At 41.5% G+C, this 135685-nt stretch overlaps 16 protein-coding genes across 34 annotated transcripts in view; 9 read left to right on the top strand and 7 right to left on the bottom strand.

Moving 5' to 3' along the window:
- Window positions 1-1414, top strand: part of LOC122820805 (mucin-5AC-like) — a 12546-nt gene extending 11132 nt beyond the window's left edge. Inside the window, exon 5 of the mRNA XM_044098421.1 lies at window positions 1-1414. This exon is cut by the window's left edge and continues 3826 nt beyond it. The gene's annotated coding sequence lies outside the window, so the exon portion shown is untranslated.
- Window positions 1415-1802: 388 nt separating this feature from the next.
- On the bottom strand, window positions 1803-7546 carry LOC122820816 (steroid 17-alpha-hydroxylase/17,20 lyase). Its single transcript, XM_044098437.1, has 9 exons — window positions 7152-7546; window positions 6537-6657; window positions 5705-5843; window positions 4673-4902; window positions 4276-4362; window positions 3951-4166; window positions 2972-3141; window positions 2799-2902; window positions 1803-2713 (listed from the first exon to the last, which is right to left on the bottom strand). The coding sequence occupies exons 1-9, from the start codon at window positions 7385-7387 to the stop codon at window positions 2448-2450; spliced, it is 1569 nt and encodes a 522-aa protein (XP_043954372.1). The 5' UTR covers window positions 7388-7546; the 3' UTR covers window positions 1803-2447.
- Window positions 7547-10007: 2461 nt separating this feature from the next.
- On the top strand, window positions 10008-13599 carry LOC122820821 (early growth response protein 4-like). Its single transcript, XM_044098447.1, has 2 exons — window positions 10008-11739; window positions 11850-13599. The coding sequence occupies exons 1-2, from the start codon at window positions 11613-11615 to the stop codon at window positions 12893-12895; spliced, it is 1173 nt and encodes a 390-aa protein (XP_043954382.1). The 5' UTR covers window positions 10008-11612; the 3' UTR covers window positions 12896-13599.
- A 3817-nt stretch (window positions 13600-17416) lies between these two features.
- LOC122820800 (F-box only protein 41-like) lies at window positions 17417-28450 on the top strand. Of its 3 annotated transcripts, XM_044098415.1 has the most exons (17): window positions 17417-17637; window positions 19929-20097; window positions 20754-21239; window positions 22015-22094; window positions 23147-23219; window positions 23633-23848; window positions 24261-24325; window positions 24405-24551; window positions 25414-25568; window positions 25661-25884; window positions 26208-26323; window positions 26532-26708; window positions 26788-26883; window positions 27322-27440; window positions 27610-27768; window positions 27842-27957; window positions 28233-28450. In XM_044098415.1, exons 2-17 carry the CDS (start codon window positions 19951-19953, stop codon window positions 28293-28295), a joined length of 2439 nt encoding a protein of 812 aa, XP_043954350.1. In that variant the 5' UTR covers window positions 17417-17637; window positions 19929-19950; the 3' UTR covers window positions 28296-28450. The 3 variants fall into 3 exon arrangements, with proteins under 3 accessions (XP_043954350.1, XP_043954348.1, XP_043954349.1); XM_044098413.1 differs by lacking the exon at window positions 17417-17637 and having other exon boundaries at window positions 18828-20097; XM_044098414.1 differs by lacking the exon at window positions 17417-17637 and having other exon boundaries at window positions 18829-20097; window positions 26556-26708.
- Window positions 28451-30047: 1597 nt separating this feature from the next.
- Window positions 30048-33575, top strand: LOC122820833 (ceramide-1-phosphate transfer protein-like). The gene is made up of 6 exons (XM_044098462.1): window positions 30048-30213; window positions 30823-30887; window positions 31001-31185; window positions 31651-31810; window positions 31889-32085; window positions 32764-33575. The coding sequence occupies exons 1-6, from the start codon at window positions 30126-30128 to the stop codon at window positions 32990-32992; spliced, it is 924 nt and encodes a 307-aa protein (XP_043954397.1). The 5' UTR covers window positions 30048-30125; the 3' UTR covers window positions 32993-33575.
- A 3314-nt stretch (window positions 33576-36889) lies between these two features.
- On the top strand, window positions 36890-44400 carry LOC122820808 (zinc finger protein 836-like). Of its 3 annotated transcripts, none has more exons than XM_044098427.1 (7): window positions 36890-37186; window positions 39831-39972; window positions 40317-40401; window positions 40855-40955; window positions 41076-41169; window positions 41251-41354; window positions 42433-44400. In XM_044098427.1, exons 1-7 carry the CDS (start codon window positions 36958-36960, stop codon window positions 43592-43594), a joined length of 1917 nt encoding a protein of 638 aa, XP_043954362.1. In that variant the 5' UTR covers window positions 36890-36957; the 3' UTR covers window positions 43595-44400. The 3 variants fall into 3 exon arrangements, with proteins under 3 accessions (XP_043954362.1, XP_043954361.1, XP_043954360.1); XM_044098426.1 differs by having other exon boundaries at window positions 41076-41178; XM_044098425.1 differs by having other exon boundaries at window positions 36891-37186; window positions 40317-40374; window positions 41076-41178.
- A 766-nt stretch (window positions 44401-45166) lies between these two features.
- LOC122820803 lies at window positions 45167-51422 on the bottom strand. The gene is made up of 9 exons (XM_044098419.1): window positions 51104-51422; window positions 50336-50404; window positions 50134-50251; window positions 49377-49555; window positions 48653-48920; window positions 48337-48467; window positions 47936-48171; window positions 47469-47536; window positions 45167-46564 (listed from the first exon to the last, which is right to left on the bottom strand). Exons 1-9 carry the CDS (start codon window positions 51288-51290, stop codon window positions 45283-45285), a joined length of 2538 nt encoding a protein of 845 aa, XP_043954354.1. The 5' UTR covers window positions 51291-51422; the 3' UTR covers window positions 45167-45282.
- LOC122820796 lies at window positions 51367-68081 on the top strand. Of its 5 annotated transcripts, none has more exons than XM_044098407.1 (20): window positions 51367-51652; window positions 54792-54872; window positions 56056-56152; window positions 56334-56467; window positions 56553-56779; window positions 57347-57450; window positions 57539-57651; window positions 57917-58143; window positions 58236-58297; window positions 58385-58476; window positions 59124-59341; window positions 59428-59510; window positions 59594-59724; window positions 60515-60747; window positions 60833-60894; window positions 62423-62523; window positions 63131-63360; window positions 63469-63527; window positions 64666-65810; window positions 67146-68081. In XM_044098407.1, exons 1-20 carry the CDS (start codon window positions 51454-51456, stop codon window positions 67166-67168), a joined length of 3621 nt encoding a protein of 1206 aa, XP_043954342.1. In that variant the 5' UTR covers window positions 51367-51453; the 3' UTR covers window positions 67169-68081. The 5 variants fall into 5 exon arrangements, with proteins under 5 accessions (XP_043954342.1, XP_043954341.1, XP_043954343.1 ...); XM_044098406.1 differs by having other exon boundaries at window positions 60830-60894; XM_044098408.1 differs by having other exon boundaries at window positions 57536-57651; window positions 60845-60894.
- A 386-nt stretch (window positions 68082-68467) lies between these two features.
- Window positions 68468-75023, top strand: LOC122820799 (zinc finger protein 37-like). 2 transcript variants are annotated; one of them, XM_044098411.1, is made up of 10 exons: window positions 68468-68836; window positions 68920-68991; window positions 69934-70078; window positions 70182-70306; window positions 70394-70629; window positions 71050-71159; window positions 71231-71361; window positions 71425-71669; window positions 72139-72251; window positions 72332-75023. In XM_044098411.1, exons 1-10 carry the CDS (start codon window positions 68605-68607, stop codon window positions 73740-73742), a joined length of 2820 nt encoding a protein of 939 aa, XP_043954346.1. In that variant the 5' UTR covers window positions 68468-68604; the 3' UTR covers window positions 73743-75023. The 2 variants fall into 2 exon arrangements, with proteins under 2 accessions (XP_043954346.1, XP_043954347.1); XM_044098412.1 differs by lacking the exon at window positions 68920-68991 and having other exon boundaries at window positions 68481-68836.
- A 667-nt stretch (window positions 75024-75690) lies between these two features.
- On the top strand, window positions 75691-81908 carry LOC122820847 (transcription factor 7-like 1). 3 transcript variants are annotated; one of them, XM_044098482.1, is made up of 8 exons: window positions 76475-76822; window positions 77422-77502; window positions 78077-78128; window positions 78514-78611; window positions 79542-79696; window positions 80224-80344; window positions 80832-80939; window positions 81013-81908. In XM_044098482.1, exons 1-8 carry the CDS (start codon window positions 76781-76783, stop codon window positions 81079-81081), a joined length of 726 nt encoding a protein of 241 aa, XP_043954417.1. In that variant the 5' UTR covers window positions 76475-76780; the 3' UTR covers window positions 81082-81908. The 3 variants fall into 3 exon arrangements, with proteins under 3 accessions (XP_043954418.1, XP_043954417.1, XP_043954419.1); XM_044098484.1 differs by having other exon boundaries at window positions 76763-76822; window positions 77346-77502; XM_044098483.1 differs by lacking the exons at window positions 76475-76822; window positions 80832-80939; window positions 81013-81908 and adding an exon at window positions 75691-75889 and having other exon boundaries at window positions 80224-80469.
- Window positions 81909-82494: 586 nt separating this feature from the next.
- Window positions 82495-94682, bottom strand: sgms2b (sphingomyelin synthase 2b). 2 transcript variants are annotated; one of them, XM_044098449.1, is made up of 7 exons: window positions 94447-94682; window positions 85609-86286; window positions 85225-85342; window positions 85075-85132; window positions 84861-84956; window positions 84503-84669; window positions 82495-83138 (listed from the first exon to the last, which is right to left on the bottom strand). In XM_044098449.1, the coding sequence occupies exons 2-7, from the start codon at window positions 86133-86135 to the stop codon at window positions 82965-82967; spliced, it is 1140 nt and encodes a 379-aa protein (XP_043954384.1). In that variant the 5' UTR covers window positions 86136-86286; window positions 94447-94682; the 3' UTR covers window positions 82495-82964. The 2 variants fall into 2 exon arrangements, with proteins under 2 accessions (XP_043954384.1, XP_043954383.1); XM_044098448.1 differs by lacking the exon at window positions 94447-94682 and adding an exon at window positions 90696-90829.
- On the top strand, window positions 92718-98204 carry aimp1b (aminoacyl tRNA synthetase complex interacting multifunctional protein 1b). The gene is made up of 7 exons (XM_044098458.1): window positions 92718-92851; window positions 95726-95820; window positions 96285-96398; window positions 96699-96878; window positions 96946-97145; window positions 97654-97825; window positions 97917-98204. Exons 1-7 carry the CDS (start codon window positions 92784-92786, stop codon window positions 98081-98083), a joined length of 996 nt encoding a protein of 331 aa, XP_043954393.1. The 5' UTR covers window positions 92718-92783; the 3' UTR covers window positions 98084-98204.
- Window positions 98205-98337: 133 nt separating this feature from the next.
- Window positions 98338-101515, bottom strand: LOC122820848 (GTPase IMAP family member GIMD1-like). 6 transcript variants are annotated; one of them, XM_044098485.1, is made up of 5 exons: window positions 101355-101515; window positions 100433-100651; window positions 100086-100230; window positions 99747-100009; window positions 98338-98841 (listed from the first exon to the last, which is right to left on the bottom strand). In XM_044098485.1, exons 3-5 carry the CDS (start codon window positions 100228-100230, stop codon window positions 98566-98568), a joined length of 684 nt encoding a protein of 227 aa, XP_043954420.1. In that variant the 5' UTR covers window positions 100433-100651; window positions 101355-101515; the 3' UTR covers window positions 98338-98565. The 6 variants fall into 6 exon arrangements, with proteins under 6 accessions (XP_043954420.1, XP_043954421.1, XP_043954422.1 ...); XM_044098486.1 differs by having other exon boundaries at window positions 100086-100354; window positions 100433-100503; XM_044098487.1 differs by having other exon boundaries at window positions 100086-100354; window positions 100433-100503; window positions 101419-101515.
- A 1981-nt stretch (window positions 101516-103496) lies between these two features.
- LOC122820839 (dickkopf-related protein 2-like) lies at window positions 103497-110104 on the bottom strand. Of its 2 annotated transcripts, XM_044098473.1 has the most exons (7): window positions 109619-110104; window positions 107980-107986; window positions 107614-107802; window positions 107333-107533; window positions 105861-106017; window positions 105640-105771; window positions 103634-104661 (listed from the first exon to the last, which is right to left on the bottom strand). In XM_044098473.1, exons 4-7 carry the CDS (start codon window positions 107486-107488, stop codon window positions 104249-104251), a joined length of 858 nt encoding a protein of 285 aa, XP_043954408.1. In that variant the 5' UTR covers window positions 107489-107533; window positions 107614-107802; window positions 107980-107986; window positions 109619-110104; the 3' UTR covers window positions 103634-104248. The 2 variants fall into 2 exon arrangements, with proteins under 2 accessions (XP_043954407.1, XP_043954408.1); XM_044098472.1 differs by having other exon boundaries at window positions 103497-104661; window positions 107614-110104.
- Window positions 110105-124389: 14285 nt separating this feature from the next.
- Window positions 124390-134125, bottom strand: cfi (complement factor I). The gene is made up of 17 exons (XM_044098424.1): window positions 133891-134125; window positions 132556-132728; window positions 131879-132032; window positions 131720-131783; window positions 131481-131634; window positions 131222-131409; window positions 130426-130527; window positions 130236-130358; window positions 129924-129959; window positions 129811-129831; window positions 127967-128109; window positions 127245-127348; window positions 126311-126415; window positions 126058-126233; window positions 125128-125229; window positions 124648-124796; window positions 124390-124582 (listed from the first exon to the last, which is right to left on the bottom strand). The coding sequence occupies exons 1-17, from the start codon at window positions 133942-133944 to the stop codon at window positions 124514-124516; spliced, it is 1917 nt and encodes a 638-aa protein (XP_043954359.1). The 5' UTR covers window positions 133945-134125; the 3' UTR covers window positions 124390-124513.
- A 986-nt stretch (window positions 134126-135111) lies between these two features.
- LOC122820812 (tetratricopeptide repeat protein 39B) overlaps window positions 135112-135685 on the bottom strand; it is a 21338-nt gene continuing 20764 nt past the window's right edge. Inside the window, exon 20 of the transcript XR_006368864.1 lies at window positions 135112-135122. The gene's annotated coding sequence lies outside the window, so the exon portion shown is untranslated. The remainder of the gene's footprint in view (window positions 135123-135685) is intronic.

Raw genomic sequence — 135685 nt, 5'->3', positions numbered from 1 at the left:
ACATCATCCACCCAACCGTAGTGAACGGAGAGAGACTCAGTCTGGTTGATTGATCTCTACACCCTGTGTTCATGCTGCATTGATCCACACCTTCATGCATAACTCAACAGAGCCACCGATACGTGATGCTAATGAGCGATAAGCTAGTATCCATTAAAGGCACAGACAAAGTGCTGCCACAGAAACGGATCACGGTCCGACAGATCCAGATATCTGGACCTGTTGGACCGGGGAGAGACTGAGGAAGATGCTTCTGGTTGACAGTCGGCACGGTGGAGTGAGAACGACGAGTTCTTAGCGGCTTCTAGAGCGACGCCCAGCTGTTGATGTTGTAATTGATGTTGTGGTTGACGGTGTTTTTTGTTTACCTGAACTTATAACGTTATATATTTCATTGGTTTCCGAGTGCCATTTATACTTGACTACTGTTACTACTTAGCATTATTTAGAGCTGTTCTTGCTCTGTGTGACTGTGGCTTTATAGCAGAGTGACTTGGGAGTTGTTTGAACTTTGTCTGTAATTTAGGTTCTCAGAGGCTGAGCAGACCTGAGATCAGCTTGAGGTGTTTGGGGTTCGATTAGAAACGGCTTAGAGCGCCGATATTTAACGGAAAAGGATTGAAACAACCAGAACCATTGGCAAAGAAAGTCAGTCATTGTCTTTTCTGTCTTGGTTTTGGCCATTTTTAAGGGAAACTGAGGGATTAAAGCTGATTCCAGGACTTCCTGCTTTGGGAATCCTTGTCTTTATGTCTCTGTTAAAGTCTAAATTACTTATTTCTACTGATTTATGTCACTGCAATATGTTACTATTTCCACATTGACTGGATTTTCACTGAAAATGTAGATTTTTATTTAAATTCAAGGCTAAATATAGTAATTCCTGACTGGTGCTATGCAATGCCTGTTTTCTGTTCTTCTGCCACAGCAGGTGCTGGGAGATGAGAAATCTAATGTCCATTTTCTAAAGAGTTGTTTGGTAAATGGAAAACATCAGCGCCCAAACTGGATGAGAAACTGAAGAAATAAACATTTAATGTTAATTTTGGTTGGTTTAGAGACTGGTTTGGTTTGACTAGACCAGTTTCTTGACCTTAAAGTCCAAAGCTAGTCAAACTTTATTTTGGATCTGATCTCTTTAGTTGACCAGGATTATAACTCTCTCCAGTTCCTTCTCTCTGTTTACAGGATTTTAACTAGTTTGTCTTTTTCCACCTTCATTTCCTCACTGGCTGAGTTTGTGGGAGAAGATTTAAAAAAGATTAAAATCCTGTAATATCCAAATGACTAGAGCACTAACTAGTATTATTAGAAGTAATAGTTGGTGTGTGTGGATGTTTGTATGTATGTGTGACATAACTAAACCAGCCTGTTCTAAAAGTGTGGAAATATAATAAAACTGTTGAATCTAAAACTTTTCTGTCTGTAAGTTTAATGCTGAAACATTTTGATGAAAAACTAAAATGCCATATTTATACCAAAGCTAATTTTTAATTTACTGCTAAATTTGAAAACGATTCACACATTTAGCTAAAATAAATCATTTAAGATAAATTCTAAAATGTTAATTTACTCGACTGTTTTGTAAACTTTTTGGGTGAAAAAAATTCTAAATATTTTTGGTTGTCGACTTAAAAAGTATTCAAGTAGCAAGAGATTTAAACTGATGCTCTTATTTTGAAGGGTTTACTGTTTACGGTAAAATCACATGCTACAATTTAATTCAATAAATGTTTGATAAATTAGAATATGATTGAAAAGTTTATTTCAGTAACTCCATCATTACGTAAAATACACACTGATGTTTTCAAAACTTTATTAGTTAATTATGATGATTTTCTGCTGTAATATAGCTAATGAAAACATGATATTTAAGATTAAAATATTACATCAGACCAATCAAAATATTCATAAAAATGTGTTTAATCCCTAAGTAAAGCTTATGTTCAAAAAATGGACTTTTAATCTGAATATGACTCAATTTAACATCAAATTTATGATTTTTTGGGGGATGATGGATTTTAAAATTGAAAACTAAAGAACAATTAGTTTTTTAAATTCAAAATTCCCAAATTTTTAAATTTAAATTCGGGAATGTTTTTCAGGGATGTTAGAAACTCTGATGAAAGATGTGATGCTAAAGGACAACAAGGTAGCCGAGTATTAGTAATTTAGTCCTGCTAAGAAATATTTTACAAAGCAAAAAATAAATAAAATATATATATATATATATATATATATATATAATTATTATTTTTTTTAAGCAACCATCTGTTACAAAGTTATTTTTTTAACATGCTTTTTTTTATCAAAGGAAATCGGCTCAGTCTAACTAAACAACAGTGTCAGTAAATCATTGAGAAAAAGTTGTAATATTGTTTTTCATTATTCAGTAAAGGGTAACTAGAAAGTAGTTTTATTGTTGTGGCTGTAGGCTCCGCCCCTTTTCATGTAGCCCCGCCCTCCCAGCCTGGGCGTGGACTGACCACCACCTTATAAGGCAGCGGCTGTAAGACCACGCCCAGACGCCCCTGCAAGTTGGGTGGGGAAACCCCGTCTGGCAGCCTGAAGCTCATTCGCTGGAGCAGCGAGGACAGGAAGAGGAAAAGCTCCAGCCTGGCCAGCGATTCGCCGACGCAGACCCGAGGTCCCGCCCCAAACGGCAGGAAGCAGGTGGGTGTGGCACGCTGACCTTTGTCGTCAAGGAAACGACCTACGTTAGAAGGAGAGAAAAAGGTTTGAATGGAGTTTCTGTTGGGTTTGTTTTGATAGATCTGTTGGGTTTTCCTGAGAGTCACCTGGGTTGAACAGGTCCGGTTTGTCCCAGAACCGGGGGTCGTGGTGAATCGACCACATGTTGACCAAAACCCGAGTCCCGCGGCGCACGGCGTGACCGCCGATGCTGAGAGAGGAAACAGGTTTTAGGGAACTCGTAGAGCTTTTCAACGTTGCGCTGTGTGAACGGACCTACCTGCTGTCGGTCATGGCAGTGTGCGGGATCAGAACCGGACTGACCGGTCGGATCCTCATGCCCTCGTTGATGACGCAGTCCAGGTAGGGCAGCCGGCTGCGGTCCGACACACTCACCGCACGATCACCGCCCACGTTCTCATCCAGCTCCCTCTGCACGCGCTCCTGGACCTGCGATGGAGACCCAAAGTAACGACTGAGACCTGAAGGATGTCCGGGTCGTCACCGGTTTGCGTAATTACACCACAGAACATCTTTGAAAAGCAGAAGTGGAGCCTCCTGCACAACCAACTGGAATGCAGAAAGTGGTTTCTGGATGGTAAAACAACAAAGAAACACTTGTCTTTTCCAGCAGCCATTATGTAGCGCACACAGCTTGGGTTGCTAGGTAACAGGGTAGTGACTTAACAATCGGAAGGTTTTTGAAATGGCACCAAAAATCATTGAAGTTATTGGCTTTAAATGATTGGGTGTTTTTTAAGCACTCTGGTTGGCAGTAGAAGTGAAAAACAAAAATGTCCAAAATGTAAACTTTTCATCATCGGTTCCCTTTAACCACGTATCATTAGGCTACAGAATTCAAGTGTATCACATTTTCTTGAGTTTTTCTGAAATCCTGCAGTTTTGTTTGGTGATTTCTGTCATTTCCTGAAGTATTTTGAGCTGTTGCTTGTGATTGGTTCTTTTTTCATCCATGGAATAAGCTGATTGGATGAAAATGATCTTTCTGTCATTCACCAGGGTTGTGGTTCATTTACTTATACTTTAAGTTGTTTGTTAATGTAATTTGAATATGAGAGACATAAAATTTCACTTTTGTTTTCGGTGTTCAATACACGAGGAGCACCTGAGTTTAAGATTTTAATGCTCAACAATGTAGATTATTGTTTGCTTACTCTGCGCTCACGTCACTTTCACGTTACGCTCTGATTGGTGGAACGAAGACAACGCCACAGAAATGCTGTTTTTTGCCCTCTGACCTCGGGGTGGTGCAGCAGGTAGGCCAGGATCCACAGCAGAGTCGTGGACGTCGTCTCCACACCGGCTCCAAACGCCTCGGCCGCCGTCATCAAGACGTGGTCGTCTGTTATCCCCTCTTCTGTTGACCCATGTGACCTCTGACCCCGCCCACTGCCCGTCTGACCCTTCAGCAAGGCCTCCAGGAGGTCACGGGGGTCACCGTCACCCAGTGCTGCCTGCAACCCACCGGACAGACGATGGAAAAGTGAAGAGCTCAGAGCTGTAATGAGCGCTGCGGCCTGTAGGGGGAGCTGTTGGTCTCCGGTGGTTTTTAAGGGTTTTCACCTTGTGCTCCTCCAGTTTCCGGGTCAGCAGTCGGTCCCTGATGGTGATGCACTCCTTCAGTTTACTGAGAGACCTGTTAGGAAACACCTGGAGGACAGGAAGCGGCTGAGAGTCAAAGGTTTTAGAGATTTAATGGAAGAAAATGACTAATGTTTAAAATTCAGCTGAAGTTTAGATCCAATGCATCAATCAGCTGGGTTTGTTTTTATAGATTTTAATGAGGAGTTGTAATTTACTCTTTTTATTTTTAGAAAATTCTAAGATTAACTTCAAAATTTCTCCCATTTTTACTCCTTCTGTCTTACTTTTTGTTTCTCTAACTTCCCTGACAGGCCGTCACATTATTTTCTCTTCTGTCCATGGATAGTTTTGTTTTGCTCTGACTCCCCAGTCGTACCTTCATCCAGGGGTAGATGTCCACCAGCCCGCCCCTGGCGATCGTCTCCACGATGCCGTTGTTGTAACCGATCACCTCCTGCAGCTCGCGGTCTCCGGGGCCGTAGGAGCTGCTGAACACCAGGGTGCAGACCACGTTTGTGACGGCCCTGGTGATGGCGGCTGACGGGTCGAAGCCCCGCGACCCGTGGGCCAGCAGCTCCACGCAGAGAGCATCCACCGCAGACAAAACTGCACAGACGTTTATGTTACAGTCGCTGCTGGGGTTCAAATATTTATGGATAAAACATGAAAAATATCCTGAAAAGTTACTAACTTTAAAAGATGATTTTTTTTTTGTTTCTAAGTGTTTATAATGTGCTTGATGAAAATCCTCCCAGGTTCTGAAAACGCTGCTTCCTGGAGGTTTTACAACGATGTACCAGGAACATTGTGAAAAAAAGGTGTAAATTTCCACCAAAAAACTCACAAATTTTGAGATTCATCTCAGAATTCTGAGCTACTAAAGTCTAAAATTTGCCAGAAAAAAACTAAAAATATTTTTAAACTGATCTCAGAATTCTCTAAAATAAACTTTGAAATGTTCTGAGTTCATAAAGTCAAAGATTTCAGTCTTTTGGGGTTTCAAAAGTGAAAAATGTTCAACTTTTGACTCTCAGGGATTTCCATGTTTTTTCGAGAAAATTTATGTAAATAATCTCAAAATTTCAAAATTTGAATTGTTGGCGCCCCCTGCTGGTTCATTAGCATTAAAATTAACCTTAAAATCAAAGCTATTTAAATAAAGCTCATTCTTTTGTAAAGCAGGCTCTTCTTTAGGGTGTTTTAATTCAGGTTTTAAATTGTTTTCCTCCTCACATGTATCTGAACTTTGTTTAAATTTTATAATTTGAATAAAAGATAAACAGTGTTTCAGGTTATTTTCCCACTTGACAGACTTTCCAGAGCAGGAATAGTTAAAGTCAGTAGCTGTGACTCCTGCAGTTTGTTTTTCCATCGTTAAGATGAGAAACGCGGTGGATCCGGACGGTACCGATGTCCTGCAGCCGGCTGGTTCCCTCTCCAAACAGGGTGAAGGAGTTGTGGACGAGGCGGCGGTGAAACCTCCACAGAGGAGAGTAGTCTGAGAAGGCGATGTCTTTTCCTCCCCGGGTCAGCAGGTTGGTGGTGACCTGTGCAGAATGTTCAACATTAAACATCTGGGGGGGTTTTAGCTCTTGAAGCCTGTTGGTCTGTGAACAGAACTTTAAGGAGAGCGAAACCGTTTCATTTAGTTTATCTAGTTTAGATTTCTCACTATTATCTGTTAACTTACTTCTAACCAGCGACTTCCGGTTAACCAGTTTTGCTAATCCGCCATTTTTATTTTTTTTATTTTGTAGTCCAAGTTCAGGGATGCTTAAACTACAACTGGATAAATCCAGATATTCTGTTATTGAGTAGATTTTAATTCATTACAACAGAACATCTTCAAAGTGCCTGGTAAAATTAGTTTTTCATGGAAATGTACATTTAGCACTGTTTTAGACAATTACTACTATATTTTTGCATATATAATTGCTCAAAGCCTATTAGAAATATATTTTAGTCAAAATCCTTAAAGTGTCATGTTGAGACACCAGGGGGCGCTGCAGGAAAATGTTAGTAAAGAAAAAGAAGAAATGAAACGAGTGATTCACTCCACAGGGAATAATAATAATAATAATAATAGTCCTGCTTACAATTATTTTCTTCAGAGTTAAAAACCTAAATTTCTTCTGCTTGAAATATGAAAACATTTCCACAGAAACGTTTCTGAGACGTGACGTTGGTGCTGAGCAGTTTCAGGTTCTGCAGGGAAACATTTCAGTGTTTTTGGTTCTGACCATGTCAGGACGTCCAGCGAAGTCCTTGCCCCTCTGCAGCAGCACCTCTCTGGCGTGTTGATGGCTGTTCACCACCAGGGTGTAGTGAGGGCCGAGGTAGAGCGCAAACAGAGCTCCATACCTCAGAAACAAGCACAGGGTCAAAGGTCACCATCCATTAGAGCCAGATTACCGTCCAGGATTATAGTTTTCTTCCTGAAAATCTCCTAATCCACAACCAAATCCATCCAGATGTGAGAATCCTGACGGTGTCCACCTGAACATGAACACATCTTCTCCTTCCTCCGCATTCAAACTTAAACATGGTTCAGATTAACAAACCACTGGTCCTAAAGACTCGTTAAGGAAATCTACCAACCCACAGATAACTAGTAGTCTAGTTGTTTAGTTATCTAAAGTCAATAAAACAGGTGTTAACTAATCGATCACTACACTAATTGGTCCAGTTTTGTTAATAATAAATAACTAAACACAAACTAGTCCTTTGAAATATTAGTTCAGTCCAAACCCAAAGAGCCATTCCTCTGGTTAACCAGCATTCCCAGTCATAACCAGTCCTCTAAAGTCTAGTTAACCAGTTACTGACCAACCCGTCCTCCAGCGTCTCAGACTCACCTGTAGGTCAGCCGGGTGAAGAGCAGGTGAGGAGGAAGGCCTCCGCCCAGCCAGGGCAGGCTGCCCAGGACCGGCAGGCGAGGCAGGCAGGGGACGGGCCCCCGGACCGGGCCAGGGGGGTTCTGACGCTCAGCTTCCCGACCCAACCGACTGGAGAACAGAACCAGCAGAACCAGGATGATGAGGAGGAAGAGGAAGAGGGGAGGGGGAGCGGAGGACAGCAGAGCGGAGAGCATGGCTGCAGCGAGGAAGAGGAGAATGAGGAGGCGACGAAGAGCCCTGACTTTAACCAGGCAGGGAGGAACCTTGGAGAGGTCAGAGGTCACGCCTGCATGTTGTTATGACAGATGTTTGACCGTGACTGAGTGTGTGTGTGTGTGTGTGTTTTCCTTCATCAGGTGGCCTTGGTGTTATCAGGCTGAATGCCACAGGTTGCCATGGAAACCTTAAAGGAGAACAGCCGCCGCTCCGTCCAGGTCTGTCGATTCTGACCAGGTTTTATTTCCTGACTCAGTGAAGGAGACGGTTCAGTTCCTGTCTGAAGAACCTTAGACCCAGTTTGACCCAGTTAATCCTGGACTGGTTCTGTTCTGGTTTATTGGTTTGTTCTGGACGGTTTTGGACCCATTTTAGTCTCCAAGGTTTTTGGTTTAAAGCTGATTTTCCTCAGGAATAAATCCGAGCCGTCATGATTGATTTACTCTGTTCTGTGGTTTAGTTCTTGTTTTATGTGTTACTTTGGTTCTGGTCCATTTAGAACTTGGTTTTCTGTGGTAAAGGTTTGATCGTTCAGGTTTTGGACTTTATTACCTGGATTTGGACTTAATGTAGCAAAACTTTAACTGAAGATAACATTTTTTACCTCATTTTAATTGTTTTAGACACTTTTTATCTTCATGAAGGATAAAAATAGTTTCTGAAAACATTTTATTTATTTATCAGAAGAACTTTACAATAGAACCGTTCTGACCCGGTTAGTTAGTTGAATGGGTCGTTCTCTTTTTGTGGTTCTGGTTCAGGAATCTGTATCGGGTTTGTTTTAGCGGGAGCAGCATCGATCCGATATCAATAACTGTATAGATCCCGATATTGGAAAACATTCTAGATTGGGTATCAGTGACAATGTTTCTGATCCATAAGTGCAGATCTATTCAGTCTAACTCTATGCTTCATGGCATGATTTAGTATTTTCTTTACATATTTAGGATATTTAATTTAACTTAAACATTTGAAACGTTTGTTTCCATTTATTTTACATGTTCTATGAAGATAGTCAACATTTAGCTTTTGTCAGGTTCTTTATTTTTATTTTAAATTTTCTGTTATTCTCTTAATGTCCTCCCCCAGGTGGCCCCTCCTCTCTCCCAGGACGGCAGCAGCTCCTCCTGACTCCACTGGGACCAGGAGTTTGAAAACGGACGGTTGGATAAATTAAAGTTTGCCATGTTTAACCAACAGCTTGTAATAAATTTTGCTGAACTGATGCAGTTGTGGTAATCAGAAGTGATCAGAGGTGGTAAAAGTGGATCAGTTCATAGTTTCCAGTTTGGTGCTCAGTTTATGTTTTGATATTTCTCAGTTATGATGCGTTCCTGTTGAATCATTTCAGACTTTGTGAAGCTGATATTTTGGGTTTTCTGGCCGGGTTCTGCCTGTTTGTAGCTAAATATAATCCAGCCTGAACATTTGCTCTCTCTGTCTCCGGCTGCCGTTTCCCTGATGGCGACCATCTTAACATCTGAACTGATCCATTAACTTTAAGAAACGTGAATCAGCGCCGCGGCTGACGCCACGAGTCCGAACGCTTCAGCGTGTGCAGCCGGCGGAGGCACGCCGCCATGGCAACAGCGCCCACACACACATTTCCCCATCATCTGTCGTGATATAGCGCGTTGACACGGCAAGGCCAGCGGAGCGGTTCTGGTCCGTCTCTTTCAGGCGGCAGGAAAACTGACAACAGGTGCTGCTTCGACGTCTCAGCTAAAAAAATCTCCCTGGAGGTCAAACACTCTGATGATGAAACCCTGGAAGAGGAGAAACGCTCTGCTTCATGGGATTCGGTCGCCAGCTGACAATCTGTCGCTTTAGTTACAAAAATCCTGGGAAATGAAACATAAAGGTTGGTTTCAAGGTTTAAATCTGTCAAAAACTGGAACATTTAACTGCTGGAGAGCCACAAAAAAACAAAAAAATTGTGATTTTTTTGTAAATTTTTTTAGCTTTATCTCCTCAACAATAAAGATTTTTAAATTAAATCTGGAAATCATTAAAGATCCAAAACATAAAAGGGTTTCAGGCTGTTGTCTTATTAAAAGAAATTAAATTAAATTTCTCATTTTTCTACTAATTCATTACTTTCTATTCAACATTTTTACCGTCTTGATTTGTTTTCAGGAGCCGAACAAAATCATTTTATGGCCACAAATGGCCCCTGAACCACACTTTGGACACCTGTGATCTAAATGAGGATCTGATCCAAAGTTTTACTTTAAACCTTAAAATATGCCAGAAGTTTTCACGTTATAAAAACCCTGAACTTTAACATTTATCCTGATAAAATGTATTATAATAATTAATAATTACAGATCTGTCCACATTGTCTTTGTTAGTTTCACTATTTTCTCCACTATTTGGTCAAAGAGGTATCAATAAATCTCAAAAGATGATTTAATGTTGTTATAAATCAAACTTTTCATGTGAATCTTCCTTAGAATGATCTAAAGAAGAATATTATAAACAGGAATGTTTTTCAGGCAGCGTTTGTGTTTGTGGGGCTATAAATGCTGTGACACAGTCGTAGACAAAATGTTTCCTAAAAGGTTTTGATAATTATTTTTATTGCATCGTTACCTGGACATATTTTATTGATTATGTGATCAATGAGCACAAAACGATGCAGGAAGGTGAATCAGAAAGTATGATTTAAACATTTTCTGAAAAGTGTGGTGTGCATTTGTATTTAACTCTTTCTCTGCTGGTTGGTCTCCACCAATCAGCTGAACGTTTTTCCCTTCTTTACAAAACAAGTTCAGTCCGATTTAATGCAAGGCACCAACAACCATTAGCTAAATCTGCCCCTGGACTTTGACTACACCATTCTAGAACCTCAGTTTGCTTTGATCCAATCTGTGTTTCCATTAGCATTTCATTTTAAAGTTTTGTGTAAAAAGTTGATGGAAATGCCAAAATAAAATAAAAATAAAAAACATATTAAAAGTTTTACACGCATTTGATGTGATTTTTGGTTTTTCTGAAATACTTAACGAAGTAAAGACAAGATAGAAATACATTTACAGAATAAGTTCTGATGCAGCACAAACGGTTGTTAAATACAGAAAATGGAGACCAGAAATAATTTTCTGCCATCGCTTCTGGCGCCCCCTGTAGCCCAGCGCCCGCATGCATCACATTTAGAGCATACAAACATTTCAACTGAAACTGTGGGCCCCTGATCTACAACATGCCTTAATATTGACAAATTATTATATATTAAATTATGCACAAGATTGAAAAGTTACATCTGATCAATTTAAGGGTTTAATTTCGTTTTATTGAAATAAAAATGTGTTTTTCCATAATTTAGGGGAACATATAGACATGGCCTTGCAGCTAATTTCCTTGTTACGTAACACTTCTACTTGTTTTGTTTTACATGGGGGATGAGAAGGATGTGAATCTCAGAGGACGATCCGAGCAGAACCAGGGGGTTCTGCAGGTTCTGATGATCCAGCTCCTATTATGTAAGCCGGCCTGGATCCTCCATCCGTCTCCATGGCGACCACATCCCAGCAGCTGCATGTGGCTGTGCAGGAATGTCACATGTGGGCCAGTGATGTGTCTGCAGTGCTGAACCAGTGGCACAAAAAGTTGTGATAGGCACTCAGTGGGCGCCGGGGTGGAGCGGGCGCCATAAGCGATGGCAAAAAATGATTTCTAGTTGACATTTTCTGTGATTTAGCAGCTGTTTGTGCTTCGCTTTGTCTGTGTCTGCTCGCTGTGAGCATCTCCAACTCTAATGTTGCAACAGATTAAACAAATTTGGGTCTCTGATGTCCCATGAAATGCGCCAAAACCTGCGATCTGCGTCTCCCTCCCGTGTTTCCCGTCCTCTCCCGGTTGTATAACCTCTCTCTGCCGCAGTGAAGGAAACCCTTCTCTCCGCTTCTCGACGTCGCTCTGCCGCCTGTCCTTTTAAGGCATGGGGGATACCCGCCGTCACAGCCGGAAGCAGCCCAAATTTGGTCAGCTACGAAAGGGGCACGGCGGGGGGAATCCCTCGCGCCGGTGTCGACCAATAAAGGCAGGACGGGAGTTACCTTGGAGACGGAGAGTATAAAAGGGAGAGCCGGAGAGCGCTCAGCATCCTCAGCCTCTCAGCCCGGCAGCAGCCGCAGTTTAAACCGGATTAACGCCTCGCTTCTTAGGGGAATCCCGGATTTAATCATAAAACCTGATAAAAGGATGCTTCTGGAGCGCGACGACAGCTTCATGTCTGAGTTTGAGGACGCTTGCAGCGCCTGGGTGGACAGCGTGGGATCCAGCCCCAGCGACGGCGCGGACTCTGACGTGGGATCACCGTTCAGCCAAGGTGAGTCTCCAGCATCCCGCTGCATGCCCTGCAACCTGCAGCCTGCAGCTGCATCTTCATGGTGTTTCTGTCATTATGCAATAATAACCCCCTCCCCTCCCTTTCTGCAGTTTTCTCTCCGGGAACTGACGCCTCGGACTCAGACTTCTTCTCCGACTTCAGCGACTGCTCCTCGGACACTCTCTCTCCATCGCTTGGCTACAGCGGAAGCTTCTTCGCCGAGCTGGAGCCCACGGCCGCGGGGCTGAGCAGCACCGCCGACGCGATCCTGAACATGATCACGGAAATTGTGGGAATTTGCACCGAGATGGAGCAGCAGCAGCAGCCCGCCCCCGACTTCAGCATCCCTCCTGCAGCCGCGGAGCCGCAGCCGCCTGCAGTCCCCGCTTCAGCTCCGATGATGATCAAATCGGAGTTCGGGACCTCCAGCTGCAACAGCGGGTGTTCTCAGCCCTCCACGGCCGGGAATGACGCTCTGTTCCCGGCTGCAGCGGACTCTCTGCTCCCGCTCATGGCTCTGGAGCAACAGGTGGACATGGCTGATTTCATCGAGTCTCTGCTGAGCTCCGAAGCCGGGCAGGGCGAGCTGAAGCCCGGCTGCGAGGTGAAGCAGGAGCCGCTGGAGCTGGAGGACTGGCTGAAGGGTTTACCGGTAACCGGCGGGGAATCCGGTAACTACGTCATCAGCAGCACCCCCTCCACCCTGGACGCGCACCTGCTGTCCTCCCTCCTGCAGGGCGCGTTCCCGATGGTCAACATCAGCAGCGTGCACGCGGCCGGAGCGCCTAAGCAGCAGCGCACAGGGCGCAGAGCGCACGCGCGCGGCGGCGTGAAGCCCAAGCCGTTCCCGTGCTCCGTGCCGGGCTGCGAGCGCCGCTTCTCGCGCTCCGACGAGCTCAACAGGCACGTGCGCATCCACACGGGCCAGAAGCCCTTCCAGTGCACCATCTGCGCACGCAGCTTCAGCCGCAGCGACCACCTGACCACGCACACACGCACGCACACCGGCGAGAAGCCCTTCTCCTGTGACGTGTGCGGCAAGAGGTTCGCGCGCAGCGACGAAAGGAAGAGGCACGGGCGCGTGCACGTGAAGCAGCAGCTGCGTGCGCAGATGATGGCCGCCTACTCTCTGGCCCTGAACGCGCCCGGCGTGTAAACACAGGCCCGCGCTCCTCTACGCGGAGTTTTGGAAGCTTTTCGGATTTAAACCGACAACCGGAGAGACATGTGACGTCACACCGGTGTACAGGTGCTGGGAGGCGCATGCGTGTATGCGGTGCCCTGAGGGTTCGGGTTCGAGCCTGGCCCTGCAGCCGACCGGGCCTCCGCCACCTTAAAGGGGCAGTGCGCCCCCTGCAGGACGGATCCTGCTGTAAAATAAAACCAGTTTCTTCTGCATGAAGCCGTAAAGAGACTCTGTGAATGTCGACGTCAGAATGTCGTGCTTCTGTTGTTGATATTTCTATGTAAGCAGCTCTATATTTGAGGAGTTCCATGTTTGTAACATATCTCTATTTTTCTAGACGGACTGTCTACCTCTCAGTGTCGCAGTTTTACAAGCAGGGTGTGAATATTTTAGAGATGTTTCTCTGGCACATGAACATGAAACACGATGTCACTTTTTCTATGAAACGACTGTACGCATTCCGCGGACTCTGAACGAACCCGTGTGTGCAGGTCCTGCTGCACCGATGCATTGTGGGATATGTTGTCCAGTGTTCTGTGGTGTGAGATCTGAAGCACACCGGCTCAGTGAGAGCTGAGCTCTGAGTAGCACAAATGGCTGTGGGAGTTTCCTGTTCCCTCATTCTGCATGGAGGCTGTTGTCGCTGTTAATAAACAAAACAAAACAAAACAAAACGGATCGACTGAGTCTGGCTGTTTCCTCTGCACCCAAACACCAACAGAACGCCTCACCTTTCACATATTCAGTCATGTTAGTGAGTATGAAAATATTTCAGATCATTTTTAATATCAAGACGTTTCCAGTAAAACTGCATTGACCAACTCAGAGCCCTGAGGGACTCCATCTAATGCTCTACAGTATAGACTATTCGACATCATCGGATCAGATCAGAGCTGCAGGAAGATCAGGGGTTGAGGGTGATTGACAGCAGTAAGACCCGCCTCCTGGCTCTGATTGGTTCTGTCTAGTTAGCACTGGCAGAAGGCAGAGGAGATCCACCTTTTCACAGGTTGTCTGTCTCAAAACATGGAGAAGTTTTCCCCAAAAATGTAAAAAAAAAAAAAAAAAAAAAAAAAATTTATAAAAGTTACTGCAGCTTTAACTAAAGGAGACAAAAATGTTTTCACAACAATCTGGCAATCTGTGAAAACATCACAGCTCCGTTGATAATTCATGATTCAACTCTGAATCATGAATTCAGATTCACTCATAAGCAAGACCTGATGACGACGACCAGATTCGAACTTTGTGTTTCGAATTGAAACACAAAGAAGGCAAATAGAGCTGAAAGATATTTTTAAAATATGTGGATTGACAAAAAAAAATCTAATTTTGGTCACATTGCCTGTTGTTTGAACACAAACTTATTCTGAAGAGAGCTGTGAACTTTATTTATGTTAAAGCTTTTCCCTGATGTTTTAACATAAATAATTTCATTCTAGATAGAAATTAGATTAAGTCAATTTCAATGAAAATAAATTTGTGAAATTTTGTTAGAAAAAACTCAGATATTTTAAGGTCAACATCAAAAATTAGAATTAAAAAACTTGAACATTTCTGAGTTTCAAAAGTCGAAAATGTTTTTATTTCCAGGTTTTCAATAAACTTTCTAAGATTAATCTACAATTGGTAGAAATATCCTCTTTTGTATTTGTCTTCAGCTGAGTGAAGATTTTAATCATCACCTTAAACTAGAAGAGACAGGAACGGTGGAGGCTCAGCAAAGAGTGGGCCGCCGGTTGCCATGGAGATCCCGCCATTTCTGGGAACAAAACTATAAGTCGTTGTTGATTTTACGTTGGAGATTAAATATAAGGGGAGTCTGAGTGAAAGATCCAGAAATGAGGATCAAACGAGTTCAAATGTAAATATTTCTGAATATTTCAGAGGATCGAGGAGAGAAACATTTTCAAACGGCTCCTTCATCGGCTGCGGTCGTCTTCATCAGAGAACCTCCGTCCAGCCATTTACAGGCTGCTGTTGCCTAGCAACAAACGATTCCATTAACAGTTTGTCAGGCGGTATGAACTGCGAAGGCCGAGTTTCCATGGCAACGACGTTTCACCCACGTCGCCGCTGAGTTTGAGTTATTTTGATGTTTTCGCAGGTGAGTCTCTGAAGGTAAGAGATTTAGAAACCTTCATCACTGCAGCTCTGATGATGATGATGATGATGATGATGATGATGATGATGATGATGATGATGATGATGATGATGATGATGATGATGATGATGATGATGATGATGATGATGATGGTGAGACTGACTTCTGCTCAGGTTGAGCTGTTTTTCTGTTCATGGACTCTGACTCCACCCTGTGGCCAAATGCTGGAACTGCAACTCATCTACAGTTTAAAACATAACTATATCTTAGAGTCCAATGAGATAATGAAGCTAATGCTGAAGGTCAGAGGTCACAGCATCATTTAGAGTAGAGAAGCACAAGTAAATCTAACAAATAAAGTACATTTACATCTCATGTTGCTCCATTTAACAAAACATTCTTAGAGAACAAAATATGCCATAAATGTTTTAAAAATTCTCCCTTTTCTTACAGTTTTTTCAATATTTGCTGTTTAAAATAGAGGATTTTGTCCTGGATTTGGCTTTAAAGCAGTAAAATGAACATTTCTTAAAATCAAAAACATTCAGCCTCGTCATCAAATATTTAAAAATGAGTGAACTGATTAAAAACAATGTTCCTCAAAGAAAGCAGGAAGAGATTTCAATATTTCTCCAGTGCAAAACATTAAAATCAGTCAATGAATGAGGCTTTGATCTCCTGTCTTTGATGCATCCTTGAACATCATCCATCACTAACACTGGTCAGGGATTACTTTCATCTTTATTTTATCAGTACATGTACATTTAGTAGAGATTCCAAATCTTCATTTTCAAAATAATACTGTTGTTAAAATAAACAAAATGAGACGAATCAATACAAGAAAAAAACTGAAAATACATTTTAAAAATCTGAGAAGCGTCCAAATGAGTTTCAGAACTTTCCTCTGAATTAATCTCTAAAGCATCAGCTCATTTATGTTGAGCAGAAGGAAATACATTTTTTCCAACTGAAGGAACGATAACTGTAAATAAAAACCTGAAACAGCTTTGATTTTCACATGAAAACCAACTGCTGATGTTTTTAAAATAATTTTAAACGTTGTACCACTTAGATAAAGATGGAGACATAAATCAGGAACTTCCTGCCTCCTGTCAGTAACATAAAAAGCTTAAGACCCGATACAGCGCCCTGAGGAACGTCATCTAAACTCTACATTCTACATTCAAAAACTCCTCCTGCTCGTTCTGAAGCTCCGCCTCCAGGAAGTCGTCCCAACATGGCTCCTCCATCAGCCCTGTAGCAACGTTTTTACCAGCGCTGCTCCGAGAAGCAGCTAGGGTTTGCTAACTGCTGCTGGCTAGTCTGAAGGAGCTGAGAGTGGGAGGAGCTGCGTCTCGAAGGCGGAGCTAGGTCCGACCAAGACACTGTGTACAGCTGAATGGTTGCCATGGAGACTGAAGGATTTCTTAAACATGCGTGAAGGAATCAAATCAAAACTCCAGGTTTGTTTTTAATAAGGAAATAATATTACACCATGATGTTGATTTTAAATGATACTGAACTTTAAAATTCAGTTAAAACCAACTCTTTAGAGAAAAAAACAACAAACTTCATATTTGATAAACAAACTGTGAATATTTTTAACATGTCGGTTTGTTGGTTGTGTAAACAGGAAATGTGACTCCGATCATAACCAGGTGGTTCTGATGAAACTTTATACTGAGATCCAGATGTTCAAACCTCTTCTCCTCTTCATCACAGGATGAACTCTGCTGCTGCTCTTCTTCAGCTGCTTCACTTCCTGCTGCTGATTTTTACATGTTCTGAGATTCTTTATGATTTGAGGGACTTCTTCAGATAGACTTGATTTATTTAGGCTAATATCAGTCAGTTTTCATGGATCACAGAGGAGATGAAAATGGAAAATCCTGGAAAACGTAGTGAGAGTTTGGACACTCATTGCACAAGACTTCACTCCTGAAGAAACAATCTAATGAAGCTTCTTTAAACTTAAAATAATTTTTTGGATGTGATTCTACAGCCAACAGAATGATTCTTCACTAAGTAAAACTTCAAGAAAGACAGACAGTCAACTGACCTTTAACCAGCTGGAAACATCTGGGAAGAGATTTTATTATTATTATTAAAATAATAATTACAAAACAAATTGAAATAAAAAAGGACACAACATAACTACTACTATGATTATGATTATTATGATTATTATTATTATTATGATTATTATTATTATTATTATTATTATTATTATTATTATTATTATTATTATTATTATTATTATTATTATTATTATTATTATTATTATTATTATCATCACATTAATAATAATAAAAACAGGGGAAAACACTAAAATCGCGTAAACAAGCCTGATTTATCAGCAGTGACACGTCACGCGGCTCCTACGTCATCAGGAGCACGCGGCGGCTGCTCGCTGTGACGGTGCGCGCGGGGCGGTGGTGCATCCGGTTCTGTTTTGATCCATCCTGCAGCTCCGAGAGCCACTGCCGGTACGGACGGTCCGAAAAGCCCAGACGACCAAGAGCAGGAAACCATGGCGACGGGTTCGGTTGAAAAGGAGGCGAGGAGAGAGTGACGCAGCGACGGACCAGCAGCTGATCAATAATCAGAGGTATCGATTGCTGTTAACTTGGGGGATCAGTTCCCAACTTTAATGTCCCCGAGGGGAGAAAGTTTCTCTAAATTAACTTCATGTTCCAGTCAATCAATCAGGGATCAATCAATCGATCAATCAGCTGAAGATTTTCATCCAAACTTTGAGTCATTTCAGTTTGAATCTCATTAAATTAACTATAGATATAAATATTACAATAAAATGTTATCTTGTAACTAAAATAATAATAATTATTTAATCTGTTTATTAAATGTGGAATTTGCCTGAAATCCTGGAATTATATTTAAATTATTCTGAGGAAAATGTCCGTTACACAAAGAACCTGAAGATTCATGTAGAGCTTAAAATAACAATAAAATATTAACAATAATTTAGATTATTGTCTTATTGTGATAAGATGAAAGAGTCACAGTTTCACCATTAATATTAAATAAATATTAATTTATTTAAATTCATATTTATTGCAAATTGTGAATTTATTTTCAGAATTTCAAACTAAATATTTAGTATCACAGTAAATATTTACCTCTAAACTAAACATTTAGTTAACAAGCCAAATATTTAGCACCAAGCTAGATATTTATCTTTAAACTAAATATAAATTTAAAGCTAAACAGTAAATATTGTTTGTAAGCTAAATATTGTTTTATCTTAGTTGCTCTAAGCAACATTTTAAGAGAATAAATCACTAAGTTGGTGAAAATCTCACGTAGAAAAATTAATGAGCATTTTGTCTTTATGACAAACTAAATAACCCAAAATGTTGCTGTTAATTTTTGACTGAGCAACAAACTCTCTGTAGTTCGACCCTCAGATGGAGCCAATTAGTTTTGGACCTCATGCCGACCGGTTGGTGGTGGAAATGAGAAATTTACTGGATCCAGATCCAGTCTGAGGTTCTGGATCAGTGGTGACATCATGACGGTACTGAAGCGACTACAGAAACCCAGTGGACCGGCGTCAGAGAACTGGGACCATTATCCAACTCCAGCATCTAGTCGGATCCCTCCGCTCAGACAGAACCGGACAGAACCGGACTGAATACGGGTCAACCATATAATAATGATAGATAATAATAGATGGTTCAATAAATGTTTCCTCCTGGCTCTTTAGAAGGTAAAAAGGTGCCGTTTATATTTAATTTATTCATTTTATTCAAATAATTGCATTAATAAACTGAATATGGCAAAACCATTGGAGCAATAATAAACCCAGAAATAAACACGAAGAAACACAAACTACAACTCAAACATCTGTTGATCAGGACAGAAATAGAATCAGAGTTATCCATAAGCCTTTATAATTACTAAAAATAGACCAGAAATTGAATCTGGACCTGAAAGTATAGAAACATTTACATAGAAACGTAGGAAATATTGGCCACAAAAATCAAACTGCTTTTTGTGGTTTATTGATGAATGTAAGAATGAATTTTTTTTTATAATTATCAAAAATATTTCTGCTTTTTAATTTATTTTTTTTAGTGTTTCTTGCCTGTAATTTTAACTATTTTGGCCCAAGTGTGTGAAACGGCTGGGTGGACCTAGCCCCGCCTTCGAGATGGAGCTCCTCCCCCACTCAGCTCCTTCAGACTAGCCAGCAGCAATTAGCAAACAGCTGGAGGAGCTGCTGAGGTCATTTTAGGAGCTACTGCAGTGAAACGCTGCTAAAAGCTTTAAAGGGTTAATAGAGGAGCCATGTTGGGATGACTTCCTGAAGGCGGAGCTTCAGACAGAGCAGGAGTTTTTAAAGAGACAGAGGCATCAAATTACAAAGCCAAATTTCTTTTAAGTAATATTTTACATATATAGGATATTTATAAGAACTGAAGGAAACAGTTTGCTACAAAATGTCACTCTGTGCCTGGAAAACACATAAAAAACATAATTTCTAGAACAGCTCTAATAATTATAGCAAATAAAAGCATTAAACTCATTTTGTAGAGTTAAATTAAAAATGTTGTTTTTTGATTTTTTAATGTACGAAAACCTTAAAATGACCCAGAATGTGTAGAAATACAGAGTGATGGTGAATGAAAGTGAATCTCTGATTATCTGGAGGGATGTGGCGGTTCAGCCTCCGGGCCAGACGCTCCTTTATTCCTGCTCATCCATGCATGCTGACGCTGCTCTGCCCGCGCGGCCATCAGCGTGGAAGCCGCCGCGCCGCCGCGCCGTGGTCCCGGCAGGAACCCACTCGGGCCTCAGAACCCCCAGCATCCTCTCTGATCCGTCACTAATCAATACCAGCAGCTCGGAGAGCCTGACCCAGTTTTCCTCCGGCTCCAGGTCCCGCTGCTCCTCGGTGATCATGTCTTCTTCCTCCTCCTCCTCTTCCTCGCCGCTGCCCTACTTCTGCCCCCGCTGCGGCGACCGGAACCGCTTCCCGTCTGTGGTTGAGCTCCGGGCTCACCTGGTCAGCAGACACACCTACGAGACCCTGCTGGTGCTGTCGCAGGTGAGTTAATGCTGACGGGGAAATTCAACCTAAACTGAAAAAAAAAGGGTTATTATACACTGTAAAACAAAACAAGTGGAGTTTACTGTAAGAAAATGTAAGTGAACTCGTTGCTTCAGAACTTCAAACTGTCAACAAATCGATTGATAGAGTGATAAATTTAAATTTGTTCTATATGTTGAATTTGCATGATTCATATTTTTTCTCTCCTCTCTTTAAGTAAATTTTCAAACTGAAAGTTTAGAAAACAGTCAAGTAAATTAACGTTAAACAATATAAGCGGATTAGTAAATTAGCGGCAGTGAGTCGTGTTGCAATAATCATATTTTTATATTTTTCTCTCTAAACCGAAAACTGGAGGAGTAATTTCTTGTCTGGCTGCTTTTTACTTTTACAACATAGTTTAAAAAATATTTTAAACTATGTTGCTCTTACTTGAGTACAGTTTTTGAGTGATCCGTCTGGTCTTATTTTTACTCCTTCCTGGATGTTTTCACTATTTATTTCTGATCTGTTTACAGACTGACTGTTTTAAGAGAGGTTTAGTCTGATTGGAAGGTTTCAGGGATTCCACATTTGTAGAACATTTTGATATATTTTTACTGTTTAGCTCGTTTAAACTCATTCTTTAGCCGTAATCTGCGGTTCTGGTCCAGGCCCGGGGTTCTGGACCGGCTCTCCTGCCTCTTCCTGGACCAGCAGCGACCCAAAGCGAAGCGTCTCCTCTGAACATGGAGGCTCAGGGTTTCCCTCTGCCGCTGGCCTGCCTGGACCTCGCCTCCTCCTCGGCCTCCGTCCAGCTGCTCCGGGGAATCTTCGGCCCACCGGACCGGGTCCGGCCCGGGCAGGAGCCCTGCACCGCTCTGGCCCGGCCCGGCTCTCTGGTTCCGGGGGCTTCGGGCGTCCTGGACTTCAGGCTGACGGTGGACATCGGCCTGGAGGAGCGGCTGGGTTTGGGACTGGACCGGAAAATCGCCCGGACGTTTGCAGAGGTGGAGGAGAAGGTGAACCGGCGCGTCGGGCGGCTGAGGGCGGAGCTACAGAGGAAGAAGGCGGAGCTTGAGAGGAAGAGGAGAGAGAGGGAGAGACTGTGGAGGGAGAAGAAGGAGGTGGAGGAGAAGGCGGCGTACCTGTCCAGACAGGTGGGTGGAGCTGCTCGGTACTTTAAAAACACCTTGATCAGTCAATTCCTCTCATCAGTTGATCAATTTTGACAAAATAATTTCTTTTGTTTATATTTTATTTTCTACAGTCCGCATTTTATATTGTTCATGTAATGCTTTTTGTTTTAAATAAAGTTTTTGGTGAAAACAATGAGAGAAAACAGGAAACAAAACTGCTAACTAGCATTTAAAATGTATCCAGAGAAATTTATTTAGGGGACAATAACCATGCTAAACATTTTCAAAGTTAGCAAAAGCATTAATGTGCTAACTTAAAAATTAGCTTAGCGGATTAGCAGATTAGCAGAAGAATGTTTATCACATTTCAAAGTAAAAGCATGAATGTAAATGTCTAGCAGAAGCAACTGCAGATCTCTAAACAGTTGATTATAACAACTGAAAGTTAGCGCGCTAAACATTGTAGAAGTTAGGAAAAGTGTTATGCTAAAAACTGGATCCACTGTTAGCAAATTTATGGATCAGTGAAAATGTACTTAAAATTAAGTAAATGTTTCACAAACTGAAGATTCAAAATTTAGATTTAATCATAATTAACTAACTTAGGGACGTTAAGTGTGCTAAACAATTTCAAAGTTAGCAAAAGCTCTAAAGCGGTAAGCTAACAGTTAGCTCTGCTGTTAGCGGATTAGTTCCTGTTAACGAAATCATTCAGGCATTAAATTAATTATGTAATCTTCTTTTCTAAAACACATTTTGTTCCTGTTCAGTTAATATTGCAGTTTCCTGCTTGCAGGTGTCGGTCGCCATGGAGATGATGGAGCGTCTGAAGACGAACCTGGCAGAGAAAGAGAGAGAGCTGAGTGAGCGACACCAGTCAGTATCCTTCAGGCCTTTCCTTTTCTTTTGATGGGGTTACGGTTTGTTTGTTTGTTTGTTTGTTTGTTTTCCATCTCATCAAAGAGTCTAACAAACTGCTGATGCCTCACACTGAAGCTTTTCCTGAAAACAGACAGAATGTAAACAACAGAAGCTAAAAATACCAGCCTGAGGCTTCGGTTTGAACGCCTCACTGTGTAAATGTGGGCAGGTTCATTTAATCCAGCAGCTTGAATATACATCATGTGGTTCTAAACAATTAAAGCCCAAAGCGGTTAATGAAGGTCAGGTTCTTTTCTGGACTGAAGAGCAGAGTGGCTGTCAGATGGAGAACACGCCATGTTTGCTTTGCATCAGTCTGACACGCTTTGCTGCGCGGCTTCATGTGATGATGGATGCAGGATGACAGCAAGACTCAGCAGCCCGCAGGCTGAGTCTGAAGTCAAACCACTGGCTCCAGTTTCCTCCCAGTGGCTCCAGTTTCCTCCCAGTAGCTCCAGTTTCCTCCCAGTGGCTCCAGTTTCCTCCCAGTAGCTCCAGTTTCCTCCCAGTGGCTCCAGTTTCCTCCCAGTGGCTCCAGTTTCCTCCCAGTAGCTCCAGTTTCCTCCCAGTGGCTCCAGTTTCCTCCCAGTAGCTCCAGTTTCCTCCCAGTGGCTCCAGTTTCCTCCCAGTGGCTCCAGTTTCCTCCCAGTAGCTCCAGTTTCCTCCCAGTGGCTCCAGTTTCCTCCCAGTGGCTCCAGTTTCCTCCCAGTGGCTCCAGTTTCCTCCCAGTAGTTTAACTAACATCAGCTTCACTGATTCTTCAAATGTTGCTCTGTTCGTGTAACTCAGAGTTGGATAGTAACTAGTTACATTTACTTTAGTAACTTTTTTTAAAAATGTACTTTTACTACGCTGTACTTCAGTAATTTTATTCTGAAGTATTTCTGCTCTTACTTGAGTAAAATGTCTGGATTTTCTACCCACTGAATGAAAAACAAACCAACCAAAATCCAGCAGTTTTTATTAACGTCTCTGAAGTTTTTCATTGATTTTGAATAAAATTTCAGGGAGATGGCGGACATCGAGCTTTTTCTGAGACGGACGGCAGAAAAAGAAGCTGAGGCCAAATCCAGACTGCAGGTGACTGACTGGGAGAGTTTAACACAGTGGTCAGATTAGATTAGATTAGATTAGATTAGATTAGATTAGATTATATTAGATTAGATTAGATTAGATTAGATTAGATGTGCTAAAATGCTTGGTTTTCCTCTCCAACATTCACATTCATCTCTATATGAATCATATATAATCTTCATCATAATCTAATCTTCATACAAACAGCAGATCATTTATAATCTGCTGTTTCTGTTTTGTAGTTATTAGAGCTGCAGGGTTTGAAATGTGTTTGTTTTTTACCTTTAAGGTTAAATAATTTCAGATAAGAAACAGATGAAGAGCATTAAAACCCTGAAATTAGCAGCAGATTCCCTTTAATTTGGGCGGATGTGAGGCGTTTGGCCTCAGGCTGAAGGAGTCGTCTGGTTTTACGGCAGGTTTTCATCGAGGCGCTGCTGGAGCGAGCGGACCGGGCAGAACGCCAGCTGCTGCTGCTCAGCAACAACCACGTCACTCACAGCAGGTTCGAATACGGCGAGCCGTACTCGCCCTCCGAGGTTTACTCACCTGAACCCGGACGGGCCGGACGCAGCCTGGACGGCAGCACCGATGACATCATCACCTACAAGATGCAGGAAAGCCTCGGCAACAGGGTGGGAGGCGCTAAAAGTTCTGGTTTTACTGGGATTACACAGAAAATACACTGCAAAAAAAAAAAACAAATATTTACAGTCATCTTTAGTGCAAATATCTTAATAAACCTGAAATAAGACAAACTAACTTTCAGGTCACTTTTCAGCAAGATGTAAGAGTTTGATTTAAATCAATAATTCCTAATTAAAGTATTCCCTTACAACAAGACACTTTTCTCATGTTCTAAATAAAATAATCTGCCAGTTTTCCATCAATATTAAGAAATTATAGCCCTAAAATAAACTCCTACATCTTACTGAAAATTACCTTCCAAGTTAGTTTTGTCTTATTTAAAGTGAACTAAGATATTTACACAAGAAACTAGAAATACTTGATAATATTTTGTGACGTTTTGTGACCTTTCTGCTTCAGAGGAGCTACAGCGTCTCCAGTTCCTACAGACTGGGAGAGCCGACACACAACCAGTATCATTACAGGTAACCAGTAAAATCCTGTCTTCACGTCTTTGACAGAATTTCAGATTATTTCTTAAAATGGTGAGTTTGTGTTTTCCAGCGGCCTGAGTGACCAGATGCGGACTTTGTCTCTGGGCTCGGGGGGCTGGGACTGTGAGGGAGGACTGGTCCACTTCCACCCGTCTCACTGCGCTGCACACTGGACCGCACCGGACAGAGAGGGATTCAGGCGGAGGGAGAGAGTCTGGTAGGAGGAAAACCTCCAGAAAACATTCAGAAAACATCAAGAAAACATCAAGAAAATATTCAATAAACATTTAGAAAACATTCACTAGTGTCTCCCTGAAGCAAAGCAGAGCAAGAAAAACAGAAGAAACTGAAAAAGTGAAGAATTTATTATTGATAAAGGATCATGATAATCAATTTCCCAAAGGATTCAGACTCCAAATGTTTCCAGAAACCATTATTGTTGAGCCCGCTGCATAAACTTTAAGTCTTTTAACGTGTTTGATGTTTTAGCCAAAATGTAAATTAGCTCCATTTCTTCAGAAAAACAGCAGAAAATTTAATCTGGAAGCTTCAAGTAAAGATGGAAAGACACAATTATTGTAAAACATGTTAATATGACATGATATTAGCAAGCGCAGCTAATATCATGTTTAGCACTTTAGCATTCTTGTTAAGTTTGATCAAATTTATCGCACTACTCAATTATTCCAGATAAATTATAAAGCGTCAATTTACTTTTCTGCTTTCTAACCTTTCAGTTGTTCAGTTTTGGTTAACGACTAACAATTCTTCAAACAGCTGCACATTCATATTCATGCTCTTATTTTGAAATGGGTACACACTGTTTACGCATGCAGTGTTCGTATATAGCTTTAGCATTAGCTTCTGCTATATGCAGTGTTGGTATATAGCTTTAGCATTAGCTTCTGCTATCTGCAGTGTTGGTATGTTGCTTTAGCATTAGCTTCTGCTATCAGCAGTGTTGGTATGTTGCTTTAGCATTAGCTTCTGTTACATTACGTGTTGTTAGTGCTGTAACAACACGGTGGCATTTTAACTGGTGTGAACTTCAGAGAATCAGAATGATTTTCTCCTTCCAGGGTCGGTGAGGAAGGATGGGGAAGAACCTGGAGCAAAAGAAACATTCGACACCACAGCACTGAGGAAGAGGAGGAGGAGGAAGAGGAGGAAGGCCTGTGGAGCAGCGGTGAGATGAGGCGCCTCATTCTGGCCAGGAAGTACACACCTGGATCAGGTAAAGACTCTCCTCTGCCTCCCACTGCCTGTTACAGGTGTTGTCTCCTCTTATCTGCTCTTCTTCCTCTTCCTGTTGCCTTCATCACCCAGACACGCCCTCCTCCATTGGCTCCACCCCCTCCCGTTGTCATGCCAACAGGACGCCGGGGGCGGACACCCTGAGGATGAGGGCGGGGCTTTTTTGCGTCTTCCCGTATCTGGATGTTCGCTCGCTGCTGCTGGCGGCTGAGGTGTGCTGTGATTGGCGGTTTGTTGCTAGGCACCCGGCGGTCTGGACTCGCCTCCGACTGGAGAACGCTCGAGTGTCGGCCGAGGTACAGCGGCTTCACTGTCCTCTCCACCTTTTGAAATTATTCATTCAGACCTGTTACTGGAGAATATTCTGACAATTTATCAAAGTAATATCAGTTAGCTAATTATTTAGCTAACTTTAGCTAATTATTTAGCTAATTATTTAGCTAATTATTTAGCTAACTTTAGCTAATTATTTAGCTAATTATTTAGCTAACTGCATTCAGGCTCATTTCTCTCCCAGATGATGTTTGAACTGAATTTCAGAGTCTGAAGCACCTTTTGAGCTTTTAAATATATTTTTCTCCATTGGTGTCTGGATTAAAGTTTTATTTTGTGTGTTTAGTTCTTGCAGACTCTTTCTCAGTGGTGTACTCAAACTCAGATTGTCATCCTCAACAACCTGAAGCCGCGAAGCCGCCGGTCCGATGAGACGCGAGAGGATTACCACAAAAACACTCGGTATCACACACACACACACACACACACACACACACACACACACACACACACACACACACACACCCACTCACACGCAGCTGCATCTCAGAGGGATTAACACTCAGAGAAAGTTTAAACATATTCTTACCTCTAAGTGAGTGGAAGAATGTGTACGTTGCCATGGAAACGGTTTTAGTCCATCAGTTTTCTGAGTTCAGACCATTTAAAGGTCTGAAGGTGTGCTCTGCCTCAGAGGCAGCGTGGAGCCGGGCGTGGAGGCGCTGCTGCGGTCAGCAGGGGGCAGTCTGCTCCACCTCTCCGTCTCCCAGTGTCCCCACATCCTCACCGACAGGACGCTGTGGATGGCCAGCTGCTACTGCAGGAACCTGCAGACGCTCACATACAGGTGGGAAAGAAGAGGCTCCAGCTGCTCCAAGGCTCACCTGGCGCTCTGAATGTTCACCTGACTGTCCCTCTACCTGCAGGAGCTCCTCAGATCCGGTCGGTCAGGAGGTTCTGTGGGCTCTGGGCGCTGGCTGCAGGAACATCTGCAGCCTGCAGGTCGCGCCGGCGCATCCCAGGTGAGGCAGTGAGCTGATAGCTACTAAAGAGGAATAGAAAGCAAATCTTAAATGTAAAAACATTTACTACTATGTTTATTTTTGCTTTGCTTTTTCAATAAAAGTAATTTTATTTATAATATTTAAAAATTTATAAAATTTATACTGACCACAGTTAAACAGCTGCTAGTGCGCTAACAGACGAGCTACTTTTTAGGTCAGCACTTTTGCTAACTTTAGCACTGTAGCATTTTAGCGATAGCTTCTGCTAAATACCCTGTTGATAGTGAAACTGTTTATGAGTGCTTTAGGATTAGCAATGCTAACTAAAAAGCTAGATTAGAATAATTATGTAAACAGTGCTTATGGAAAGTTATAAAAAGTGATATTTAATGCTCAAAATGTTATTTTACATGATCTTTTATCTCATTATCTCACATTCTTGTTTTCTGGTTTTAGCCAACAGCCGACTCGGTTCGGAAACCGGTGCTTGCAGACGATTGGTCGATGTTGGCCACACCTCCGTTGCCTCAGTGTGGGCGGAGCTGGCTGTAACACTCAGGGATTGGTTACTGTTGGTAAATAAAGACAACATTTTCATGTTTTCTTTAATAAATATTAACAGTTTATTGTAAAATTCACCATGAACGCTAATAAAAAATTAACATAAATAAAAATATTTTAACATGACATTCCGAACTTTAAAACAAAACAAACAGTTTTTGCTATTTTTATATTTTCTTGAAGTGCGCAGCTGCACTCACCTGCAGGTGCTGGAGTTGGAGCGCATTCCCGACCTGAGCCTTCAGGTGGCGACAGAGCTCTGCAGAGCCGGACTGAAGAGTCTGCAGACGCTGATCCTGACCCACACGCCGGTCAGCGGCCAGGCCATCCTCCACTTCCACGGTGAGATCTGGTCTCTGCTGCTTCCTGGGCTCAGACTGTTGACGGAGGGTTAATGTTCTGTTCACCTGCGCAGGTGTGTGCAGCAACATCAGGTCCATCGTGGTGGACGTTTCTGTGTCCGACTACTTTGAGGAGCCAGATACTCAGGAAGCAAAGCACCTGTTTGGAGAGATTCTCAGTACCCTGAAGGTGAGCTTCACTCAGAGATAATACTGTTAAATTAATCAATATATCACAGATCAATTGGTTTCTGTTTGATTATTTTGGGAGGATTTATAGATCGCTTTTCTACAAAAACTGTTTCAATAAAATATTGGATTTTATTAGTTAATAATTCAGCAGATAAATTTCTATTTATGTTTCTATCTTTAAAAAGTTTCACTTTTTGTCGCCCAGGTCCATTAAATTGGAAGTTTCTGATTTAACTCTCAGTGGGCGTCTCTCCGGTTCTGGTTGTTTCTCAGGTTCTTCAGACCCGACCCGGACTTTGTGACGCCCTTCAGGTCAAAGCTGAAGGATTCTCCTGACCTCAGCAGCAGTTTCTGCTTCCAGGATCCCAGCTGACAGTCCTTACCTCCACGTCTGCGTCTAACGATGCAGAAAAGGGGAAATTTATCTCATTTACAGCCAAATCTCATCAAAATCTACTTCTTACTGTGTTTGATAAAAGAATATATTTATATTTCTTTCACCTATAATGTCATCTAAAACAGTATTTGTTTGCTGAACATATTTTCATCAGATGGAAACATGGAATAGAGTCAACAGGTTCGTTTTATGGCAGCTGATTCCTGTTTAATGAACTGATGGAAAACCGCGAGAAAATTTTACTTCTTTAGCTTCCAAAATATGAAAAAATGTATAAAAAATTAAATCCACACCAAATGTAGATCCACAAGGCAGACAGACAGACATGCAGCTTTCAGGAACTCAGTTGCACAATTTTTATTTAAAATGCCCAAATTTAAGACCTAATGCACAATTACAGTTTGTTTACTGAAACATCAGGACACAGAAAGTTTCTAAATACTTGATGAAATTCAGAGGATTTATTTTAGGAGGTTTTGATCCTGAGGAAAGTTTCCAGTTTCCTCCTTCCAGATGCATGATGGGTAAAATCCCACAGAGGACCGTAGTTATGGTAGTAATGGTAGTTATAGTAATTATTAATCCACTGGATTTTCCCTTTTCTTCCTCACTGAAGCCCTGTTAGCACATCTGAACTGAATTAGCTTAGCAACACCTAATTTATGCAAAACCCTTTTTGTTTTTACTCTATTTTTATATATTAACTCTGAAAGCACAACTTTCTCTTTTAACATCCTTATATTTATACTTTCACCTTATGAAAATGAAAACCTGAAGCCATGATCCTTGTTAGATAGAAAATCCTTCATCTTGTTTCCTGTAGGTGAATTAAAATGTTACCTCAGTAAAGAAGCACAAAAATATCTTTTGCACAAAGTGAGGCGTGTCGAGTTACACACCAAAGACGAATCAATCAGAGTGTTGATGGGAAAACTGGTTTGACATCCTGAAGATGATTTTATGTCAGATTTTACCATCAATAAATTTGTTTCTCATCAACTTTTTCTCCGTCTTTGTTTTGTTACATCTGAACAGGAAGGGGGCGCTATTTACCAAAACAAATCTTTTCAGGCTTCACATGAAAACAAAATGCTTTTGTGAACCAAAACAGACATTTAAGATTTTTAACTGTTTGCAGACATTTTCTACCAGGTTGAAGTAAAAAACTCACACAATCTAATCATAATTAGCAGCCATTTTGCAACATAACTGCTTCTGCTAATGCTAACAGAATGGCTAATCTTTAGCTTAGCACTTTTGCAAATATTCAGGTGAATAAAATTCAAAATCTGTGTTGAAGTTTGAGTTATCATCTCAACTGATCTTCAAATAGTCATGCTCTTATTTTGAAAGGGGTGGAAACAAAAATGCAAACATGTTTCCACTCATTGAAGTTTTCATTAATCAGCCTGTTTATAGTTATTAACCAGGTTAAAAACGTTTGAAGTGTTGCGGTGAGTGAAGAGGATGGTAGAGTTAATAACTCTGGTTAATAACTCTATAAACGTGAGAATTATTTATTTTATCTCATAACCTGGAATTAAAATAATAAAATCAAATCCCTGCTCCTCAAAGTCGGTTTGTTTCTGATCTGAACTCCAGAACGAGAATCTCCCGCATTCCCCAGAGCTTGAATGCGTGTTTGCTTGAGATAAACCAGGCGAAGAGGACAAAGGTCAAGTTCAAAGGTCACCCAGAGGTGTGTGTTAGTGGCCAGGAAGCATGTGAAGCAGCGACTCGGACTCTGAGGACGGCGGTTTGTTGAGTGGATGATGGTTTTCCTCAGGCGGACGGTGCTGCTTCGCTACCTGCTGCTGTCCATCGCTCTCCTCTTCTTCCTCACCTCCTTCTGGCTCCGTAAGTTTCCTTCGTCACGCCGGCCGCGCCGCCATGTTGGCTCCTCCTACTGCTAGCAGCATTTAAAGACACACCGGGTTGTAATCACCTCCAGGTTGAACTCTGCTGCAGAAATAAAACTCTGAAGTCCTACAGGGCCGGCCCAAGCCTTTTTGGGGCCCCGAGCTGATTGCCATTTGGGGCCCCACATATCAGCATGTCAACATCAAATGCTTCATCATTCCTGAGCTGCTTCTGTGTAGCATACCTGCTATCATTAGCATAATTTGTAATTAGCTTACAAATGATGTTACTCTGATTAATGATTTTCTCCTTTCAAGAATTGAAAATTAAAAAAAATATATTTGGGATTTGAAATATTACTTTAGTGAAACATTGACAAAGTTTCCCTCATCATTCTAATTGAAACACAGCAACTGCTTGTTTGGTTTTCTTTCTTTGTGAACATCAGAACATAGATTAAGAGGCAAAAACTTTCTTTTTTGAAAACGTCCAAATTAGTAAAGTTATTTACTAATTTCATTAGTAACCAAATTTGCTAATCAAATGTATTGATTAGTAATGCTTATTCCTAGTAGCCAGTGATTCGATTTCTTTCTGTTTGTTCAGCTCAGGGTGATCAGAGAGACTGTGGTTCAGTGTGGCAGCCATGTTTGACAAACTACATCCAGACGGTACGACTAACATATTTACATGGTGATGGTGAATTAAGTAAAATGAACTACAAAAACAAATGTAAAGAACATGATCAATGTTTTAGAGTAACTGTTAACTAACTTCTTTGTAGCCTCTAGCCCCGCCCATCCTGGAGGAGAGGGCGGAGTCAGACGAAGCTCCGCCCCTTGTCAGAGAATGTCCTGGACAGGCGTTTCAGGCCCGGAAGCTGCTGCAGTTCCTCCGGTCCAGCCTGGCTGAGGACGGCGAGGACGTCCTGCTGGAGCCGTACCTGCTCAGCTGGGACCAGCTGCTCAGGTAAACAAGCTTTACGTGTTTAAAGGTCTGAAGACCAAAACAACAAATTTATATTATAACAACTTATAAAAAATCTTTCTTGAATCCTGTCAGGTATCTTTCTGTCTGTGTTCTTTCTGGAATATTCCTTTACTTTCTCAGAACTTTAAGATGCAGATTTTTTTGTTGATTCGGTTAAACTTGTAAAACCTGAAACCATGAATGAAAGCTACTTTCCAAAGATTCCGTTCTTGAAGCACAAAGCGGACAGGTAATATCAAATGTGACCTGTTATTAATGCATGCTGTGTCATTGACACATGGTTGAATTTAGCATTAGCTTCTGCTAAATACCATGCTATTCCAGCTCTTTAGCATTAGCTGTATGATTAGCACAACTAGCATTTTAGCTAGCAGTGCACACCAATAGCATGAACTTCAGTTAAACATAAATATCAACAGAAGCCTAAATTATTTTCGTTCTCAGCTTCATGGAATCTCTGGGAACGATGGTCAGTTTGTTTTCTCAGAAAGTGAGAGAAAAGACCGAACTGATCCGACATCTCTCCCTGAAACGAAGCTCAGAGTTTAAATCAGCAGGTTCCTCTGGACTACAAACCCCAGCGGCATTCGGATTGAAAACCGGGGTGAGACCTGACGTTCCTGTCTTCAACGTGTCAGAACTGCCTTCCCCGACACGTTTATTGAGATCACTTCCTGCACAGGTGTATCGATCCGTTCGGTCCATGGTGGAGGCGGAGCAACAGGCGGGAATGGTCAGCTTCTCCCGCCGTACAGATTCAGGCTGCCGGACGCTGCTGCGGCTGCATCGCTCGCTGCTCTGGCTGAAGCTGCTGCTGGAGGGTTTGTCTGAGGGTCCAGACGCTGAGGGACGATTCAAAACGCCCGGAGAGCTCAGCAGGTAGCGACTGTTCCTCAGGATCATCTTCTAAATACTTGAAATCGAAAATCACATACGTAGTTCTCATGTGACGTCACACTTCCGTGAACTTTTGACAGTCACGTAGGCAGTTGCTATGACAACAGTAAACTAGCCACAAGCTTAGAACTAGCTCTCGTCTCGTTCCCATCTAACTTATAAACAGTGTACATTATAACTTTTACCCAATCACGATGTATGAGTATTTTACCCACCTCTGTGTAAATACTAAGATACATATCAGTGATATTTACTGTATGTAGTACTTACAGGCCAAGTGGCAAAATTAGCATAGCTAACGTAGCTTTTATCTGCTAGCTAAGATGTAGTCACATGTTTGTTGCTACATGTTTTTACTCTGACAGTCACCTGAACCTTGTAATTCACCTGTTCATACATCCTAAGTAGTTAATCATATCTTAGTATGAGTTCGGAGGCAGCGTCTCCACATCGTCTGACATGTTTTCCCTTCACATATTTTCTTTCTGTTGGTCTCGAAGGGTCCGCTATACATTGCGTATGCGTTTACCTACTAAAATGACGAAGAGCACTTTCAGTTCAGGGTTTGAGGAACACTTTCTAATTGTATTCAGTGAGAAGGTGTGTCCGAACTTTTGGTCTGTACTTTATGTCTCATATTGACTCGTTTCCTTTGCCCAGAGACGCCTATAAGGTGGCGTTGGCCCCCCACCATCCCTGGATGCTCCGCCAGGCCGCAGAGATTGTCTTCCTCGCACTTCCTGACAGAAAGTACTTCCTGCAGCTGGTGTGTGTGCAGAAACAGGAAGAGGCAACACCCGTGCTGCGCATCATCATCCACGCGCTCTCGGTGGTTCACACACGGACTCAACGCCTCCTGGCGAAGTACAACATGTTGGAGCTGCCCTGAGCAGGAGACTTCCTGTCATCACCCAGACAGACAGGAAAACACAGCGAGTTCAAAGATTCAAACCGACAGTAGAAACTGTTGATAACATGACCTTTGACCTGATTCAGCCCATCGGAGTCACTAACTCCAGCAAACTGACCCACTGAGGCCAAACAAAACTCTGACCGGTCAAATAAAATTGATTCTTCAGCCGTGGAGAGAAACAGAAACAGGATCTACTCACAACCAGAACCCAGAGGAAATCCAGGAAAGCCGGAGAAAATTTCTCCCAGTCCGTAAACAAGCTGGGAAAAATGGGAAAAAAATTATGGCAAGCTGTTTTAGCATTTATTATCCAGACTGGTTATGTATATTTACAATTCTGTGTTGCAAAAATAACCACAAACATGTGAACAGTTTGGTTATTTTAAGTGTTATTGTTCCTATAAATGTGAGGTTCTATTTTATTATGCAGGTGTTTTGTGTTTCCACTAATAAATTCTTTATGTAATGAATAATCTGGATGACTGAACCTGAGATCTCACAGGAGAAACTCATTGGTCAAAAGAAATCTAAAGACTATTCCAGATTTCTCTAGTTTAGTTTTGGACAAAAATAAGATTGTTATAATATCTGTTCACACTTTAAACATATAAAATACATTAATTACAATCAATAAGGTTCATTTAGGGAACAAATGTTTCTGGGATTTCTGGCGATATTTCATAGCGACGCCATTTTAATATAAAATATGTTCACAGACTAATTATATTTGCAAATAATTTAATTGTTTCTCATCAAAATAACATTCTTAGCACTGAAAATTAAATTGACTTTCTGATGAATAATAAAGTTATTTTTCACCACAAACCAGAAATTTTAATCACTTCCACTTTACAAAGTGAAATCTTACAAACTTACATTAATAAATCATTTTTTATGATCAAATACTGAGGTTGTTTTTTTTGTATGAGTCAAAGATCCTCAGAAGAACCGGAAGACGTCAACCAGAACAGGGAAGATCTGGTTCTGGTTCTGATGGTTTGAGAACTTGTTTTAAAAAATAAAAATAACAGAAATAATTGGTAACTTGTGATCATTTTAAAACATCTGCTGTTTTTAACTAGAAAAGTGTAGATGAAGCTTTTTCCTCTGCATAGTGAAACGTTGGTCGACTTTAGATCCACATGAGAGAAATGAAAACATGTTTCCATCTTAAAACGTTTTAATGCTGCAGGTTTTATTATTCTTTATTATTCTTTATTATTCTTCATCTGAACACTCAGGTTTGGATCAGAGGAAAAATTTCATTTAAAATTCCTGAAATGTTCATTTTGGGAAGAAAGAAAGTTGCTCTAGATGTTCTTTATTTACATCCTGGAACAATTTGATTTATGAACATCTGGAATAGTTATCAAATATCAAATATTAAAACTTGACCTGAGACTTTTATGAATAATATTAATTAATAATAGTTTTGTAAATATTTTTGTTTAAATTTTGAATAGTAAGAAAATAATTTTGATTAGTTGAATTTATGTAATTTTGATCATAACTGGGAATAACAGAGAGGCGTGGCTTTAGATTAAATGTTAAACTAACTTGCCGTATTATTTGGACAGCTGTTTAATATTTTCAAATTATGTAACCAGACAGACAAAAACACAATTTGTGATATTTAAAACACTGAAATAAATCATTCAAACTAAAATCACCAACAGATTGAGGCAAAAAAACAAAATCATTTTTATTATACGGATCATTTGAACATCCAAAATATGAAACTAATTCTGATGAATGTTTGTTAGAACAGTGAAATATTTGTTTGTTGTGTCTTTAATTGGTCAGACAGAAAATAACATGAAAACAACAAAGCTGGTGTGTAAACAGGAGGTCTCACTTTGGAGAATTGTTGGTTAAAACATGTTTGTTCCTCGTTCAGTGAAGTTTCTCACAGTGGTAAAGAAAACAAAATGTGACTAAAGAAGCTTCATAAAGTAAAAGTGAAAGTTCAGTAAAACTCGTCCTTGAAGCATCTTGTGTTCAAGTTGTTACTCAACTACATGCAAATATCTAGAAACTGGATTTTGACTTAATCTAATTAATAATGTTTAATTATTAATATTTAATTAATCATTAGACCAACATGGTTGCTGGTTCCAGACGGGCTGGTCTGAGTTTTTCACAAACTGATGATCTTCTGGGATTTTCACACAGGATGTCTCTGGAGTTTACAGAGAATCAGAAGAAGAGAAAATATCCAGTGAGCCTCAGTTCTGTGGGCTCAAACGCCTTGTTGAGGTCAAAGGTCAAAGGAGAATGACCAGACTGGATGGAGCTGATAGAACGACAACAATAACTCGATACAACCGAGGTCTGCAGAAGAGCATCTCTGATCCCACCACATGTCAAACCTTGAGGCGGCTGAGCTACAGCAGCAGATGACCACAGCAGGTGACCCTCCTGTCAGCTAAGAACAGGAAACTGAGGCTACAATTCACACAGACTCACCGAAACTGGACAACAGAAGATTGGAAAGACGTTTCCAGGTCTGATGAGTCTGGATTTCTGCTGCAACATTCAGATGGAAAGACCAGAATTTGGCATCAACAAGAAGAAACATGAATCCATCCTGTCTGGTACCAACAGTTCAGACCATCACCATCCCTGTGTGACCACAGTGAACCATCTTCTGATGGCTCCTTCCATCAGGATAACACTCCATGTCATGAAGCACCAACCATCTCACACTGGTCACTGATTATCCTGTAAAGAACTGAGATCTGCTGGGATTCAGTCAGATGAACAGCTGAAATAAAAAACTGCTGCTGGTTTTTTTCTCATCAAATCTCAAAATTCCTGCATTAAACTCTGAACCTTGAACACATCCTGTTTGTTTCTATGGCAGCTGCTTCAAGTTGTAATTATCTGGATGTTTTAAACTACAGCTAATCACTGGATGGAGGACAATTAAACTCTAACTGTGTTTAATAATTCGACCGAATTATTAAACACAGTTAGAAAGTCGGCCAATCAAGATGGCCGACTTTCTCAGCTTGGGAAGGAGGACATATTGATAATAATATCAACAGCTGCTTTTCTTTTACTGCTTATAATGTTTACTCTCTAGGATCTGAAAGGTCTTATTAATCAAGAAAAGGAAACTTGTTGAATAATTATCAGAATATGTTTAAAACAGAAAGTTATCAAACCCTTGCTGGTTGTGCAGCTCAGCTCCAGCGTAAAAACTAAAAGACAAAAATTTAATTAACTTTTTAATGAAAGATTCTATACACGAATACAGTTTCAAAGCTCAGCTCAGTCATAAAAAGAATAAAATTAACTTATCATAAAATCGTCTGCACTTTGAGCAGAAGGCTGGCAGATGTTTGCTTCATGGTTCTTCAGAAATCTGATGATGTCAGTGATTCTGAGCAGAACCTCTTCCTGGAACACAGAGAAACCGGCTCCTTCACTGTAAAGATAAACAGTTTAACATTTCTAAATAATGGACTAATGCAACAATTATAAAAGCGACAAGAAAAAAAGAAATCAGAACTAAGACAGATAGAAAAAGTTCTATGTACACTAAAAACAAAGTTATTTTATTTTAAGCTCAAAACTTCAACCTTTGTGTTGAGGTAAAAATGTTTCTTCTTATTATTCCCCCGGTGAGCCCAAAACTGTTTATGGAATAATTCAGAATTACTGGTGACATTAAGTTCTGTCTTGTTCTGTTTTTATATGTAATTAATAGTTACATAAATTAATTAAATAAATAATTTCTTTTAAAAAGCGTGGAAAACCCACGCTTTTTATGTATAGTGATGTGAGGGACGCGGCCAGCAGGAGGCGGTAGAGACATCCGCTCCAATTAAATTCCGAAGAAGCATAAGGAGAGTCTTCCGTTTCCAGGGACAACAACAGGAAGTAGGCGTGTTAGGAGCAACGTGGGGAGGATTTGGATCCAAACGGGAGAACACGGGATGTTTTACTGCAGCAGTGGCGGTTCCGATCCACTCAGCATGTCTAAAAGCGACTTCCTGAGAGGATTCATCACCGAGAAGCTGAGCGCCGCCGCCCGGGAGATCCTATCGGCGGTGGAGCGGACCGTAGCCGGGTATGAGGAGGAGGCGTCGGGCTTCAGACGGGAGATCGACCGCCAGAGGAGGCAGCTGGAGCTGCTGCAGCCGCAGGTCAAGCTGCACAGAGGAGGTCAGTGGTGGACAGGAGACAAATATTAAATACTGACAGGGTTCAGACTTGGAGGTGTTGAGTTGGGGGAAAAAATAACTTTTTATTAAATATTCAGACTTGCTCTTTCAATGTCTCTTTTAATGTACACTCAAAACTTCCCATTAACTTCCTCCGCTATCACGCTCATTTAAAATGTCGCGTCATAGACAGTCAGGGATTTCTCCCATTTTCTCAGACTGTCTCCGGTGGGATTTCATCCTAACCAATCAGCGAACAGAAGAAATTGTGATCTATGACGTAAATGTGGAATTAGTCTGCCTGTAGCTTTAGCAATGGCAGCAGAAGAAGCCGGTAAGTCCGTGTTGGTCAGGACTCCAAATGCTGAATTAACATTAACAGCCACATTGTTCAGATCTTTTATCCAGTGGAAGATGGTTATTTACAGAACATTCAACTTCCGGTAAGCTTCATAGCAGGTGACTGGGGAATTTCAAACCTCATAGGCAGATGTATGAACAAGGCCACGCCTCCAGGAAGCAATCGCTTCTCAACAGCTGAGTGCGCAGATCCTAGAAAAAGCAAACAGGGAAAGGAGCTGGTTTGGACCAGGCGAGTTCGGACATGTTGTATACAATGTTGTACTTTTGGTGATTCCTTCCATGGATTCGCCACATTGCTCCTCCACCATCCCAGCAGCTGTGTGCGCACAGACTTGGCAGAGTTTTCTTTTTCTTCCATTGTCCTTTACTTCCTTGATTTAAAGCTGCATCACCAAAATACATGCACAGACATTACAATTACACCTGAATTATTCATATTGCTTATCAGAGGTGAGTAGTAACAAGTCTAATTTCTTGATTACATTTAATAAAGTAACCTTTTATAGAGAAATTGTACTTTTTGGGAGTCGATTCACTGCATATTACTTTGTACATTTACTTTATCATTATCTAATTTTGAGTAAAATTTTTGACTTCTCACAGAGAGTGACTCTATGGAAGAAAATTGGAACCTTTAATCTCAGAATTGTGACCTTTTTCTCAGAATTTTAACTGTAATCTCAGAAATTAAGTTGTTTTTGTCAAAATTTAAAGATTTTTTTTAGAATTTTCACTTTTTATATTTTGAGTTTAGAATTTTCAAGTTTTTTCCTCAGAATTTTAACCGTAATTGTTTAATTCCCACTTCGACCACTTCTAACTGTATCCATAGTATGAGTGGTAGACGCATTAACCCAGTGGTTCCCAAAGATTTTCTTCTGGCCCCCTATGGATTACAATAAAATCCCCCACAAAAAAGAAAAAAACAATCAACTGGGCACACACTGCAATGGCACTGCGCCCCTCCTAGGGGGCGCCACCCACACTTTGGGAACCACTGCATTAACCAGTGTTTATCCTTGTAGTCCTTGGTCAGAGTCTTTATCCTTGAAACATAAATCCTCCTTGGTGTTGAAGCAAAGTGAACTGTCCGTTACATCCAATCGCACAGCTCTCTATCACTCCTGTGATCTTTGTTCAAAACCCCATGTCTGTTGCGATGTATTTTGAGATCGTTGGGTCGAGCACAGAGTGTTGATATCTAATGAGGAACCAAGGCAGTGGGTCGGTGGATCTCGCCCTCTGGTCCGGCGTGAGGTGCTTCTCGGTGCTCCTCGCTTTCCTTGGTTCCAGGATGTGGTCCTCTGCTGGTCTTCTTACTGCTCTTGTGTCGAGTCTCAGCGCCGGGGACGAAGAACATCGTATCACCTCGGTCTCATGGTTTTATACTTTTCTCCCTCTCTATGGGAGTGTACCTGTTGAAGATTGCGCAATAATGTTCCTGTGACATTTGTAACTTGGGTCATAATGACCCGTTTGCGAGATAATGTACTTGTGACACTTGTGACTGTGGAAACTTTCCGAGATGTGCAGCAGCAGGCAGCTGCACATCTAAACCCTGACTTTACTTCTTCTTATGATTCTATCATTCATTTATAATGTTATGATAACCATAATTTATCAGTTACTCTTATTATAATCTTAATGTGAGTTATTACAAATGTTTTCTGTAAAGAAACCAAGAATAATTCATGATTCTTATTCTTATTTTTATAAATCTGCAGGCTGGAAACTTAATACCTCTTTTTCCAGGAAACCTGCTCTTCCTGTTTCATGGCTTTCTCTCTTGACTATGATTTCTTATGATTAAATAGAAAAAAGTAGAATTAAAGCAAAGTTTGCAGGAGACAGAAACAACACACAACCAGATTGATTTTATTGACATTTAAGTCTAATGTTGGGTCTAGATTTTACTTGAGTTATTAATTTTAAAGAAAACTTTATTTATTGTTACTGTTAAACTAAAATCTCCAGCATGGGGAAGTGGGATGATCTCTGATTTTCTTGACAGGATAAAACGATAATATTTTCACTCCAACAGAGTTTCTGCTTATTCAAAAGTTAATAAGTATAAACTAGAGATACACTAATTAATTTATTGTTTAGGGTTTGGAATCAGGCCAATACTGAAGAATCTTTTTTTGTTTTAATTTCCTAACTTTTGTTGGATTCAAAACTACAGCATCTACAGAAGAACATGTTGTCATTTAATCTGATGAGTTAAATCCTTAAAAATGACATAAACAGGAAAAATGCAGCTGTTCAGACTCTGTTGTGTCCAGATGTGGAGGCAGCTGAGAGGCACAAACTGACTGGGAACCAGTTTGATGATGATGAAGAGGAGGAGGAGGAGGAAGATCCAGTAGCAATCTCTAAACTGATCCAAGAAGACCTGAAGGACCCAGATTATGAAATGCCACCAAGGTAACAGATCAGAGCAACACGGTTCTTAAATAACAGGAAAAACATACAAATAAATGGAAATATTCAGAATTCAACAAGTTAGTGTGATTTAACATTTACAGTGTTGAATCCAACATTAATATTAGGACTTTATTCTGATAGTGTTACAGTTTTATTCTTGTAATATTATGACTTTAATCTTCTAGTAGAAAACAAATCATAGCCTGGCTGTAAATCTTTATCATAGAGTTGACCTGAATTCAAAGTGAAAATAAATAGAAGCTGAAAAACAAACGGTTTTGTTTCACAAAAAAATAAAATTATCTTGTGCAGCCAATCAGAGCTGACCTGCTGTCTTCCTGCAGGTCTGGTTTCTCCAGAGTCCAGACCGCCAGAAGGAGGAAAAGAACCGGCCAGACTCGGGTCAGTGACTCTCAGAACCAGCAGAAGGTAAACACGGCTCGGTTCTTCTCAAACTGGATTTTAGACCAAATTTCAAATGTTTTCAGGGATTGTAAACAATCATAATCCAAACACTAATAATAGTTTGGTTGTTCTGATTTGACTTGATTAATCTTGTTTAAAATTCATAAAACCAGTTCAGTTTAAAAGTTTAGAGCTGGAAATGAATCGTTCATTATGAATCTGTTAGAAATGAATGATTCAGTTTTTGTGCTGGAATCAACCGATTCCAACAAATGAATTGACTTAAAGTGTTTTTGCTTAAACACAGACACAAATGTAATGAATTACACATTAATGTCATAACTCTGCACCATGTCTGTGTTTTAAGACAAAGAAACATTTTAAGTAAATTCGGGTCGGTACCGCCCGATTCTAAACCTCAGGTACCTGTTCTGTGAAATTCCTCCAGTTTGTCATTTTTGACTTCGTCTGTTTCAGAAAACTCAGGTAAAGATCGAGGTTGGTCAACATCTCCCCTCCGAGTCTGCAGCTACCGACCCGGTGGTTCTGAAGAGCGATGAAACCGGGTTCCATACGAGGTGAATGCACTCACTAGAAAGCAGCTAAAGTCCAAAGTAGAGCTCTGTCAGAACCACAGAAAGCCCGGATGGCTTCAGGTCCGTTAGCTGCTGAAACACAAAGATGTTCTCCATTTGCAGCTTTGTTGGCGCCGTCAACGGGTCCATCGGCTCAGCGGACCAACACCAGGAGCAGGAAGCCGATCAGAGCAACACGGTCGCCATGGAAACCCAGGTCTGCTGGGTGAGTGCTAGAGACAAAGTAAAGTTCTGGCTCCAGGTTCTTGTTTGTTAATTTGAATTCGATCTGCTTCAGAACCAAGTGGTGAAGGTGGAGGTGAAGCAGGAAGAAGGTTCTGTGGCTCAGCTCACGTTGGATCCAGATCCGACCGACGACGACAAATATGGACTCCAAACCAGGTAACCTGGGAGGATCCACACACGGCCTGTTTACAATCAAACTGCAGGGGGAGAACTGCTAACCCTAAAGCACTAATCATAAACATTAGCTTCGCTCATGCTAAAGCGCTAAACCAACATGGTGTTTAGCAGAAGCTAATGCTAAAGCTAGAAACAATGTTAAACTGCAGAATTACTCAATTCTATGTTTAACTTCCTGTGAGTGAGTTGACCAATTGTGTCTTGTCATGTAATACTTAGCATGCTAATAGCATCTGTTTGGCTAACCAGGATCGACCAATCCTGTCTCGTCTTATATATTTTGTTTTGGTAATTCAACTGAAAGTTTGCAAAACAGCACAATAAATTTAATCTTTACAATTCATCCAGAAAGTTTAATGTATGGGATGCTAAGTGTGCTAAAAGTTTTCAAAGTTAACAAAAAAGTTAAAGCGCTAAGCTAAAAATTTGCTCCGTTAGTAGCATATTAGCAAACGCCAGTTTGGCTGGAAAGTCTGGTTTGTTTGGTGAGATGTGAACGCCAAATGGACTCGAGACCGCTAAAAAAAGCAGGAAGTGGAGTACATCGCTGTGCATTCTGGGTAAACGCAACCAAACAGAGATGACTCGTGGTCTTTTACCAAACAGAAATCTTCCACCTGCTAAAATCTGACTCCATTTTTCTTTACATTTTGTCTGTGTTCAGCTTCTTCAGAGAGTTTTGTGTTATTTCCTTCAGTGGTTCTTGGTGCAGCGCCCCCACAGGCCAGGAGGGGAACAAGTTGCTCAAAGGGTTTGGTTGGTTTAACTCAGAGCAGAGAGAAAGAAAACCACAGCAGCAGGAGATGGAACAAATGTTGCTACTTTGGCTCCCAATCGAACAGAAACTATCAGAACTGAGACTGTCAGGTTTGAAAACATCCGTAGAAACGGGAGGAAGAGTTTTTGGGGAATTCCGACCCCAAATGCCAGACGAGTTCAATCATAAGCACAGATAGATTTCTAAAGAAGAGTGGCAAAAGTAAATGAAGTGGATTATCAGAGCTTCCCAACGATGACAGCATCTACGAGATAATTTAAATGTTTCCCTTGTTTGCAGCTCTCCTGCAGGTGAGTCGGATCCTGGAGGAGACGCTCTGTCCGTCAGCTCTACGTCCGAACTCGACGACCTGGAATCGGACGATGACTCCAGCGACTCCAGCAGTGACACGGACGAGTCTTTAGACGAATCTGTCGACAATAATCAGGACGTTGAGCCAAAGACACGGAGGAAAACGGACAAGCTGACGTGCAGAGTGTGTGGGAGTTGGTACAGGCAGCTGGGGAGTCTGATCAGCCACATCTGGAATCACGTCAACGAGCCTCACGGCGTCTGCGGCGTCTGTGGAGAGAAGTTTGAGTCCGTGGATGCGTTAAAGCAACACCTCCCAAGTCACAAAAAGGGCTACAGCTGCTGGGTTTGTGGGAAGTACCTGCTCTCCAGCGTCACCCTCAACCGCCACATCGCCAATCATGTGACCGACGCTCCGATTAATCAGGTGGCGGAGACTCGGATTAAATGCAACTTTTGCAGCAAGACCTTCTCCACCATGTCAGCCTTGAACGGCCACAGCCGGGTCCACTTGGAGAAACGACCCGCCAGCTGCCATCTTTGTCCAAAATTGTTTGATCTGAAGTCGGATCTTGTAGATCACAGAAAGCGCCACGGCGACGCCTCGACGGGAAGCCTGGGCTACTCCTGCAAACTCTGTGGGAAGACCTTCGCACTGGAATCCTCCCTGAAGACACACGAGAAAACCCATGCAGCGACTGACTGCCCGTTCACCTGCCAAATCTGCCACAAGACTTTCCAAACGTACCAGAACCTGATGAACCACAGGAAGACTCACGGCACTGTCGGCTCGTTTGTTTGCAGCCTGTGCAACATGAGCTTCCTGTCCGAAGACGCGCTGAAGGTCCACATGATCGTCCACTCCAACCAGGCGGCGTACAAGTGCTCACAGTGCGGGCGCTGCTTCAAACGGTTGGCCTACCTGGTCAACCACATCAAGACGCATTCAGCCGTCCAGCAGTGTGTCTGTACCATCTGTGGCCAGGTGAGTAACGGACAGGAAGCCCTGGAGGACCACATGAGGATCCACACCGGGGAGATCCCCGTAGAACAGAACCTGCACCTAGATCCGTGGTATGAAAACACGCCGGAGGAACCGCAGGGGAGTTCACTGATGTCTGGAGGACAAGAGAGCCACAGTGTCCTTTAAAACCATCATCCTGCAGACTCTGCGGGAAAACTTTCACACTGGAAACGTCGCTGAGAAGATCTGTGATATGAAAAGATGTCAGAGAAACCACAGGGATGTTCTCTGATGTCTGGAGGACAACAGAGCCACTGGAGGATGAACCTTTCCACTCCTGACAACCTGAACCCTGCAGTCTGGGGTTTGGCATTGGTCGGTTCAGTTTGGTTCTGTTTTTGACCATTTCTGTTGTAAAATTGGACAGTAGAACCGACCCTGGACCATTTCTGCTGTGGTATATGGGTTCAGTCCAGTTGTACCATACTTTTTTGATGGGCTGTTTTTGATCCAAAAAGGAATTTCGAGTCTCTTTTTTATGAATAATCAAAGGGAACAGAAGCCCACGCTAACAGGCGAGCGTTTCAGATGATCAGGGTGGAGCCACTGGCCTCCATTGATTGGGGGACGTTTTGTCTCCAACCAGTGGAGGATGTCACTGCTTACTGCTGTTGTAGCCAGACGCCCAAGAAGAGTCCAGTTAGTGGTAGAAATGTTCTGATGAACACGTCAGTCCTAGAAGTATCGTACAGAACCTCACCGACCCGCTTGTTGTAAACGAGTTGTTGCACAACTCTGTCCAGAACGAGAGGAAGGAGTTTTCTCTTTGATCAGTTCAAGTTCTACCTACAGTGTTTGATTATCTTGATACGCATGAGAAACGAGCTTTTATCGATAAAACCTCTAAAACTGCATTGTTTAAATTGTTTTCTATATTTTCACTGTTTTCTTGGGAGCATTGATACGTTTCAATAAATTAGAAAAATGATTAATTGTTGTTTCTGTGTGCAGTTCTCTGTCAGTGGTGTCCCAGTGAAGCCTGATCAAAAATGGATGATTTATTGGCTGTTTTGTGTTTGTGGGGCTGTGATTGGACGACGACTCTCCCCTTCATCCATTTTCATCCCCTGGTCCTCCTCATCCTCATCCTCATCCCCCAGGTCATTTCTGCATTGCTTCCTATTTCAACAAACTGGTTAAATCTATGGAGGGCTAGGAGTGACAAATTTAAATAAAAATGTCATGAAATAAATCCTCTAATTATTAAAATGATTGAATTTACCACAATCATCTAATAAAAAAACTGTCAGTATTTTATAGAAGCGCTGACACTGGAGCCCTAAATTAGATGTTCAGTAAAATAAACTTATTTTTACATAAATTTTCTTTGGAATTTCTGGGTGAAGTTTTGTCACCTCTGATCCTCCATACAGATGAATGGCTGAATGTTAATCAAAATGAGCTAGCGCTGCAGCTAGCAGGTCATTTAGAATATGACCAGGATTCCTCTGAAGGTTTTAACTCTAATTGTAACAGAAATAAATTATTTTCTACAAACAAAAAAAAAAAAAAGAAAAATGTTTTTTATTCCCTGATTTGGAATTTAAGTCGTCAGGAATGTCTAGTGATGAATTTGCACTTGTATAAATAAAACCAAGATGAAAATGGAAATTTACCCCATGTGGTCCAGTAATGGCACCAGGTCCGAGTTCTGGTCCTTGTGGTGCTCCGTAACTAACTGAAGGAACTGGGAAACTCTCCAGTCGTTAACTGTTTTATTTCTTTTAAAATTTGTCATTACAAGTTAATTATCACATGTTAAAAGTCTGGATGGTGTAAATTCATGAATGTAAGGTATCAGTCTGTCCCTGAGTTCAGGTTTCTGATGGATCCAGAACCGGGTTTCCTTCCATGTGGTGGCTCTGAGGCGGGTCCAGAGCCGGGTCCAGAGCCGGGTCCAGAGCCGGGTTTTCGTCCATCTCGTGAGTCGGGGTCGGCTCCAGGTCCAGGTTTCCCTCCGGCGGGTGGCTCTTCATGTGTGTTTTCAGACAGTGGCTCTGGGTGAAGGCCCTGTCGCAGACGCTGCACTTGTAGGGTTTGTCTCCGTTGTGGGTCCTCATGTGGACCTTCAGGTGTTCCCGTCGGGAGCATTCCTTCCCACACTCGCTGCACACGAAGCTCTTGATGCCCAGGTGGATCTTGATGTGGCTGTCCAGGTTGGTCTTCTGCTTGAAGCGGCGGCCGCACTCCGAGCACTCGTACGGCGCCTCGTCGGAGTGGATCCTCATGTGCTTCTTCAGGTCGCACTTGAACCAGAAGCCCTTGGTGCAGACGGCGCAGACGAACGGCCGGACGCTGCTGTGGGTCTTCAGGTGAGCCATCAGCGTTCCCTTCCACAGGAACGTCCGGCAGCAGACGTGGCACAGGAACGTCCGGTCCCTCTCTGTGTGCGTCTTGGCGTGGACCTTCAGCGAACCCTCGAGCTTGAAGCGCTTCCCGCAGACGTCGCAGGCGTACTGCTTGTCGTCGGAGTGGGTCAGGCGGTGCTGCGTCATGGCGCGGCGAAGCCGGAACGACCTGTTGCAGACGTCGCAGTCGTGCTTTTCCTTGACCGCGTGCAGCTTCCTGTGGGATATGAGGTGCGACTCCAAGCCGAAGGTCTTGAGGCAGACGTCACACTTGTGAGGCTTGTCCTCCACGTGCAGCCAGTGGTGGTAGTTCAGGGAGGCCATGTTGGTGAAGGTTTTACTGCAGACGCTGCATTTGAACCGACTCTCTCCGGTGTGCTTCGCCTCGTGGAAGGCGAGGCTCTGGACGGAGACGAACGTTTTCCTGCAGTGCTGGCAGCTGTGGACCTTCTGGTGGTTTTGAAGATGCTCCTTTAGCTCGTCTGCAGACTCAAACTTCTCTCCGCAGGCGCCGCAGACGCTCTGCGGGTCGCCTGCGTGGTTCCAGACGTGGCTGATCAAACTGCCCAGCTGCCTGTACCAGGCGCCACACACCTTACACGACCTCTTGCTCTCCAAGGTCAGCTGCGTCGCCCTTTTCTCCTTCCGTTTCCTCGACCTTTTGGCGGTCTGGGGTTCAGGGTCAGGGCTCCAGTTGTCATCTTCAGCATCAAGGCCTGGGTCGGCTTCCTCACTGCTGTCCACAGGGCTGCAGAGGCAACAACAAAAACAAGAATAAACATAGATGAATGATTGCAATCAATCTTCAGGCAATCACACACAGCCAGCTGTGTGACGGCACGGCCGGGCGTCGTCTGCAGGTCAGTGTTTCAGTCCAGCTGCCTCCAGAGTGCTGCTGTTTTGCTGCTGCTGTTGTTGTGCTGTTGTTGGTTTTCAGAAAATGTGCTGCCTGTTAGTGAATAATTATTTGAAATGATGTTGTTGGTATTAATCAGAGAAAGACCTGGAATATTTTCACTGGACTTGCTTGATGGGAAGTGGGAGTTCTGGTGGGATTTGACGCCGTTTGGTGCAGAATTATGACTCGTGTCTCACAGTAATGATGTAAAAGTCAGAAAGGAGCAACAATCACCACTCAGACTGCAGACATTCCCACAGGTGGAACATTTATATTCCCACAGGTGGAACTATAGATGGAATCCATCTTCAGGAAGCCGAAGTGCAAAAGAAACTCGGCTTCAAGAGGAAGTTGGTTTAACTTTAACAGGAAGTTGAAAAGTTATTCTGACTTCAGATGAAACTCACAACTGATGCAGCTTCATAAAAGTTTCTCATTGTTACGATTTCCTCCCATCCAAACTGGTCAGATATGCAGCATTACTGGATTACCAGTAATCTGGATGAACCGGACGTTTAATTTCCAACCAGTTATTGTGAACCAGCAGCTCGGTTCTGTTTGGGGTCACTGGGTCGGTTCTTAATACCGACAGAAATCTAATTTCTTCATCTGACAGAAGCTTCCAGGGAATCATTCAGATAAAAACTAGAGGAAATGATCTGTGTTTTAGTTGACAGTGCAGACGAATCAAATCTGTTTTCAGTGAAACAAACTGAGCGCGTTTCCTCTGACTGAACTGATCTCAGCCGTTTACCAGGAATGAAGGTCGTTTTTATCTCTCCTCATCGCCGCAGCGTCGGCTGAAGGTGGCTCCTCGCTTCCCTGGAAGAAAACGTTCACAAACTAAATGAAGATTCACGTTTCCATGAATCAAACTGAACTTTTTCTTATTTTAAAATTAAACAATTTAGGTAAACAGTCGGTTTCCTCCCTCACTTATCGGAGTAAAATCTATTTGGCAGACATGTCAAAAACTTAACATTCAGTTTGTTTTATAAGAGAAACTAAAACTTGGAGCTGAATGAGTGAAACGTGTGATGGAGCATCAAGAATAAGAAAACAGTTATGAGAATAAAATAGTAATATTGTCAGAATAAAGTCCCAAAGTTACGACACTGAAGTTATAAATAATGAGAATAAAGTTGTTAAAATTGAGAATAAAGTTGTATTAAAGAGAGAAGCCAGTGGGCGCTGTTTGGACCGGGTCGGTTCTGCTCGGACCTTAAGCCGGATGTAGAGCGTCGGGTTCCCGCCTGACCGGAGGCCGCAGCCGATCTGCTCCGGCGTCAGGCTCTGCACCGCCAGCGGCTGCAGCCGCCGGTTCTTGGAGGCGATGAAAACGTCGAAGGGCCGACCGGCCGCCAGCAGGGGGCAGCGTGAGCGCAGCAGGTCCAGGAAGCCCGGCTCCGACAGCCCGCGGGGGCACTGCAGGTCCAGAACCACGCTGCGCTGAAACACTGACAGCAGAACAGCTTGGTCAGCACAGCTCCCAGCATGCACTGGGAGACGGCGGCAGAGCTCCCAGCATGCACTGGGAGACGACGGCAGAGCTCCCAGCATGCACTGGGAGACGACGGCAGAGCTCCCAGCATGCACTGGGAGAGCTGGTTCTGGGCTCTCACCGGCCTTGGACAGGACTCTGGTCCGGGAATCCTCCAGGATTCGGACCCGCAGCGCCAGCTGATCCGCTGAGCCACTGAGCCGAGGTCTGCCGGGCCGCCGGCCTCCAGGATGACCTCTGACCTGAGCCGACCTGCAGCGGGACGACAGCAGGTGATCTCTGGTTGGCCGGAGGGTTCAGAGGTCAAAGCTAGAGGCAGGTTAAACTTTTGGACACTTAAATACGATGCAGATCATCTGAGGAAATATTTTTGCTCTGATTACAGACTCAGTATTTGACCAGTTGTTGTTGGACCAGTCCGGTTCTGGTTCTGTTACCTGGATGGGATCTTGTAGTCCGGGTCCGTCAGATCTTCTTGTTTCAGCCTGGAGGCGTTTACTGGCTCTTCATCACCACCATCGTCTTCATCATTCAGCGGCGGAGACTCCGCTCCTTCCACACCTGAACCCAGCAGTTCGTCTGACTGGCTGGAGGTTCTGGTTCTGGTTCTGGTTCTGGTTCTGTGTGAACCAGTTTTCAGGTGAGTCCTCCCTGTGAGCTGCTCCTCTTCCTCAACGACGACCTCCACTTCCTGGGTCGGCACATCTGGCCGCGGGAGGAGGAACCAGAATATAACTGATCAAAACGTCCTTTAATACTTAAAAATTAAATCATCAGGTGGAACAAAATATAAAATCATCTGGACTTTTTTATAATAATAAAAATATAGAAGCTTATTTATGTCAACAATTTATTTCAAGATATTTTTCCATATCATCAGTTAACTTGGATATTTTGATAATATGAAATAATTAATTTATAACAAGTTCTTATTTCTTGCTGAAAAGTAAAATTTAAGTTACTTTTGTCATTTAAAGATATTTGCAGTAAAAAGTAAACAAAATACTTGGTAAGATTTGATGTTTTTGTAGAGATTTTCCTTCAGAAAGTTCAGTAAAAATGATTCAATGTAACCAGTTACTGTCTGAGTGGGAGCAGCTCAGTGATGATCTGAACCAGTAAACCCAGCAGCTGTGACTGGTTTGGCTCCAGTCCACTGACCTGGCTGCAGCTCCAGCTGCTTCCTCTGGCCGTCGTTGTCCCGCCTGAAGCCCGACGCCTCCACCTCCTCCACCTCCTCGCTCCCCTCCACCGCCGCCAGCACGTCTCTGGTCGCCCGTCTCAGCAGCTCTGTGATCGTTCCTCTCAGACTGAAGAGTTTCGACGTGTTGAGTCGCTTCCTGGAATAAAAATGTTTCTGCTGTTAGAAGAATGTTGCAGCTGGAGAAACAGGAAATGAGTTTATCTGAACACAGAAGAACTTCCTGTTAATCTGTCACAATAATCAATAAATCTCATGAGAAACTAAAATTAGCTCAGTAACTTACATTCTGACATATTTTAATATTTTTTGAAGGACAATTTTATTTACAGACGTCAGAATCGATTTTATTTCGATTCGTTTTGTGGTTTATATTTAAAATATTCCAGTTCCAGTGTATTCAGTGTTCTTCTAGTTTATTGGGCTTGTAGAAAGTGAACTTGCATTGTTATGCCACTTTATCAATACATAAATGAAAAATGGTCTAAAAACTATAATAATATCATTTATGGCAGTAATTACTGGAACAACTAATCATCCAGTAAATGTTGTTAACATGCAGGAGAACTTTCTGTCCTACAACTAAAAACAGAAACATACGGATTGTGTTAGCTGTGGTTAAAATAAAGATTTAGCACAGAAACACTAAACCAGGAGAACCTTTTCTGAGAAAAACAAGAAGACGAATCAAACATGAAGCCCATTAAAACCAGTTACCTTGGTGGTTTCCCATAATGTCTGTCCTTCACTTCCTGGTTCAGCTTGAAGGTCGTCGTTGGCTCCGCCCCTTCATCAGAAAGGTTCCCAGGTCGACTGTGACTCTCAGCCGCCTCACCTGAACACAACGGCAGAGTTCTGATCTCTGACATGATCCAGTAACTCCAGTCTGGTTCTGGTTCTGGTTCCAGCTGAGTCCTACCGCTGGGCTGCTGCTCCTCTTCCTCACCACCTTCCTCCTGGCTCTGCAGATCTGGGATCGGCTCGTTGCCTTTGCAGGCCGAAACAAACAAAATCTGATCAACATAATTTATGGAAGCAAAACTTGAAAATTAAACAGCAAACAGATCAACACACTGCAGAACACCTGTTATCCTTCTTAATGAATAAATGTTTCATCCTTTTCCATCTGTCTAAATTATTCTAGTTTATTTTGATGTCACTCCTTAAATACATGAAGATTTGAAGAAAACTGTTTTAAGGAAGCCATTTCCTCCATTTATAAAGTAAAACTTTCATTTTCATAAACAAGTGAATTTAAGATTCTTTCCCCAAAACTTTTCCAGGTTGAACGCAAACTGAAAACAGAAATTAAGTCAGAATTTTAACTAACTCTGTACATGACATGTTAATCTCAAGACTCTAAATATAAGCTATTAAGAACGTTAAACTAGGACTAAAAGGAATAAGTAATCGATTTTATTGTTTAATCAAATTTTCTGTTTATATAATTGAAATTTAAATTACTGAGTTTGTTTTAATCGATTTATTGCTTATTGTTCAGTACTAATCACACCAACTACAAATAAATAAAACAAAAAACTAAACACTTTCACCTTTCACCCCCCTTAGGGCCCAGGGCCCCATGTTTCCTAATCTTAAGGACACACCTGATAAATCCGTGCCGGTTAACTAAAAATCATCTTATTTATCTTTAACCCGGACCTCCAGCCTCCTGTCCACCTCTCACCTCCTCTGTGCAGCTTGACCTGCGGCTGCAGCAGCTCCAGCTGCCTCCTCTGGCGGTCGATCTCCCGTCTGAAGCCCGACGCCTCCAGCTCGTAGCCGGCCACGGTCCGCTCCACCGCCGCCAGCACCTCTCTGGCCGCCGAGCTCAGCCGCTCCGTGATTATCCCTCTCAGATCACTTCTATTCATGTTTACTCACTCTCAGATTGAGCTCCGCGGAAACATCCTCTGCTATGTGGGCTGAATCGTTCACTTCCGGGTTAACCTATTCCCTCTCTTCGCTTCAGCTCGTGTAACTTCCGGCGGAGCATCCGCGCCAGTTTGTTCCGATGTAGCTATTCCTACGGATAATATGGATTACAACGCGTCTAAAAGCCGCCTGACGGGCGTCATCTCGGGGAAGCTGAGCTTGGCCGCCTCGGAGATCTTGGCGGACGTGGAGATGACCTTTCTCCTGTACGAGGCGGAGGTTTCGGCCTTGAGGCAGGAGATAGACCGCCTGAAGAGCCAACTGGAGCTGCTCCAGCCTCGGGTTAAAGAGGAGCCCACAGGTCGGTTATCTGCCTAAAAGCATCGTTGTCAACCAGGTTCAGCAGAAATATTTGATTTAGTACCTGACGGCCTGCTGAAATTCAGCCAAACTTTTCCAACATTAAGCCACAACCAGCGAGCCTCTCCGCTTTGGCAGCTGCAGTAAAGCTGTAAAGGATGTTCTGTATAATTTCTACAAAAATATAACGGAAATTTGTAGTATTTTTGTAAAAATACAACTGAAACATTTTAAATATATCAGCGCTCCAGGAATAACGGTTCAAATTCACACGTCACACGTGTGTTTATTAGAAAAACAAAGATGGTCAATTGGTGTTAAACAGCGACTCCTAGCGGAACCTGTGGGTAAATTATCTATCGTTTTTTAATTTTCTTGTTTCGATTGTTAAAATTCTGTTGTTCTTTTTTTTTTATTACAAAATGTTAATTTGGGGGCAGTTCAAAGCATTTTTATAAAACACATAGTGGTGGACAATCCTGGTCCTGGAGGGCCGGTGTCCTGGTCCAACAACCTGAATCCAAAAGCTAATCTCCTCCTCAGTGCAGTTAGGTGGGGCAAACAAAAGCCCAGCTGCTAACACACACACACACACACACACACACACACACACACACACACACACACACACACACACACACACACACACACACACACACACAAATCCTTTCAGTACTGTGGAATCTCCTGTCTTAGTGCATGTGAGGTCTCAAGGCAGTTCCCTGGTCTCTGGGTCACAAGCGTTGACCTTTAGCCTTTGGGTGTTTTTCTTATCAGACCAGCTCTCAGTTTTGCCTCCAGAGTTTCTGATATTGGCTTCCAATGTGGGACACTTATCACACTTATCAGCTTCCTGCTATTCTTTCTGTGTTTCTCTGGAACAACTCAAATTCCAGAGAAACACAGAAAGAATAGAATCTTTTTAGATAATGATGAGTTTATTAATATATATATATGATTTTATTTACTATTAGGGAAGAATATTTTAAATTAGCTTAAATTTGAAAAAAGCTTGGCTCTCTCTTTCTTCCTGTTTCCCGGGTCCTCTCAGCGGGCGGCGTGAGTCGACAAGGAACGACGATGCGTGATGACGTCACAGAGTTACAGAGTTTAATCTCATACAAACAGCGTATGAGTTAACAAGAAAACTGCAGAGTTACAGAGATATACATTCTTTACCTGAGACAAAAGAATTAAAAGAAAAAGGGACAAAGACAGAGAAAGAAAAGGCAAAGACATGTCTTTGGAGAAAGCTGATGCCGAAAAAGGCAGAATAGGGAAGCTATCTGAATTATTATTATTGTGCATTCACTCTTATAATGAAGGTGTTTCTTTCCTTGTTAATATATTCCATTAAGGCGTAGCTCTGTTTGACCAACCAGAAGCTACCTTGGATATTCAGAAAACTTAGACCTTCCCCTAAGTTTACGGCAGAAATCAAAAGTCGTTTACTACTTGGTAAAATTATAAGTTACTTTCACAAAACATAGTTTCTGCTATTCTGCTTTCAGCATCTCCAAAAACTTAAATCTTTGTCTTGTCACATAAAATCAACAAAACAAAATGAGTTAGAATTCCTTTTCTAACCTATAAAACATAACATTCAAACAATTTTCATTTGATTCTGATATTGTCACAGATAATACACTTTTCAAATACATTCATCATTTCCTAGATTAGTAGTTCTAACTTAGATAATACACTTTAATCAAAAACATGCTATTAATATTTAAAAGATGTATTAGAAATTAGATGTTAGTTTTAACATTCCATGCTGTAAACCATCAGCTTCACGATCCCAGATGCAGAGAGACTCTGAGAAACTCCGACCTCTTGACCTCTTCTCAGGAGGAGATGTTATTTATGGCCTCCTGACTTACAGCCTTTCAAGAGAATATTATTTTATGGCGTTCTAAGTTACAGCCCTTTCCGGAGAATGTTTAACATTTGTTCAAATAAGAATGTTCAATATACCTTTTACACATGGCGTGAGATTAACTGTATTAAGCACTAAAAATAATCATTTTTCTCAACATACTCCAGTCTCAAAAAGCAGCTTTTTCCCAAAGGGTTTGTTTACTTCATGACCTGATAATTACGACTCAGCCACCACTTTGGAAGGGCTGTCATAACAAAATATTAACTAGAGACGTGGATCTTTCCAAGAAAGACTTTGAAATGGACAAAACATGGACTGGTCCATGAACTGTATGTTCATCGATTCCATTTGCTTGTTTTGAGGGAAATGTGTGAATTGACTAAATGAAACATGAAATCAGAGCATCTGCAGAAGTAAATGGATCACAGCTGCACTGGGAAAGACAAAAGATTCAGGTGAAACACATGTGAGCGTTTGAGTAATCAGTTAAGACCAATCAAATGAGATCCTTGGGAAACGTTTTGAGGTTCAAAGGGAGAGAAAACCAACCAAACCAGTCTGGCTGAAAGACCAGATGAACAATGCAGAGAGGAAAGGAGACATCAGGAGGAAGGTGGTGACCTGAACGACTCCATATAAAACAGAACCATCAGTTCCCAGTAACTTCAGTAAATTGTACTTGCTGAATGTCCAACCTCAGTCTGCTGGTTCTGGAAGGACAAAACCCAGAAAGATGTGAGACTCTGTGGTTACAGAAGAGGTTTAGTTAAAGTAAAACTGCTAAAGGAACAACTGGAAGAGTTCACATACTTCTGATAAAATACTTCTGTTGAATAAATAATGAAAACGTTTTTTGTTTTTCCCTCATCATGAAGCTCTGCTTTGGACGTTCATTTCTCATCATTATTCTAATTTTTCTTTAGAAGACATTCACCATGTTCAGGCGGTTCATAAACTTTCAAGCAGCATACTTTTAAATTGAATTAAATAACCTAGTATTTAAAAAATCTAATTTATTGATTTCTGATGGATTTTGATTCATTTCCCAACAGATTTATTATATAAAATTATTTTTATATAATAAATGTCGACGTTCCTCTGAATATTTATTATTCTAATGAAACGTTTTCCTCTGTTTGCATCTGATTAAAATAATCCAGGTTCCTGGATTATTCTCTATTTATGGATTAAACTGTATGTATAGACCTGGTTCTGTATTCAGTAATAATAATGATAATATTGATTATTTCTGTTTGATCAGACGACCAGATGCTGTTCTCTCTGTGCGGCGCTGATGGAGGCGACAGATGGCAGGACGACGTGAGACAGACGTGTGAAATAAGTAGGAAAGACAGACGGACTGGATTTATACACAAAGACAAATAAACTATTTAAAATATAATTTAAGACACTAATGTTGTAATTAACTGAGGTGTTTTGGTTTAACGTTACTATTTAATGAGTCATTTTTAATAAATATAATAATAATAAAAGTAGAGCAAAAACTTTTAAAAAGCAAACTTGTTATAAAAAAATACAACATAAATAGTTTTTTATTTTTAAAGAGCCGCAATTTTATTTCCTACTTTTAAATTTTCGGATAAAGATAAACATTAAACTTGAATAAAACTGTAGGATGTTGATTTTTATGAAAAAATATGTAAAAAATATTTAATATTTTCCAACAAAATAAAAAAAAATGGTTGAATAAAAACACAACTCGTTATTTTTATTTAATTCTGTTCTGTATCCAATTATTCAAATAATAAATATCTGTATTCTTTATGAACTTATTTAATCTGCAGTTTGCAGAAAGTTTCATTCTGTTGATTTAAATAATATTTTCATTTAATGAAGTCTGAAAAGTTTTACTTCTAGTTTTTTTAATAAAAATTTTCTTTTTAATAATTTAAAGATAACCTGGAAAGTATTTTAAACATCTTTTTAAACTAATTTTAATTTCATTTATATTTGTATAATATATATTTTGACTTTTAACGTTTCTTATGTTTAACTTTTTATTTCCATGTTTTTCAAAATATTAAAATTAATTTGGGCATTTTGTGTTTTAAATTTATGTTTCATTTATTCATATTTTGTTTTTGTGGTGAAAATTTTTCTTTTTACTTTAATCCTTTAAAGGCAACCCAAAAAAAACTTTTTTTAAATTCATTTTTATTTTATTAATTTATATATATATTTTTTTCTGTTAGGTTTCTTGTTTAAATTTAACTTTTATTTGTTTGTTTTTGATTTGTTTTTATCTTAAATTTTCTTAGTTCAGTAACTTTTGTTATTCATTAACTCACTTATTAACATAATTATTTAGGTAATGATAATAATCCAATAATCAATAAGGACTATAGAAACAGAAGCCCTAGACTAGAACCCTGTGGAACACCACGTTTTATTAAATCATGACTTTGCTAATCATATTTCATTTGTTAACTTCTGTAAATCTGTTATTCTATTATAATTTTAAATCTGTTCTAATTGTTTTGCTGTTGTTGCTGATTCGTGTCCAGAGTCGGAGAATCCTCAGACCCTGCAGATCGTCTCCTACACCGGGGGCCTGATGGAGGGCCGACACATCGACGGGCCAGGTCCTGACGAAGCCTCCAGGTTAGAAGGTTAAATCTTCCTCTGATGGAAACGGATCGTCTTTCTCTGTTTAACTTTGACTTTAAAAACTTCTTTGTAGTTTATTTGGGTGTAAGAAGACAACGTGCTGCTCAAAACCTTCCGATGGTGTCAGTAGTCTGAGTCAGTCCAGGTTTGGATTAACTGGGTGTCCTTTGCTCAGGTTGACTGACGGGATCAATATGGATCTCCCGTCTGAAGCCCATCGCCTCCAGCTCGTAGCCGGCCTGGAAAACTATGTGGATCTTAAGATCTGCATCCTGACCGACTGGACCATCGAGGAGGTCTCAGACCAAGGTAGGGCGGCTCTTCTTCCTCAGGTTCTGTTTCTGGGTTGATTGCTCTGGTCTGAGCGGAACATGGCTGCCGTTTCCCCCTCCAGTGGATGATCAGTACCCGGTTCACGAGCTGCAGTGTCGCTCAGGCCAGCAAGAGGCCGACTTCTTGAAGCTGCTGAGGTCCACCTTCCCTGTGCTGGCCCCCAGCACTCCCTTTGAGTCCTTCATCACTGACCCGACCAACAGGCTGCAACCTCTGGAGCTGCAGGCCTTCACACCGGAGCAGATCTGCCGAGCAGCGGGGAACTCTGCCCTCTACATCCGCCTGAAGGTACTGCACCCGACCAGAAAGAATAAACTCAACTTTCATTGACAAACAGGTTGATAAGAGACGGTAAAATTAGAATTATAATGTTGGAATATCACTGTAGCGTTAGCTTCTGCTAAGTACTGTGTTGGTTAGCCTTTTAGCATTAGCTTCTGCTAAGTACTGTGTTGGTTAGCCTTTTAGCATTAGCTTCTGCTAAGTACTATGTTGGTTAGCCCTTTAGTGTTAGCTTCTACTAAGTACTATGTTGGTTAGCGCTTTAGTGTTAGCTTCTGCTAAGTACTGTGTTGGTTAACTCTTTAATGTTAGCTTCTGCTAAGTACTATGTTAGTGTTAGCTTCTGCTAAGTACTATGTTGGTTATCCCTTTAGCGTTAGCTTCTGCTAAGTACTGTGTTGGTTAGCTCTTTAATGTTAGCTTCTGCTAAGTACTATGTTAGTGTTAGCTTCTGCTAAGTACTATGTTGGTTAGCCCTTTAGCGTTAGCTTCCACTAACTACTATGTTGAGACATAGCTTTAGTGAAAATACAGATAATAATTAAAAGGTTAAAAAATGTTCTTCTGTCTTAGTGTCCAGTTGAGCAGGAAGCAGGAAGTTGTCAGCCCACCAGTACTCATGACTTTGACGATGAAGATGCTCCGCCCATGGAGCTTCAGACTGCACCCGACGCCAAGTGAGAAAACAGAAACACTGTAAACGGTGAATCATTTAAATCTTCATTCCATCCTAAACCTTTAGTTTTTTCTGTTTCTCCGCAGCAGAAACGAGACGCCCCAGGAAAAGCCGGTTGAAAATCAGAGTCATCATAATGATGTCATCGTTCTCAAAGTCCGTGTTTTTGAGGACTCCCGAATTACGGCTCTGTCCAAGACCGGTAAACATTTACTGAGTAATTCTAATAATTACTACGTTGCTACAGCATTTTAGCGTTAGCTTCCAATAATTGCTATGTTGGTACAGCACATTAGCTTTAGCGGAAATAATGCTTCTCATTAGTGCTGTGGGTTAGCGCAGCTAGCTTTGTAGCTAGCGGTGCTCGCCTCTGGTTATCAGACGCTACAGACTCAACCCAGAGTAGGTCTTGCAGGGTTTCTATTTTAGGAACAACTGGAGTAACGTTCCTGATTGCTCTGTTTCAGTGCTGAAGAAGTACAAGTCCAAAAAGCTCCGGTGTCCCAGTGGGATGCAGGAGGCAGAACTCCTGAAGCTGCTGAAGTCCACCTTCCCCCAGCTGGCCGCCGGAACGCCGTTTGAGTATTTAATCACCAACAGCACCAAGAAACTGCTGCCTCTGAAAGTGAAGTCCTTGACGCCAGAACAGATCAGCAGCGCTGCTGGGAACTCTGCCCTCTACATCCGACTGAAGGTACTGCAGCTGGCGCCAAGAGTCCTCAGGAGTCCAAGATGGCCGAACAGGAAGTTGTTATCTGGTTTCTAAAAATGAGTTTTTCTCTTCAGTCTGTAGAGGGAAACATCAAGTCCAGCCTGAAAGATCTGCTGGCAGAGGCACCAAGAAAAAAGTGATTTATTATAATTTTTTACAATAATTTTCTGTTTTTCATTATTTAAAGCAATGTTTAGTTTTCTAAATGTTGTTTTTTCCTCAGAAAAAAGTCTCAAAACAAAGAAACAGACGCCCTCATCATCCTCAAGGTTTACATCCTGGAGGACTCCAGCATCGAAGTCGTCACGTCAGAAGGTGAATTAAAGCTCAGTGAGGCGTTTCGTTTTTATTCTGTTCAATAATTATTACATTAGCTTAGCATAAATGCTGCATCACAGCTTCTGACTCCAGTTGAACAGGAGTTTTTATGGGTTTTAGGGTCTTTTTTCTATTAATTTGATAATCTGCCAATAGAAAGATGAGCATATTTTAAAATAATGACTCAGGTTAGATTTTATGATTAAACCAAAAGTGGATTTAAAATTGATCTGATCTAATCGATCTGGAGGAATCACAGATCAATTAGATTATTATTTTTTATCATCTTCTCTCCAACTTTCTGAGGCTGTCACTTTGAAAAACACTGGAATTGATAAAAATACTGGACTGTTTTAAGTGGATAAATATGAAATGGATTCACAAAGCAAACAACTGATTCTGTTGGACAACAGAGGAGGAATAATTTTTTATTCTTACATTCTCTGTTGAACGTCGCCGGTGTATTCATTTTAGAATATGAAGCCTTTTTGTTTCTCTAGTTGAGTTTTTTCATAAATAACATAAATATGTTTCTGTTTTCCCCTGAACGTGTGCAGTTCCTGTCTGAAATGTGTTTAAAGGCTGTTTATTGTCTGTGTGTCGTTTTCTTCTCTGTTCCTGCTGACGTTGTTTGTGCGTTTCAGTGCGGAGGAAGTATTGTCTGAATAAACTGGCGTGTCCTCGTGGGTTGAAGGAAGCGGACTTCCTGAAGCTGCTCAGGTCCTCCTTCCCCCAGCTGACCCGGTTTGAATCCTTTACCTGCAACCGCTACGGGAAGCTGCTGCCTCTCCAGCTGCAGTCCTTCACGCCTGAGCTGATCCGCACGGCGGCCGGGACGTCTGCCCTCTACGTCCGGCTCCAGGTACTGCAGCAGGCCGGATCCGGTCACAGCCGCCGCAGCAGGAAATCCTCAGATTACCTGATAACTTAGAAACATTTTCCTTTCAGCATCCAGAGAAACCCAGTGATAGAACAGAAGAGACTCGGCAGAACAATCAGGACGCAGAGAGTCCAGCTGGACCCAGTAACGGGTAAAAACCTTTCAGTTTCCAGACAATCTGATCGTTTAATCTGATCAGCTCCGTCTTTTAATCCTCCCTCTTCCATCTTCCAGAAATGAAAACCCTAACCCAGCGGATGATGAAGACACTCACATCAGCCTGAACGTCTGCTACCTGCAGGATTCACAGATGGATTCGTTTTCCTCTCAGGAAGGAGCTTCTTCCACTTTCAGCCTGCAGCGCCGTAATTAAGACTTTTCTGTTGATGATGCAGTTTAGAAAATCAGAAATCTCTCATGTAAAAGTAAAAACAGGAACAATCCCACAGTCAACACGACAGCTTTCACAGAAAACAACATGAAGGTTTACAGTTTGGTGTTGTGATGCTGAACTCTGGACGGTTCGGTTTGTTTTCCGTCAGGCGGGTCACAGCTGCACCAGGCCACAAAACAAAATATGCAAAATATTCAAAATTAAAGGAATTTCAAGAGAAACAGCAGAAAATCGAAGCATGTAGCCTCACACAGACAAAAATATAAAATAAAAATAAAATGTCCAAAGTGATCAATAATCAGAAACATGAGTTAACGATCACAGCAACAGCTGCTTGACAAGAATCCTGCAGAGGCAGAAACTCAGGGAGGAACAGGATACGCATCACCTCATGTTGGTTCAATTAAACTAACATTTACAGGATTTCCACTCCATAAACATAATAATAAAAAACATTTTGCTCTTTAAGGATGGATAGCTTTAGAGAGAGAACTGGACAGGACCGAGCATGGAGCCTTGGGGAATCCCTTAGGAAAATAAAATAGTTTCTTTTTTCAACCTGCTTTAACTTTAAGCTCCAGTAATTTCCTCTCAGTAGTTAACTGTAGTTTATTTAAAGTCCTGATGTTTTGGTAAATAACCAAACTGATGATTTTCTTTAAAACTGACCATAGAGACAGTTCTGGCTCTACAGTCACTAACAGTTTCAGTAAAACCTGATCTGACTTGCTGAGTTTTGATTTTTTGCTTGTTTTTTTCAGTTTTCCAGAAGTTTCCGATCCGTGAGCTGACGTGTCCCCGAGGTCTGCAGCAGTCCGACTTCCTGGCCTTCCTCAGATCCACGTTTTCTCAGCTGGGTTCTGATCAGCCCTTCAGTGTTTTTGCTCTTCAAGGCCAGAAGATGCTGCAGCTGAACCTGAACAGTGTGACTCCAGAGGAGATCAAGGCGACCATCGACTCTCTGGGGGCTTCGGTCATCTGCATCCAGCAGCTGGTACGTCGACCGCCGACCACATTCTTTACCTCAAAACACACCGGAGACGTTTGATCACACTGACGTGTTTCTGAAACTCTAGAAGAATCTTCCTCAGAAAGAAGCCGATGAATCTGAAGATCCTCGTCCAAGAACTCCACAAGACAGGTGAGTCAGGAACAGCCGGGTTAAAACTGGGGATCCACAAGAACTGGTTCTCCATAAGAACTGGTTCTCCATAAGAACTGGCTCCCTACAGGAACCAGTTTCCTACAGGAACTGGTTCTCCATAAGAACTGGTTCTCCATAAGAACTGGTTCTCTACTAGAACTGGTTCTCGATAAGAACTGGTTCTCTATTAGAACTGGTTCCCTACAGGAACTGGTTCTCTACTAGAACTGGTTCTCCATAAGAACTGGTTCTCCATAAGAACTGGTTCTCTACTAGAACTGGTTCTCCATAAGAACTGGTTCTCTATTAGAACTGGTTCCCTACAGGAACTGGTTCTCTACTAGAACCGGTTCTCTACAGGAACTGGTTCCCTACAGGAACTGGTTCTCTACTAGAACCGGTTCTCTACAGGAACTGGTTTCCTACAGGAACTGGTTCTCCATAAGAACTGGTTCTCTACTAGAACTGGTTCTCGATAAGAACTGGTTCTCTATTAGAACTGGTTCCCTACAGGAACCGGTTCTCTACTAGAACCGGTTCTCTACAGGAACTGGTTTCCTACAGGAACTGGTTCTCCATAAGAACTGGTTCTCCATAAGAACTGGTTCTCCATAAGAACTGGTTCTCCATAAGAACTGGTTCTCTACTAGAACTGGTTCTCCATAAGAACTGGTTCTCTATTAGAACTGGTTCCCTACAGGAACTGGTTCTCTACTAGAACTGGTTCTCCATAAGAACTGGTTCTCTATTAGAACTGGTTCCCTACAGGAACTGGTTTTCCATAAGAACTGGTTCCCCTACAGGAACTGGTTCTCCATAAGAACTGGTTCTCGATAAGAACTGGTTCCCTACAGGAACTGGTTCCCTACAGGAACTGGTTCTCTACAGGAACTGGTTCCCTACAGGAACTGGTTCTCTACAGGAACCGGTTCTCTACAGGAACTGGCTTCCTACCGGAACCGGTTTCCTACAGGAACTGGTTCTCCATAAGAACTGGTTCTCCATAAGAACTGGTTCTCCATAAGAACTGGTTCTCCATAAGAACTGGTTCTCTACTAGAACTGGTTCTCCATAAGAACTGGTTCTCTATTAGAACTGGTTCCCTACAGGAACTGGTTCTCTACTAGAACTGGTTCTCCATAAGAACTGGTTCTCTATTAGAACTGGTTCCCTACAGGAACTGGTTTTCCATAAGAACTGGTTCCCCTACAGGAACTGGTTCTCCATAAGAACTGGTTCTCGATAAGAACTGGTTCCCTACAGGAACTGGTTCCCTACAGGAACTGGTTCTCTACAGGAACTGGTTCCCTACAGGAACTGGTTCTCTACAGGAACCGGTTCCCTACAGGAACTGGTTCTCTACAGGAACTGGTTCCCTGCATAAGGATTCTGCTTTCGGTTCCCGCGCCGTGGCTGTATTTGTGTGATGATATTGGAATCGTATTGATAAATCCTGATAAATCTCCCTCCTCAGTTAAACTCTTTGATTTCTGACTCATTTCTCTGTTTTCTCTTATTTTGTCAGCATTCAGGATCCCAGCAGGATGACCTCTGACCCCGACGACCTGGTGGAGCTGAAGATCTGCATCGTGGCCGACCCCATGATGGACGTTGCCTCTCCTCTAGGTGAACTGAAAGCTTTCAATAATCAATCAATCAAGTTTATTTAGGTTTCAGCTACATGACGGTTCAAAAGCTTTGCTTCATAAAAACATAAAAATATAAATCACAGAAAAACATTCAGCAAGTGAAATATTACATTTTGTCGGGTTTCGTTGTTACACATCAGATTATTGATTAATGTTTCATTGATTATTAATCAAAGCAGCTCTAGCCAGCTGGGTTTGTAGTCTAGATTTAAAGCCATTCAGTGTTTCAGCAGTTTTTCAGTTTTCTGGACGTTTGTTCCAGATTTGTGGTGCATAGAAGCTGAAAGCTGCAGGAGTCAAAGCTGCTAAAGAGAAACTAAACCTGGATGAGTTTCTCTGATCTGAGACTTTAGTCCTCTGGTCCTGTAATGTTCTGCAGCTGGGAGAAGGAGAACAGAAGGGTCAGGTCAGAGGTCAGAGGTCAGCCTGGTCTCTGGTTTCCAGCTGGAAGAGTCATAGATCTATAACTCTAGATCTATGACTCTCAATCATTCCTCTTTAGGTCCAAAGATAACAGCTCCAGTTTTGTTTCTGCTCAGTGTGTTCAGGTTTCCATGGTGACCAGCCGTCTTTATTTGTCCCAGTGTTGCAGAAATACCCCATCCTGGAGTTCCAGTGTCCCGGGAGCCTTCAGGAGGCCCAGTTCCTCAGCTTGTTGCGGACGACCTTCCCTCAGCTGGCCGGAGAAGCCTTGGACTTCCTGACCGGTCACGGCGGCGACGTGAAGCCCATCAACCTGCAGAATCTGACGTCTGGTGACATCAGCAGGACCCTGAGATCAGCCGGCGGTTCTCTGCTCTACATCCGCCTGAAGGTCAGAAGCCTTTTCTCTTCTCTCCTGTGAGGCTCCAGCAGCGCATGGCGACGTTTCAGTGTTCAGGTGGGGAGGTGTCGGCTTCATCCGGGTCTCAAACTCTTCCAGGAGCAACGTAACGTCCAGACCAGCGTGAAACGGAGTCGCTCTGACGTTTCTCCCACCAGGTAAGTCCTGAATATTCCTCCAGGCTGTAGACGGATCTCTGTGGGGATTTAAAAAATGAAACGAAGCGTGAAGATGCAGCGTTCAGTTTGCAGAGGTTGAGACCAAACCACACCGGGGTTCACTGGGTTCACTGGGTTCACTGGGTTCACTGGGTTCACTGGGTTCAACTGGGTTCAACTGGGTTCACTGGGTTCACTGGGTTCACTGGGTTCAACTGGGTTCACCAGGGTTCAACTGGGTTCAACTGGGTTCACTGGGTTCAACTGGGTTCACTGGGTTCACTGGGTTCACTGGGTTCAACTGGGTTCACTGGGTTCACTGGGTTCAACTGGGTTCAACTGGGTTCACTGGGTTCTGCTGGGTTCACTGGGTTTCGTGGTGACTGTGTTTCCTGACCATTTTGCATCAGGAAAATGGTCAGGATTTTGTTGAAGCGAACAGAACTCGCTTCAACAGCTGAGTTTTGTTCAAGAAATTTTTTTTCCTTTAATAATTTAAAACTAATCTTTTCAAAAGTTTCATGGAAACTTCACAAAATCTGCATCTTCAGGTCTGAGTTGCAAACTGTCACTGTGGGACTCATTTCTGCTAATAGTGGAGCAAATTTTTCAGTTAGCGCTTTAGCTAACTGTTAGCTCACTTAGCGCTAGCGCCATAACTTAGCGCTGTTTACTTGGTTGTTTTGTCGTTTTTCCGTTGATTAAAGTTTGATGCCTGTGTTGAAGTTTCGGTTATTGACTGTTAAGAATAGTTGAAAACTTTTATATTCATGCTCTTATTTTGAAGTAGGCAGGTGTTGCTTACACAGCCGGTCAGTTTCCTGTTCGCTTTTTTATCTGTCTGTCAAACAAGAAGCAAAAGAAATGATTCTAGAGAACATGATATAAACACAAATACAATATCTAAGGGAATTGTGGAAAATATAAGTTGTGAATGAATTAAACTGATTGCTAACGCTTTAGCATTAGCTCCTGCTAAACACTGCGTTGCTGGAGAGCCTGATGGTTTGTGGGACGACTGCAGACCGATTATCTCCATCTGATTTACACATTGTTGATGTATCTAATAGCCTCCTTCATAGCCGTTTATTTTGATAGACATGTAGCATGTTAATGCTAACTTGTGTTTTCCCTGCAGCAAAAAAGGAACAAAACGAAGAAAAAGATGGAAGAGTCAGTCCAACACAGCAGCACCAAGTGAGGATGATGAAACAGAAGACAGCGAAGACGACTGCAATCAGAATAATGTAAAGTCCACCGAAGTCTCAGATCTGGAGCCCAAACGCAGCCCAGGTAGTAATCCTGTGGAGGAGACGGTCAAACATCCCGACCCGACGCCGAACATCCAGACAGACGACGAGCGGACCGACGACAGCGAGGATGAAAACTACTACAAAAATCCTCTGGTTTGCAAGCTCTCTCTCGCTCTTCTGCAGCCGGCGACATCTGGGCAGAGTTCAGAGCAAGACGTGAAGACTGAACCCGAGGATCCGACGGGACAGGAAGATCCGACGGGACCGGAAGATCCTGGCGAGGCGGCGAACAGCCAGGGAGACGATGACGAAACGGAGGACAGCGAGGACTACGACGAGTGCGAAAGCACAAAGTCTTCCCGCCTGTCGTCTTTTTGCCCCAGGAGGCCAGAAAATGAAATGAAGGAAACCACGAGCAAAAAACAAGTGAAGAAGAATAAGAAGGAGAAGAAGAATAAGAAGAAGAAGGAAAAGAAGAAGAAGGGGAAGAAGAAAGAAGTCAAACCGGCAGTTGGATCGACAAACCTGAGGACCGAAGAGGTGGAAATAGTCGACAGTGAGGATGAAGGTGATAAAAACACAGAGTCCACTGCAGTCGCGTCTCTGCAGCCTCCAACGTCTGGTAAAGATGCAAAGAGACAAACAGGAGCTGTGAAAACGGCAAAGAAGAAAAAAGTGAAGCGTTCACTAAACAAAGAGACAAACGGCAAGAAAGAGGAGATGGAGATCATTGATGTTGAGGATGATGATGGAGACGAAGCATCTTCACTGCCTCAGGTGTTTGTTCAGGATAAAGTGAAGCAATCAGCAGTAAAGACCCTGATGAACATGGAGGCGGTGGAGATAGTCGACAGTGACGATGGAGACAAAGACTCAAAGACTCAGAGGCTCCTCAGCCTCAGATATCTGGCAGAAACGGCTTCACTGAAGAACCACCTCCAGACTCACCGGAAAAACTACACCTGCAAAGTCTGCGGGAAGTTTTTCCTCACCAAAGGCGGCTTGAAGGGACACCTGAGTCGACACAAAGGTGACGCACAAAGTTTTCTTTTACAACACGAGACTAAAGTCACAACACTCATGAAAACAAAACCATGTGAGCAGAACGGTTTCACTGCTGGCAGAATAAAGACACGATGCTGATGAGAAAAATATTTTAATTAGAAAAGAAGCTTGGTAGGATTTGACTAGACCAGCTCAGCAGCTCTGGGTCTTTATTTGGAACTGATTCAGTCGTTTAAAGAATCGTTCCAAAGTCCTGCAGCTGATAATCATTTAATAATCATTTATAGATGAAGAGTTTCCTCGTGATAAAGCGCTAACAATATCAAACTGGACGATGAATCGCCCCAGAAGTTATTGCGATAAACGATAATATTGTTGTTTTCGGATCATTTTCAAGTAACTTAGTGGTAATGGATCATTTAACGTTTAACACTGGAGGTGGAAGACATTTAAAATATCCACAATAAATAAACAAAACAGCAAATAAAAAGAATTATGAATAAAAACGAGCCAAAGGAACCAGAGTGAAAACTTTATCATCCAGTCGGAAAGGAAACACGATAAATCATGCAAATATTTATTGATTAATTAGTTTTTATGACTCTTGTTCATAAAGCCGATACAAACCATGATTCACACGACGCTCAGTGTTTCTCACTGTAACGCAGCTTGATGGGAATAAAAAACGTCCTGATTTGGTCCCAGAAGTCACTGAAACTCAGAGAGAGAAGACAGAAAAAGACGAAGGTTTTCACTGCGAATGCAAAACGTTCTGCAGCTTTTTGTTCTTCTGACACGTTTAAAGATAAACAATGTTGTTGCTCATTTTGTTCAAGATGATAAAAAGCTAAATAATTTTTTGAAAAAGAATAATCTGAAAAGCCGACAAGTTTAAAAAGTTTTAATGTTTTAAGTCTGAAAAGACTTCAGTGAATCTTTTGGACTTTTTCTGTTTTGAGGATCACAAGCTGAGCGTTTGCTGTCTACATTTATTTTTACAGCAGCAGATTTAAAACATCAGCAGTTGACCAAATGCTTCACAATTTACACCAAACGTCATAAAACAAAGTTTAAAACATTAAACAGGAAACACAGAAATGAGCAGCAAACGGAAAACGAGTTCAGAAAACAGTCTGGATTAAAAAACTCAAGTTTGAAATGATTTTGAAGCTTAAAATAGTAAAAAACAGTAAAATGATATTAAACTACTTACATTTTAAGTCAATTTGTTATTTTCTAATTTGGTAGAAAATAACAGAAACGGAGTTAAACCCTGAAAATACTTAGTTATAAAATTTAAAGTCACATTTAAACAGTCAGAATGTGAAACATTTAAAGTCTGTTGTAAATCCGTCTGCAGGGGGCGCTCCTGAGCTGAAGTAACCTGAAGGCCAGGACCAGAACCTGGACCAGAACCTGGACCAGAACCTGGACCCGTCTGCAGAGGAAACCTGCATCTCCTCAGGAAAACTGTAAAAACTAAAAACTGTAAAAACTGTAACGTCTGGATATCAACTTATGCTGACGTTGTTCAGCTGTTCCTTCAGGTTCACAATGTCAGAACAGCAACTGATCAGGGTGAGTTCTGGTCCGGTCCGTGTTCTCCTCTGGGTCCGGTCCGGTCCGTGTTCTCCTCTGGGTCCTGTCCGGTCCGGTCCGTGTTCTCCTCTGGGTCCTGTCCGGTCCGGTCCGTGTTCTCCTCTGGGTCCGGTCCGGTCCGGTCCGGTCCGTGTTCTCCTCTGGGTCCGGTCCGGTCCGGTCCGTGTTCTCCTCTGGGTCCGTGGTGTTTCTGGTGTTTCTGGTGTTTCTGGTTCCTCTGGTTTGTTTTGTTGGTGCTTGAAGATGATTTTTCTGCTGCTCCTCTCCAGCCTGTCGAAACGGACCAACGTCCAGAGTTTGGTGTTGAACTGGTTCTGGTTCCTCACTTTTGGGACATTTCCTCATAAAAAGTCATTAAACGGTTTCAGCAGAAAGTCCTGCATATAATTTTTTGAGTTTTATAAAGATTTTATATTTTTAGGGGAATTTCTAAACCGTGACTTTTTTTAAGTTCTCAGATGATGAAGAGATTTTTGTTGTTTTGAATTGTATTTGAAACATTCTTTATGTTATTGTTTTAAATAAATCCTTGAGTTTTAATTATTGTATTTCTGCCATACTGTAATTTTTCATTTGGTGGAACATTGTCCTGCACCACAAGAAGTGGCATAAATGACGGCGCAATTATTCACAATCATATTCTCAGTTATCACACTTTACAAGCTGTGTTGTGTGTGTACATTTAAAATATATTAATGTGTCCAAGGCCACTTCTGAGAGACAACTAGGATTTCTGTGAATGGGAGTGTTTGGGTGAAGGAGTCATCAGGAGGGCCTGATCAGCCAATCAGAGGCGGACTTCCAAAAGCCTGCAATGGATGGACAATAATAAAATGAAGGTTTTTCTACCAAACACATTAACAGAGGTATGGGGAGTTGTTAAGGGAATAAATTAATTAATCTTATTTTGATGTCGGACATTGTTTCAATTAAACAAATGCAAAACAACAGAATGCCTTCTGAGTTTTTTTATTCAAGCAGAAAGGGTTTTAGTTTTAATGATGATTAAATATTGACGGGTCCTGATTGGTTTGACTCGACATCAGTTTAGGTTTAAATGATGTTCTAATTTCGGATGCAGCTGTAGAAACGAACGCAAGATGGCGGCACTGATCCTTCCTGTCAGTTTTCAGCCGTTACGTGTTTCCTCCCCGAGCGCCGGAAGTAGATCTGTCCAACGGCCGTCCAGAAGTTTTTAACACAAACAGAGGAAATCCAGGATGTTTTACTGCAGCGGCAGCGGCGGTTCCGATCCACTCAGCATGTCTAAAAGCGGCATCCTGAGAGGAATCATCACCGAGAAGCTGAGCACCGCCGCCCGGGAGATCATAGCGGTGGTGGAGCGGACCGTAGCCGACTACGAGAAGGAGGCGTCGGGCTTCAGACGGGAGATCGACCGCCAGAGGAGGCAGCTGGAGCTGCTGCAGCCGCAGGTCAAGCTGCACAGAGGAGGTCAGTGGTGGACAGGAGAAGCGCAGTTTTGCTGAATTAAAGCAGCTGGGATGTTAATCAGATGTCTGTTTGTGTGTGGGAAGCCAAAGCGGGGCTCCGGGACCCGCAGAGCCACGAACTGGTGGTTGTAGGTGAGGAGCAGCGGCAGCACCCAGGTGGGATCAACTCACTGGTTTTAACGCTGGTCCCGTCAATATACCGAACCGAACCGGTTTAAAATAAACGTTTCTTTATGTTTATCACTACTAGAAGTCATTTTAATCGCAGCTCTTTGTGATATAGATTATCTTAAATATCTGCTGTATAGTCAAATTTAACTTTTTGTATTTGAAATTTAAAACTAAAGAAAAATAACCGTGACAATCTCGTGCAGTAAAATACAATTAGTTATCTGATGTATTTATGGGGTTCCGTTTTTTAAAGCAATAAAAAGAAAACGGAGATATTGAACAGAAAACGGAAAAAACAAGTTGAATAAAATTTTCAGAAAACAGCAACTCAAACTGAATTAAAAACCAGTGAAAACCAACAGTCTGGATTAAATGTAAAAGAATTAATAAACTGAGTATGTTTATCTGGCTAAATGTTTCAGTGAGCTAAAACCTTTAGCTTACGTAAATATACTCTAGCTAAAATATTAGCCAGCTGATATTTTAAGTGAGCTAAATATTTTATTTAGCCAGCTAAATTCAAACATTCAGTCCTAAACTAAGTAATTTATTGCTAATTAAATATTTAGCTAGCTAAATTTTGTTTTGGGGCTGAATATTTAAATAATCTAAATAGTTAGCTTGCTACTGAAATATTTTGTTCAAAACTGCAACATTTATCATGAATGAATAACCTGGTGAAAACCTGAACTTTGTGTTTTTCTGAAGATCTCAGAATGTGGCTGTTAATTCCTGACTGTAACTTTATGAAGGGTTCTGTCTGTGTGTGTTTATCTGGATTGGAGACCAGATGAGTTTCATGTTTCATAAACCTGATGAGTTTCATGTTTCATAAACCTGATGAGTTTCATGTTTCATAAACCTGACTGAGTTTCATCCAGTCCAACCAAACTGCGGTTTTGACTTTGATTTGTTGTTTTGGTCCAGATGGGCGGGACTCTGGCAGCCTGGACTTCCTGTGGTACGGTGATGATGACCATGATGAAGACATTCAACCTGTGGTTCCGGTGACTCCGCGGTCCAGACCGAAACGGGAGGATCTGACGGACCCAGATTATGAGATATCGCCAAGGTTACGCATCTGTTATTCTACATCTATGGTCAAAATGATCGACTCATCAGGCAGATTTCAGGTTTAGCCAGAAGTTGTGTTTATGAGTGTCGGACTTTTCCAGGTCGTTTCCATCCAGAGTCCGATCTGAGAAGAGGAGAGCCAGTAAACCTCTGAACTCCCTGACCCACCTGGACTTCCGGGTCCGGGTTCTGGACAACCCTGAGACCGAGGTGCTCTCCAACATCGGTACGCTCCAGACCAACCCGCCTGTTCTGAGGTTGATCCGCCGTCTGACCCACTGAGCTCCAGCTGAAGGTTTGGTTCTCTCTCCAGTGTTTCAGAAGAATCCCATTCAGAACTTCAGCTGTCCTCGGGATCTGCAGGAGTCGGACTTCCTGGACCTGCTGCGGTCCTCCGTCCCTCAGCTGGCTGCAGGAGAACCGTTTGACCTGTTCATAACCGATACCAGCAGGAAGCTGCACCCGCTGAGGGTCAGCGCTCTGACCCCTGAGGAGATCTACAGGACCATCCGATCCAACGGGAACTCCGCCCTCTACGTCCGCCTGAAGGTCTCCACTCCCAACCCGTTATCACTGAGTCAGCAGAACATCAGGCTGGTTCTGGATCAGTTTTAGAGTTCAAATGAATCATCCTGTGAGATTTTAAGGTCCAGCTGGAATGTCCAGGGATTGAAACCCGGGTGATGCTGCAGCGAGTCGTTACGTTAAATTGACCTCTAGAAATCCTGCTTGATGTTCTGCTAGATGGCGGCGGCGCAGGAGGTCGCATTGATGTTGCACCAGGTCATGGTGTGTGTGCTGAGATGCTGCTATTGTGTGTTAGTTCTTCATAATGCCAGTTTTTTTCAGTGTCTTCAAAGTAATAATGTTTATTTTAGGCCTTAAATATTCCCATATTTTCCATCCAGTGTCTTGGATTCCATCTATCTGGATGATAGAAAAGTTTTTTCATTTTGTGTGAACGTGCAGACAGCAGTCACTCCTCAGAGCAGCAGCAGTGATGTTCTCCATCAGCTGGATGAGGAGTTGAGCGTCAGCTCTGCCACGCCTTCCAGCGATCGAACCGAGGAGAACCTGAGGTAACCAGGGTCCACTGGGCTCACCTCCGCTGCCCCCAGGGTCTCCACACGCCTCCTCTGTTTCCCTGCAGGTTGTCGTCTCCCGTCCATCTGCCTCAGAGGAGGCGGCGGGGCCGACCGCGCGCCGGGGAGGCGCCGGCTCACCACTTCCTCAGAGTCTGTGTGTTGGAGGACAACCAGTCAGAAGCTCCCACTGAAACCGGTCAGTATAAAGTTCTGCTTCATGGCGGTGAAGCTTCTCCAGCTGAAGTGGTTCCTGTTCCAGAGCTGCAGACGTCGTCGGTGCAGGAGCTGAAATGTCCTCGAAGGATGCAGGAGGCCGAGTTCTTGGACCTGCTGAGGCTCACCTTCCCTCAGCTGGTTGGAGACGACAGAAAGATCAACGTGTTCAAGTCGGACCGCAGCAGGAAGCTGCAGAAGCTCAGAATGAGCAGCTTGACGCCAGAGGAGATCTACAGGAGCACGAGGTCCACCGGGTCCAAGAAGTCCGTCCTCTACATCAAACTGAAGGTAAGAAAAATCATCTGCTGCAGTACCGACCCGTTTCTGCAGGAGATTCAGAGGAACGAAACCAACATTCACTGATCGTTACAGAACAGCCCAACAGTCTGTGTACCTGCTGGCCCAGTGCCTCAGCATTAGGTTGGCATATTAGCAGAACTGATGTTTAGGATTAATCCTTCAGGGGTTTTTGCAACTAACTGTTTAGTTTTTGGTGCCGACTTCTGGTTCTACCAAAAGTTCTGTCCATGTGAATCAGACATTGCGATGGCGTTTTTATCGTCGGCTCTGATTCAGTCCAAGCTAAACGTCCGACTGCAGCTGTAAGTGACTGAGAGAAAACTGAGATCCCTGCTTGAATCTCAGGGTTGTTGGGTTGATCTAATCAGTCTGTCCAACTTTTAGGATCAATTCAGGAACCAGAAAATGGAAGAATGAAACTCTGAAGTGTTGAAGCATTTCTTGATTTCCTCCTCAGACAGGAAAAGGTGATGAAAGTGAAAACGAGGAGCAGAACCTTCAGCTGGTGAAGGATGAACCTCAGCCCACTGACTGTGTGGTTCTGGAGGACGAAACCGCCCCGCTGCAAAGGTAACCGCTGAGCATCAGAACCGACCCGTTATCAAACCACGGAGAGAGCGGATCTGTCCTAACTTGTTGCGTCTCTGCAGCCCTGAGGATCTGGACCGAACCAGAGGGTCGGGGCATGCAGCTGCGAGCGACGCGGGTTCTGGAGGGGAAAACGAGGCGCTGCGAGACGACGATGATGAGTGGGATCCAAACGCCGAAGATCTGGAGGAAGGTGACGATCCACAGCCAAAAAGAAGGACCTACAAAGGCCCCAGGCGCTACATGGAGAACGGCAGGGAGAGCAAGGTGGTGTGCCAGGTGTGCGGCGTGTGGTACCGGACAATATCGGGTTTGACCAGACACGCCTGGGCGCACATTGGAGACCCAAAGAGCCTCTGCGGGGTGTGTGGAGAGACATTCAGTTCTGTGGAAGACATGAAGGTACATTTTGAAGTTCACCAAAAGATCCATGACTGTTCGTACTGCGGGAAGGGGTTCTTCACCGCCTCGGGCCTGAAGAACCACGTCTCCCTGCACACGGGAGAGCGGCAGTTCAAATGCAGCCACTGCAGCAAAACCTTCGCTGTCCAGTCCGCCCTGAACGTCCACCTCTGGATCCACGTGGAAGACCGGCCACACAAGTGTGACTTGTGTCCAAAGACGTTTGGACTTAGAGGCCAGCTCACGGCTCACAAGAAGAGCCACGTGAGTCGGGACCGGTACCTCTGTAACATCTGCGGCCGGTCCGTCAGCGACCTCAGGTCTCTGACTCGCCACAAGTTGACGCACTCAAACGAGCGCCACTACGGCTGCAAGGTCTGCGGGAAGCGCTTCAAGCTGGAGCACACCCTGAAGGAGCACATGAAGGTCCACACCACCAGGGACCGGATGTTCCTGTGCCACATCTGCTGCAAGACCTTCCTGTCCAACAACGCCCTGATGGGCCACATGAAGACCCACAGCGGCGAGCGGCCGTTCGGCTGCATCGTCTGCAGCAAGAGCTTCTTCAACAAGTATGACCTCCAGAAACACATGCGGGTTCACACCGGGGAGACACCGTACGGCTGCTCCCACTGCGGCCGCCACTTCAAGCTGAAGAGCACCCTGAACGTCCACATCCAGAGTCACCTGGGCATCAAGCGGTTCAGCTGCGGCGTGTGTGGCAAAGCGTGTTCTCGACAGGAGCACCTGAATGTCCACATGAGGACCCACAACGGAGAGAGACCCTACAGATGTTCCTTCTGCGACAAAGCCTTCACCCAGAGTCACTGCCTGAAAACTCACATGAAGAGCTACCATCCTGAGCATGTCGTCTTCCAAGAACCGTCGACTTCCTTCATCCAGCCACTGGTCACTGACGGAACGACCGACGGAACGACTGACGGAACGACCGAATTAACGACCGAATTAACGACTGACGGGACGACCGAATTAACGACTGACGGGACGACCGAATTAACGACTGAGGGATCGGTCGAATTAATGACAGCCGGACCGACCGACGGACTCTAAGGTTTTTGTCTCTGGTAGTTTGGATTGTTGGTGCCAATGCTGTAAATCTAGACAACAAGGATCTTAGCAGCTTTAGTTACAGAGTTGATTTCTTAACCTTGTTGAAACTCTTATTAGCCGTTCTCTGGTTAGCGTTACAGAAGGAGTCGGGTTAAAGGTCGCAGTCTGGAAAAAATCTAAACATTGTGCGAAAAGAAGTATCCAATTTAAATATCAAAATCCACAATAACAATCTTTTTTTCTGGTTTTCTGTTGCTTTAGTTTAACTGTGACAATTTTTTTTTGTTGACCTTAGAAACAGAAAACATTCCAACGTTTGATTTTATATCACATTTACTGAGGTTAACGGTTTAACTCACAGCAAAATGTCCTCACGGTTCATGAAGGGCAATAAACAAATGTTTCCTATCAGAATCTGGTGATTTATTTTTCTTTATTAGCTTAAAGGGGCTAATTTGCACTAGCATAAAGCTATTTTGAGGAAAACCCAACCAAGGGAGTCTAAGGCTTTTATCTTTGCTAGCGTAGTTTGTAGCCAATACTGTGTCTTGTATATCTAGAAAACAAGCGTTGTAGCAGTTTAATCTACATAATTGATTTCTTAATTTGGTTGAAACTGCTTTTTAGCATTTCAAAGAAAACATCGGGTTAAAGGTTGTGTTACAACCTGAAGGGTTAAAATCCAAACAGCAACGTTATAACAGATTTAAACATCAGAAACTACAAGCAGAACCTTTTGTCTGGTTTTCTATTGCTTTAGTTCTACTGTGATCATTATCTAATGCTAAATGCTAACTCAGACCAATTTCAATTGGTCCGAGTTAAAAGTCGTGAAGAACCAAGACAACAATAAAAATCACAGCAGAAGAAAAAGAAAACGACAGAATCCAACAGCAGAAATAAGAAAATATCTGGTTTCAGTTCGGTTTTCTGTCAGGAATTATTTCACGGAGCAAAAGGAAACGGGATGAAAACAGTTTTCAGGCTGTTTCTGAGAAATAATTGTTTCATTTTGTTTTAAGCTTCTCACTGTAAAGAAAATCAATTTAATTAATCAATAGTTATCAATAATCTTCTGTTCTAAGTTGTTCTGTGTGTGAAAACAACTGAACTGGACAGAAACCTGGACAGAGTTCCTTCGGTCATTTTTAGGGAAACCAACCGGTTGTCTGGTTTCGTCTTTCTGTTGCTTCATGACTCGTGTAAACAATAAAAACCGGATCTGATCAGTTCTGTCCTGTTTTTGTATCGACCCGTTTCAATAAAACACTAAGCCTCAGATTTTTATGTTTCTGTTGTTTATCTTTTAAATCTGGCGATGCTAATGGAACAATCTCCATTAGCAGTCAGTGTAGCACCTACCCTGAAGAAGCCTCTGACTTAAGACTGACTGCATGATGGTAATGACATGCTAACAGCTAAATATCCGGGCAGCAGAGATGATATTTGGTGATTAACATTGCCAAGAGCTACATTGTTCGCCGTAACTCTTACAGACTTTGTTCAGACTTTTTTCCAAATAAACTCTCCGTTGGGCTGCGGTTGCCACTAAACATCTTGTTTGTGTAAATTATACCGTTTACTCTTCAGTGATTTTATATTTTGTTTCTCTGTCTTTTTGGTTTTCTTCTCTTTCTGCAGGTGAAGAAGCAGATTTCTGTCCACCTTCCTCTCTCTTTTCTTCATCTCCATATCAGTTATATTTGAAATGTAGATATTTTTATTGACGTTTCATTTAGAAGAGGAGCATCATGGTGAAAGCTGTAACGCTCCACTTGTGAAAGTAAATCTAAATCTTGACACTCAGCGATTCTGGGTGTCACACTGCTGGACAAGAATTACAAAAGAGAAGAAGAAACTAAACGGTCTGATTCGTCCAGGGATATGAATACTTTGACTGACTGTTAGCATTAGCATAACATCGCCTTTCACAAATATTTACATAAATTTCCTCTCTGCTAAAATTACAAATGACTTTTTTAGCACTTTTTAATTTTTGCCTTGAAAATAAAAATCAAAAGCCCAAATTTTCTGGTGCAGTAATAAGTTTCAGCCTCACGTGTCAGATCAACAGTTTGAAAAGAAGAAGAGAGAAAGATGTCGTTTCTGCAGCTGGTCACAGGACTGAGGTCCATCATCAGCTGCAGGTGAGCTGCCGTTTCCTCTCCCAGCTGCTCTGCTGTTGATTATTCATGTCTAGTTATTAAGTTTCCTTTCAGCGAACTAAGAAAGTCTGACGGGAATCTACCGCGTTTATCCTCATCCAGAGGACCGTAGAAGAAGAGAGCGGCACTTCCGGCCCTGTGGGTGTTTTCATAGCGGGCTTTGATTGTTCCCATCCTGGCTCCAACAGATTGGAGTTTGTAAAAGCTGCAGTAATAATATGTAATATTATTTATAAATATAAAATAGATCTAATAGTAAAACTCTTTTAATACAAAAAACAACCAATCAGTTAATATAATAAATGATATCTTAGCAAACGTTGCTAAGATAATTATAATTTTCTGCGGTTCTACACCTTCGATTGTTCGGTACCGATTGAAGAATATTTGTTCCGACCTCCAGGCTCGTTTCAGTTCCTTCGCACCAAACGATCAGAATATTAAAATATGAAACTTTCAGATTTATGATCATATTTGAGTTAAAAATGTTACTTTATGTTATTATTTATGTAAACTTGCATTCTGGCCAGATTTCCTTGGAGAGGTTCAGGGTTTTGTTCTTGTGGGAATCCCGCAGAGTGAGCAGGAAGAGGAAGTGTTGCCATGGAGACGGCAGCGTTAAACTCCCCCAGATTGTTTCTGTCCAGCTGATGTGTATTAGCTCTGATTTGGTTTGAGGCTTTGCAGTAAAACGTTTCTGACAGCCGCCGCGGCAAATCCACAGGGAGACTCAACCCTGACACGACCTGTGACCCCTCCCCCCCGGGGTCAGAGGTCAGAGTGCCGCGAGATAGAAGAGATCTGCAAGGAAAGCTTTGGATGGAAACGGCTCAGAAAAACAACTCCGGCGTCTTTACTTAGACTTCTAAAATAATGGCTCAAGTTGTTTTAGGCAAAAACTATAATTTCAGGAAGGTGATGATTTTAATGTTTCAGCACAAATTTAACATTTTGTCCAAGTTGAGTTTATCTGTACGTCACATTTCAGCAACAAGGCATTTCAAAGATCTTCACATCATAAAAACACAAAAACATTAATCAAAATGTTGATTAATGTTTTATTTCTAATGTTTCTAAATCATCTCTAACCAGTTGGGTTTCAGTCCAGATTTAAAGGAACTCAGTGTTTCGGCTGTTTTGCAGTTTTCTGGACGTTTGTTCCAGATTTGTGGTGCATAGAAGCTGAAAGCTGCATGTTTGCTGTTTAACACAACAATAAGATGGAAAAACAACAACAATGATTTCAGAGAAGCAACTGTTGCTTCTGCCCAACAACAGGAATCCACCTGATTAAAAACCAGCAGTTAATAATATTATCTGTGGATTTAAATGAAGAAACTTGAAACAAACTTCCTGAATCACAGAAACAGTCTTGGTGCTGCAGTGAATGTTTGTGTGGTCAGCGTGACGTGATGTGATGGTTTCTGTCCGTCTGCAGAACCAGAGGCTGATCCTGCCTGTCGCTGCCGAGCTTTAACACGTGCTGAGCGTTTCTCTCTCTGATGATCCTGCAGACGCCGCCGGTCGCCACCAAACCCAGATTCTCCGTCTGTTTCACCTCCTTCTGCAGGATGGAGCAGATTCTCACTGCAGAAGTAAGTTTCCTTTATTATTATTTACTATCAAATGAAGAATTTAGACTGAAACCTTTGACTGTTTTTAAAGAAAGAAGTTGTTCACAAAGAATATCTCATTGTTCATTTAATGTCACTTTAAGGTAAAAAATGTTTTTTATGTTATTGTTTTAAATATTTTAGTTTTAATATTTGTAATTTTGTTTGATTTTTTGTAAATTAAATCCATAAAATAATGTTTATAACTGATGATTTAATTCATCGCTGGAAGAAAATCCTCATCATCAAAAGAAACGACGGAGTTTTATTCAGGCGTTAGAGCAACAAATAACTATAAAATCATCAATTAGCAGGATTTTATCATTCTTCAGAAAATCTTAACTAGTTTGAGGATCGAAAATGTGATAAAAAATAACAAATATGTGTTCAAACAGTTACAAGTGAGAAAATGAATTGAAATCATCAGCAAAACAATTTTAATAATAAAACATGAGAAAGGACTATGGATTAGAAAATTAAACATTTACATTTAAAACAATAAGTACATTTTACCTATGCAGTATTACTGATTTTTAAATTATTGATCCTATTTTAGGAGATGCTGTTTATGAATGGACTGAGTGAAAATGTTGCAGAACTGAACTGTGGTGAGTAAAAATAAATGATAGATAGATAGATAGATAGATAGATAGATAGATAGATAGATAGATAGATAGATAGATAGATAGATAGATAGATAGATAGATAGATAGATAGATAGATAGATAGATAGATAGATAGATAGATAGATAGATAGATAGATAGATAGATAGATAGATAGATAGATAGATAGATAGATAGATAGATAGATAGATAGATAGATAGATAGATAGAATGTTATTAGAATGTTCATGTTAATGATCAGATGTTTTCAGATGTTTTCATGTTTTCAGATGTTTTCAGATGTTTTCATGTTTTCAGATGTTTTCATGTTTTCAGATGTTTTTATGTTTTCAGATGTTTTCATGTTTTCAGATGTTTTCATGTTTTCAGATAAACAGCCCTCATTCGACTGGCCCACTCAGGGATCCGAGCTGCAGTACTGCAGTCTGACCAGCAGGGGGCAGATCGACTCACACGCTGCCGCTGCTGTGAGTTTTCCCGCCTTTCTTAAGTCATGGGGACACCATACATGTCCCTGAAATGTTTAAGCTAAAGTCGTTTTAATATAAATAATGTTTCATCCTGTGATATAAAGACTGATTTATGTATTTCCAGGTCAGATAGAATCAGTCTGTATAAGGGAATAGTTTTTTCTGTTTCCCTTGAAGCCAATATGTTCCCTTTCTGACACAATTAGTGTTAAATCTGGTCCAGGGGGCGCTGCAGGCCCTGAGGCAAGATGTCTGACAGGATAACCGCGCTGCTGAGTCCAATGAACGACTGGAACATGAAACCGCTGCAAACCCTTTTCTCTTCCTGTTTGTCAGACACTCACAAACTGAGGGGCAAAGGTCAGAACTGGTCCAGTTAGAGATGGGAGGAACTGGAGTTATGTGTTTTATTGCTTTTATACCGCCATCTAGTGGCCGCTGTGTTAACTGCAGCACAAGGCTGTTAATATAGGCCTTATTATTAGCTATAGATTCAATAAAATGTTAAATACTTTCATTTTAAAATAAACACGGACATGTTTACCTGATAATGCAGAGTATTAGGGCCATGCTAATAAAATATAAAAATATGAGAATAAAGTCATAATATGACAATAAAGTTGTATTATTTCAAGAATAAAGTCAATGTTCAATGTATAAAGTTGTGATATTATGACTTTATTCTCGTTTAATTCTACTGATGTTGTGAATTTATTCTTGTGAAATAAAGTAAAATTTTAAAAGTGCTTCATAAAGACAAGACAATTAAAAAAGGACAAAAAAATAATCTTTTTACAATTCTTGTCATTTAATGACATCATTCTCAAAATGTTGTTGTTTTTATTGTTATTATCTCCGTCGTCCCGGATCGAGCGTTCAGTGACTGAATATTTCTGCTGTTTTGAACTAAAAGCTGTTTTTCCGCAGAGCTCCGTCCATCCTCTGGTCCCCCTCCTCCTCCACAGCGACAGACACCTCCCCCTCCGCTCCCCCTACAGCCAGCCAATCAGCAGGCCCGATGCCCGGCAGACCGACCCTCCCTCCTGGACACGCCCCTGTTACCACGGCAACAGCGTTTCCAGGCGAGTTCCGCGTTATTGAGGCAGAAAACCAGAAAAACGGGAATCAGAACCTTTAGTTGTTTCGTTCTTGTGCTCATTAATGAAAATGAATCCTGATTTTATTTCTTTATATCAGCTAGTTGTGTTTTTGTCCAAACTTCTTGGGGGGGCGTAGGGGGGGTGGTTAAGACAGTTTAGGATTTAATCACATCTGATCGATTTTTCCTAAGATTTTATCGATTTAAAGAACATTTAGTACCTTAATATAGCGGATAGCAGTGGTGAGCACATTTCTGCTAATGTGATTTTAGCTGAGCTGGTTGCTTTTGTTTGGCGCTTTAGCTAGCTTTGTAAACATTTTGCGCGCTAATTAGCGCTAATGGAAAGTGCTGAAATTAACAAACTGAACTTTATTCAGAAGAATAAAGTTTGACCTCTGTGTTGAAGTTTTGGCTATCATCTGCTAAGTTTCCTTCAAGCACATTAGCGTTAGCGTCGGCTGAGAGCCGTGCTGCTCTAGCGGCCATGGTTCTGCTATTTGTCGGCAGGCAGTCGGTGAAGAAGCCGCTGAACGCCTTCATGCTCTACATGAAGGAGACGCGACACAAAGTGCTGCAGGAAGGACAGGAGAAGGAGAGCTCCGCCATAAACCGCATCCTGGGACGCCGGGTGAGACGCCTGATGATGTCACAGTAAATAAATAAATAAATCACCAGAAACACGACATTAAATAAACACTCAAGTTTTTTTGATGGAACATTTAAGTGGTTTTTCAGCCGTGTAGAAACTTTTTTTCACATCATGAGTCATGTGATCGGATGTTACTACTGACAGAAATGCCAAAGAAGACGACAGGAAGTGGTAGAATGATAGTTTGTTTTTCTCTGACTCTCACAGCATCACAGATCATAAAAAGTTGTCAGTCCAACGTGTTGAATCCATCGCTCTTCTGTAAAATGGCCGACTACAGTTTCCCCCATATGTAGCCACTCCCAAGTAGGAAGAAAAAATTTATATTACTTAATGCTTTAATCTTTTAACGGAAACGCAGTTTCTGGTGAAACCAGACCGAGGTGTCGGTCTGGTTCTGGTGTCGGTCTGGTTTCTGATGTCACGGCGTTTCCCGGCCGGTCTGATGTTTGTCTCTTTGGCCCAGTGGCGCGCTCTGCCTCGATCGGAGCAGTCCCGGTTCTACGATCTGGCCCAGAAGGAGCGGCGGCTGCACATGCAGCTCTACCCCGGCTGGTCCGCCAGGGACAACTACGTACGTACCAAACACATCCTGAACACTCACAGCAGACCTTCAGGAAAAAACTCAGGTTTTCCTTCGTTTCCAGGGAAAGAGGAAGAGGAAGCAGCTGGCGGGAAGCTCTTCCAGGTCAGAGGTCATCTGCAGCCAGGTGTAGTTCAATGATCTAGCTAAGAGTCAGACAGCAGCTGCTGGTAAAGATTTTATAGACGATAATCTGAAACTCTCCACTGATGTACAGTAAAAATGAGACGTGGTAAATGTTTTGGAATATTGCAGCGTTAAGATCTGATTTGATGATAGCAACGTTCTTTATTGTTCAAATAATGTTAGGCAATCCTGATCAGATATTGATATTGAATATCGGTCTGATATCGGCCAAAGAAATGAGCATCAGATTTAAAAGGAATGGATCAATAATCTCAGACAGAAGCTGCTCCAGATTTTGTGACCCGGTTCATAATAAATGGGTCAGATGTTTTCATAATGCTGTTGATTATCATGTTTGGTTTGAGTAATTTTAATTGATGAATCGTCTCACTTTTCACAATACAAAATAAATATTAAATCTAAGTTTCATCCTGATACTGAATCAGATAAATATCGGTATGATCACAGCTGTGATATCAGTATTGATTTGGAAATGAAACGGTTTTTATCGAAACACTTCTTCATATTATGAGTGTGGAATCAATTTAAATGTTTTATTTTTATAAAAATTCACATTTAATTAAATATTTTCCGTTTAATTCATGTAATCCAGATAAATCATTTCATTCCCGACTGGAATTCAACCAACAACCTGACAGACCTGAATGACCGTTTTGTTACTTTAGTTTAAAATGAATCTGAACAGGCTCAAAAATATTCATACACCTCTATTAAAGCTTCACCACATCCTGGATTTCTCTACGGTATTCCATCGCTCTCGTCTTTCACACTCCACTCCAGAAGGTGGCAGTGATGCAGCTTCACTGGTTCAACTGAGACGTTAAACAACAAAAAAGAAAAAACTCCTTCCATAATATCCTGCTTGCCATCTTTTCTCTGTCCTGTAAAGTCACATTTTATTTCTGTTTTTATTCAAGAGTTTCCTCCTGTTTTTCCTGTAATTAGAGGTAGTTTGTGTTTCATATATTGTTAAATATTTGCTTCCTCCTGTCTGGATATTTACTGTGAAAATAAAGAAAGTTTCACCATCTGAGATTCGACTGATGGATTCGATCGTCTTCAGTGTCAAAAATGATAACAGAACAGTAAGAAAACGAAATGTTTTGCATGTTTGAATCATAACAAAACAGCTGAAAGACAGAAAAACAAACCTGTAAAACATTTAAAGTTAATTTTATGCCCCAAACCTTCAGACGACTCGGTGGTTTCAGGTTTGATCGACCAAACAAACAATTTCAAACAAAATCATTTCAAAGGCCACAAAGGGCCCCCAAACCACACGTTGGACACCTCTGCTCTATAAGTCTTGAAACGAAGGATGAAACAGAAGAGTGGCCTAGTCAAAGTACAGGCTGGAAGCAGCACCAGGTTGGCTGAATAAATAAAATCATTTGAAAAGTAATTTTTGGTTTTTATTCAGGTTCTGTGATGAACTGAAACATTTAAAGACCCATAAATAGAAACGCTGTGAGTTAGGGGGCGAATACTTCCCAAGGCATCGTCAAAGTCCAACAGAACCGAGCTCAGAACCGAGCCCGGAGAACAGGAGCAACGTTTGAACGATGAGGTGAAAGTTTCTCTGTAGAGTCCGTCTGCAGCGTCCAGGAACAAAGTTCCTCCAGCAGCAACGTCTCACTGCTTCGACCAGAGGAGAACCGCTCAGACCGCCGGCCCGGAAAGGTCCGTTTGGGTTCAGCACGCGCTCTCCAGGAGCAGAACTCAAAACGTCTTTCTGCTCCTCACTGATCCAGAACAAGTTGGGCCAGCAGCCTGGAACACCAACACCTCCAGCTGCTGAGCAGGGCGGTACCAGCTGGGTTCTACGGTCCGGGTCCGGGTCCCGGTTGGCCCCCCCACCCTGTCCGGTCCTCACTCGTCCCTCTCGATGCCCATCGTGTGGTACCTCTCTTTGCAGGAGGACAGCAGGGCCCGCGGCGACAGGAACACGACCGGAACCGTCGTCCGGACGTTCTTCTCCAGGAAGTTGAAGACCGGGTTCCACCAGACCCGGGTCAGGCAGCTGGACGCGGCTCCGCGCAGATCCTGGACAGACGTCACGACCAAGACAGAGAACAGACGGTAAAAACCAGGCTGCGGGTCCAACATGGCTAGCAGATAGAAGCTAAGCTAATATCACACGGAGAACTGAAACACTGAAACACTGAAATGTACAACGTTTACAAGTTAAACACTCACTTATCAGCATTATACATTACATACATACAATATACATTATGGTTGTCATAGCAACTGTTGAGGCAGTTGGTTACGGTGCCTACCAAGATGGCTGTCAGCTACAAAGTTCCTGGACGTGTTTCTACAGAAACAGGTTTCAGAAAAGTCAAGAAAAAGAATCAGAAAACGTCACAGCAGTTTGGAGAAATAAATAAGAATAAAATCACAACTGCTGCTGAAAACCCTCTGATTCCACCATGAATCCAGCAGAGGGCGCCCCGCCATAAAGTCCTGAACTTTTCTCCACTTGCAACAGAATTAAAACTTTATGAGGATTTTATTTAATAGACCAACAGGTGAAGTAACTGTAACTGTTTAGGTCGACTTTGGTCACGATTTTACTAACTCAAAGTAAGTTTAACGAACATTCAGGCGTTTCGTTTTGTTTTAGATTTTTAAGACATGTTGTAACATGTGAATGAAGAGATGAGTTCCCATGATGCTTTGCAGGTTGCTCCACTTTACCTCTAATCATGTTCTGTTCAACAGCTGTTGGTTCAGTACAGAAACTGGACTTTTTTACTGTACTGTCAGTAGTAAAGGCTGTTTGTACCGGTCCAGTTCATCTGACCTCTGACCTCTGCTGGAGCTTTTTGGACTGAAATACGTAAATAAATTATTGTTTTCTATAAAAAATACTTGAAAATCATCCAGGATGTTCTGGTTAAGTATTTTTCTGTCATAAGTTGATGAAAGTTAGAAAATGTGAGTGTTTAGAAGCTCCAGTTATTATTTACATATTAAAAATAAAGTGTAACATTTAATTACTATTTAGATTTATTAAGTTATCTGAAGCTACGCTCACTAAAAGTGCACAAGTTGGTTTCTCAACCAGTTAAATTAATGAAAACTAAAACTTTTTAGAGACAATAAGTTTGCATACATGCAGTAGAAAAATGATACACAACTTTCAACTTTAACTAAATAAAGCCAAAACATGGTGATGGCAGCATCATGCTGCTGATGATTTTCTTCAGCAGGAAGACGTAGACTGGTCTAGTCAAAGTCCAGACCTGAAGATTTAACTGAGAATTAAAACCCAAACATCATTTTCCTCCTCTCATCAGATTGCTGCTGCAACCGGACAGAGCCGTGGGAACGGATCCGCCCGGGACAGAACGGATCCGCCCGGTTCCGGACGGAACGGTTCTGCTGTGACTGATGGGACTCACGTGATTGTTGGCCAGGGTGTGGTACCACCAGAAGAGCCTGGTGGTGACGTAGTAGGCGATGACCACGTCGATGCTGTAGTGCTCGTGACCCATCAGGATGCAGACGACCCCGGAGGCGCTGAGGAGCCAGCAGGCCCAGCGGTACCACCACATCCAGCGGGGCGAGTCTGGAGAACACAGCTCAGGTGAAAACAGGAAGGATCAGTCAGCTAAAGACCAGAACCAGGAAGTGACTCCATGACGGCGCAGCAGCCCAACGTATCGAGTTTAAAAGGAGTTTTATTGTTAAAGTTTGTGTGAAAAGCTGCTGAAGCTCCTCTGGAGTTCTGCTGGGATGAAACCGGTTCTGTGGACTCACATTCCTGGATGAAGAGGTAGGACAGCGTCAGCATGACCGTGTGGCCGCTGTACAGGAAGTCTCCACACATGAGGTGAGAACCGGTCAGAGACAAACCTGGAAAATAAAGTTTGATCAGCTTTTGATCAGGTAAACTGATCAACTCTGACCAGCTGTCAGCCAATCAGAAACCAGGGCTTGATAATCAACCAATGAGCCGTTAGCGTGATGTTACCTCCTCCTGAAATCAGCCGGAGGATCCTCCATATTTTCCCCGTTGAGTCGTTGTAAAGCTGCAGAGAATCAATCGATTATTGGCTCCGAGCTTCAGCCAACAAACTGAGGATGAGGAGAAGAAGAAGAAGAAATGAAGTTCCCAACCAACCTTTGGGGCGCAGACCATGTGCTTCCCCGGCACCGGCAGCGTGGTGATGTACATGGTGACGCAGCGATACATGTAGAGAGTCCCGATGAGGAAGAAACACCGCCGGCCCACGATGGCTCTGCAGGGACGGAGAACCAATCAATAACCGATCAATAACTGATCAATAACTGATCAATAACACTAAAAAACACAACAAATACAGGCTAAACCAGAGGACATGGAGCCAAAGGAATAAAATACGTCATTTAATGGTTAATGTAAAGGCAGATCCTATATTATTATTATTATTATTAATAATATTAATGGATGTAGTAACCCCAGTATCCCCAGTAACCCCAGTAACCCCAGTATTCCCAGTACTCCCAGTATCAGTCCGTGTCGTACTTGTGTTTGAGCAGCAGCCACTGGACGAGCCAGAGCCCGACCAGAACCAGGCCGTTGGTCTCGGTGATGGTGAAGGCCCAGGGGACTCGGTCCACGTAGTCGAAGAACTTGTCCGGCAGCGGCGGGCTCACCGACTTGTCCGGTACTCTCTCATGGACGACGGTGATGACGACGGTGGTGAAGACGAGGTTGAAGAAGGCGTAGAGGAAGGCCACGCCGGTCTTCCACCACTCGCTGGGCAGGCTGTCGGCGGGCGGCGCCTCGGCGCAGATCTTCTCGTAGTCGCAGCGTCTCTTCAGCTTGTTGTTCAGAGACTCGATCAGCTTCAGGCTGCACAGCCCGCCGCGCTCGCGCCCGTCATCCCCGTCGAGGTCGTCCGGGGGGGGCGACGGCGTCGAGGCGTGGCGGGTGGGGTTACCGTTGGCAACCCTCTGTGGATGAATCTGTGTCGGGGAGTTTGACGAGGTGGCGTTGGCTTCCACGGGGATCCGGACTTCCTCCTTCTCAATCAGCTGTGAAGCGGCCATGGACTGGACTTTATCAACCAATCAGAGTCCTTCCAGTCAGTCTGTCAACCAATAACAGGCCTGACTGGTAATCAGGTCTGGTGCAGCTGTTTGGTCTCCGAGGTCACAGGTAAGGCAGAACCAGATCAGGTGAGTCTCAATCAGAGGAAACCTGAAAAACAAACATTTAAATTTAAATTGGAGCCATTTAGAGACCAAACATTCAGTTTCTGTGAGGTTAGAAGAGATTTCTGGTTCCCACTCAACACAGGAGACAGAATGGCATTTAAACTGTCTACTGCTGAAATGCTACATTATTTTCCCACTTCATCTGACATTTATTCAACCAAACCCTGGATTAACGGTAAACAGTCTAAAGTTTAACCTTCAGGAATTTCAGAACCTGCAGCTGAATCTGTGATCTGCAGTAAAACTTTTAAAACAAAGCTCAGCTGAGATAACAGCAGATATCAGGATGATAAGGAGATGAATCCTGTCTTTGTAGACCGGAATCGACCAATCAGCTGTAAGCTGTAAACTAGTCAATCATTTCAACTCTTCCTGCATCAGATGATTCATTTCGTGAGTCATTCTTTTCACCTGCAGCAGGAATTTTCTCATCTTCAGTCGCCCGACAGGTCGTTGACCTTTTACACACACACACACACACACACACACACACACACACACACACACACACACACACACACCCCATTGTGTGTGTTTACATCAGCCTGAGCGAACATGTACCTAAAATCATTTCCATATTTAAACATTCGGGGTTTTCCTACAGAAACTGATCTGATTCCAGAAACGTGTTTCTGTGTGGACGAGTCGAGTTTCTGCAGGTTTTTATGTATTTTTCTCCCCAGACTGTGAGCAGGAAGCGCTTTGACTTCAGGTAACCTCAGAGAGACACTCCCTCCACCGAGACATCCTGAGAACCAGTCTGGTCACATCCACTGGGAGGATGAGGAGGAGTCAGTTCAGCTTCAGTATCGGCTCAATGACGAAGCCCAGCTGAACGAACAAAGTCCTTTTATTTGCTCTATTTGTGGAGCTTCACACATTTGAATATCACAAATATTTTCTCACAGTAATGAAACGGGACGAGGAGGAATGTTTCCGTTTGGACAAGATGACCAACAACTGGAGCGTAAATGATTTAACTTGCAGAGACTGAAGCTGAACGGGTTCCAGACGACGCAGTGAAAAGGTTTTGGCCTTTAGGTTGTTCCATATGAAGCTGAACGGGTTCCAGACGACGCAGTGAAAAGGTTTTGGCCTTTAGGTTGTTCCATATGAAGCTGCAGCAGAAACTCTTGATGGTCAAATTAGATAAAAATGGAGCCGTTTAGAGAAGTCAGCATCAGGCTTCCAAACCCAAGAACGCTGCTCCAGCTGTCAAACACGGTGGTGGCAGCTTCATGCTGTGGGGATGTTTAGCTGCCAGTGGTTCTCTCTCATTACACAATTTAAATTCTTCAAAACAGCCATAAATCAACAGCTGGGTGACGGATGTTAGAGAGACTTTGTCACTATATTTAGCGACTTTCCAGAACCTCTATCTGGGAAACTTCTGGCAGCAACGACGCACCAATCATGATCCTACCATTGGAACCAGTAGGAACCAGTAAGAACCAGTAGCAACATTCAACTGCAGTAGCTGTTAAACCCAAGAGGGCAGCAGAGAGACGGTTTTAGAAAGAAAATATTCACTTTCCTAACTTATTGAGGAAGAAAACTTTTGACTTACACAGAAACATAATAACAGAACCCTGAGGAACCATTTTATACAGTTTATGGGTTTAGTTATGAGTTACCCTCTGGTCAGAACCATGTGAGCTACATGGTTGGGTTTTACACCAGAACAGTGACCCAGCCTGGTTCTGGAACCAGTTACCATGAGGCTTCTGGAATGGAATCAGTGGACTTAAAAATCTAGATCTACGCCAGTTTAAATGAACTCAACCAGTTTAAATGAACTCAACCAGTTTACAGAACTCAGTCTGAAGTTTTGTCTGATTGGTCAGAAGTTTGATGCAGGCGTTGCTCAGACAGAAATGTTATTTCTCTTCACTATCCGGTTTCTGTAAGGAGACGCAATGAGGAATTATGTAAACTCTGATGATTCTTCACTGAATAACTGTTATGAAAATATGACTGGTGAATGGTTAACAAGTCCTGGATGGAAACTGTAACATTGTTCACAGATTAGGGTGTTTGCAGAACAGTGTGGTCTGAGCCGGTGTATGGGAGGTGTGTATAAACGTGAACATGCAGGAACCATGTAACTGCCTGCTTGGATTCAGATGAAGTAAGAGGGAGGGTCCCATCCAGAGCAAAGGGGTTTTCTGTGGGCAGCTGCAGACAGAGCTGGATGAGGGGAGCAGGCTCCTCCAGCAGGCCGCAGGAGGGCAACATGGAGGCTCTGCATCCTGCAGGACCAGGACTGTAACACCGGACTGTAACACAGGACTGTAACACAGGACTGTAACACAGGACTGTAACACAGGACTGTCACACCGGACTGTAACACAGGACTGTAACACCGGACTGTAACACCGGACTGTAACACAGGACTGTAACACAGGACTGTAACGCCGGACTGTAACACCGGACTGTAACGCAGGACTGTAACGCAGGACTGTAACGCCGGACTGTAACGCAGGACTGTAACGCAGGACTGTAACGCAGGACTGTAACGCCGGACTGTAACACAGGACTGTAACGCCGGACTGTAACGCCGGACTGTAACGCAGGACTGTAACGCCGGACTGTAACGCCGGACTGTAACACAGGACTGTAACACAGGACTGTAACGCAGGACTGTAACGCAGGACTGTAACACAGGACTGTAACGCCGGACTGTAACGCCGGACTGTAACGCAGGACTGTAACGCCGGACTGTAACGCCGGACTGTAACGCAGGACTGTAACACAGGACTGTAACACAGGACTGTAACACAGGACTGTAACGCCGGACTGTAATGCCGGACTGTAACACAGGACTGTAACACAGGACTGTAACACAGGACTGTAACACAGGACTGTAACGCCGGACTGTAACGCCGGACTGTAACGCAGGACTGTAACGCCGGACTGTAACGCCGGACTGTAACGCAGGACTGTAACGCCGGACTGTAACGCCGGACTGTAACGCCGGACTGTAACGCAGGACTGTAACGCAGGACTGTAACGCCGGACTGTAACGCCGGACTGTAACACCGGACTGTAACACCGGACTGTAACACAGGACTGTAACACCGGACTGTAACACCATCGCTCTACTGCAGATTCTCAGACATCTAGCTCTGGTTTTATCATTTCTTCTTCACTGACTCACTTGTACTTGTGCATCATGACAGGTGTATTCAGGAATTTAAGAAAAGCTCATTTCAGTTGTAGTGTGTGTGTTAAATGCCTCCTCTGCCTGCTGACTCCCAGGAGCCTGTGTGATGGCCGGTATGTGAGCTTACAGCTAAAACCTGTGACTGCCGACTCATCCAAGGGAATTAAGGAAACCATCCCTGGTTGAGTCACAGGAAAAGTAAACTCACCAAGGCCAGGCCTAAAATCTGCTTCTGGACCATTCAAACTGATGTTATGGATCAAAACTTTAACAGGAAGTTGTACTCTAGTCCAGCTGCTGTTTGGACCCGTTTAACCTGGAGAATTTCTCCTCTGAACAAACTCTGTGCATTTCCTGGCAGCATCCTGTTTACAGAGTAGCAGGGAATTAGTCCTAATGAAGTTAGAAACACGGGAATTCAATTTCCACATATTAGAGATGATTCATCAACACGATGCGGGCGAGGAGGAGCTACAAGCCTGAAAACGGAAATGATCAGTCTGACAGACAAACTCCAGATTATCAGAGAATGAAAGTCAGATTACTGTCAATAAAAACTGTCAACAGTTAACTAAGCTTCACATACATGATGTATAATCAGATAAATATTCTCTCAAGTCTCATAAATATGCTTAGATAAAAAATGTTAACACTAAAACACTTCAGCAGATGTCAGACAAGGTTATTAAAGATGTTATGTGTCATGTTTTATACAGTTAACATAAGTTAAGAAAACTTGTTTTAATTTTAGAGCTGCAGAAATATTTCATTAAAATGTAACATGAGATTTTTAAACACTTTTACAAAATGACAGAAAATAAGTGACAATATTCACTTTCCTAACTGCCTGAAATGGAAATGTAGTTCCAGACCAGAAAACCCATATTAACAGTGAAAATATTTACCTCGCTGTTGTTTTCAAGCCAACTCAATCAAAATAGTCTCAGACTTTTGCCTTCTTTAAAAACTGTCTCTAAGTCAACTGATCCATCGCTCAAAGTTTTCTCGGAAACTTAACTTTTTTTTTTTAGTGTCACTTTAAACTTTGTGGAATTTTCTGAGTTTTTTTTTTGAGTCCTTCGTTTTGAAATTACGACGTGAAGCTGAATCCAGGAAAACACCTGTCGACCACAAAACGTAACTTTGGAGGTTTCCTGTCCACTAACTAATAAAATCTAGAATAGTTTAGGCTTTTCTTCTTCTTATAAGGTAGACAGAGATGTACTCACCGCTTTCTGAAACAATTTCACGTCTTCTTCTCGGAAATGTGTACCTTTCTCTCGCTTTCCTCTCCGTCCTCCCTCTTTTTCTCCGCTAGCCCTGGTGAAAGAAGAGCCCCGCCCCTGGCCCGTGGCTCGTGCTTGGCGTTCCTCTATGTTTAGACTCCAAATATGGTTCGCGTACTTCCGCACCCTGGCAGTGCTCTCTCTCTCGGTTTCCGCCCCGCTGAGTCACCTCTGCGCATGACTCACCTGAGCTCGGTTTCACTCGGGATTTTTCGGAGAAAGTAGAGAAGTACAGAGCTAGCTGAAGCTAGCAGCGAAGTTCGGGCAGATAAATCTAAAATATTCGTCATTACCCAAAGTTATTTGTTAAACTTGAACTTTATGGTTCCACATAATTAAAAAATATTAAAACATCTGACACACAACCTGTCAGATACAAACTAAATACAAACAACCTGAATGCAGTTTCATTTTTTGCAGATTTTTTCCATTTTAAAAAATCAGATTTTATTTTTGAAATGGGTTTGAATAATAGTTTTATTTCTGAACTTTTAAAATATTTTTTTCAGTTGCTTATTTTTTTATGGCTGAATATTTTTATGATGTTGTTATAGACGAGGTAGGTACCAAAGATTTCTACTCAACTAAGCAAAACATATTTTCACAGAAGTGAAGTAAAAAGTGTTTGGTAAAAATGTGACTCAGGTTGAGTAACTAACAGATCTGAACGTGTGATGTAATAGTTGAAAATGATGTCATCCTGCAGACAGAAAGTAATATGTGCAACTTCAGATATCTTAAAGACTAAATTGGAAAAAAGAATACAAATAATGATCATAATGTTAAATTAAAAATAATAACCTGACACATAATTACAAATTTAGACTGAACTTTTGTAAATCAATTTCTTTCAATATGTCAGAACAGGTTAGAGTACTGCCAGTCATCTGTATGGTTTACTGTATCTTCTTGATCTTGAAATGACACAACAGGCTCAGCAGATTGAAAGTAACATTAGAACAAAGCTTATGAACAAACAAGAGGTGCAGATTTTAATGCACAAAAAGGCTGAGAAACAGCATTTTATCACCTCGTTCACTGAAAACAAAGCAGAAACTAATCTTAGATGATTATAAAATCCAGGCTCTGACTGATGAGTTAAATGAAATGCATCAAATTTAACATTCGGACATACAAGAGGTTCATTAGTTGTTCAAAAATATAATAAAATAAAACTTTGTGGAATTTAGCCAATGACTCTGAAGAGTCAAGATGTTCTTCACCAACCCTGAACCCAAAATCCAACATGCTGCTTCACTGCAGGAAGTTGATTGTTTGTAGTTAAATCAAACACATTTATACAAAACATCTGGCGTAAAACATGCTACACTGTTTAAATGCCAACATGCAAAACAGGGTTGCTAATGTAAGTTAGCTTAGTCAGTGAACAAAAAAATAGATGTAAAAAAACATCAAACTAAATAAATAAGTTAAACTAAATCTAAATTAAAACCGAAGCACAAATTTCCAAATCCAACTACTTACTCTGATTAGTTTGGATTGTAGTTTGCCCAATTCCCCACTAGGTGGAGCTAATTGTTCATTAAATCAGTGCAACCAAAGTTCAAGCACATTCATGTCCTGCTTACCTTGCCTTAAAGAGATCAACAAAATTTGCATTTATTAGCAAAGAAAACTGTTTGTTAGTGACTTATGTCGTTGAAATCTCAGATAAATACTTTCATTTCAGATTTTATTGGAATTTCATGTAACAGACAAAAATAAAATGAAAGATTTTATTCATAACAGAGATCTTATATGAATAAAAAGTAGAAATCTGAATTAAATGCACTTATTTTAGTGGTTTAATTGACTAAAGGTGAACAGGTCCAGAGGTGTGAAGACTTTCTGTTCATCATGCAGTTTGTTTTCACTCTGCTCAGTGAAATACGGTGGATATCAAAACGTAAGCCTCTGATTCTCCTGTGGTTAAAAGTGGAGGTATGTGACCTTTGACCTCTGGCCACAGATGGTGCTGATGGAGGCAGACAGCTGACAGAAGGCGGACCGGAGGCCAAACCCCTCGGCTCCATGCGCGTCGTGCAGCGGAGCCAGCCGAGCGTCAACATGGACAACATGGAGAACCTGTTCAACCCCAGGTACCAAACGATCTACGACTTCTTTACCGAAACAAACCAAACGTTTTTCACATGAGGCTGCGCCGTTTCATTCCCAAATGGGAAATTTATCTTAAAAAGTAGCACTAGTTCACCTTTGTTTTCCAGATTAAGTCTTAAAGTAGAAACATTTTGGTCAACATTAGAGCAACAGACCTGGATGTTTCACTGAAACTTTACTCATTTATCCTGAGTTTTTTCCTCGTCTTCATGTGTTTCCAGTCATTTATCAGTCTGAGTCCGTTCTCAGTGTACTTACTGTACGTTCATGTGAGTGAGCTCCACTAGCTCCAGGTATTTTTAGCATCAGGCCTGTTGCAGCTGTTGTGTCTCTGCATGTCAGGAGCTCTGAGTGGGTTTGTTTGAGAGGACACAGGAACGGTTCCCACAGGACAAAAACACGCATCTACAGCGTCAGCAGCAGCAACTTAAAATATATTCTTTTTAATCACCAACTACATTAGTCTCTGTTAATCCGAAATATTAATAAACAACAAACATGCATGTTTACGGAAGTAAACGTGAGCTTTATCTGCATAATTATGCAGAATTATTACACAATTATTATTACACAAGCAGGAAGATGAAAAACATTTTTCTAATGAAAACATTTTCCAACCTCATTTTTCTATTTTCATCTGTTTAGGTGAAAATTATAACCAGCTCAAAACTTCTGAATAAACACAAAAAAACAATCCTTGAATAGAGTTGTTTTATATCAGTTAATATAGATAATTATTGATTAGTTTTTTGTTTTAAATATCCCAAATATTAACAAACTGGTGGTGTGACCTTTACTGTTTGGGCCACAGTTTTCTCTCCAAGCTGCTGTTTTTAAAAAAATATTTAAACAGTTATGAGGCACAAATCCTAAACTGCTGCTGCATAAGTTACTCAGCAGGTTGTTACCAGGTAACCAAAGAATGTGTGAGTTGCTAAGCAACCAAAGAGCGAGAGAGTGAGTTAGTTGAGCCACCTGCTTTGCTTTGCTAGCTGTGAGAAGTTAAGTCGCTGAAGTCTTTCCTCTGTTTACATCTCCCAGAAGGCTGTGCGGTTCTGGATCGGAGTTTAATTGATATTCTATCAGACCTCTTATGTATTGATATATTGATATATATTGTTATTGATTTATTATTAAATCTACTTTTGGGCTCATCTTGCCTAAATAAAAGAAGCTTCACAACAGACACACAAACACACACACACACACACACGCACACGCACACACACACACACACACACACACACACACAAACAAAACAATAAATAATAATAAACGTAATTGTGAAACAGATGTGAGACAAATACACGTTCATGCAAATTTCACAAGGTCAAATCAGAAAAACGTACCACTTATTTAACTCCACTTTCCTTAACCACCGGAAGTTCTTATACCGCGTGCTGGACGTAAAAACGTTTTGCGCTTTGTTTGTACTTTGTATAGATATTTTAAATAATTGGAAAGCTAAGGGTCTTGAGATTCTAACAGGTTATGCCACTCAAGGATACAGTTATAACTGTAGACAGTGAACTGTTTTGTCAAACAATTTAGAAATGCAAAATAACGTCCAACTCACCGGTCAAAGTCTCCATCATTGACAGAACAGAAAATCTCGAACAAAAACGGTCTTTTTACGTCCACAGTGGTCCAGTTAACCTAATCCCGTGAGGTTTCTTAGTCCACAACAAGTCTGACGTCCACAATCTAATATAATCTACCGCTGACACCCTTCAAATTTTCCTTCATATCTATTTTTCTCCCAAATGTTTAACTAATTTCCGTTAGCATGCTAATTTTGTTGCTTGGGGGATATGGCAGGCCGATTTGACATAAAATCAGTTTCACCACACCCACATTCCAGACATCTGAAATTAGTTTGACTAGGTGTATTTATAAATTAAGATAGCTATAAAGTATATTGTGAAATGTATATTTCAGATATAAACAATTATGGGATGACTAGTGTAAAGTTACAATATCTCACTTTTTATCTGGAGCTATAATTTGATACTACAATCTTGACTAGACAAAATTCTCCAAATTAAGTCCCAATAGCTTTAAACACCTTTTCTATAAGAAGTATCTAGAATGAAATTTCAGACTTGAAATTTCATTCAAGTCTGAAACAACATCATCTTTATATCTTGAATTTGTATTCTGTTTTGTCAAAGTGTCACAAATTTATGTATTGTTGAAAATGTTCCATTTTTAGTTTGTTAATGGGTTGACAGCACTTTAGCTTTTCAAATCCGTTTTTAAGTTCCTTGTGTTTTTTAGAGGCGAATAAATAGGGAATTATTTGCCCATTTCTGAAGCAAACTACATAGTTTTGCATTCTCTGCGTGAGTTCTTCTGACATGGTGCCATTTTATGATAATTTCGTGCAGGAAGCTCTTGCACTCCTTCATGGTTTAATATAAACAAACTTTCCTGGTGCGTGGCGCCCGGAGGCAGGCAGCGTCCGCTCAGATCTCATCTAAACATAAACATCTGATCGTCTGTGACGTCATTGTTCCATTTCAATAACGATGTTTGACTGAATATTGTTTCTGTTGGTGTTTAACCAGACAGACTGATGACATCTGAACCTGACAATAAAGAGCACTTTAAATAGACAGCTTTAATTTTACATAATGAAAAAATGATTATTTTGTTTAACTATATTTATTTTAAAATAAATTGATAAACATTTCAACCAGTTCTACAAATAACAGTAATTAATGCTAATCATAATGCACCAAACTGAAAATTGTTGCTAATATTTCAGTTTGGCAGAAAACCTTTGACCTCTGACCTCTGTCAGCACAACCTTTGTTTTATTTGACGGGTTTTTCTGTTGCTTTTTGTTTGTTCAGCCTGGCAGCGGCTCTGAAGAAACTGGACCCGGAAGATGGAGAGCAGATCATGGAGTACTTTAAAACCCACGCGCTGCTGAGCAGAGAAAAAGCCTGTAAGGCCCACAAACCCTGAGAGTTTAATGACAGGGTAAAGGTCAGAGGTCAGCTCAGACATTCCCATCCATGAACACAATCCCACATTAATTTTAGGCTTTTACAGCCTGACTGATCCGGCTCTGTCTGTTGACTGAAACCAGTTTGGTTCTGGTTCTGTTGGGTCCAAACATGTTGGTTCTGGATGTTGAAGAGTTTGAAGGAATGACCAGATATGTTTGGTGATTTTTCACCAGTGACTCTTGTAACAAAACGTTCTAATAATTAACATTTATATTTTAACTGGATTTCTCACTTAACAAGAAAAAAAGTGCATTTGCAAAACTGTATCCAGAAACATTAAAAAAAGTAAGGGAAAAAAAGCTAAATCAGAAAAATATGTAAGGAGTCAAATATGTTTTCATTCTCTATATTTCCCACACAGCGCCACCTTGTGGATGACATGATATTGTGTGTGTTGCAGTGCTGCAGGCGTCCGTCAGAGAGCAGAAGAAGCTGCTGGTTGAAAACGCCAAACTGAAAAAGGACATTGACCAGCTGAGGGGTCAACTGCAGGACAAGCAGAAGAGACGCAGCGGTACGGAAACTACCAACAATTCAACAACTTTAACATTAACACCTAAATATCATCTTAACTCCACCAGGTCAGACATTTATCCAACATTTCTTTAAAAGACGTTCTCATTGGGGACTGAGGATCCATAAAGTTCTGAAGGAAGTTTTATGGAAATGTTTTTAAACTCTTGGAAACACAGTGGACAGTCTTAGACTGCGTTAGATTTGATATCTTGCTAAAGGAAAAGTTACTCAGATGCATTCAGCCGTCAGTGGTATTTCCTCTCTTTCTTGCTGATTTAACATGTTTTCTTTCTTCCAGCCAAAGCGTTGTTCTCTCAGGCTCCGCCCCCTCACAGTGTAAGCCCCGCCCACTCCAACCCTGACCCCACCTCGCCCTCAGGACCAACAGCTGCTGTTCCTTCAAGCTGTCCTCCTCCCTCTGTTTCCTCTGGGGAGAGCAGAGACCGACCAGGCAGGCGGAGGAGAGGAGAGAGGAAAGGTAACAACAAGCTGAAATAAACCGGAAGACAATAAAACCACAGTCACGTTTTATATCCATCTTTTAGCTCGCCCGGTCTCAGACCCGCTCTCTTTGGGGGCGGAGTCTGACATCGATGCGTCACGTCTGGATCTGCGCGTTGGAAGAATCCTGAGCGTCCGGCGCCACCCGCTGGCGGAAGCCATGAGTGTTCAGGAAGTGGATGTGGGAGAAAACTCCCCGCGGACCGTCGTTAGCAAACTGGGAGGGTTACAGGATCTGGACCAGGTAAAAACAACATCATCTTTATGTCAGGTGTTTTGAATGAAAACTGACTTTCATTGGGACATTTTTAGATTAATTTTCCAATTATGAAGTTAAAAGTTTTCTTAACAAAATTAGACTTTTTCTGAGACCGCTTTCAAAAAGATTCAAGATGTACTGAATTAATTCCTACAATTATATCAAAACTTTCCAAATCTAGTTGCAATAGTTTCCTGTTTAAATAAGAAATGAAGGGAAACCCTGGATTTAATGAACTAGATTTTACACAAGTACAAGGAATTTGACTTAATTTTTCAGCCGATGTCAAATTTGGAGTCATAATAATACAAAATATGTCTGAAAATTGTATTTCTCTAGTAAATCATGCTAGCAGCTAACCAGTATCAAGCTAACAGCTAATGCTAACTCCAAATTAGAGAAAAGCTGACTTACTCAAGAGTCAGTAAATAATCTTTACTGTGGTTTTTGTTTTTTATTATTAATTAAAGCTGTTTAAATTTCCCCTTGACAGCTGCCAGGCTCTCTTGGAGTGTTTCTGTGCAACGTGAAAGCCTCTAAAATGAGGGGCGTGGCCTCGCATGGCCGCCTTCTCTGCTGCTGCGCCTCTGATGTCATCACTGAGCTGCTGGTGCCACCTTCAGGCTCCGCCCCCGGAGACAGAATCACCTTCCTGAGCTACCCTGGTAACTATGGCGACAGTGCTCAAGCCATTTTCAGCCTTTATGAGGCTGTTAGAACCGATACCAACATTAGGATCCGCCATGTTTGTTTTAGGTGAACCGGATGGTGAACTTTCATCCAAACAGAGGATCTGGGAGCTTCTGCTGCCTGACCTGCAGGTGGACAGTAAAGGTGTGGCCAACTACAAAGGCTGTGGGTTTGAGGTGAAGGGGAAGGGGCTCTGCAGGGCTCCATCTCTCACTAACTGCACCATCAGATAGAAAACTGCCCCCTTCTGGATCATTTGTGTAAAAACTGCTGGTACACGTTTCTGCTGTTGTGGCTGCAAATGAACTGACAGACCAAAGGCAAAATACTTAAATAAACAGACAAAAGAATGTTTTTTCTGTTGCTTTTTAATTATTTCATGTTATTATTATTTTCATTATTTCAAATGCTGGTTATGGTTAACATAGCTGCCACTAAAGTTTCTTCCAACATGTTGAAAAGTATTGATTAGATTACACTTTTCAAAATATTCATGTTTTAGCAGTGAAATTTAACTTTTATATTTAAAATATCTTCCAGTTTCAGTGTTGAGTGTTCTTTACAAAATTAAAGTTTATTGGTCTTTCTAAATACTACTCTACTCTAAAATGGTCTAACCCCCCCAATATTATCATATATCGCAATAATTATGACATTTGTTGTTACAGAACTAAAACCCACATTAGCATTGATGGTTTTAGTCCTCACAATTGTGTCAGAGTGATTGGTCTGACCTAAATTGCAGAGCTTTGTGATGGTTCTTCGCTGAGAGGCGGAGCAGTTGATCCCTTATTGGGCGGCCTCTGATTGATGGCCAATCACAGCTGTTGTCCAAAAACGAAACCCCGCCTCCAACCTCTTCAGCCAGAGAGCTCAGCCAATCAGAGCTCTGGGTCAGGAAAGCAGGCGGCTGAAGCCCCGCCTTCTCCAGCTGATCAGCGTGTGTGAAAACGAGCATGGCGTGACGACGCCAGTCTGGACCGAAGAGACTCTGAAAGGCAAAAAATTGTTTTAAAAAGTCTTAACATGTTTCTGAGAAGAAAAATAAGAAATGTGGATTATTGTCCCGACCAGGAAATACGTTAGTGACCGCTAATGTGGGAATAGTGGAGCTTATTTTTAATTTAGTTAGCAATTTTGCTAGCTCTGAAAACATTTAGCACATCTTGCTTCTCCTAAAATAATCTTTTGGATAAATTCTGAATCCCTGATTTAACTGGCTGTTTTGTAAGCTCTCTGTAAAATTCAACATCTGTGTTGAAGTTTTGGTTTGTCGATCATTCTGAATTATTCAAGTAGTTTTTGTATGGCACAGTTAGACATGGAAACAGACAGAGATTACACTAAGCAAACATTAGCTTGTACTAGAACCTGTTGTTGGGAGAAATCATTTTATTTGTCCACATTATTTGACAAATTAAGTAGCTACTGAGTAAAATAACCTTGATATAAAGTGATATAATGAACTCTTATTTTGTGCCTTTTCCATTATCTTCCACTGTTTCTGTAAGCAAGTGAAGTCGTATCCGGCTCCTTACACTGTTTCACATTTATTTTAAGTAAATTCACAAATTAAGGAGTGGACTGTTGATATTATTGATGAAACTTGATAAACTGCATTTTTTCAGTCACATTATCACTTTTTCTTACAGGAATGATAAAGAAAAGATTAAAAAAAGACTAATTTCTATTTTAAGGTAGTGTGAACCTCACAGGGAGTTTTGTACCCAACATTTTTCTATCCCAAAGGCACGAAAACACAAGTACAACAAGTAATAGGCCAAAAAACCACGCCAAGTAGTTTTTTTAATCTGAAATTCAGATTAAAAAAAGAGAAGACGTGAATAAGACAAAGACGGTAATTAAATGAAGGAAGTCTAAATGTTTGTGTTGTACCTCTGTGTGGCTCAGCAGCGGTGAGTTTTCGCTCAGCTGATCGACTCTAATGACGACCACCAACACGTGAACGCCGCCGGGGCAGAGCTCCTGCAGGCTCTGTGGGCGGAGCTTCACGGGGGGCGTGTCCAAAACTCTGAGCACCAGGTCAGACTCCGCCCCCTGCCTCCTGAAATACGCGGGAAACTTCCTGCTCAGGACCCGGAGCTCTGTCGTCATGGAAACGCCAGAAACGCAGGTTCCTGTCTGAAATTCGTCCCCGCCTTTAACCAGTGAGAAACGTCGTTACTTTCACGTGAAAAAATGAACCTGAATGAAATTCTGCTTTACAGGACTGACCAATGAGAGCGTTCCCCACGGAGCTCCGCCCACTCTGCCTGTCTCCTAGCAACAGCACATTTAAAACGAGAACGTCCCTTTGTTTGTCTCTTGTCTTTAACAAGCGACTCAGGATGTTGTCATGGAAACCAAGTTTATTGTCCATCTGATAAAACAACAACAATGTGAGATTTTATTGTATTTCATTTTGCAAATAGAAAAACCCAACAAACCTCGACAGCTTCTGTCTTCTAACGCTCTATAAGTTGGTTTGACCTCCATCCAGCCTGCTGATGATCCTTTTGAGTCATTTTAATGTCCTTGATGACGATAAAAACATTTAGATGGATAATAAAACGTATTCTCACCTGGTCGTACCTCTGCAGGAGCAGCAGACAGAGACGGGTTCCTGGTCCGGTCAGCACAGGAAGCTCAGTCTCTACAGGAGTGGCTACAGGTTAAAGTATAACCAGCCCCACATCTCTGTCGCTGCGCTCAGGATTTATTGCCCAATAAAAGTGATAAACGTCTCTGCAATTCCTCATACTTCAGCGCTAATGACTCTGTCACCATGTGTTGACTTTTATCTGCTTTTACATTGTCATAAAACCAAAAGTAAAATGTAAATTTATTGATTTAATCATGTGACCTGCAGTCAGTGGACACAGAGAAGACATCACAACTTCTGCTCTGAACTTTCATCATTAAACTGTAGTTTTTACTGACTGCATCCAGGATCATGTTGCTGTGATGTTGTTCCAGTCAGTCAGTCATGAACTTCAGTTATTTAACTTCGTCTTTCTCACGCTTCTCTTTAAATGTTTACATATCAGGCCTACATTCAGGAAGAAAGTTGTCATTAATGACCAGACTGGACTGACCATGTTGATTAATGATTGATGCAAATCGATCCCATGAGGTGTCTGCACATCCTTAAAAAGTCTTAAATTCATTACTAAAATGGGAGTTGGCCTTAAATTTGTTTATCACAGATTATTTAATCTCATATATTCTGTTTTTTTTTAGTTTTTTTCTTGTTGAACTTTTCTGTTAGACAAAAGTTTGATTCGACGTCTTTACTTTCTGAGCCTGGAGGCAGTAGCTAACTAGCTGCTAACATAGCCTGCCACGCTAGCCAGTTAGCTCTTTGGCGCCTGCCTTGGTTAAGTGGATCCCTGGGCCCCCTTCGGTTCAGGACAGCGGTCCGGTTATACCGAATCATACAACTGAAAACTAACCATCAGAGTTTTGTCCTTGATCTCAGATCCAAATCAGATCCACAAAACAAACCTGTGACATTAACGAAACGGGGAAACAGATGGAAATGTGACGACAATGCAGATTGATGACCTACTGGGACGTTCCTGAACGGGAAACTGCCGGAACGGAAACGGCCCGGTGAGCTTATCTTCACGGCAGGACAACGATTCCTGACAAACAGGGAAACTCTCGTTCTCCCTGGAGGAAATCCTGCAGAAGATCCCAGTCAGAGCAGGAAAGGCTGCAGGAAACGTTTCCACATATCAGATATTTAACTTAACCTAGACCTTGTTTTTTTATAGCAAAGCTTTTTAAAATATTCTGCCGGTTCTGTCGGACCCATTCAGCTGGATAAATGTAACAATGTCAGCATTTAAAGTCTGAAGACTCGTTTGGACATGGAAGTGTTGTAGTTTTAGCTACAAGAATAATAATAATACTACTCTTTTCTGTACTTAACTTAGTTTATTTACTTCTAAATTTTGTTATTTGGTGGTTGGTTGGAGAACGAGTCATACTGTAAATTAAATAAATTATGGCCGTGGACGTCTGAATGTACGGAAAAGGATTAGGGCCACCGGAAGAAAAAAAAAAAAGAAGAATTCTGAGATTAAATTCAGAATTCTGACTCAGAATTTTTATTAAAGTATTAAATTAGAGAAGAATTTCAAGTTAATTAAAATGTAACTAACCTCTCTGAAAGCTAATCCATCAACAAAGTTTTTAAAAATGCCAACACAGTGGGCAGAGCCAACAACACAGGGCCCAGTGTAGGTTTCTGCCTCGCCACCAGGGGGAGCCGTGTGTCTGAGGCAGGTGGGTTTAAACTGGGATGACGTTTTAACAAACTGTACCACCAATAGAAAGATTCAACTGCCTCATTTGACCCACAGATTTATTCTGAAATAATGTTGAACTGAACAAATTACACAAAAACATAAAGATAGAACCTTAAAAGACCTTTTTAGACAGTTTATCATTATACTAACTAGAAACCAAATTTATTCACCATAAGTTGGTGCAATTTAATGTTATTTTATCCTAATCTCTACTTTAAAGTGAGATGAGGCAGAAAATGTGCTGAGAAACCCAGATGTTGTCCACATGTTGGACCAAGTTGGTTGTACAGGTTTGAACTGACGTCAGGATTCCCCAGATTCTGTTTAATGAACCCAGTGGGTCCAAACGTCCTGGGCCGACCAGAACCCACCCAGCCAGAACCAAACTGGTGGGACCTTTAAGCACCAGCTGGGTATAAATTTAGCTGAACTTCTTCATCCTGCAGGACCGGTTTAAGGGGTTAAACACAAAAACACGTGGCTCTTCAAAATGTCAGTATTTGAATCTCAGTATCTAATTACAGCTCTGTAGAGAAACTGGAGTCACAAAACCAGTTATTAATACGGGTGCTCATGTTTGTGTTTAAAGTTTTAAATCTATTACAGCTTTCCAGATGTAAAATATTTACCTCTGTTAGTCCAATCAGTTTGTCTTTATCTGGACAACTTTCAGTCCTTCAACCAAATCTTTAAATTTCTTTTCTACTTTTTAACAAACTTTCTCCTAATCCTGACTGGTTTACAACAAACTTTGATTTTAATGTTTGGAAATGAAATTTATCTGCTTAAATCAGGAGGTATTTTTATCTTCCTGACTTTTTGTGCCCACTACCTTCAGTTCATGCTGAGAGAAGATTTAAAGTGCATTTAAGGAAAATTACGGCTCATAAATAATACAAGTTAAAACTAGAAATTACAAACATCTTAGTAAATGACAAAAATAGGATTTTTAAAATCTTTTTTGTTATTTTGTGTATAATCTATTAATAAACTTGGCTACCACAAGTTAGCTGCTAGCAAAAAGATAAAGTCAAATATAGATAAAATCTACATAAAATCAGGTGTATTTCTAACATTAATTTAGATCTGCGACCCATAAAGTTTACAGTTTGAAGCCCATGACTGGAAACGGTTTAATCCAGGGAGAGACTGCTAGCTAGTCCTGTCAATGTTGTCAAGGGGGCTAAACGGTTAGCTTAACCAGCTAGCTTAACCAGATAGTTTAACCAACTAGTTTAACATCTATTGGAAGAAATGAAGCAGTAAATAAGGTAAATAGTGTTCAGAGGTTTTGTGTAGTAAGTGTACTTTTACCATAAAACAGAAGACCATAGCAAGAAGAAACAAATTTAATCACAAAACATTTTTGTGAACTTTCAGTTAAACTCAATAAATGTGAATAATTACACCCAGACTTACCACAAAATACACAATTTATACAAAACAAATTATTTCAAAATATCAGTGCAACAAAACATACAGAAAAAATTAATTGATTTATTTAGTTTTTACTCAGAGAATAAACCCAGTAAAATTAGCTAAAATGTAAAAAGTATGACAACATTTACATAAAATGTGTTTTTATAAGTTTAAATTTATGTGAAAGGATTTCACAGTGGTAAACGGCTGGTTTAGCGATAAAACCTGTTTACATGTCGGTGGTACAAAGTTATAAAGATGAAATAATTATTTATTGGAAAGTAAATTCAAATGTCGACTGAATTTGGCTAATATTTAATGCTAATGCCACCAAATAGTTTAACTCTGTTTCTTTGGAGTTCAGAAGCTGAAGACAATGTGTGAATTACTTCAGACATGCATCAACATTTGTGTTGTTGGGGTAAAGGGGTCAGACTGGACTTCAAAGTGGTTTCGGCTTGTCTAGACACCCTGGAGGAAATCACATCCCAGCCTCAAAGGGTTTGGTGACCCTTCAGCTGGCGTGGCAGGAAGCTGATGACCTTCCAGATATTTAAGGAGACGCTAAGGGTGTAAACAGGAATGTTATTCACTCTTTCTTTTACAAATCTCTCTGCCTCTCGTTGCCTCTGGCCTCGATCACAGACAGAGGAGATTTTTTTTCCATCAGTCTGTTTTCCTTCCCGTTTGTCCAACTTGTTTCCTGTGACACACGTGGAGTCTCGCCTTCGCCGCCCCTGAAGACGACGAGGTTGCTGCCAGCACCGAGGTGTGGGGAGAGGCGTGCCGAGACAAGGAAGGGGAAACCTCAAACTTGGATTTCACGGCTTGGTCCAGTAGCAAAGACGGCTGCGGCGGCGAAGTCTGGCTGTTTGGGTCCGGCGCGGCCCGGCAGGTGAGTCCGTCGCCGCATGAGCAGCGCTGGAACAGCTCCAAGCCCTGGTGGCCCTTACGCCGCTGACGCGTGCAAACCTGGCCCTCCCGCAACACCGGCTTGCAGATCCGGGCCCAGAAGTGGCGGGCGCAGCACAAAGCGTCTGCGCAGTCAGAGGAGCGCAGGCACAGGTCGCCCAGCTGACCTGGAGAACCAAAAAACAAAACTGATTGTTCATCAAACTCCAGTCCGTTGGCCTAGAAAGTTTATTGATGGAAAAAACCCACAGCTGACTGTCATGATGTCGACCAATCAGGCTTCCTGTTTGACTTGATTTTTTTAAGCTTTATTGAACTGAAAGCTTCCAAAACAGGCCAGTAAATTAGTGCTTTGCAACTCCAGAGAAATTTATTTAAGGGAAACTAAATGTGACAAATGTTTCCCAAGTAACCAAAAGCACTAAATGTAAAATTAGTTCCACTATTAGCGGAAGTCCAGACCATTTGCCTGGAAAGTTTGGTTATTTTAGGGAGGTATGAATACATAATCTGATCCGTTTTCCTGGAAAGTCCACTTGGTCTGATGCCAACCAAAGAGGCAAAAACTAACCAGCGTTGGGTCGTTGGGTCGTTGGGTCGACCAATCACATCTGCTCTTTCACTCAGTTTTTTTTGTAAGCTTTACTCAAATTAAAGTTTACCAACCAGAAAAGTAAATTAGTTCTTTACAATTTGTCCAGAAAAATGAATATAGCAGAAAATCCAACCAAAACAAACATGCTAGCCTAGCGCTAGCCTAGCGCTAGCAGAAAAATGGCTCCTTTTCTTTTACCAAAGACAAAAGATAAACCCTACAAGCACTAAAACCTGAACCCACTCCATTTCTGTTTCCATCTGGTGAAGCAGGAAGTTGCTCTCAGTGTCTTCAGAGGTTCTTGGCGCAGCGCCCCCACAGGCCAGGAGGGGAACAGGTTTTTTTAATGGATTAGTTGGTTTGACTCAGAGCAGAGAGAACCAGAACCACAGCAGCTGGAGATGAATAAATGTTGTAATTTTGGTCCCCAACCGAACCGAGTCTACCGGACCATCAGCTGAGAAAACAGCCTCAGTGATAAAAACAGAAATCCATCCTCAAAAACTCTTTACGACAAAATAAAAGCACTAAGATAAAAACTTAAATTCACCTCTACCAGAGGACGCTTTAAGGTTCACCCTCCCTCGTTTCCTCCATCCTCTCTTAGACGGCGGGTTCACGTCTCCATCGGCGTCCAGGACATTCTGGGACCAAAAGCCGTTCGGCTCAGGAACACAAATGTCTGCAAAAGAAAAACGTAAAAACTCAATCCATGTTGAAATTCTTCATATTTCTCAACTATACCACCATCATTTTAAAAGCAGGTCTTACTGCTGCTGCAGTGGTTGCCGGGGCAACACATGCTATCCCTGAGGCAGCGCCTGCTCCTCCTGCGGCAGGCGAGGCAGCGCGAGTGGGCGGGGCCTTTGGTCGGGACGTGGCAGTAGTTTCCCATGATGCACTCCAGGTCGCTCATGCACTGGTAGAGCTGCACAGAAACAGACAGACCCAGGTTCATTCACCAAGTTCACACCAGATAATCCCGACTGTTCAGGACATTCAGGACATTTCAAACATGAGATGAGTCAGAATGTTGTGAACCGTGTCACACATTTTAACCGACCGTCCAGGGAGGTTTGAAACATTTTATGAGACATTTTGATTCTGATCTGTTGAAGTAACATTTTCAACCGCAACAGATTTATAACAGAGTTACAAACATCCAGGCAGTTTGAAACAATTTGAAACATTTTGAAACATTTTACCAGTGAAACATCGTAGCAGACATTTTGATATGATCTGGAACAACAGAATAGATTCTTCAGTTTATTTTAGAAACATTGTAGCCGTCGGTTTAATGAAGCTTCAAACATTTTAAATGGTTTATAGATAAAATTTGAAACATTGTGGCTAAGCTGATATTGTTAGGAACACTAAGTAGATTTATTTTAATATTGTTTAATTGTTGAAATTATTGAAGAGCTGCAGATTAATGGGTCAAATCTGAAGCGCTGTAGCAGATTAGGAAGTAGATTAAGAAACTTTATGATGAAGTTTGAAGCATCGTAGCATCCATCCATCTGCACTTTATCGACTTTAACCAGGATGTTAGTCATGCTAAAGTGATATAACACAAAGCTAGATATAAACACAGTAATAACTGCAAAACGGAGCAAATAAAAGGAAAAATCACAGCAGTGGAAGCTAACAGGAATCAGAAATGGGACACCCAGGTGGTTAGCGTATGCTAGCTGGGAGAATAAACTAAAGTAGGAAAACAACTATTTCCATTTATGATCTATAGAGCTAAATGCAAAGAGCTTTTATTTTGAAAATCTTCTTTTTCTCTTGGTTAGTAAAAATATGGCGTTCAGATATTGTTGTTCAAGTTATTTTAAGGTTTCTATTTTTATGTTAACTCTTTAAATTTAACTTCCATCCTATAATCAGTTTACTTTAATTATTCTTTTTACTGAAACACTAAAATATGCTCCAAATTAGAAAAGAAATCCTCTGGATTCTGCCCTCATTGTCTTGCAGTCTCCTGGGGTTTTGCTGCTTTTCCATCCATTTTCTCTAATGTCTTAGACAAGCTCAATGTTAGGAAAATGTTTCTCAGGATTTAAAAACGTGGAAACAATAAACTTTCAGGGATTTTGCATAAATTTAACTAAGGAAACTCGAGCAAACTGAACGTCAGTAACTAAAAACCCAGTCCAAAGTTTTCCTACTTTTTTTTACTCTGCCGCCTTTAACTTTACAGCAGGTCTCGGGTTTTTACAGTTTGTTCTGGTTTCACTCACCGTCAGGTCCACGCCAGGTCCCCACGCGCTCCGGTTCACGGGCAGCGCGTGACCTTCCGTCAGGACCACGGTTCTGATGGAGTTCAGGCGGACGCGCGCGTCCACGCGGAGGAGCGCGGCCCCGACGCCAAACATCAGCACCAACTGGAGGCTCATCGCTGCGGGACGCGACGATCCTGGGATTCACCTCCAGGTTTGACTCTAAAATCACAGAAACTTTAACAATAAATAATAACAACAGACACACCTGCGGCGCGTGCGGGTCAGAAACACAAACACACCTGTTGCTGCTGCTGGAAGATGCTCCGGTTCGCTCAGGTGAGGCAACCTGGTCCATTTATAGGCGGACCCCGGTCCGCCCCGCAGCCCTCCCCGCCACACCTCCCGCGCATCGATACCCGCAGCCATCGATACGGAGGCTGCAGATGGACATGTTTGGATTAGGACGTTTTGGGTTAACTCTAGTCGCACTGAAAAAAGGGAATGTAGCTGCAACTTATAAAAATAGTTTGTTTACTACATGTAATCAAATGAAGTTTACCAAACTGAATTTATTCACTTTCTGAACATGACAATTTGATAAACTTATCTGGATAAACTTCATTTGATTATTAGTAGCAAATTAACATAATCTTTTTAAAGATCACCTGTTTTCTTTTTTCAGTGTGGGTGGATGAGAAACAGGAAACAGAATAATGAAAAGGTCAGAGTTTAATTCAGAATAAAAACGAGTTTTTACATTAAATTTCACTGTCTTTTAATTATGTCTTTACAAACACATTAACAGTAATCCAACATGTAACTAACTGATAAAAGTAACTTTGAAATAACAGAATCAGTGATAAAATGTGTTCATAATGTTCAAAGTGTCGTTAACAGGCCGTTTTTAGATTCAAATTAAAGTAAACTGAAATAAAGAATCTGTGTATTATTTTTATTGAATGTCTGTTAGTAACACTGTACATGTGTATTCACTACAGATAAGCAGATTTAGCAACAGTAGCATTGTTGCTAAATTATTGAATAAATTAACATACGAGCTAATAAGATATTTATAGTTTTCAGTTTGTTATTCAACCATCAGATTTATGCAAAGTGTTTCAGAAGCCCTGATTGTTCATGTGACTCATTTACAAATGTGGACGCTAACATTAGCATTAGCAACATGGTTAGCATTGAGATGCTAGCTTGAATAAATGCTAACTCCTTTTAGCACTACTTCAATACAACAATAGTGTTTTTCAGTGTCCAATCAGATCGCTTAGAAGCAGAAATTAACCCCCAGTTTTCCGAGAGAAGCTGATTCATCTTCTGTTGATGTTTCTCGGGGATGTGCGTCGGATTTACAGCCGTACTAGAAACACGACAGTATGATGGTTCCGCCCGGAACCTTTATAACAAACAATCAAAAACAAAAATATGATTAATTGGCCAAAAATGTTAACAAATTAAAATCTATGAGATAGACAGACAGCTCTTTGTGATATTTGATGATATTTGACTCAACTTGTGATTTTGGCAGAAATGTCACCAGTTGATCAGTTTCATCTCTTTATTTTTGGCCTAATCCAAGTAAATTTCTAGGCAACAGAAACTTTATGTCTTTTGTCCGTTGGAGTCAAAAACAAAAAGATGTCAGCAGAGAAACAGTTAGTGTGAATCCTAACTGGATCCTCAGTTATTTAAAGTCCCAAACATAAAAAGCAACAAACAGATGAAAGGTTTTGCTTTGAAGATATTTTTAGAACGTTTCCGTCTTTATTGAAAGGTGACTCTGTAAACCGTCGAGTCCTTTCTGTCTGTGACCTTTGTGAGAAACATTTAACATTTCCACACACGACGCCCACGACACCTGCAGCTGCTTTCACCGAGTCCGAGGCGCAGAGACCGATCACAGATAAGATAATGAGCTGGAAAAACCAAACCGCAACAGGCTTTTACTGCCTCACACACACACACACACACACACACACACACACACACACACACACACACACACACGCACACACACATTTCCTGTTTCACAGATATTGAAAACCACAGCTCCTTTTGAGAATCTGAACATCTGGATGAAAAACTCGTTGGTTCTTCAGCTGCAGCCTGAAGCTGATCGTCTGTTTTTAACCTCTTTACAACAAAGTATTGGAATATTATTGATTTAAAGCAAATTCAGTGTGAAAATTTAAGCATTTAAAAAAAAAGTTGTGTTGCTATGGTAACTAATGTTTGCGGTAGAACATAAAACATTTTTGTCGTCGCCTCCATGTGGAGGAACTTATTCATTACCCTGAACTCTTTATCTCTAAGGTGGTGGTGGCAGCATCATGCTGTGGAGAGAAAGAGAGTCTGGATGGAGATTAAAGAAAACAAAAGGATCCAGTTGGAAAACCTGCTGCTGAAAATGAGATGAAAATGGAGGAATAGACGATATTTCTGGATTTTTATATGAAATCTGTTTCTAGATGTGACTCTGGTGAATTTATCTCAACAGTAAAACATTGAACAGTTTAACTGCGGTGTCGCTGCAGGCGGTCAGATGTGGAAACAGATGGGCAACAGCGCCGCGCTGTGGATTTTCCCTGCAACTGCAAGAACACAAAGGTTAAAGAGCGACAGCAAAAATATCAATAAAATATTCAAACTCTTTCTTAACCTCAAACTTAAGAACCGTAGAAAACTTTATATGTCATTTATTTACTTTTAATAAATGCTTTATTTACTCAGTTTGTATCAAAGGCTAAAAAAATTATTGTTAAATATTTATAAATTTATAAAAATACACAAACAGTAAAAATACTTATTTTTTATATAGAAAATAGTAAATTAGAGGAGTTTCTTTTATTTCAAGTCAAATGTTAAAGCTCTTAAAGATTTGCCAAAATATTAACTTTGTTGTATTTTAAGTTGAATTTATAATTTGAGTCTTTAAGGACAAAAAGGTCCTGATTAAAACGGCAAAATGTAATAAACTAATCACCAGTTTTAACTGTTTAAATGTCACTTTAAACAGTTAACATTAAACTAATTAAACATTAGCTTAATGTTTAATTTAACCACAAAGTGAAAATCTTTAATGAAATAAGATATTTTTACCACGTTACGGAGCTTTCTTAGACTTTCTTTTCCCCTCCCGGGGGTCTTTTGTGGCTCTAGTTTCCCTTATATGACAGCTGACAGGAAGGGGGGAAGACATGCGGCAAATGTTGGTCGGGTCCGGGAATCGAACCCGCGACCGCCTCATCGAGGATTGAAGGCCTCTAAATGTGGGTCGCTCTATCCGCTACACCACAGCTCTCAGCCTTTTCACAGGAACAACAACGTGGCTGCATGAGAGGCTTCAACTACAAAAAATACAACTATGTCATACAAACAAGTACCATAAAAAAATAGACATTTAAAATGGAGTAAAAGCAGGGTGTGATCCGGTGGAGCAGAGGGTAACGCGCCCCACGCCTGGAGGCCCTCAGTCCTCGACGCGGCCGTTGCGGGTTCGATTCCCGGACCCGGTCAACATTTGCCGCATGTCCCCCCCCCCAACCCCCGTCAGCCCACCGTTGTATAAGGGACACTAGAGCCACAAAAAGACCCCCTGGTGGGGAAAAAATAAAAATAAAAAATGGAGTAAAAGCAGCTGAAAGGCAGATAATAACAAAATAAAACAGTTCAGTCATTAATGAGAAGAAATAAAGTTAAAGAAAGTCGTCCAACTTTTGGATTTTAAAAGCATTTCTACTAAATAAACAGACTGAACTTTGAAGTATTATTTTATTTATACAGGGGAATCAGTTTCTATAGAACAAAAAATACTGAAAAACACAAAGATTTTATGCATTTATGGGGTTTTTAAAAGATGGAAACACGTCAGGTTAAACTCCTACTTTTAAAAGAGAATAGAATAGAATAGATTGATCCAAAGGGGAAATTGCTTATATATTTTACAGATACTCCATGTTAAATATTAGTACATACAAATATAACCACACACAACATCAAATTTATTTAAAAATATAGACATAATTGTGATATTGTAAGTGATTTAAATATAAAATAAACATATAGGGCGTGCTGTGGGGGCGTAGGGGACAGTGTGACCCACATTTGGAGGCCTTCAGTCCTGGTCGCAGGTTCAATTCCCGGACCTGGTCAACATTTGCCGCATGTCTTCCTCCCTTCCTGTCAGCCTGCTGTCATATGAGAGACACTAGAGCCACAAAAGACCCCCTGAAGGGGAAAAATAAAAAAATAATAAGAATGCACATGTAAAATCTAACAGTCTATGAATAAAAATGTAAATATAAATAAATTGGACTGACAGAGTCGGCAGGAAGGACTCTGGTTGGGTCTGGTTTGGTTTTCTGCTCCGCTGTGTTTAGCTGGACAGGAAAACAGTTTTTTATTGTTTTGTTTTGGTTGTTGAATCAGTTTTCTCACTTCTGCTTCAGTGGGTTTGGCTCGGCGTGTTAAACTACCGCAGATGTTTGTTTGGATGTGATGGTGAAACCGGAGAACCGGAGCGAACGGCTCATCTAAAGCGAACAGCTCTGAGCCAAACCCAGGTAACGGGACCGGGTTCTGGTTCCTGTAAGACCCTTTGGTGGTCAGAAGGTTAGTAAATATGTAGAAATGATCTCGAGTAGAAAAGCCAAACAAGTACAGACTCAATTTAGAAAGACGCAGTGACGTGTCAGCAGTGGTTTTGGGTGTTATTGGTCAGAGTATGAAAGGCAACAGAGTCACAATGAGGGCAGTTTAGAGACCAATGAAGCTCCATGGATGATTTTTTGGGTGTGACTGTCAAACCGGAGCGCCCGGAGAAAATCTAGCAGTTCAAAAATGAAAATAACTCGGCCTACAAGCTACGGAGGAACGTTTCGTCCCTCTCTGCTCAGAAGAGGAAATTCCACCACGACTGTCTGTGGGACAGCACCGTGGTCGTCTTCCTGCTGGGGTACGGTGCTGCCGGACATTTGCACTCTTTGTTTGAGTTCACAGAATCGGCCTTGGAGCTCGGACGTTTGCCTATCAGCCTCGGTATGACAGCTCTCTTCAGCTGGCTGTCGGACTCTGTTGAATCCTCTGTGGACGTTTTGTTTTCAGATGTGGGCTCTGAGCTACTCCTGGAGTCATCCTCCGAATTGTACAAAGCAATCGGAAATATTCCTGTTTGCTTCCTATTCCGGATGGGCTGGCTTGAAACGGTCGACTCTTCAGTGTAGCTGTCGTCAAAATCTGAATCACTGAAAGAGTCGCTTGAAGAGTCCCCTGATTTCCTGGATTTGGGAGAGGTTCCTGCTTCTTTCAAAGCACTTTCTCTTTCTGCAGCTTCAGAAGCAGCCTCCAGTTCCTTTATGTATGTGTCCAGGTCTGGCTGGAAGGCTTTGTATTCCTTCTGGAGTGAAGTGATTTTAGTCCTGAAATAATTCAAGCGTTTGGTCAGTTTCTCTCTTTCCTTTTTCTCGCTTGAAAACGAGGAAAACATAGATTTGGTCCCAAGCTTTGCGCTTCCTTTCAATTCCTCGATCTTCTTCAGACGAGCAACCTGGGTCTGCTGCAGATTCCTGACCTTCTTCTCCATGTCCTGGAAGGAAGACTCCCAGCCGATCTGATCCGAAAGCCTTTCCGTCAACACCAGGATTTCCATCTCCAACTCCCCGTTGAGGACGCTGAGCCTCCGTTTCTCGTCGATTGCGCAGAGAAACTGATATTTCAGCATCGGCACATTGATCGCCTGTTGGCTCAGTGATATGAGGATATTATCCAGTTTCTGGTTCTTTCTGATTGCATCATTCGCGCTTTCGTCATCCGAGCTGATTTTCCTCTTTACGGTGACCAAGTTGTACATTTTTAATTTCTGCCTGATCTCTCTAAAGTAGTTGTCTTGAGTCACCATCATCTCTTTGTTTTCCTTTTCTTTCTCTGTGAACTCTTCAAACAGCGTCGTTTGTTGAACAAGTTGTCTTGACAAGACGCCAACATTTTTTCTTAACTCTTTGTTAAGAACGAGCAGCCTTTCCTGACGCTGTTGGGCTCCCTCGTTCAAAGACTTCATCAATGGTTCCTCGATTAGTTGCTCATTCGTGTTTTTCAACACATCGAAAAGCATGGCTCTTCTTTTGCATAAACTGTCCAGTTTTTGTTCCTCGTCAGCCCAGATGTCAAACTCCAAGTTCAGCTTGTAGAGCCGCTTCTCGCACTCTTTGAAAAACGACCTCTCACCTTTCTCCAGTCTCTTCCGACTTTGGTAGCGGCTCCTGCGGTCCGAGGAGTTCTCCAGATGTGTGTTGAGTTTCAGCAGCTTCTGGATCGCCTTGTTGTTCCTCTTGCGAATTTTCTCAACGTCGTAAAAAGCAGCTCCTGCTTTCTGCTTCTCAGCTTTATACATTTTGAGGTTTTCCTCTCAGTTTAAAGCCAAAAATGTCAGAGCAAAGCGTAACGCAGGCCAGACAGCTTCCAGCTCCCCAGTGAAATGGAGGATTCTGACGACTCATAGGCAGAGGCGGAATCATCAAGCAACGTCATCGATGACATCATCAGGCTGTGTGTGTGACTTCATCGGTGTGATGTCACGCCCTCCCAGCAGGGTTCTGTTTTGTCACGATGGATGACAAATTGTCCCAGAAGTTACTGCGATAAACGACAACCATCTTCAAGTAATATAGTGTCTTAATAATGCAAGAACAAATTCACAGGGAATTTATCAATCACCACAAGCAAGCAACTGTGAAATGTTATGAGAATAAAACATCCCTTGAATAAATTTTAAATTTGAATGCTTATTGACGTACAAACCCTTCAACACGGTTGTGGTGACTAGCAGACTAAATTCATGTAGCACCAAACAAGCAGCCAACATGTCCGACCTGCAGATAAAAGCTACATTAGCTAAGCTAATTTCACTAGTTCAGCAGTGAATATCACTGATGTTTATCTTAGTATCACCGAGGTGAGTGGAGTTCTCAAAACCTGTGATCAGGTGATAGTTATACTGTAGGTAAGTTACCTGCCTACCAACATGACTGCCAGTTACTGTGTGACGTCCGCGTGACGCTAACGGGACCGATGTTTTCAGTAACAAGTAATCCAACACATTACTGTACAAATCCAGTAATCAGATTAAAGTTGCTTTTCCAAATCGCCGTGCGTTACTATTGGCTTTTGTAATTCAATTAAATTTGGTTTTGGGGAGCGACCTCCGTTTCTGCAACAGCATCAGCAGCAACAGAAACAGAAACAATGGAGGGAGATGAACAATTTGTTGCTGGACAAGCAGGAAAAGTTTTCAGTTTCTGTCACCAAGACCGATTATTATAAGCGACTTTTGGCTTTTTTCTTAAAGTCACCAGCAAATTTAATGAGTTATTTATGTTTGCAACTTTGAAATATAATCTAAAAATAACTCTGTATACTAGTTTTAGTATAAAATGAAACAGAAGCACAATTTTAGTGGCTCAGTATTGAAAACATAGTCATTTACAAAGTAAACTTACCTTTTATCAACTCCCGATGTTGGTGTTTTCGTTAAGCTTCCGTTCAATAATACAAAATCGGAAATAGAATAGTCTTTTCAAAATAAAAGCAATAAACCTAAAACCGGAAGTCAATTACACATAAATCAGATAAAACGAAGTAAACAAGGTAAGCAAAGGAATATAAATAACTTAATATAAGTGTTATTTATAATTGTCATCGGTCTCTCCTGATTAATTGTACAAAATAATGGATATTTAAACTGGACATTTGGCTGTTAGTTATACCTTTTTAAATTATTATTATTATTTATTTTACAATAGATGTATGATTTTATAATGTTTACAAGCGAGTTGCTACCTGGGGTTTTTGGGCTTGTTTTCGTCGAGCTGGTTGCTTGTTTTTCTGGCAAGACCTGGCAACACGGGGCTCAGCGGAACCGCGGCTCCAACGGCCCGTATTGATTTACCGGCTTCCGTTTTCTTCCGCATTTCGTAACCGTGTTCTGGAGCTGAAACCCGAAGCGGAGAAGATGGAGCGTGGAAGCGGCGGAGGGAGGAAATGTAACGGTGCTTCCATGACGTCTCCGGCGGTCCGCTGTCCGCCGCGGCCGGTCCGGCGCAGGAAGCGCTCTGCCTGGGTGTGAAGACGGAGCGCAGCGCTGCCTCTGAATGCTGCGTGAGTCCCGCTTTTATTTTTACTTGAGGTTTACTTTCTGCTGTTTGGTGTCAGCCTGTGGTTTGCTGCTCCGTAACTGTTACTTCTGTTTGTCACAGCCACACTTTCTTACATAATCATTAGACTTCAATCTCTTATGGCTCTGACAGTCGGTCTTCCTTCAACATCATCTTGTTTTGACATTAAAAGCTTATTCCTTGTACATTTTCTAACGTGTTTCTGATTTATTCAAATGAAAATATATTCTATTTATCACTGAGGGAAATTAAATGTGATAAGCCTTCAAAAAGGCTCTCCGGTGTGGTAGCAGTCAGTCTTCCAATGAATTAGAAAAAGCCTCTGACTGAAGACCGTTGCTGTATGACAGTCTCATGACACGCTAACAGCAGAGGCGATATTCCACAGTAACATATCAAGGATGAGACCATCAGTTGTTGGTAAGCACTGCTAATCCACTTCCTTTTCTTCTGCCGCCTCTTTTTAAAGGAATCCCTCATTAGTTGGAACAATACTTTTTATTTCAGAAACATGTATTGCAAATTAAGTACAATAAGGCAAAAAAGCCTTCCTGATTTTTATTTTATTATATTGTTGCCATGCTGTTTGTGCTGCAATGCATCCTGTGTAGATAGCATATGCTATGTGCTAAGGCGCTAGCTCCGTCCATCCAGAACAATAATGTTTGCACATTCAGTAGCACTCAGACTTTTCCATTTGAACCAAAACATGTTGAGATAGAAGGTAATGTATAAATGACAAGAACAAATGAAAACGAGGAGAACCAAACGGATGACGACGAGGGAAACAGCTACTGCTCGGAAATGCTAACCTGAAATGTTTATGGTTAGCTTTGGGACCAAAACATTTTCTCAATTATATCAGAATGATGCTAAAAAACTTTGCGTTAGCCTCTGCTAACGGTGTTAGCTCCTGCCAGTGGCGTTAGTTCTAGCTAACATAGAAAACGTTAAATTACATGTAATCATGTTTATTTGTTTCAAGATGTATTTTCTGTGTAAAGGTTCGTTTTGATGTTTTGCTGTCCTTGTTAGTCTAAATGTCCTTAATTCCAAACAGCATGCCCAATTATTTAAAGTAGATTAAAAAGTCTTAGATTAAAAAGACTCTATTGATTTCAATTCATTTTAAGTTAATTTATTAGCAGTATAATCCTTTTCTTAATCCAAACCACTAAACCTAGATGAGTAAAGTTTGCTGTATCGTTACCTTCGTCCCCTTTGGGCTCACCGGTCTGCAGAAGGTTAGTGAATGTGCTGCTAAAGGTTCTTAACAGGCAACACAAACAAGTACACCTCACACACACACACACACACACACACACACACACACAGAGTTGTCCAACTGTTAGCTGTGTGCCAGCAGTGAGTCAGAGGGAGCAGCCAGGATCACACAAAGAGTCTGTGTTGATTTAGAGACGACGCCCTCCGGTGATCAGACCCACCAGGCCTCAGTCTCAGTGGAGACGTGGCGCTGCCGGTGTTGATACAGCAGCTGGGCTCCAGGGCCGGGGAGGAGAGGCACAGGGTTTCCTGAAACGGCTCAAACAGGAACAGGAAACGGATGTTTGTTGTCAACTCCTCTTACATGTGTGAGGAAAGTTGGCCCCACTTCTCACTTTCAGGTGGGAGATTTCTGAGGACTGTTCTGCTTTTTCAGCCCACAGGATCTCAGTGACTTTCTCTACTTAGTTTTCACTCCATCCTTGGTGGATGTACTGCTGTGTTTTCAGCCATTGCCGTGTTTCAAGGTCCAGTTAATGTTTTTTGGTAGAAGTCATGGTGGGTTCTGTGATGGAAAGCTGGTCAGGTCCTGATCCAACACAACATTTCCAAACCAAGGCACTTCCACCTCCAACCACAGTTGGTTTGAAGTTCTTTACCTGCTTCTGTCCTGGTGCCCAATAATTCAGATTTAGACTCATTTTACTCCAGAAGTTTTTGTCTGTTAGTGTGTTTCTTGAAGAACAAAGGTTTTCTACTTTAAAACTTTTTATGAAGGTCAAACTTGTTGATTCCTTTATTGATGTTACAGTTGTGAATTTTTGCATCCACAGTTGTAAGACCTTGTTGTAGGTCCATGGTGACATTATTGGGTTTTGGAAACTGTTTTTAGGATCTTTCAGCCAGTTCTGATTTACATTAACAACATCTCAACCAACATGTTCAAGCTGTGACGAGACCGTCGTACTTGGTGGGATGACTAGTTCCAAGATCAAACCTTGTGGTCCAAACCTTTTCATCCGGTGTGGTGGAAGATGATGAAACTTGTTGATTAGTTTTCTGATTGGAGAGTCGTGATTTTTCCCACCAACAGTTGCAGTGGTGACATTGTTGGGTTTGTGGAGACTCCTTTTAGCATCTTCCTCCAGGGTGAACTTACGTGTTGATCGGCCCGTGGGTTTATGTTAACAACATCTCTACCAACATTTTCAATCTGCGACGAGAGCATCGTACTTGGTGGGATGGCGTTTCAATATGGCCGCTCCTCATGTCAACAGTAGTAAGTTTGGTGGGAAAAAGTTTATTTTGAGTCTGAAATCAGTGTTGGATGTAGCGCCTGCAGCCCTAAACTGTACAAATTAAAACAGGCGTTGGCTGATAGAAAGTAAAGCTCAGCAATGTTTGGAAGAGAAATTGTGAACAAAGTCTTTTTGGGTGTCACCAAGTTTAAACAAATCTTTATTTTATCAATACATATCAAGGCAGTTTCATCCCACTGTGGATTTGAGTTTATCACCAACTCTGTAGAGCAGACGGCTTGTTTTTCATGTTTTTGATGCTTTTGCCAAAGTTGTGGCAGATCTACAGTCATTCCCTCTGTTTTTGTCCATCAAGGTGGTCAGATGGTTGTCTGAACTGGAACAAACCCACGTTTGAGTCAAACCCAGAAGGCCAAAAACGGCGGCTATGAAAGCGGCGTCTCATTCTTGCCTCTGATGGTTACAGAGCAGAGGAGGGTTACAGTACAGAACCCAAGGAGCGTAGAGTACGTTGCCTTTCCACAGGAAGTGCAGAAACCCTGCTGGTTTCCTGTTGACTTCCGTGGTGGCGCAGCTGCCAGTAAACAAGTCGTAGACGCTCGTATCTAATGTCCCCGCAACCGATTAGCTTTCAAAGTGCAGAACAGATGGGTGGAAGTTCGGTTCAGTCCTGATGGTCGGGTTGTTTCTCTGACCTTCAGGTTCCTCCTGAACTCTTTGTCAGAGAGTTTTTACTGTTCAGATGGAATCAATAATTATGGAAAGAAATAAAATCTGTGTATCTGAAGAGAATCAGTCTGATGGAGTTCAACAGGGCCGTGTGCTCGGATCCATCCTTTTTACTTTTATGTAAGTTTTTTCTCTGTAATTTCAACATAAAAACATGATCTTAAAAAAAAAAGACAAAACAAATTATAGCATCAAATGTCCAAAATGCTGCAGAGAAAGTTTTTGCTGTTACAATTTGAGGTTAGATTATTGTAATTTGAGTTTTTCTTCCCTGACAGTTTTCAAGTCAAAAGCAGCATTTGAAACGTTTCTCCTTCCATCTATTTGCTTCACAACTGGTAAAATTAAACTTTTCCTTTTCCAGAACTTCTCAGAATATAATTTTATGATGTTATACTTTATAATCATCCATTTAAGATGGATATCTGTAACATGAACTTAGAAGTGGTTTCATGTAAATCGCAGCTGTTTTATGAAGGTGAACGATTTCAGCAGAGCAAAATGTGGGGATTTCTGAAGAGGAATATTTGTGTCTGTTATCACAGACCTTATTTTGGAGAAAAAATCTGATGTAGAGTTGTGGTTTTTGGGGTTGCGCAGGTGAAACTGTTGCTTAGCAGATTCAGAAAACTTTTCTCCTCTAAGATGTATAATAGTGTGTAGATTAAAAGTGAATCCTTTATTTCTGGTGGTATTTAACGTGTAGCACTGACTTCCTTCCCAGTTGGGTGCGTAATATGTTTATTAACGAGCGTAAATAGTTTGGATTCTGGCTGCTGACTGCTGGACTGGAAGGTTTACCGTTTAAACTGGGAATGCCAGGTTTGTTTTTTCCTTCTCTTCAGCTATTTTTGTATCAAATTGAAAACGGAGGCTGGTATCGACTTCAGGCCACTGCGCTGGGTGTTTGCTCTCCTCTGGAGTCTGGACAGACACCTAGAGCTAGAGCACATAGAAATGGCTATTATCAATGGTCAAGTAAGGCAAACGAACCCTAACTGGCTTGTGTATCCAGGTCGGGATGGGGGGTAGCTTGTATATTTCCCAGTAGGTGAGATGTGGAGACCGTTACCCAGAGGAAAATGTCTGGAATGTCAGCTGATGTCTGCTGGACTGGCAGCTTTTCAGTACAAACTGGGGTCCCTGCCATTGTTTTTTCCGTCTGGCAGCATTTACAGACTAAATAATGCCAATGCTGCCACAATGTGATTAAATTTTATTAAAAATTATGACTTTCGTTTTCTGAAACTGCAAGAAAGGGAGATTATAACGTTTTTTTTTCCTGTCCTTGAAACCCAGAAACTTCTAAATCCGTTTCCCTTCTTTGTTACATTTTTATTCCTATTCAAGGCAAAGAGCCACTGAGATTTCATCTTTTTGTTAGAAGAAAGTTGATATGAGAGAGAAGCATGTTGTAGTTCAGACTGGTCTTTTTCAGAGACAAACCTTGTGAAGAGTTTTCTCTCCTGAAGGGTTTTATTGATATTTTCTCTGGGATGTTTGGGATCATTTTCTGTTTCTGTTACAAATGTGCACAAAACTTTTGACATTAGAAATTTCTCCACAATTTCACAGTTGAGGTGTCTCCATTAAATAAGAAATGAAATTAAAATCACGTGATAATTAATTAAAAATCGTGGCTGAGACAAACGTAACGACTAACCTGAGATGTTCAATCATCAGACGTAACGCCGGCGACTTGAAGCATCAAAACGACAAGCCGTCGTTCCTGGCAGTGGATAAATGCAGCGGTTTTGGGGAATTGTTGGTGATTTTATAGAAGAGTGATGGATTCAACTCTTGAATGACAAAATGTGTTCAAGTTTGACTAAATAAATCACTGCTGCTCTTGGAGCCACTCTGGAAAATTAAAGCTTTGCTTGCAGCTGGAAGAAAAGGTGTGTGCCTTTAAAAACAACATCATTTTTTCCAGGAACTGCATCTTTTGACTTCTGTTAAATATTGTAATTACTGTAACTAACGTTAATTACAAAAGATGCAGCCTTTCGTCGATGATTGATGAATTTCCCTGATCATCCAACCTTAGTGGAGACAGACAATTTCAGATAAGAGTGTTGATCTTGCTGTTCTCAAACTGGCATACAAACTGATGCAATCCGATAAAAATGTTTTCATTGCTGTTTTGTGAAATACACAAATTCCCAAATGGTTGAAAAATTACCTCATCATAGAGCAAAAACGTTTCATCAAAGAACGTCAGTTTTCTCAAAATTGGTTTGTTACCATTAAACAAATTTATTTTTGTAATTCCAGTTTGCTTGATTTTTCTATTTCTGCAATAGAAGAAATACTAAAGACGATTTTCCTTTTGCTTTTGTACGTTTCAGCTGCAGGTTTGGATGGAAGCACAGCAGCAGGAAAACCTGGAGACAAACACAAATGTTTCTTTAAAGAGTTGAGACATTAATCAAACTGATAAACAGCAGCAGCTAAAAGATTAAAATCATCACGTTGATGGCCAGATGTTTGCTTTATGACCAGCATAATTAACTTTATTCTGGTAAAATTAACTTAAAGAACCTACAGACTGTATGACAGTGTTCATGTCATGCTGTTATAGTTCACTGTGTTCTTTTAATGGTTAGTTACTGCAGTGGTGCCACAATTTATCCTTAAAGCAAATAATCAGATGATTCATCAAGGTTCAGTTTTTGAATTTAGAGTTTGTAAATGTTATGTTATGATCTGTTGGTTTAGACTCTGATAAACATCATAAAGTCTACAGTTGAGGATAAAACCTTTAACAGCCCCAACAGGTGAACCAGCTGAAGTTCGTTCTGATGGTTCCTTTGGACTTTTGATCCGATCAGAACCAGTTGCGGATCCCGGCGGTCCCAGCCCGTCAGACAGCAGGCACAGGGGGATTCTGGGAAAAATCCCAACAATCACTAATCTGTGAATGAAACAAGGAGCAAAATCCTAGTGAGGAAGAGGAGAAATCTTCATCGTTTACGTGTTTGTTTCGCCACAATCACTGACGTGATAAAACCTTCAAATAACCGGGTTTCCTGTGGGATCAGAACGGATCGGGTTTGTTGTGTCTAAAGAAGATAAATGACTTTATCAAAAGCCATTTTCACATCACGTCTGTTGGCTCTTCATCACAAATTATTGAGGAAATTTCCAGCTGTGGTCAGAGGCTGCAGTCCAGCAGGCAGCAGGGCTGCTGCTGTTCATCTCTCCTCTCATTACATTTGGATTTAAACCCGACTAACGCAGAAACAGTGAGATATCCGAGGGTCAAAGGTGGCAGAGGATGGTGGCGCATTTAAAGTTTGGGATTGTGACTTTGTTAAGATTATAAAGATAAAAACATCTGGCCAAGTGAGGAAGAAGAGGGACCATCCTGCTGGAGGAAAATCCTCCGTTTGGGAGAGGAAGGTCCGGTTCTGGAGCGGACCGGACCCCGGATCCGTAAAGCCCTCCGGAGAGAGGATCCGTCTGGACTCCAGACCAGCCGTAAGCAGAGCTTCACTGCATCATGAAGATGTGAAGCTGAGACGTTTCAGACTAAAGACAAAACGATCCGAACTGAAACCATCCGGTCCAGTTGGACCAAACAACCATAAACATGTGCTGAAAACCTTCAGGTGGGTCCAGTGGAAACCAGTCAGAACCAAACAGTTGAAATGTTGGTTCAGTTTTCAATATTTACTTTTCATCTTGGCTCCTTGTTCACATCCTGGATGGACGGCTGCTCCGGTCCGCTGACAGTTTAAATAAAAACATTTTTACCAACAATGTTTTTTAACTTTCTTTGTTTGTTAGTGAAGTTCAGAAGGTTTATAATCGGATTAAAACGTGTTAAAGTGACTCTGCTCCTGCTTCCAGCGGAAGGAGAAACTATTTCAGCTGTTGGTAACCTGACTGAGTTCGTCTGAAACCCGATTCCCACACCGGGTTTGTCTCTGCGCTCGTGTTCCTGAGCCTTTGAGCCAGGCAGCGGCTCACTGACCCGCCTGCTCAGCACTCGGCCTCAACTCACTGCAGCTACGGAGCATTTCAGGAACCAGAGAAGAACAAACATCTGCATTCTGCAGATTCAAACACTTTTCTGATACAGTTTCAGAAAATTCAACTTTTAAACAAGAAAATAAAGATTAGATTGTGTAACATGCAGTAACAACGTTCCTTTAGGGAACATTTCATACATTTTTATTTTAGTTTTTTAACTGAATTTCAACTGAGTGAAACTAAACCTGCAGGAGTTAATTTTTTCATTGTTCTTTTCTGAAGGAAGGAAATCCTCCTGATTATTAATGATCAGTTAATCATTTTCTCTAGTTCAGATATTTACAGTCTTATTCCTCATTTGATCCTGTTTGCTATACAAGGAAAACTTGATTTTTGTGTTAGTCTATTATGTCAGAATGATCTTAATGGTATTTCCTTCTTCCTCTCAGCTCCAGAAACCCGTCTCTCTGCCTGAAGACGTTCCAGACTGTCAGGAACATTCCTGCCCATTCCAGAGACTTTCTCTTATCTCCTCTGACTTCCTCCTGTGACTCTTTGTGAAACCAGTTTTCTTTTTCCTCAGGCAACTCCCTGGGATGTTGCAGCTGCAGCAGCCAGGTGATCCGACCCCCTGCTGATCCGACCGGTTCCTGATGGCCTGCAGCTGGTCTTCCTGTGACTCAGCTTTTTGTTTGCAGCCGGTTAAACCTCTGATCATGTTTGCTTCTAGAGTTTCCTGCAGATTCAGTGTCAGTTTCTCTCGACCCAGAGAACACGGTGAGTTAATGAAGCGCAGCCGCTGTCTCTGTTAGCAGTTTGATTAAAAGGATATTTTAGTTGTAAACATCTGGAAAGATCTTCATGTTTCAGTGAAAACTGTAACATCCAGAGCTGCTCTGTATGTCGACGACATTTACTTTTATAACTACATTACTACACTAATTGTGTTTACAACTGGAGGCAGCATAAAGCATGTGTGTGAATTTATCTTCCTGTGTGGAAAAACCTTCCTAATGAGGATAATATGAGGAAGCTTTTAGCTTTTAGCTTCATTTTTACTGTTCAGAGTTCAGTTCAAATCTGAGTTTCTACTATAGAAACCAGCAAATTGAGTTTTAACATGTTTTTATAAGTTCGATCAACACAAAGTTATTCATTCACTACACGCTCTAGTTTTCAGCTCCTCTGTAGAAACGTTGAACCTTCTTTCACTGCAGCTGTTTGTATATTTATAACCTACATTGTGTTGATTTGTGTCAGAAAATCCCAATAAAACCTGTTTTCAGTTTCTCTGTGGTGTCGAACATTTATTCAGGTTGTGAATACTTTTCTCACTGACGCTGCGTTGGGTGAGATCTGAACATGTGTAGATGGATCTGACTCTCGTTTCAGTCACAAAGATGCTAGCGATAGCCCACATGCTAACAACAGGATTTTAAAAACCCTTAGCATTTTAGCTAACTTTGATGTAGAAGGTAAATTTAAACTATTGAATGAAGTAGGTCAGTAGTAGTAAACATGCTATTGACAGGATTTTAGGATTTCTAAATGGCTCATTTTCCAGACACCAAAAAACATGAACTTGGCCAGAAAATGGCTGATTGTTGCTGTGTTTTTATAATCAGCAGAGACTCAAATAGAAGAAGAAAAATGTTTTGTGAATCTCCAAACATTAAAATAAGATTTAAGTTGCCAGTAAAAATCCACCTTTTTGTCTCAGGACTTTATTTATTTATTTATTGAGCAGCAAAGCAGAACAATGTTTTCTGTTTTTATTACCAGGTCAAAGTTCAGATCACATTAAGGTGAAGAGTTGAAGGTAGTCGGTTTCTTCAGGAGTTAAATCTGGTGACTGCAGACCAGCCGGTGTGAAGCCGGATCCACTCAAAGTAATGAGCGACCTGCCGAGAAGAGAACCAGTTAACCGGGTCTTAAATGTTCCAACCGGAAGCAGAACCAGTTTCACCTGTGTGTAAACCCCCGGGAAGCCCGGATGGCCACACCGCTCCCCCCAGCTGACGATGCCCCACAGGTAGGAAACCCCGAGTTCGTCCTCGCAGACCAGCGGGCCGCCGCTGTCGCCCTGACACGAGTCCACGTGTCCGTCCAGGTCTCCTGCACACAGACGGACGGGTTCAGGCCGCCGGACCGGACCGGGTTCAGGCCACCGGACCGGACCGGACCGGACCGGGTTCGGGCCGTCGGACTGGACCGTCGGACCGGACCGGGTCGGACCGGACCGGGTCGGACCGGGTCGGACCGGACCGGGTTCGGGCCGTCGGACTGGACCGTCGGACCGGACCGGGTCGGACCGGGTTTGGGCCGTCGGACTGGACCGTCGGACCGGACCGGGTCGGACCGGATCGGGCCGGACCGTCGGACCGGACCGGATTGGGCCGGGTTCGGACCGGGACCGGATCGGGCCGGACCGTCGGACCGGACTCACCTGCACACATCATCCCCGGTTTGAAGCGATGCTTGTAGGAGGACTCGCAGCCGGAGATGAGCGACACGTTGGCCCAGAGCAGCACCTGGGCCCCCCGGCCGTCTGCACAGAAACATCAACTTTAACAGAAACCAGGAAACAAACGACTCATGGACCCGGATTGAGCCCGGATTACAGGATTACAGGGATTAATTCACAGCACCCAACAGCCAAATGGATCTTTACTGGTAGGAAAAAACCAGCTGAGGTCAAAACCGATTTGGTGTAAAAGTTCACTAAAAATCTAAATCTCAGATTATGTCTGAGATTATCTTGGATTAACATGTTAAATTCTCTCTCAAACACTTCCAACATAAAACTGTACATAAACCTAAAGAGTCTCCAGTTTTTATCTTTACAAATATCTTCGACTCCATTGATTCTCATAACTATCAGTGGAAAGATTAATTTAAAAAATTTAATTTAAAACAAAAACTTGTTTTTATCTGGTTCATGTTCCCAATTTTGTCTCTTTCATCTGATAAAAAATAAATTATAGACAAAAAAATAAAATATTCTCAGATATTCAAACGACTATTTTTGTCTCTGGAAGTTCAGCATCATTTTATTATAATAATTTTGTAATATTTTGCTCCTTAAAGACATAAACTCAGATTCACATTCAGGCCAATGAGGTTAGAAAACATTAAACTGATAATATCTATTGATTGGTTCCTCTTCATCTTCTGTTTTATGTTAGGAAACATCTTAATGCTGCCACCTACTGGTGAGAACCAATCACTGCCTCTTCACCTCAACACTGAATATTTTACCATCCAGAAAATGTCCTGGTGGTTCTGACTTCCTGAGTGTTTGTGAAATGAACCAGCAGGTTTAGATTTGGCTACCCAGAGCAGGTGTGATCATCGGAACCGGTTCAGGTGTTTGTACCTGCGGTCCGCCCCCAACCGGAGATGCTGCAGGTGTGGTTGGGCGGGAACAGCTGGGTGGTCCAGGGGACGCAGACGGCTCGGACGGCCGGGTTGTCCTCCAGGCAATGATTCTTGAACGGGAGCTTCTCCAGCTGCACCAGCGCGATGTCGTTCTCGTACGTCGACGCCACGTAGCTGCAGGAGGAGTGGGACTCTTAGCTTCCTGTGTGACTGATTTATAATCAATAATTAGCGATCAGGGGGGTTCGTACTTCGGGTGGATGCGGATGTCTGCCACAGGAACGATGTCCGTCGTTCCCTGAGGCTGAAATTTCTTCCAGAGAGAAAATTTCACTCTGAACGCAGAAGGATTGGGCCTGGTGAAGGAATGAGGGTAACTAGTTACTTTACTCAGTTAGTTACTTACAAACTGTTTTACTACCCGGTACTTCTTACTTTTACTTTAGTAACTTTATTATGAAATATTTTCATTCTTCCCACTGAATGAAAATCAAAAGGTTTTGACCAAAAACCCACCAGACACACAGCTGAAAGTTTTACAATTTTTTTATTGAAGAAACTCATTTAGAAAAATTTTATTTTTCCTGGTTTTATTATTTTTTGTTACTTATACAAATTACTGTCATTTTGCTCCTTAAAATACAAAAATTTTCACTTAACTTTATATGTTAAGTGGAAATTTCTGTTTTTATCACCAGGTAAAAGATGAGATCACATTAAGCAAAGGTGAAAAATGACATCATCGTCCGTATGATGTCATTTTTACATATAAAGTGATTGATAATTTGATCAGTTAGTCAGTAATTTAATACTTTTTTTTATTACCAAAAACCTTTTAACTTTTACATCAGTAAAAGTATCTTGAAGTGTTTCTACTCTTACTTGAGTAAAGTGTTTCAGTTCTCTACCTCCTCCGCTGTTAGAAAACCAAGTACAAAAAGCTGTTGTTTGTGAGCATAAAGTTGATCAGGTGCTGTTTTTACTCTCACTGTATCATTTAAAAGAAAAAAACTGCAGTGAAATTAAAAACTGCTCTGTCCAAGCATCTCTGTCTCCTGCATGTTTAGCTTCAGCTGTTTAGTTTTTCCTCAGTGTCTGAGCCAAATGAATGAGTTTGACTGCAGCTGGGTTACATTCGAATGCTGCTGTATCTTAGCGATTTGTTCTGGTTCTTCTGGGTCGTACCTGACGCAGTGAGCGGCGGTGAGGACCCAGCAGCCGCCGATGTACGCTCCTCCACAGTCGATCCTGCGGTTGTCCTCTAGCGCCACCTGCCACTGGATCTGAGTCTGCAGCCCAGCAGGAAGAAGAATCACCAGGTTACCTTCAATCGTGACTGGGAAACTTCAGAGTGAAGACGCCATGAATAACCTCTACAAATCTCATTTCAGGTGACAGAAATACAGATTTTAAAAATATTTTGGCAGCAGCAGAGAAACAACATCGATAATTAATTAATGAATGAAGTATTAATCAGGATCAGACAATAATTCATCCGCAGCTCAAACTGTGACTGGGTTGCCAGGTTTGCTGATTATAAGCAACTCTGGGCTTTTTTTTTAATTTTTTATAAAGTTGCAGGTTGGGACTTTTTGTTGCTTATTCGTGTATCAAAAATTTTGCCCATGTGAAAAAAGCTTCATTAAAAACCTGAGAATTAAAATCTTGTTCAGTTTCCCAGATAATGGAAAACAAACAAACATTCATAAAGTTTATTTTTTTTCTACTGTTGTAATTATTAAATAACTTTCATCATCACTGATCTCAAAATAAATCTGTGGATATAAATACTTTATATTCGACTATTTCATTTCAGTTGTATCTTTTTTTCTGTATAAATTTATCCTGTTTACAAGCGGGTTGCCAGTTGTGCTTGTTTCGATCTGGCAACCCGGACTGTGACTGACCGGATTGGCCGGGATTCCTCCCACCACCCTCTTCCTGCGGCTCGTTCTTCCTCGGTTCTTCTGTTCCGTGTCGTGCACCAAGTCCTTGTTGGGAATCCCACAGAACAGCTTGTCCTCCAGATGTTTCCTGATGACGCTGGTTTCTGGAAACAAACAAACAAACAAACAAACAAACAAACATACAAACAAACAGACAAACAAACAAACAAACAGACAAACAGACAAACAAACAAACAGACAAACAGACAAACAAACAAACAAACAAACAAACAAACAAACAGACAAACAAACAAACAAACAGACAAACAAACAAACAAACAAACAAACAAACAAACAAACAAACAGACAACACAACATGTTTCAGCTGCAGGTCTGATGGTTGGATTATTGTTCAGCTGCAACACCACAAGCTGAAGTTGGGCTCATTAGTTATGAACAAGAACCAAATTGTTCCAGTAGATGGCGCTACTTCTGAGGATGGAAATGGAATCTGCAGCTGGAATTTGACTTTTAATAACAGAGAAATCTCAGTTTTTTCTACAAACTGTTTCTAAATGAACATTAACTTAAGTGACATTCTGCTGATAGTGGAGCTAATTATTCGTTTTGAAATTAAATTCTGCTGAACTTCTGTACGATTATGATTCTGTTGAGCGTTTTTGAAAACATTTTGCACATTTAACATGCTCTAAATTAATATTTATAAAATAATAATTTATCTGTGAGTTTTATAAACTCTTAGTTGAGTAAAGTTTGACTTCTGGGTTTAAGTTTTGCTTGTTGATTGTTGGGAATTCTTCAAGTAGTTAGATGTTTATATTCATGCTCTTATTTTGAAGTTTGTTTACGTAGCATTTCCATTTCCTGTCTTCAGATTTTGGCTGTTTTTCCCCAATAACTTTATTTCAAACAAGAAACAAAAGAGGAACAAAATAAAACAGAACAAAACTAAATATAAAGATAAATACTATGACTAATGTTTCATAATTAATGCAAAATAAATTTGGTAATTGAGGATTGTAGCGGTTAGCAGGCAGGTATGAAGTTAGCGCTTTAGCATTAGCTCCTGCTAACTGTTTAGCTTCAGACGGTGTACTTAATTTTTCATCAAACTCACAGTGAAATCAACTCTTTCTGCTTCAGGTTGAGGAAACATTTTTATTTAAAACTTCACAAAAACTCATTTTGAAAATCTAAACTCGACTTGAAGGTGAAATAAAAATTTATTTTCTTTTGGCCTTTTTAAGATTTTTAAAATATTTTTTACACATTTTCTGAACATAGAAGACAGAAAAGTGTGTAAAATAATATAAATAAAGCTAAAACCAGATGAAGAGCTTGAAGGAAACCTTCAGAGAAATTAAAAATCAGAATCAGCACCACGGACAGAGACTCAGAATATCAAAGAGTTTTATTCGTTTTTTATTTTCCTCACACTATTAATCAGTCTGTAAAATATTTTTATGATTATTTATGTTCATATTTGTTAAATATAAAATATAAAATGATGTAGATTCATTTCTTTAATTCATGTTTCTGATAGAATATTGATTTTCAATCTTTTTAACGGGTTGGTAAAATTAAGAAAGAATTTGTGTTTTAAATGTTTTTGACAGATTATAAAACTGATTTTATTTGCATTAATAATGTATCTCAGCTGTAACACTGTTGAGTGTTTAACCGCTGCGGTTCGATCTGAACGCTGATCCCAGAAATTCAAAGTTTCCTTCATTTTCATCCAACTGGATGGAAAAGGAAACACTGGAGATTCATTTATGATTTCACTTTCTAGTAACTTTCCTGTTTCCTACCTGCAGTGTGAGAACCAGCTGAGGGTTACCTACCGTTTTTACGAGAGATGTACTCTGAAATAAAAGCAGAAGACATAAAATATTATTTCTACTATTTAAATAAACATCCAGATTTATTAAAAACTGAACATAAACACCGTCGGTACCTGAAGGTTTTGGTGCTGAGTTCAATTTACGTGACGCTGCAGGAAACAGAAACATTTAGACATCCAACTGCAGTCAGTCAAACGTCCAGTTCAGACCCAGTCAGACTCTCTGATTGATTGATTGATTGATTGATTGATTGATTGATAAATGCTTGTTTTAATGTGATTACCCATTTATCTTCAAACCTTGTGCTAAAATCTTCAACTGTTTAAAGTTTGCTTGAACTTCACAACAAAACAAGTTTAAATCAAATCATCGTTTCAAACTTTGTCAAATGAAAAGTAAACCCAGCTCTTTGAACCGATTCTCACCGAAAGCTTCCTCTGGTTTCTGAGATTCGTCGGCTCCGTCCAGGCAGTCGATCAGATTGTCGCCGACCGAGTTTCTGTGCAAACAGACGCCGGACCTGCAGTGGAAAGCTTCGTTCCTGCAGCCTGACAAACAGCGTCGCTCAGGGAAAACCTCCTCATGTTGGTCTTTTAATCTGTGTTTGGTTTTTACTTTTGCAGCACATCTCATCGCTGCGGTCGCCGCAGTCGTCCACTCCGTCGCATGTCTGGTTGAGGAAAATGCATTTCTGGTTTGCACAGGTGAATTCGCATCCTGCAGTAGAAACGCAAACAGACAGGAGATGGAGGCGGTAACATCACATCAAACTCTCAGGTTTATTGTATTTCATGACTTTTTTCAGCACTTCAGATAAAATATGTGGGAGTTTTAAAGACCCTGTGAACAACGTCTGCCTGAATACCAACGAGGAAGACATTCCTCAAAAACACAGCAAACTTCAAAACACAAAAAAATACTAAAGGAAAATGCTGCAAATTTTCTCCACAAAATGGAAGTCCTCCAGACCACCAGGGGGAGTCGGACAACAAATAAAATGGAGCAGGTTTTAAGTAAAGAAGAAAGAAAATGAAAAGAGGAAAGAAAATATGTTTCAAAGTTGGTCTTTTACCATGATAAAGTGCAGCAGAACATTTATGCAGGTAATATTACCGACTCCAGACTCCCCCTGGTGGACTGGGGGACTTCCATATTGTGGAGCGAGTTTACAGGATTTTAAGATTACTGTTGTTTATAGCACTGCTAATTAAACTCTGAGTTGAACGACAGGTCAACTCCTGAAGAAAAATTGACCAGATTGTTTCTACTAACGTTGGAAACCAACAGACAAGAAAAATGATCATTCTTTCTCCTTAACGACCGAGGCAAAGCGTTTCTGGAGAAACCTTTCTATAAAGCAGCTTCCAGGGTTTCCTGAGTTTTTACGACCTCAGCATGTTCTCTGACTGACCTTCAGGCGGGTCCTTATAGCAGGTCGCTGCGGCCATCATCCTGCCGAAAGCCGCCATCTTGTCGTAGATTTCACACTCAGCCAGAGACAGTTCGTAGCCCTGGCAGTGGACGCTGACGCAGTGGCGGGGCAGATCTGTGTTGGCCATCAGGGAGTTGTAGTCCACAGAGTCTGCAGACGCTGCTCCTCTGTCACGATAAATGTTTGTTTAGTTAGCTTGTTGTGCCTTCATGGATGTAAATGTAATAAATCTCCTCACAGTGGATGTTTGGAGTTCCTGCAGGCCACATTAGCAGCTGCCATGTCCCAGCCCTGATGGCACACCAGTAAGGCCTCTCCTTCTCCGGTGGCGTTAGGAAGGGAGATCCTGATCAGTCCCGTGTCTTTGTCCAGGAAGCTCTGGAATTTGTCCTCTGTAGTCACAAAATCCAGAAATTATCATTTCTAAAAATGAAAACAAAGCGAAGTAAGGCTGTAAATGTTTCTGTGAAACAGAACTTGTGCAGGCTTTTCCAAAGTGGGACATTACGGACGTCTTGGTCCGGCATGAGACAGCCATCACCTGGGAAACAAATCAGCATTTCTTAAAGCAAAGAGTCTCTCATTGAGTCTCTTATCGAGTCTTCAAACGAGTCGTACAGAACGGTCTGGTTTCACCTGACAGTAGGATGCGAAGGTCCTGCTGTTGTGCCCACAGACCCGTTCCACCCCTTCAAAGGGACACAGGTAGGGAAGTTTGCAGGAACACTGACCTTCAACGCACCGCTGCCATGGAGGGCAGAACACCAGGCCACACGACGCTCGAGTCAACCTGAGGAACACCAGCTTCCTGTTAGCAACCTGAGACTGCTAGCAAACATTTCTCTGGCTGAACAGTCTGTTAGCCATTACCAGCGCTGGGCACTGCTAGCTAAAAGGTTAGCTGTGCTAACCCTAGAGCACTATATAAACATTAGTCCCGCTAATGCTAAGCACTATAACAACATGGTATTTAGCAGAAGCTAAAATCAATCATGTGTCAGTAAAACCTGTTATATCGCCCCCACATGGTCAGAAGGGTGAACCAACCTTTCATTCCTGGTTTCAGATTTAGAAACGAGTTTAAATGGGTTTTAAACTGTTTACTGTAGAACTGTACAGTGTGCTAATTTTTCTGAAAGTTAGAAAAAGCGCTACTGAACTTAGCAAAACATTTCCCACTTAGCAAAGCGTTGATTAGCCTAGCAGCACATTTGCCAATAGTTTTATTCCAATAAACCCAGAAAGCCTGATGAAGTTTTGATAGAGACCATCGTTGGTCGGTTACAGAAACATTTAGTAACTTTCTAACTTACTTTTTGTCCAGACATTCTTGTGGACCCAAGAACTCGTCCGTGTCGGGTGCTTTGGTGGTTTTTGGGGCGGGCGTTGTGACCACTGGAGGTGGTTTTGGTTCTGGAGGCTTCATGTTCTGGTTGACCTGTTCTGGATCTAAGGCCTTTGGCTGCTCTGAGTCTGACGGATTACTCTAAAGATAAGACAGATTCAGACCAACACATCCCGATAGCACAGGAGCTAAATGTTAAGCATTATGCAGATAATGTTTGATTATTTTTAAAAGCAGCTTAGCTGCATTATTAGCAACATTTAATTGATATTCTGAGAAACTAAATAAATATTCTTAGGTTGTGAAAAATGTTGAAGTTTTTGTTTTAAATTGTGTAAGTAGTTAATCAGTAGTTAGATAACATAAACCATTCAAACACATTTTACTGAACTGAAAAACAAAAAGTCCAGATCATTTAAATTGGTGATTTCTTCTTCAGTTTGGTCAACTGATTTATGTTGGTTGTTTTCAAAATGTATGTTTTGGAAGGTTTTTAACTAAAAACTGAAGAGTTTAAGTCAAGGTTTTTAAAAAACGTTGGTCTGCAGCAGATTTGTTCCTTAACATTCGATAAAACATCAACAGATGTCGAACTTTAATCCTCTGGAAGTCTAGAAAACAGCCAAGTAAATTAACTCTTTAAAATTTATCTGGAAAAGTCATTTAAGTGAGCTAAACATTTTCAAAGTTAGCAAAAACGATAAGATGCTAACAAGAAATTGGCTCCACTCTTAGCACGTTAGCATCAGTGTGTTAGCCACTGCTTTAAACCAATCAATCCCACAGTGAAACACGGTGGATTCATGAATTAATGGGTCTATTAAAGGACAAAACTGGCAATTAGACCTCTGAGTCTGCAGAGGACCTGAGGTTGGGGTCAAAGTTCACCTCCCAGCAACTCAACCACCCTAAACATACAGCCAGAGTTGTATGCTTAGGAAGTTCAGTCCATTTTTTATGTTTTATTCCTTTCCACATTTATGCACAACTTTATGTTGGTTATAACAAAAAAATTAAAACAAAATAAATCAGGTTTTAGTTTTAATGTGGCAAAACGGATGTGAATATCTACATAATTCACTGTATCAAAGTTTTCAGGCATAAAATTATAGATTCAATCAAATTTTAAAGGTTGAACATTATTAATATTTAGCACTCAGGACAAATGAAGCTACAGAAGGTTTGTGGGTCACCTGTCTTCTGTGGAAATATGAAGTTTCTAAAACATGACATCAGTTATGGTTTGGGTGATTTCACTAATTATTCTGTCTGACCTGAACGGGAATAAATCAGCCCAACTCACCGCCTGAGAGCCAAAGATGAGGAGAAACAGCAGGAGGAAGGAGTCTGATCTCATCCTGATGGTTCCGAGGATCCAGCAGCAGATCCTTCCAGTTCGGATTCAGTTTCTAATCTGACGCTTCCTCTGCTGGTTCATGTTGTCACCGTCAATCATTAGCTTGTCCCGTCGCTGTGAACACATGACTGATCCGTCTGACCGGCGGAGGGACGGGGAAACCCAGATTCCCGTAAGCAGGGAACAAATATTTTCTGCTCAAACGTTTAAACCCGTCCGATGACTTCATCCGGGAGATTCTGAAGTTTCAGAGCTGCTTTGCTCACAGTTAGCTGGATGCTAATTAGCTGGATGCTAATCAGGCGCAGTATCGTGGATTTCTTTTTCGGCTAAAAATGTTTTTAATCAAAATATGACATAGAAACTTTATTAAAACTTTTTTTCCCCATTTTATTTTCCCGAAGAGTCTTTTCGGCGCTAGTGGCTCGTATTTTTGCGACAGTAGGCAGACAGGAAGGAGGAGGAGAGGGGGGACATGCGGCAAAGGGCGCCGGGACCGGGAGTCGAACCCGCGACGTCCGCTACTTTATTAAGACTTAATGGAAACTCCTAGAAAATCCTAGAAAACAATTAACAATAGAATCATATTTATTTGATCAAATTTGGAACAACCAGAGGTTTATATTCACTGCATAAAATAGCTAAATTAAAACTCTTTCAATAATTTGTCGTAGTTTGAAAACTGCAACAGCACATTAGTGACAGAAAAAAGAACATTTCTGCCAAAAATTCAGAAATTCATCTCTGGATATTTTCTAGAAAAAATTTTGGAATTTTTTTTGAATTTCAAAAGTCCAAAAATGTAAAATTTTTCAAACTGAAGTTTCTTTGTTTTTTCTAGAAAATGTATGAGTCTGAAAAGTCACAAATTTTCAACTTAGATTTTTTTTTTTGTTTCAAAAATCAAAAAAGATTAATCTAAAAAAAATAGTGATTTTTTTCTAGCAAATCTCTGACTTTTCAAACTCAGAAAGTGCCAAGTTTTTTTTTTTGTAGATTTGAGATTAATCTCAAAATATCTTTGTTTTTTGTAACACATTTTCAACTTTTCAAACTTCCAGGTTTTTTATTTATTATGTTTTTATCACGTAAAGAGCTGAAATGTTTTGTTGCTGAAATCTTCTATAGAAATAAATTTGACTTCAAAGTGAAAGATTTTTGCTCTCAAGTCAAAACTTCTGAAAAGTTCTGGAAACACAAATAAAATCCTGAAATGTTTCTGTTTTTCTTCTGCATATTTGGTGACAATAAACCTTCAGAAACATCTTCAGTCATCGTCATTAACGTTCTTCATGCTTGTTGTTTATTTTGCATCAAAAGTCTGAAATGTTTGTGCAGCTGCAGAGTTTTCTGACCCTGAAACAGGTTAACGTCCAACGCTGAATAAATAAAGACAATTTCAAAATCACTGAGACGCTTCAGCTAAAGCAAACATCTGCAGCTGAACCATCAAATCCTTTTTCTATTTTCAAAAGGATTCAGACACAATTCAGAAGATTTCTGAAGGATTTATTCAACTTTTACACATTTAAAGAGTTTTTATTTTACTTTTTCTAAAAGGTATCTATGATGATTTTTGTAACCAATGAAGCTCATTTTGACTCTTCAGACCGAAGAGAAATACATAATTAAAAAATAAAAGATTGTTTCAGGTGTCAAAATCGCAAAATGTGCAGAAAATGAGATGAAGTTACAGAAAACACTAAAAAAAGTCAAAATGTGTTCAGATTAACTGATTTAA

Source organism: Gambusia affinis, linkage group LG18 (assembly GCF_019740435.1).
Source record: "Gambusia affinis linkage group LG18, SWU_Gaff_1.0, whole genome shotgun sequence".
Classification (NCBI taxonomy): Eukaryota; Metazoa; Chordata; class Actinopteri; order Cyprinodontiformes; family Poeciliidae; genus Gambusia; species Gambusia affinis.
The sequence above is the reverse complement of the archived record's forward strand: the minus strand, read 5'-3'. Positions and strand labels throughout refer to the sequence as shown.

What these genes read in the sequence shown, in the direction of transcription:
- cfi (XM_044098424.1), bottom strand. Translation starts at nt 133,944, where the DNA reads ATGAGATCAGACTCCTTCCTCCTGCTGTTTCTCCTCATCTTTGGCTCT. An exon ending in CAAGAATGTCTGGACAAAAA is followed by an intron (nt 132,033 to 132,555) that starts GTAAGTTAGAAA and finishes GGTGTTCCTCAG; the next exon opens with GTTGACTCGAGCGTCGTGTG. An exon ending in TCCCGGGGGTTTACACACAG is followed by an intron (nt 124,583 to 124,647) that starts GTGAAACTGGTT and finishes TCTTCTCGGCAG; the next exon opens with GTCGCTCATTACTTTGAGTG.
- LOC122820821 (XM_044098447.1), top strand. Translation starts at nt 11,613, where the DNA reads ATGCTTCTGGAGCGCGACGACAGCTTCATGTCTGAGTTTGAGGACGCT. An exon ending in GGGATCACCGTTCAGCCAAG is followed by an intron (nt 11,740 to 11,849) that starts GTGAGTCTCCAG and finishes CCCTTTCTGCAG; the next exon opens with TTTTCTCTCCGGGAACTGAC.
- aimp1b (XM_044098458.1), top strand. Translation starts at nt 92,784, where the DNA reads ATGCGCGTCGTGCAGCGGAGCCAGCCGAGCGTCAACATGGACAACATG. An exon ending in CAAGCAGAAGAGACGCAGCG is followed by an intron (nt 96,399 to 96,698) that starts GTACGGAAACTA and finishes TCTTTCTTCCAG; the next exon opens with CCAAAGCGTTGTTCTCTCAG. An exon ending in GAGGAGAGGAGAGAGGAAAG is followed by an intron (nt 96,879 to 96,945) that starts GTAACAACAAGC and finishes TCCATCTTTTAG; the next exon opens with CTCGCCCGGTCTCAGACCCG.
- LOC122820816 (XM_044098437.1), bottom strand. Translation starts at nt 7,387, where the DNA reads ATGCTCTCCGCTCTGCTGTCCTCCGCTCCCCCTCCCCTCTTCCTCTTC. An exon ending in TCGCTGGACGTCCTGACATG is followed by an intron (nt 5,844 to 6,536) that starts GTCAGAACCAAA and finishes CATTCTGCACAG; the next exon opens with GTCACCACCAACCTGCTGAC. An exon ending in ACCTGCTGCACCACCCCGAG is followed by an intron (nt 3,142 to 3,950) that starts GTCAGAGGGCAA and finishes TCTCCATCGCAG; the next exon opens with GTCCAGGAGCGCGTGCAGAG.
- LOC122820808 (XM_044098426.1), top strand. Translation starts at nt 36,958, where the DNA reads ATGTTTTACTGCAGCAGTGGCGGTTCCGATCCACTCAGCATGTCTAAA. An exon ending in GATTATGAAATGCCACCAAG is followed by an intron (nt 39,973 to 40,316) that starts GTAACAGATCAG and finishes GTCTTCCTGCAG; the next exon opens with GTCTGGTTTCTCCAGAGTCC. An exon ending in AAATATGGACTCCAAACCAG is followed by an intron (nt 41,355 to 42,432) that starts GTAACCTGGGAG and finishes CCTTGTTTGCAG; the next exon opens with CTCTCCTGCAGGTGAGTCGG.
- LOC122820803 (XM_044098419.1), bottom strand. Translation starts at nt 51,290, where the DNA reads ATGAATAGAAGTGATCTGAGAGGGATAATCACGGAGCGGCTGAGCTCG. An exon ending in GCAGCTGGAGCTGCAGCCAG is followed by an intron (nt 48,921 to 49,376) that starts GTCAGTGGACTG and finishes TCCCGCGGCCAG; the next exon opens with ATGTGCCGACCCAGGAAGTG. An exon ending in CGCTCTACATCCGGCTTAAG is followed by an intron (nt 47,537 to 47,935) that starts GTCCGAGCAGAA and finishes GTTTTCTTCCAG; the next exon opens with GGAAGCGAGGAGCCACCTTC.
- LOC122820800 (XM_044098413.1), top strand. Translation starts at nt 19,666, where the DNA reads ATGGTGAATGAAAGTGAATCTCTGATTATCTGGAGGGATGTGGCGGTT. An exon ending in CCCTGCTGGTGCTGTCGCAG is followed by an intron (nt 20,098 to 20,753) that starts GTGAGTTAATGC and finishes GTTCTGGTCCAG; the next exon opens with GCCCGGGGTTCTGGACCGGC. An exon ending in CGGCGTACCTGTCCAGACAG is followed by an intron (nt 21,240 to 22,014) that starts GTGGGTGGAGCT and finishes TCCTGCTTGCAG; the next exon opens with GTGTCGGTCGCCATGGAGAT.
- LOC122820833 (XM_044098462.1), top strand. Translation starts at nt 30,126, where the DNA reads ATGATGGTTTTCCTCAGGCGGACGGTGCTGCTTCGCTACCTGCTGCTG. An exon ending in CCTCACCTCCTTCTGGCTCC is followed by an intron (nt 30,214 to 30,822) that starts GTAAGTTTCCTT and finishes CTGTTTGTTCAG; the next exon opens with CTCAGGGTGATCAGAGAGAC. An exon ending in AGCTGGGACCAGCTGCTCAG is followed by an intron (nt 31,186 to 31,650) that starts GTAAACAAGCTT and finishes TTTCGTTCTCAG; the next exon opens with CTTCATGGAATCTCTGGGAA.
- sgms2b (XM_044098449.1), bottom strand. Translation starts at nt 86,135, where the DNA reads ATGGCCGCTTCACAGCTGATTGAGAAGGAGGAAGTCCGGATCCCCGTG. An exon ending in TGGCTGCTGCTCAAACACAA is followed by an intron (nt 85,343 to 85,608) that starts GTACGACACGGA and finishes CCGTCCCTGCAG; the next exon opens with AGCCATCGTGGGCCGGCGGT. An exon ending in ACACCCTGGCCAACAATCAC is followed by an intron (nt 83,139 to 84,502) that starts GTGAGTCCCATC and finishes ACGTCTGTCCAG; the next exon opens with GATCTGCGCGGAGCCGCGTC.
- LOC122820799 (XM_044098411.1), top strand. Translation starts at nt 68,605, where the DNA reads ATGTTTTACTGCAGCGGCAGCGGCGGTTCCGATCCACTCAGCATGTCT. An exon ending in CCCTCTACGTCCGCCTGAAG is followed by an intron (nt 70,630 to 71,049) that starts GTCTCCACTCCC and finishes GTGAACGTGCAG; the next exon opens with ACAGCAGTCACTCCTCAGAG. An exon ending in GAAACCGCCCCGCTGCAAAG is followed by an intron (nt 72,252 to 72,331) that starts GTAACCGCTGAG and finishes GCGTCTCTGCAG; the next exon opens with CCCTGAGGATCTGGACCGAA.
- LOC122820796 (XM_044098404.1), top strand. Translation starts at nt 51,454, where the DNA reads ATGGATTACAACGCGTCTAAAAGCCGCCTGACGGGCGTCATCTCGGGG. An exon ending in CGAGGAGGTCTCAGACCAAG is followed by an intron (nt 56,468 to 56,552) that starts GTAGGGCGGCTC and finishes TTCCCCCTCCAG; the next exon opens with TGGATGATCAGTACCCGGTT. An exon ending in TACGGCTCTGTCCAAGACCG is followed by an intron (nt 57,652 to 57,916) that starts GTAAACATTTAC and finishes GCTCTGTTTCAG; the next exon opens with TGCTGAAGAAGTACAAGTCC.
- LOC122820839 (XM_044098472.1), bottom strand. Translation starts at nt 107,488, where the DNA reads ATGAGCCTCCAGTTGGTGCTGATGTTTGGCGTCGGGGCCGCGCTCCTC. An exon ending in CGGCAACCACTGCAGCAGCA is followed by an intron (nt 105,772 to 105,860) that starts GTAAGACCTGCT and finishes TTTCTTTTGCAG; the next exon opens with ACATTTGTGTTCCTGAGCCG. An exon ending in TAAAGCGTCCTCTGGTAGAG is followed by an intron (nt 104,662 to 105,639) that starts GTGAATTTAAGT and finishes TTGGTTCTCCAG; the next exon opens with GTCAGCTGGGCGACCTGTGC.
- LOC122820848 (XM_044098485.1), bottom strand. Translation starts at nt 100,230, where the DNA reads ATGGACAATAAACTTGGTTTCCATGACAACATCCTGAGTCGCTTGTTA. An exon ending in CGTGGGGAACGCTCTCATTG is followed by an intron (nt 100,010 to 100,085) that starts GTCAGTCCTGTA and finishes CACTGGTTAAAG; the next exon opens with GCGGGGACGAATTTCAGACA. An exon ending in CGCTGCTGAGCCACACAGAG is followed by an intron (nt 98,842 to 99,746) that starts GTACAACACAAA and finishes TTTGCCTTTCAG; the next exon opens with AGTCTCTTCGGTCCAGACTG.
- LOC122820847 (XM_044098482.1), top strand. Translation starts at nt 76,781, where the DNA reads ATGGCTCAAGTTGTTTTAGGCAAAAACTATAATTTCAGGAAG. An exon ending in AAAACTATAATTTCAGGAAG is followed by an intron (nt 76,823 to 77,421) that starts GTGATGATTTTA and finishes ATGATCCTGCAG; the next exon opens with ACGCCGCCGGTCGCCACCAA. An exon ending in GGTCCGCCAGGGACAACTAC is followed by an intron (nt 80,940 to 81,012) that starts GTACGTACCAAA and finishes CTTCGTTTCCAG; the next exon opens with GGAAAGAGGAAGAGGAAGCA.